Source organism: Ambystoma mexicanum, unplaced genomic scaffold (genome assembly GCF_040938575.1).
Source record: "Ambystoma mexicanum isolate Mex_15411 unplaced genomic scaffold, UKY_AmexF1_1 Mex_scaf111, whole genome shotgun sequence".
NCBI classification, from domain to species: Eukaryota; Metazoa; Chordata; class Amphibia; order Caudata; family Ambystomatidae; genus Ambystoma; species Ambystoma mexicanum.
In genome coordinates this window covers 309,166-452,017 of record NW_027182338.1, presented here as the reverse complement: position 1 = coordinate 452,017, position 142,852 = coordinate 309,166, and the positions used below count along the sequence as shown (strand labels likewise).

Sequence of the window (142,852 nt, the reverse complement as noted above, 5' to 3'; positions counted from 1 at the left end):
GGTGCCAGCGCTTGGGCTAGACCTGGCTCGAGAGAAGCAGAGCATGTACAGAGTGTGGGTAGCCTGCACTGGGGCTAGACCTGGCTCAAAAAAAGCAGAGCATGTACAGAGTGTGGGTGCCAGTTCTGGGGCTAGACCTGGCTGGAGAGAAGCAGAGCATGTACAGAGTGTAGGTGCCAGCGCTGGGGCTAGACCTGTCTCGAGAGAAGCAGAGAATGTACAGAGTGTGGGTAGCCAGCGCTGGGGTTAGACCTGGCTCAAGAGAAGCAGAGCATGTACAGAGTGTGGGTGCCAGCGCTGGGGCTAGACCTGGCTCTAGAGAAGCAGAGCATGTACAGAGTGTGGGTGCCAGCACTGGAGCTAAACCTGGCTGGAGAGAAGCAGAGCATGTACAGAGTGTGAATCCCAGTGCTGGAGCTAGACCTGACTCTAGAGAAGCAGAGCATGTACAGAGTGTGGGTGCAGGTGCTGGGGCTAGACCTGGCTCAAGAGAATCAGAGCATGTACAGAGTTTGGGTAGCCAGCGCTACGGCTAGACCTGGCTCGAGAGAAGCAGAGCATGTACAGAGTGTGGGTAGCCAGTGCTGGTGCTAAACCTGGCTCGCGAGAAGCAGAGCATGTACAGAGTGTGGGCAGTCAGCGCTGGGGCTAGACCTGGCTCGAGAGAAGCAGAGCATGTACAGAGTGTGGGTAGCCTGAATTGGGGCTAGACCTGGCTCAAAAGAAGCAGAGCACGTACAGAGTGTGGGCAGCCAGGGATGCGGCTAGACCTGGCTCGAGAGAAGCAGAGTATGTACAGAGTGTGGGTAGCCAGCGCTGGGGCTAGGCCTGTCTCGAGAGAAGCAGAGCATGTACAGAGGGTGGGTAGCCAGCGCTGGGGATACACCTGGCTCGGTAGAAGTAGAGCATGTACACAGTGTGGGTAGCCTGCGCTGGGGCTAGACCTGGCTCGAGAAAAGCAGAGCATGTACAGAGTGTGGGTGCCAGCGCTGGGGCTAGACCTGGCTCGAGAAAAGCAGAGCATCTACAGAGTGTGGGTGCCAGCGCTGGGGCTAGACCTTGCTCGAGAGAAGCAGAGCATGTACAGAGTATGGGTGCGAACTCTGGGGCTAGGCCTGGCTCGAGAGAAGCAGAGCATGTGCACAGTGTGGGTAGCCTGCGCTGTGGCTAGACCTGGCTCTAGAGAAGTAGAGCATGTACAGAGTGTGGGTGCCAACGCTGGGGCTAGACCTGGCTCGAGAGAAGCAGAGCATGTGCACAGTGTGGAAAGCCTGCACAGTGGCTAGATCTGGCTCTAGAGAAGCAGAGCATGTACAGAGTGTTTGTAGCTAGCACTGGGGCTAGACCTGTCTTGAGAGAAGCAGAGCATGTACAGAGTGTGGGTAGCCTGTGCTGTGGCTAGACCTGGCTCTAGAGAAGCAGAGCATGTGCACAGTGTGGGTAGCCTGCGCTGTGGCTAGACCTGGCTCTTGAGAAGCAGAGCATGTACAGAGTGGGGGTGCCAGCGCTGGGGCTAGACCTGGCTCAAGAGAAGCAGAGCATGTACAGAGTGTGGGTAGCCAGCACTGAGGCTAGACCTGTCTCGAGAGAAGCAGAGCATGTACAGAGTGGGGGTGCCAGCGCTGGGGCTAGACCTGGCTCGAGAAAAGCAGAGCATGTGCAGTGTGGGTAGCCTGCGCTGTGGCTAGACCCAGTGTGTGGGTAGCCAGCACTGGGGCTAGACCTGTCTCGAGAGAAGCAGAGCATGTACAGAGTGTGGGTGCCATCGCAGGGGCTAGACCTGGTTCAACAGAAACAGAGCATGTACAGTGTGTGGGTAGCCAGCACTGGGGCTAGACCTGTCTCGAGAAAAGCAGAGCATGTACACAGTGTGGGTGCCAGCGCTGGGGCTAGACCTGGCTCGAGAGAAGCAGAGCATGTACAGAGTGTGGGTAGCCAGCACTGCGGCTAGACCTGACTCTAGAGGAGCAGAGCACGTACAGACTGTGGGTGCTAGCACTGGGGCTAGACCTGGCACGAGAGAAGCAGAGCATGTACAGAGTGTGTGTGCCAGCGCTGGGGCTAGACCTGGCTCGGTAGAAGCAGAGCGTGTACACAGTGTGGGTGCCAGCGCCGGGGGTAGACCTGTCTCGAGAGAAGCAGAGCATGTGCAGAGTGTTGGTGCCAGCGCTGGGCTAGACCTGTCTCGAGAGAAGCAGAGCATGTACAGAGTGTGGGTAGCCAGCATTGGGCTACACCAGGCTCGAGAGAAGCAAAGCATGTATACAGTTTGGGCAGCCAGCACTGGGGCTAGACCTGGCTCGAGAGAAGCAGAGCATGTGCACAGTGTGGAAAGCCTGCATAGTGGCTAGATCTGGCTCTAGAGAAGCAGAGCATGTACAGAGTGTTTGTAGCCAGCACTGGGGCTAAACCTGTCTTGAGAGAAGCAGAGCATGTACAGAGTGTGGTTAGCCTGTGCTGTGGCTAGACCTGGCTCTAGAGAAGCAGAGCATGTGCACAGTGTGGGTAGCCTGCGCTGTGGCTAGACCTGGCTCTAGAGAAGCAGAGCATGTACAGAGTGTGGGTGCCAGTGCTGGGGCTAGACCTGGCTCGAGAGAAGCAGAGCATGTGCACAGTGTGGGTAGCCAGCACTGAGGCTAGACCTGTCTCGAGAGAATCAGAGCATGTACAGAGTGGGGGTGCCAGCGCTGGGGCTAGACCTGGCTCGAGAAAAGCAGAGCATGTGCACAGTGTGGGTAGCCTGCGCTGTGGCTAGACCTGGCTCTAGAAAAGCAGAGGATGTACAGTGTGTGGGTAGCCAGCACTGGGGCTAGACCTGTCTCGAGAGAAGCAGAGCATGTACAGAGTGTGGGTGCCAGCGCTGGGGCTAGACCTGGCTCAAGAGAAGCAGAGCATGTACAGAGTGTGGGTAGCCAGCACTGCGGCTAGACCTGATTCTAGAGAAGCAGAGCACGTACAGAGTGTGGAAGCCAGCACTGGGGCTAGACCTGGCACGAGAGAAGCAGAGCATGTACAGAGTGTGGGTGCCAGCGCTGGGGCTAGACCTGGCTCGGGAGAAGCAGAGCATGTACAGAGTGTTGGTGCCAGCGCTGAGGCTAGACCTTTCTCGAGAGAAGCAGAGCATGTACAGAGTGTGGGTAGCCAGCACTGGGCTACACCAGGCTCGAGAGAAGCAGAGCATTTACAGAGTGTGGGCAGCCAGCACTCGGGCTAGACCTGGCTCGGGAGAAGCGGAGCATGTACAGAGCAGAGTGTGGGCAGCCAGCGCTGGGGCTAGACCTGGCTCGAAAGAAGCAGAGCACGTACAGAGTGTGGGCAGCCAGGGATGCGGCTAGACCTGGCTCGAGAGAAGTAGAGCATGTACAGAGTGTGGGTAGCCAGCGCTGGGATTAGGCCTATCTCAGGAGAAGCAGAGCATGTACAGAGTGGGGTAGCCAGCGGTGGGGATACACCTGGCTCGAGAGAAGCAGAGCATGTACAGAGTGTGGGTAGCCTGCGCTGGGGCTACACCTGGCTCGAGAAAAGCAGAGCATGTACAGAGTGTGGGTGCCAGCGCTGGGGCTAGACCTGGCTCGATAAAAGCAGAGCATGTACAGAGTGTCGTGCCAGCGCTGGGGCTAGACCTGGCTCGAGAGAAGCAGAGCATGTACAGAGCAGAGTGTGGGCAGCCAGCGCTGGGGCTAGACCTGGCTCGAAAGAAGCAGAGCACGTACAGAGTGTGGGCAGCCAGGGATGCGGCTAGACCTGGCTCGAGAGAAGTAGAGCATGTACAGAGTGTGGGTAGCCAGCGCTGGGATTAGGCCTATCTCAGGAGAAGCAGAGCATGTACAGAGTGGGGTAGCCAGCGGTGGGGATACACCTGGCTCGAGAGAAGCAGAGCATGTACACAGTGTGGGTAGCCTGCGCTGGGGCTACACCTGGCTCGAGAAAAGCAGAGCATGTACAGAGTGTGGGTGCCAGCGCTGGGGCTAGACCTGGCTCGATAAAAGCAGAGCATGTACAGAGTGTCGTGCCAGCGCTGGGGCTAGACCTGGCTCGAGAGAAGCAGAGCATGTACAGAGTGTGGGTGCCAGCACTGGGGCTAGGCCTGGCTCGAGAGAAGCAGAGCATGTGCACAGTGTGGGTAGCCTGCGCTGTGGCTCTACCTGGCTCTAGAGAAGCAGAGCATGTACAGAGTGTGGGTGCCAGCGCTGGGGCTAGACCTGGGTCGAGAGAAGCAGAGCATGTGCACAGTGTGGAAAGCCTGCATAGTGGCTAGATCTGGCTCTAGAGAAGCAGAGCATGTACAGAGTGTTTGTAGCCAGCACTGGGGATAAACCTGTCTTGAGAGAAGCAGAGCATGTACAGAGTGTGGGTAGCCTGCGCTGTGGCTAGACCTGGCTCTAGAGAAGCAGAGCATGTGCACAGTGTGGGTAGCCTGCGCTGTGGCTAGACCTGGCTCTAGAGAAGCAGAGCATGTACAGAGTGTGGGTGCCAGCGCTCGGGCTAGACCTGGCTCGAGAGAATCAGAGCATGGACAGAGTGGGGGTGCCAGCGCTGGGGGTGGACCTGGCTCGAGAAAAGCAGAGCATGTGCACAGTGTGGGTAGCCTGCGCTGTGGCTAGACCTGGCTCTAGAGAAGCAGAGGATGTACAGTGTGTGGGTAGCCAGCACTGGGGCTAGACCTGTCTCGAGAGAAGCAGAGCATGTGCAGAGTGTGGGTGCCAGCGCTGGGGCTAGACCTGGCTCAAGAGAAGCAGAGCATGTACAGAGTGTGGGTAGCCAGCACTGCGGCTAGACCTGATTCTAGAGAAGCAGAGCACGTACAGAATGTGGGTGCCAGCACTGGGGCTAGACCTGGCACGAGAGAAGCAGAGCATGTACGGAGTGTGGGTGCCAGCGCTGGGGCTAAACCTGGCTCGGGAGAAGAAGAGCATGTACACAGTGTGGGTGCCAGCGCCGGGGGTAGACCTGTCTCGAGAGAAGCAGAGCATGTACAGAGTGTTGGTGCCAGCGCTGGGGCTAGACCTGGCTCGAGAGAAGCAGAGCATGTACAGAGTGTGGGTAGCCTGCACTGGGGCTAGACCTGGCTCAAAAAAAGCAGAGCATGTACAGAGTGTGGGTGCCAGTGCTGGGGCTAGACCTGGCTGGAGAGAAGCAGAGCATGTACAGAGTGTAGGTGCCAGCGCTGGGGCTAGACCTGTCTCGAGAGAAGCAGAGAATGTACAGAGTGTGGGTAGCCAGCGCTGGGGTTAGACCTGGCTCAAGAGAAGCAGAGCATGTACAGAGTGTGGGTGCCAGCGCTGGGGCTAGACCTGGCTCTAGAGAAGCAGAGCATGTACAGAGTGTGGGTGCCAGCACTGGAGCTAAACCTGGCTGGAGAGAAGCAGAGCATGTACAGAGTGTGAATCCCAGTGCTGGAGCTAGACCTGACTCTAGAGAAGCAGAGCATGTACAGAGTGTGGGTGCAGGCGCTGGGGCTAGACCTGGCTCGAGAGAAGCAGAGCATGTACAGAGTGTGGGTAGCCTGCACTGGGGCTAGACCTGGCTCAAAAAAAGCAGAGCATGTACAGAGTGTGGGTGCCAGTGCTGGGGCTAGACCTGGCTGGAGAGAAGCAGAGCATGTACAGAGTGTAGGTGCCAGCGCTGGGGCTAGACCTGTCTCGAGAGAAGCAGAGAATGTACAGAGTGTGGGTAGCCAGCGCTGGGGTTAGACCTGGCTCAAGAGAAGCAGAGCATGTACAGAGTGTGGGTGCCAGCGCTGGGGCTAGACCTGGCTCTAGAGAAGCAGAGCATGTACAGAGTGTGGGTGCCAGCACTGGAGCTAAACCTGGCTGGAGAGAAGCAGAGCATGTACAGAGTGTGAATCCCAGTGCTGGAGCTAGACCTGACTCTAGAGAAGCAGAGCATGTGCACAGTGTGGAAAGCCTGCACAGTGGCTAGATCTGGCTCTAGAGAAGCAGAGCATGTACAGAGTGTTTGTAGCTAGCACTGGGGCTAGACCTGTCTTGAGAGAAGCAGAGCATGTACAGAGTGTGGGTAGCCTGTGCTGTGGCTAGACCTGGCTCTAGAGAAGCAGAGCATGTGCACAGTGTGGGTAGCCTGCGCTGTGGCTAGACCTGGCTCTTGAGAAGCAGAGCATGTACAGAGTGTGGGTGCCAGCGCTGGGGCTAGACCTGGCTCAAGAGAAGCAGAGCATGTACAGAGTGTGGGTAGCCAGCACTGAGGCTAGACCTGTCTCGAGAGAAGCAGAGCATGTGCAGTGTGGGTAGCCTGCGCTGTGGCTAGACCCAGTGTGTGGGTAGCCAGCACTGGGGCTAGACCTGTCTTGAGAGAAGCAGAGCATGTACAGAGTGTGGGTGCCATCGCAGGGGCTAGACCTAGCTCAACAGAAACAAAGCATGTACAGAGTGTGGGTGCCAGCGCTGGGGCTAGACCTGTCTCGAGAAAAGCAGAGCATGTACACAGTGTGGGTGCCAGCGCTGGGGCTAGACCTGGCTCGAGAGAAGCAGAGCATGTACAGAGTGTGGGTAGCCAGCACTGCGGCTAGACCTGACTCTAGAGGAGCAGAGCACGTACAGACTGTGGGTGCTAGCACTGGGGCTAGACCTGGCACGAGAGAAGCAGAGCATGTACAGAGTGTGTGTGCGAGCGCTGGGGCTAGACCTGGCTCGGTAGAAGCAGAGCGTGTACACAGTGTGGGTGCCAGCGCCGGGGGTAGACCTGTCTCGAGAGAAGCAGAGCATGTGCAGAGTGTTGGTGCCAGCGCTGGGCTAGACCTGTCTCGAGAGAAGCAGAGCATGTACAGAGTGTGGGTAGCCAGCATTGGGCTACACCAGGCTCGAGAGAAGCAAAGCATGTACACAGTTTGGGCAGCCAGCACTGGGGCTAGACCTGGCTCGAGAGAAGCAGAGCATGTGCACAGTGTGGAAAGCCTGCATAGTGGCTAGATCTGGCTCTAGAGAAGCAGAGCATGTACAGAGTGTTTGTAGCCAGCACTGGGGCTAAACTTGTCTTGAGAGAAGCAGAGCATGTACAGAGTGTGGTTAGCCTGCGCTGTGGCTAGACCTGGCTCTAGAGAAGCAGAGCATGTGCACAGTGTGGGTAGCCTGCGCTGTGGCTAGACCTGGCTCTAGAGAAGCAGAGCATGTACAGAGTGTGGGTGCCAGTGCTGGGGCTAGACCTGGCTCGAGAGAAGCAGAGCATGTGCACAGTGTGGGTAGCCAGCACTGAGGCTAGACCTGTCTCGAGAGAATCAGAGCATGTACAGAGTGGGGGTGCCAGCGCTGGGGCTAGACCTGGCTCGAGAAAAGCAGAGCATGTGCACAGTGTGGGTAGCCTGCGCTGTGGCTAGACCTGGCTCTAGAAAAGCAGAGGATGTACAGTGTGTTTGTAGCCAGCACTGGGGCTAGACCTGTCTCGAGAGAAGCAGAGCATGTACAGAGTGTGGGTGCCAGCGCTGGGGCTAGACCTGGCTCAAGAGAAGCAGAGCATGTACAGAGTGTGGGTAGCCAGCACTGCGGCTAGACCTGATTCTAGAGAAGCAGAGCACGTACAGAGTGTGGAAGCCAGCACTGGGGCTATACCTGGCACGAGAGAAGCAGAGCATGTATGGAGTGTGGGTGCCAGCGCTGGCGGTAGACCTGGCTCGGGAGAAGCAGAGCATGTACAGAGTGTTGGTGCCAGCGCTGGGGCTAGACCTTTCTCGAGAGAAGCAGAGCATGTACAGAGTGTGGGTAGCCAGCACTGGGCTACACCAGGCTCGAGAGAAGCAGAGCATTTACAGAGTGTGGGCAGCCAGCACTCGGGCTAGACCTGGCTCGGGAGAAGCGGAGCATGTACAGAGTGTTGGTGCCAGCGCTGGGGCTAGACCTGTCTCGAGAGAAGCAGAGCATGTACAGAGTGTGGGTAGCCCCGCGCTGGGTTCCACCAGGCTGGAGACAGGCAGAGCATGTACAGAGTGTGGATGCCTTCGCTGTGGCTAGACCTGGACCGGGAGAAGCAGAGCATGTACAGAGTGGGTAGCCTGCACTGGGGCTAGACCTGGCTCGAGATAAGCAGAGCATATACAGAGTGTGGGTAACCAGTGCCAGGGCTAGACCTGGCTCGGGAGAAGCAGATCATGTACAGAGTGTGGGTGCCCGCGCTGGGGCTAGACCTGGCTGGAGAGAAGCAGAGCATGTAAAGAGTGTTGGTGCCAGCGCTGGGGCTAGACCTGTCTCGAGAGAAGCAGAGCATGTACAGAGTGTGGGCAGCCAGCACTGGGGCTAGACCTGGCTCGAGAGAAGCGGAGCATGTACAGAGTGTTGGTGCCAGCGCTGGGGTTAGACCTGGCTCAAGAGAAGCAGAGCATGTACAGAGTGTGGGTGCCAGCGCTGGGGCTAGACCTGGCTCTAGAGAAGCAGAGCATGTACAGAGTGTGGGTGCCAGCACTGGAGCTAAACCTGGCTGGAGAGAAGCAGAGCATGTACAGAGTGTGAATCCCAGTGCTGGAGCTAGACCTGACTCTAGAGAAGCAGAGCATGTACAGAGTGTGGGTGCAGGCGCTGGGGCTAGACCTGGCTCAAGAGAATCAGAGCATGTACAGAGTTTGGGTAGCCAGCGCTACGGCTAGACCTGGCTCGAGAGAAGCAGAACATGTACAGAGTGTGGGTAGCCAGTGCTGGTGCTAAACCTGGCTCGCGAGAAGCAGAGCATGTACAGAGTGTGGGCAGTCAGCGCTTGGGCTAGACCTGGCTCGAGAGAAGCAGAGCATGTACAGAGTGTGGGTAGCCTGAATTGGGGCTAGACCTGGCTCAAAAGAAGCAGAGCACGTACAGAGTGTGGGCAGCCAGGGATGCGGCTAGACCTGGCTCGAGAGAAGCAGAGTATGTACAGAGTGTGGGTAGCCAGCGCTGGGGCTAGGCCTGTCTCGAGAGAAGCAGAGCATGTACAGAGGGTGGGTAGCCAGCGCTGGGGATACACCTGGCTCGGTAGAAGTAGAGCATGTACACAGTGTGGGTAGCCTGCGCTGGGGCTAGACCTGGCTCGAGAAAAGCAGAGCATGTACAGAGTGTGGGTGCCAGCGCTGGGGCTAGACCTGGCTCGAGAAAAGCAGAGCATCTACAGAGTGTGGGTGCCAGCGCTGGGGCTAGACCTTGCTCGAGAGAAGCAGAGCATGTACAGAGTATGGGTGCGAACTCTGGGGCTAGGCCTGGCTCGAGAGAAGCAGAGCATGTCCACAGTGTGGGTAGCCTGCGCTGTGGCTAGACCTGGCTCTAGAGAAGTAGAGCATGTACAGAGTGTGGGTACCAACGCTGGGGCTAGACCTGGCTCGAGAGAAGCAGAGCATGTGCACAGTGTGGAAAGCCTGCACAGTGGCTAGATCTGGCTCTAGAGAAGCAGAGCATGTACAGAGTGTTTGTAGCTAGCACTGGGGCTAGACCTGTCTTGATAGAAGCAGAGCATGTACAGAGTGTGGGTAGCCTGTGCTGTGGCTAGACCTGGCTCTAGAGAAGCAGAGCATGTGCACAGTGTGGGTAGCCTGCGCTGTGGCTAGACCTGGCTCTTGAGAAGCAGAGCATGTACAGAGTGGGGGTGCCAGCGCTGGGGCTAGACCTGGCTCAAGAGAAGCAGAGCATGTACAGAGTGTGGGTAGCCAGCACTGAGGCTAGACCTGTCTCGAGAGAAGCAGAGCATGTGCAGTGTGAGTAGCCTGCGCTGTGGCTAGACCCAGTGTGTGGGTAGCCAGCACTGGGGCTAGACCTGTCTTGAGAGAAGCAGAGCATGTACAGAGTGTGGGTGCCATCGCAGGGGCTAGACCTAGCTCAACAGAAACAGAGCATGTACAGAGTGTGGGTGCCAGCGCTGGGGCTAGACCTGTCTCGAGAAAAGCAGAGCATGTACACAGTGTGGGTGCCAGCGCAGGGGCTAGACCTGGCTCGAGAGAAGCAGAGCATGTACAGAGTGTGGGTAGCCAGCACTGCGGCTAGACCTGACTCTAGAGGAGCAGAGCACGTACAGACTGTGGGTGCTAGCACTGGGGCTAGACCTGGCACGAGAGAAGCAGAGCATGTACAGAGTGTGTGTGCGAGCGCTGGGGCTAGACCTGGCTCGGTAGAAGCAGAGCGTGTACACAGTGTGGGTGCCAGCGCCGGGGGTAGACCTGTCTCGAGAGAAGCAGAGCATGTGCAGAGTGTTGGTGCCAGCGCTGGGCTAGACCTGTCTCGAGAGAAGCAGAGCATGTACAGAGTGTGGGTAGCCAGCATTGGGCTACACCAGGCTCGAGAGAAGCAAAGCATGTACACAGTTTGGGCAGCCAGCACTGGGGCTAGACCTGGCTCGAGAGAAGCAGAGCATGTGCACAGTGTGGAAAGCCTGCATAGTGGCTAGATCTGGCTCTAGAGAAGCAGAGCATGTACAGAGTGTTTGTAGCCAGCACTGGGGCTAAACCTGTCTTGAGAGAAGCAGAGCATGTACAGAGTGTGGTTAGCCTGCGCTGTGGCTAGACCTGGCTCTAGAGAAGCAGAGCATGTGCACAGTGTGGGTAGCCTGCGCTGTGGCTAGACCTGGCTCTAGAGAAGCAGAGCATGTACAGAGTGTGGGTGCCAGTGCTGGGGCTAGACCTGGCTCGAGAGAAGCAGAGCATGTGCACAGTGTGGGTAGCCAGCACTGAGGCTAGACCTGTCTCAAGAGAATCAGAGCATGTACAGAGTGGGGGTGCCAGCGCTGGGGCTAGACCTGGCTCGAGAAAAGCAGAGCATGTGCACAGTGTGGGTAGCCTGCGCTGTGGCTAGACCTGGCTCTAGAAAAGCAGAGGATGTACAGTGTGTTTGTAGCCAGCACTGGGGCTAGACCTGTCTCGAGAGAAGCAGAGCATGTACAGAGTGTGGGTGCCAGCGCTGGGGCTAGACCTGGCTCAAGAGAAGCAGAGCATGTACAGAGTGTGGGTAGCCAGCACTGCGGCTAGACCTGATTCTAGAGAAGCAGAGCACGTACAGAGTGTGGAAGCCAGCACTGGGGCTATACTTGGCACGAGAGAAGCAGAGCATGTATGGAGTGTGGGTGCCAGCGCTGGCGGTAGACCTGGCTCGGGAGAAGCAGAGCATGTACAGAGTGTGGATGCCTTCGCTGTGGCTAGACCTGGACCGGGAGAAGCAGAGCATGTACAGAGTGGGTAGCCTGCACTGGGGCTAGACCTGGCTCGAGATAAGCAGAGCATATACAGAGTGTGGGTAACCAGTGCCAGGGCTAGACCTGGCTCGGGAGAAGCAGATCATGTACAGAGTGTGGGTGCCCGCGCTGGGGCTAGACCTGGCTGGAGAGAAGCAGAGCATGTAAAGAGTGTTGGTGCCAGCGCTGGGGCTAGACCTGTCTCGAGAGAAGCAGAGCATGTACAGAGTGTGGGCAGCCAGCACTGGGGCTAGACCTGGCTCGAGAGAAGCGGAGCATGTACAGAGTGTTGGTGCCAGCGCTGGGGCTAGACCTGTCTCGAGAGAAGCAGAGCATGTACAGAGTGTGGGTAGCCCCGCGCTGGGTTCCACCAGGCTGGAGAGAGGCAGAGCATGTACAGAGTGTGGATGCCTTCGCTGTGGCTAGACCTGGACCGGGAGAAGCAGAGCATGTACAGAGTGGGTAGCCTGCACTGGGGCTAGACCTGGCTCGAGATAAGCAGAGCATATACAGAGTGTGGGTAACCAGTGCCAGGGCTAGACCTGGCTCGGGAGAAGCAGAGCATGTACAGAGTGTGGGTGCCCGCGCTGGGGCTAGACCTGGCTGGAGAGAAGCAGAGCATGTAAAGAGTGTTGGTGCCAGCGCTGGGGCTAGACCTGTCTCGAGAGAAGCAGAGCATGTACAGAGTGTGGGTAGCCAGCACTCGGGCTAGACCTGAGTCTAGAGAAGCAGAGCATGTTCAGAGTGTGGGTAGCCAATGATGCCGCTAGACCTGGCTCGAGAGAAGCAGAGCATGTACAGAGCAGAGTGTGGGCAGCCAGCGCTGGGGCTAGACCTGGCTCGAAAGAAGCAGAGCACGTACAGAGTGTGGGCAGCCAGGGATGCGGCTAGACCTGGCTCGAGAGAAGTAGAGCATGTACAGAGTGTGGGTAGCCAGCGCTGGGATTAGGCCTATCTCAAGAGAAGCAGAGCATGTACAGAGTGTGGGTAGCCAGCGCTGGGGATACACCTGGCTCGAGAGAAGCAGAGCATGTACACAGTGTGGGTAGCCTGCGCTGGGGCTACACCTGGCTCGAGAAAAGCAGAGCATGTACAGAGTGTGGGTGCCAGCACTGGGGCTAGACCTGGCTCGATAAAAGCAGAGCATGTACAGAGTGTCGGTGCCAGCGCTGGGGCTAGACCTGGCTCGAGAGAAGCAGAGCATGTACAGAGTGTGGGTGCCAGCACTGGGGCTAGGCCTGGCTCGAGAGAAGCAGAGCATGTGCACAGTGTGGGTAGCCTGCGCTGTGGCTCTACCTGGCTCTAGAGAAGCAGAGCATGTACAGAGTGTGGGTGCCAGTGCTGGGGCTAGACCTGGGTCGAGAGAAGCAGAGCATGTGCACAGTGTGGAAAGCCTGCATAGTGGCTAGATCTGGCTCTAGAGAAGCAGAGCATGTACAGAGTGTTTGTAGCCAGCACTGGGGATAAACCTGTCTTGAGAGAAGCAGAGCATGTACAGAGTGTGGGTAGCCTGCGCTGTGGCTAGACCTGGCTCTAGAGAAGCAGAGCATGTGCACAGTGTGGGTAGCCTGCGCTGTGGCTAGACCTGGCTCTAGAGAAGCAGAGCATGTACAGAGTGTGGGTGCCAGCGCTCGGGCTAGACCTGGCTCGAGAGAATCAGAGCATGGACAGAGTGGGGGTGCCAGCGCTGGGGGTGGACCTGGCTCGAGAAAAGCAGAGCATGTGCACAGTGTGGGTAGCCTGCGCTGTGGCTAGACCTGGCTCTAGAGAAGCAGAGGATGTACAGTGTGTGGGTAGCCAGCACTGGGGCTAGACCTGTCTCGAGAGAAGCAGAGCATGTGCAGAGTGTGGGTGCCAGCGCTGGGGCTAGACCTGGCTCAAGAGAAGCAGAGCATGTACAGAGTGTGGGTAGCCAGCACTGCGGCTAGACCTGATTCTAGAGAAGCAGAGCACGTACAGAATGTGGGTGCCAGCACTGGGGCTAGACCTGGCACGAGAGAAGCAGAGCATGTACGGAGTGTGGGTGCCAGCGCTGGGGCTAAACCTGGCTCGGGAGAAGCAGAGCATGTACACAGTGTGGGTGCCAGCGCCGGGGGTAGACCTGTCTCGAGAGAAGCAGAGCATGTACAGAGTGTTGGTGCCAGCGCTGGGGCTAGACCTGGCTCGAGAGAAGCAGAGCATGTACAGAGTGTGGGTAGCCTGCACTGGGGCTAGACCTGGCTCAAAAAAAGCAGAGCATGTACAGAGTGTGGGTGCCAGTGCTGGGGCTAGACCTGGCTGGAGAGAAGCAGAGCATGTACAGAGTGTAGGTGCCAGCGCTGGGGCTAGACCTGTCTCGAGAGAAGCAGAGAATGTACAGAGTGTGGGTAGCCAGCGCTGGGGTTAGACCTGGCTCAAGAGAAGCAGAGCATGTACAGAGTGTGGGTGCCAGCGCTGGGGCTAGACCTGGCTCTAGAGAAGCAGAGCATGTACAGAGTGTGGGTGCCAGCACTGGAGCTAAACCTGGCTGGAGAGAAGCAGAGCATGTACAGAGTGTGAATCCCAGTGCTGGAGCTAGACCTGACTCTAGAGAAGCAGAGCATGTACAGAGTGTGGGTGCAGGCGCTGGGGCTAGACCTGGCTCAAGAGAAGCAGAGTATGTACAGAGTTTGGGTAGCCAGCGCTACGGCTAGACCTGGCTCGAGAGAAGCAGAGCATGTACAGAGTGTGGGTAGCCAGTGCTGGTGCTAAACCTGGCTCGCGAGAAGCAGAGCATGTACAGAGTGTGGGCAGTCAGCGCTGGGGCTAGACCTGGCTCGAGAGAAGCAGAGCATGTACAGAGTGTGGGTAGCCTGAATTGGGGCTAGACCTGGCTCAAACGAAGCAGAGCACGTACAGAGTGTGGGCAGCCAGGGATGCGGCTAGATCTGGCTCGAGAGAAGCAGAGCATGTACAGAGTGTGGGTAGCCAGCGCTGGGGCTAGGCCTGTCTCGAGAGAAGCAGAGCATGTACAGAGGGTGGGTAGCCAGCGCTGGGGATACACCTGGCTCGAGAGAAGTAGAGCATGTACACAGTGTGGGTAGCCTGCGCTGGGGCTAGACCTGGCTCTAGAGAAGCAGAGCATGTACAGAGTGTGGGTGCCAACGCTGGGGCTAGACCTGGCTCGAGAGAAGCAGAGAATGTGCACAGTGTGGAAAGCCTGCACAGTGGCTAGATCTGGCTCTAGAGAAGCAGAGCATGTACAGAGTGTTTGTAGCTAGCACTGGGGCTAGACCTGTCTTGAGAGAAGCAGAGCATGTACAGAGTGTGGGTAGCCTATGCTGTGGCTAGACCTGGCTCTAGAGAAGCAGAGCATGTGCACAGTGTGGGTAGCCTGCGCTGTGGCTAGACCTGGCTCTTGAGAAGCAGAGCATGTACAGAGTGGGGGTGCCAGCGCTGGGGCTAGACCTGGCTCAAGAGAAGCAGAGCATGTACAGAGTGTGGGTAGCCAGCACTGAGGCTAGACCTGTCTCGAGAGAAGCAGAGCATGTACAGAGTGGGGGTGCCAGCGCTGGGGCTAGACCTGGCTTGAGAAAAGCAGAGCATGTGCAGTGTGGGTAGCCTGCGCTGTGGCTAGACCCAGTGTGTGGGTAGCCAGCACTGGGGCTAGACCTGTCTCGAGAGAAGCAGAGCATGTACAGAGTGTGGGTGCCATCGCAGGGGCTAGACCTGGCTCAACAGAAACAGAGCATGTACAGAGTGTGGGTGCCAGCGCTGGGGCTAGACCTGTCTCGAGAAAAGCAGAGCATGTACACAGTGTGGGTGCCAGCGCTGGGTCTAGACCTGGCTCGAGAGAAGCAGAGCATGTACAGAGTGTGGGTAGCCAGCACTGCGGCTAGACCTGACTCTAGAGGAGCAGAGCACGAACAGACTGTGGGTGCTAGCACTGGGGCTAGACCTGGCACGAGAGAAGCAGAGCATGTACAGAGTGTGTGTGCCAGCGCTGGGGCTAGACCTGGCTCGGGAGAAGCAGAGCGTGTACACAGTGTGGGTGCCAGCGCCGGGGGTAGACCTGTCTCGAGAGAAGCAGAGCATGTACATAGTGTTGGTGCCAGCGCTGGGGCTAGACCTGTCTCGAGAGAAGCAGAGCATGTACAGAGTGTGGGTAGCCAGCATTGGGCTACACCAGGCTCGAGAGAAGCAAAGCATGTACACAGTTTGGGCAGCCAGCACTGGGGCTAGACCTGGCTCGAGAGAAGCAGAGCATGTGCACAGTGTGGAAAGCCTGCATAGTGGCTAGATCTGGCTCTAGAGAAGCAGAGCATGTACAGAGTGTTTGTAGCCAGCACTAGGGCTAAACCTGTCTTGAGAGAAGCAGAGCATGTACAGAGTGTGGTTAGCCTGCGCTGTGGCTAGACCTGGCTCTAGAGAAGCAGAGCATGTGCACAGTGTGGGTAGCCTGCGCTGTGGCTAGACCTGGCTCTAGAGAAGCAGAGCATGTACAGAGTGTGGGTGCCAGCGCTGGGGCTAGACCTGGCTCGAGAGAATCAGAGCATGGACAGAGTGGTGGTGCCAGCGCTGGGGGTAGACCTGGCTAGAGAAAAGCAGAGCATGTGCACAGTGTGGATAGCCTGCGCTGTGGCTAGACCTGGCTCTAGAGAAGCAGAGGATGTACAGTGTGTGGGTAGCCAGCACTGGGGCTAGACCTGTCTCGAGAGAAGCAGAGCATGTACAGAGTGTGGGTGCCAGCGCTGGGGCTAGACCTGGCTCAAGAGAAGCAGAGCATGTACAGAGTGTGGGTAGCCAGCACTGCGGCTAGACCTGATTCTGGAGAAGCAGAGCACGTACAGAATGTGGGTGCCAGCACTGGGGCTAGACCTGGCACGAGAGAAGCAGAGCATGTACGGAGTGTGGGTGCCAGCGCTGGGGCTAAACCTGGCTCGGGAGAAGCAGAGCATGTACACAGTGTGGGTGCCAGCGCCGGGGGTAGACCTGCCTCGAGAGAAGCAGAGCATGTACAGAGTGTTGGTGCCAGCGCTGGGGCTAGACCTGGCTCGAGAGAAGCAGAGCATGTACAGAGTGTGGGTAGCCTGCACTGGGGCTAGACCTGGCTCAAAAAAAGCAGAGCATGTACAGAGTGTGGGTGCCAGCGCTGGGGCTAGACCTGGCTGGAGAGAAGCAGAGCATGTACAGAGTGTTGGTGCCAGCGCTGGGGCTAGACCTGTCTCGAGAGAAGCAGAGAATGTACAGAGTGTGGGTATCCAGCGCTGGGGTTAGACCTGGCTCAAGAGAAGCAGAGCATGTACAGAGTGTGGGTGCCAGCGCTGGGGCTAGACCTGGCTCTAGAGAAGCAGAGCATGTACAGAGTGTGGGTGCCAGCACTGGAGCTAAACCTGGCTGGAGAGAAGCAGAGCATGTACAGAGTGTGAATCCCAGTGCTGGAGCTAGACCTGACTCTAGAGAAGCAGAGCATGTACAGAGTGTGGGTGCAGGCGCTGGGGCTAGACCTGGCTCAAGAGAAGCATAGCATGTACAGAGTGTGGGTAGCCAGCGCTACGGCTAGACCTGGCTCGAGAGAAGCAGAGCATGTACAGAGTTTGGGTAGCCAGCGCTCAGGCTAGACCTGACCCTAGAGAAGCAGAGCATGTACAGAGTGTGGGTAGCCAGTGCTGGTGCTAAACCTGGCTCGCGAGAAGCAGAGCATGTACAGAGTGTGGGCAGTCAGCGCTGGGGCTAGACCTGGCTCGAGAGAAGCAGAGCATGTACAGAGTGTGGGTAGCCTGAATTGGGGCTAGACCTGGCTCAAAAGAAGCAGAGCACGTACAGAGTGTGGGCAGCCAGGGATGCGGCTAGACCTGGCTCGAGAGAAGCAGAGCATGTACAGAGTGTGGGTAGCCAGCGCTGGGGCTAGGCCTGTCCCGAGAGAAGCAGAGCATGTACAGAGGGTGGGTAGCCAGCGCTGGGGATACACCTGGCTCGAGAGAAGTAGAGCACGTACACAGTGTGGGTAGCCTGCGCTGGGGCTAGACCTGGCTCGAGAAAAGCAGAGCATGTACAGAGTGTGGGTGCCAGCGCTGGGGCTAGACCTGGCTCGAGAAAAGCAGAGCATGTACAGAGTGTGGGTGCCAGCGCTGGGGCTAGACCTTGCTCGAGAGAAGCAGAGCATGTACAGAGTATGGGTGCGAGCACTGGGGCTAGGCCTGGCTCGAGAGAAGCAGAGCATGTGCACAGTGTGGGTAGCCTGCGCTGTGGCTAGACCTGGCTCTAGAGAAGCAGAGCATGTACAGAGTGTGGGTGCCAGCGCTGGGGCTAGACCTGGCTCGAGAGAAGCAAAGCATGTGCACAGTGTGGAAAGCCTGCACAGTGGCTAGATCTGGCTCTAGAGAAGCAGAGCATGTACAGAGTGTTTGTAGCTAGCACTGGGGCTAGACCTGTCTTGAGAGAAGCAGAGCATGTACAGAGTGTGGGTAGCCTGTGCTGTGGCTAGACCTGGCTCTAGAGAAGCAGAGCATGTGCACAGTGTGGGTAGCCTGCGCTGTGGCTAGACCTGGTTCTTGAGAAGCAGAGCATGTACAGAGTGGGGGTGCCAGCGCTGGTGCTAGACCTGGCTCAAGAGAAGCAGAGCATGTACAGAGTGTGGGTAGCCAGCACTGAGGCTAGACCTGTCTCGAGAGAAGCAGAGCATGTACAGAGTGGGGGTGCCAGCGCTGGGGCTAGACCTGGCTCGAGAAAAGCAGAGCATGTGCAGTGTGGGTAGCCTGCGCTGTGGCTAGACCCAGTGTGTGGGTAGCCAGCACTGGGGCTAGACCTGTCTCGAGAGAAGCAGAGCATGTACAGAGTGTGGGTGCCATCGCAGGGGCTAGACCTGGCTCAACAGAAACAGAGCATGTACAGAGTGTGGGTGCCAGCGCTGGGGCTAGACCTGTCTCGAGAGAAGCAGAGCATGTACACAGTGTGGGTGCCAGCGCTGGGGCTAGACCTGGCTCGAGAGAAGCAGAGCATGTACAGAGTGTGGGTAGCCAGCTCAGCGGCTAGACCTGACTCTAGAGGAGCAGAGCACGTACAGACTGTGGGTGCTAGCACTGGGGCTAGACCTGGCACGAGAGAAGCAGAGCATGTACAGCGTGTTGGTGCCAGCGCTGGGGCTAGACCTGTCTCGAGAGAAGCAGAGCATGTACAGAGTGTGGGTAGCCAGCACTGGGCTACACCAGGCTCGAGAGAAGCAAAGCATGTACACAGTTTGGGCAGCCAGCACTGGGGCTAGACCTGGCTCGAGAGAAGCAGAGCATGTACAGAGTGTTGGTGCCAGCGCTGGGGCTAGACCTGTCTCGAGAGAAGCAGAGCATGTACAGAGTGTGGGTAGCCCCGCGCTGGGTTACACCAGGCTGGAGAGAAGCAGAGCATGTACAGAGTGTGGATGCCTTCGCTGGGGCTAGACCTGGACCGGGAGAAGCAGAGCATATACAGAGTGTGGGTAACCAGTGCCAGGGCTAGACCTGGCTCGGGAGAAGCAGAGCATGTACAGAGTGTGGGTAGCCTGCGCTGGGGTTAGACCTGGCTCGAAAGAAGCAGAGCATATACAGAGTGTGGGTAGCCTGCGCTGGGGCTAGACTGGCTCTAAAGAAGCAGAGCATGTACAGAGTGTGGGTGCAGGCGCTGGGGCTAGACCTGGATGAAGAGAAGCAGAACATGTACAGAATGTGGGTAGCCAGCACTGGGGCTAGACCTGGCTCGAGAGAAGCAGAGCATGTACAGAGTGTGGGTAGCCAGCGCTGGGGCCAGACCTGGTTCAAGAGAAGCAGAGCATGTACAGAGTGTGGATGCCAGCACTGGGGCTAGACCTGACTCGGGAGAAGCAGAGCATGTACAGAGTGTCGGTAGCCAGCACTGGGACTAGACCTTCCTTGAGAGAAGCAGAGCATGTACAGAGTGTGGGTATCCAGCGTTGGGGCTAGACCTGGCTCGAGAGAAGCAGAGCATGTACAGAGTGTGGGTGCCAGTGCTGGGGCTACACCTGGCTCGAGAGAATCAGAGCATGTATAGAGTCTGGGTAGCCAGCACTGGGGCTAGACCTGGATGAAGAGAAGCAGAGCATGTACATAGTGTGGGTAGCCAGCGCTGGGGTTAGACCTGGCTCGAGAGAAGCAGAGCATGTACAGAGTGTGGGTAGCCAGCACTGGGGCTAGGCCTGGCTTGAGAGAAGCAGAGCATGTACAGAGTGTGGGTAGCCTGTGCTGTGGCTAGACCTGGCTCTAGAGAAGCAGAGCATGTGCACAGTGTGGGTAGCCTGCGCTGTGGCTAGACCTGGCTCTTGAGAAGCAGAGCATGTACAGAGTGGGGGTGCCAGCACTGGGGCTAGACCTGGCTCAAGAGAAGCAGAGCATGTACAGAGTGTGGGTAGCCAGCACTGAGGCTAGACCTGTCTCGAGAGAAGCAGAGCATGTACAGAGTGGGGGTGCCAGCGCTGGGGCTAGACCTGGCTCGAGAAAAGCAGAGCATGTGCAGTGTGGGTAGCCTGCGCTGTGGCTAGACCCAGTGTGTGGGTAGCCAGCACTGGGGCTAGACCTGTCTCGACAGAAACAGAGCATGTACAGAGTGTGGGTGCCAGCGCTGGGGCTAGACCTGTCTTGAGAAAAGCAGAGCATGTACAGAGTGTGGGTGCTAGCACTGGGGCTAGACCTGGCACGAGAGAAGCAGAGCATGTACAGAGTGTGTGTGCCAGCGCTGGGGCTAGACCTGGCTCGGGAGAAGCAGAGCGTGTACACAGTGTGGGTGCCAGCGCCGGGGGTAGACCTGTCTCGAGAGAAGCAGAGCATGTACAGAGTGTTGGTGCCAGCGCTGGGGCTAGACCTGTCTCGAGAGAAGCAGAGCATGTACAGAGTGTGGGTAGCCAGCATTGGGCTACACCAGGCTCGAGAGAAGCAAAGCATGTACACAGTTTGGGCAGCCAGCACTGGGGCTAGACCTGGCTCGAGAGAAGCAGAGCATGTGCACAGTGTGGAAAGCCTGCATAGTGGCTAGATCTGGCTCTAGAGAAGCAGAGCATGTACAGAGTGTTTGTAGCCAGCACTGGGGCTAAACCTGTCTTGAGAGAAGCAGAGCATGTACAGAGTGTGGTTAGCCTGCGCTGTGGCTAGACCTGGCTCTAGAGAAGCAGAGCATGTGCACAGTGTGGGTAGCCTGCGCTGTGGCTAGACCTGGCTCTAGAGAAGCAGAGCATGTACAGAGTGTGGGTGCCAGCGCTGGGGCTAGACCTGGCTCGAGAGAATCAGAGCATGGACAGAGTGGGGGTGCCAGCGCTGGGGGTAGACCTGGCTAGAGAAAAGCAGAGCATGTGCACAGTGTGGATAGCCTGCGCTGTGGCTAGACCTGGCTCTAGAGAAGCAGAGGATGTACAGTGTGTGGGTAGCCAGCACTGGGGCTAGACCTGTCTCGAGAGAAGCAGAGCATGTACAGAGTGTGGGTGCCAGCGCTGGGGCTAGACCTGGCTCAAGAGAAGCAGAGCATGTACAGAGTGTGGGTAGCCAGCACTGCGGCTAGACCTGATTCTGGAGAAGCAGAGCATGTACAGAATGTGGGTGCCAGCACTGGGGCTAGACCTGGCACGAGAGAAGCAGAGCATGTACGGAGTGTGGGTGCCAGCGCTGGGGCTAAACCTGGCTCGGGAGAAGCAGAGCATGTACACAGTGTGGGTGCCAGCGCCGGGGGTAGACCTGCCTCGAGAGAAGCAGAGCATGTACAGAGTGTTGGTGCCAGCGCTGGGGCTAGACCTGGCTCGAGAGAAGCAGAGCATGTACAGAGTGTGGGTAGCCTGCACTGGGGCTAGACCTGGCTCAAAAAAAGCAGAGTATGTACAGAGTGTGGGTGCCAGCGCTGGGGCTAGACCTGGCTGGAGAGAAGCAGAGCATGTACAGAGTGTTGGTGCCAGCGCTGGGGCTAGACCTGTCTCGAGAGAAGCAGAGAATGTACAGAGTGTGGGTATCCAGCGCTGGGGTTAGACCTGGCTCAAGAGAAGCAGAGCATGTACAGAGTGTGGGTGCCAGCGCTGGGGCTAGACCTGGCTCTAGAGAAGCAGAGCATGTACAGAGTGTGGGTGCCAGCACTGGAGCTAAACCTGGCTGGAGAGAAGCAGAGCATGTACAGAGTGTGAATCCCAGTGCTGGAGCTAGACCTGACTCTAGAGAAGCAGAGCATGTACAGAGTGTGGGTGCAGGCGCTGGGGCTAGACCTGGCTCAAGAGAAGCATAGCATGTACAGAGTGTGGGTAGCCAGCGCTACGGCTAGACCTGGCTCGAGAGAAGCAGAGCATGTACAGAGTTTGGGTAGCCAGCGCTCAGGCTAGACCTGACCCTAGAGAAGCAGAGCATGTACAGAGTGTGGGTAGCCAGTGCTGGTGCTAAACCTGGCTCGCGAGAAGCAGAGCATGTACAGAGTGTGGGCAGTCAGCGCTGGGGCTAGACCTGGCTCGAGAGAAGCAGAGCATGTACAGAGTGTGAGTAGCCTGAATTGGGGCTAGACCTGGCTCAAAAGAAGCAGAGCACGTACAGAGTGTGGGCAGCCAGGGATGCGGCTAGACCTGGCTCGAGAGAAGCAGAGCATGTACAGAGTGTGGGTAGCCAGCGCTGGGGCTAGGCCTGTCCCGAGAGAAGCAGAGCATGTACAGAGGGTGGGTAGTCAGCGCTGGGGATACACCTGGCTCGAGAGAAGTAGAGCACGTACACAGTGTGGGTAGCCTGCGCTGGGGCTAGACCTGGCTCGAGAAAAGCAGAGCATGTACAGAGTGTGGGTGCCAGCGCTGGGGCTAGACCTGGCTCGAGAAAAGCAGAGCATGTACAGAGTGTGGGTGCGAGCACTGGGGCTAGGCCTGGCTCGAGAGAAGCAGAGCATGTGCACAGTGTGGGTAGCCTGCGCTGTGGCTAGACCTGGCTCTAGAGAAGCAGAGCATGTACAGAGTGTGGGTGCCAGCGCTGGGGCTAGACCTGGCTCGAGAGAAGCAAAGCATGTGCACAGTGTGGAAAGCCTGCACAGTGGCTAGATCTGGCTCTAGAGAAGCAGAGCATGTACAGAGTGTTTGTAGCTAGCACTGGGGCTAGACCTGTCTTGAGAGAAGCAGAGCATGTACAGAGTGTGGGTAGCCTGTGCTGTGGCTAGACCTGGCTCTAGAGAAGCAGAGCATGTGCACAGTGTGGGTAGCCTGCGCTGTGGCTAGACCTGGCTCTTGAGAAGCAGAGCATGTACAGAGTGGGGGTGCCAGCGCTGGTGCTAGACCTGGCTCAAGAGAAGCAGAGCATGTACAGAGTGTGGGTAGCCAGCACTGAGGCTAGACCTGTCTCGAGAGAAGCAGAGCATGTACAGAGTGGGGGTGCCAGCGCTGGGGCTAGACCTGGCTCGAGAAAAGCAGAGCATGTGCAGTGTGGGTAGCCTGCGCTGTGGCTAGACCCAGTGTGTGGGTAGCCAGCACTGGGGCTAGACCTGTCTCGAGAGAAGCAGAGCATGTACAGAGTGTGGGTGCCATCGCAGGGGCTAGACCTGGCTCAACAGAAACAGAGCATGTACAGAGTGTGGGTGCCAGCGCTGGGGCTAGACCTGTCTCAAGAGAAGCAGAGCATGTACACAGTGTGGGTGCCAGCGCTGGGGCTAGACCTGGCTCGAGAGAAGCAGAACATGTACAGAGTGTGGGTAGCCAGCTCTGCGGCTAGACCTGACTCTAGAGGAGCAGAGCACGTACAGACTGTGGGTGCTAGCACTGGGGCTAGACCTGGCACGAGAGAAGCAGAGCATGTACAGCGTGTTGGTGCCAGCGCTGGGGCTAGACCTGTCTCGAGAGAAGCAGAGCATGTACAGAGTGTGGGTAGCCAGCACTGGGCTACACCAGGCTCGAGAGAAGCAAAGCATGTACACAGTTTGGGCAGCCAGCACTGGGGCTAGACCTGGCTCGAGAGAAGCAGAGCATGTACAGAGTGTTGGTGCCAGCGCTCGGGCTAGACCTGTCTCGAGAGAAGCAGAGCATGTACAGAGTGTGGGTAGCCCCGCGCTGGGTTACACCAGGCTGGAGAGAAGCAGAGCATGTACAGAGTGTGGATGCCTTCGCTGGGGCTAGACCTGGACCGGGAGAAGCAGAGCATATACAGAGTGTGGGTAACCAGTGCCAGGGCTAGACCTGGCTCGGGAGAAGCAGAGCATGTACAGAGTGTGGGTAGCCTGCGCTGGGGTTAGACCTGGCTCGAAAGAAGCAGAGCATATACAGAGTGTGGGTAGCCTGCGCTGGGGCTAGACTGGCTCTAAAGAAGCAGAGCATGTACAGAGTGTGGGTGCAGGCGCTGGGGCTAGACCTGGATGAAGAGAAGCAGAACATGTACAGAATGTGGGTAGCCAGCACTGGGGCTAGACCTGGCTCGAGAGAAGCAGAGCATGTACAGAGTGTGGGTAGCCAGCGCTGGGGCCAGACCTGGTTCAAGAGAAGCAGAGCATGTACAGAGTGTGGATGCCAGCACTGGGGCTAGACCTGACTCGGGAGAAGCAGAGCATGTACAGAGTGTCGGTAGCCAGCACTGGGACTAGACCTTCCTTGAGAGAAGCAGAGCATGTACAGAGTGTGGGTATCCAGCGTTGGGGCTAGACCTGTCCCGAGAGAAGCAGAGCATGTACAGAGGGTGGGTAGTCAGCGCTGGGGATACACCTGGCTCGAGAGAAGTAGAGCACGTACACAGTGTGGGTAGCCTGCGCTGGGGCTAGACCTGGCTCGAGAAAAGCAGAGCATGTACAGAGTGTGGGTGCCAGCGCTGGGGCTAGACCTGGCTCGAGAAAAGCAGAGCATGTACAGAGTGTGGGTGCGAGCACTGGGGCTAGGCCTGGCTCGAGAGAAGCAGAGCATGTGCACAGTGTGGGTAGCCTGCGCTGTGGCTAGACCTGGCTCTAGAGAAGCAGAGCATGTACAGAGTGTGGGTGCCAGCGCTGGGGCTAGACCTGGCTCGAGAGAAGCAAAGCATGTGCACAGTGTGGAAAGCCTGCACAGTGGCTAGATCTGGCTCTAGAGAAGCAGAGCATGTACAGAGTGTTTGTAGCTAGCACTGGGGCTAGACCTGTCTTGAGAGAAGCAGAGCATGTACAGAGTGTGGGTAGCCTGTGCTGTGGCTAGACCTGGCTCTAGAGAAGCAGAGCATGTGCACAGTGTGGGTAGCCTGCGCTGTGGCTAGACCTGGCTCTTGAGAAGCAGAGCATGTACAGAGTGGGGGTGCCAGCGCTGGTGCTAGACCTGGCTCAAGAGAAGCAGAGCATGTACAGAGTGTGGGTAGCCAGCACTGAGGCTAGACCTGTCTCGAGAGAAGCAGAGCATGTACAGAGTGGGGGTGCCAGCGCTGGGGCTAGACCTGGCTCGAGAAAAGCAGAGCATGTGCAGTGTGGGTAGCCTGCGCTGTGGCTAGACCCAGTGTGTGGGTAGCCAGCACTGGGGCTAGACCTGTCTCGAGAGAAGCAGAGCATGTACAGAGTGTGGGTGCCATCGCAGGGGCTAGACCTGGCTCAACAGAAACAGAGCATGTACAGAGTGTGGGTGCCAGCGCTGGGGCTAGACCTGTCTCAAGAGAAGCAGAGCATGTACACAGTGTGGGTGCCAGCGCTGGGGCTAGACCTGGCTCGAGAGAAGCAGAACATGTGCAGAGTGTGGGTAGCCAGCTCTGCGGCTAGACCTGACTCTAGAGGAGCAGAGCACGTACAGATTGTGGGTGCTAGCACTGGGGCTAGACCTGGCACGAGAGAAGCAGAGCATGTACAGCGTGTTGGTGCCAGCTCTGGGGCTAGACCTGTCTCGAGAGAAGCAGAGCATGTACAGAGTGTGGGTAGCCAGCACTGGGCTACACCAGGCTCGAGAGAAGCAAAGCATGTACACAGTTTGGGCAGCCAGCACTGGGGCTAGACCTGGCTCGAGAGAAGCAGAGCATGTACAGAGTGTTGGTGCCAGCGCTGGGGCTAGACCTGTCTCGAGAGAAGCAGAGCATGTACAGAGTGTGGGTAGCCCCGCGCTGGGTTACACCAGGCTGGAGAGAAGCAGAGCATGTACAGAGTGTGGATGCCTTCGCTGGGGCTAGACCTGGACCGGGAGAAGCAGAGCATATACAGAGTGTGGGTAACCAGTGCCAGGGCTAGACCTGGCTCGGGAGAAGCAGAGCATGTACAGAGTGTGGGTAGCCTGCGCTGGGGTTAGACCTGGCTCGAAAGAAGCAGAGCATATACAGAGTGTGGGTAGCCTGCGCTGGGGCTAGACTGGCTCTAAAGAAGCAGAGCATGTACAGAGTGTGGGTGCAGGCGCTGGGGCTAGACCTGGATGAAGAGAAGCAGAACATGTACAGAATGTGGGTAGCCAGCACTGGGGCTAGACCTGGCTCGAGAGAAGCAGAGCATGTACAGAGTGTGGGTAGCCAGCGCTGGGGCCAGACCTGGTTCAAGAGAAGCAGAGCATGTACAGAGTGTGGATGCCAGCACTGGGGCTAGACCTGACTCGGGAGAAGCAGAGCATGTACAGAGTGTCGGTAGCCAGCACTGGGACTAGACCTTCCTTGAGAGAAGCAGAGCATGTACAGAGTGTGGGTATCCAGCGTTGGGGCTAGACCTGGCTCGAGAGAAGCAGAGCATGTACAGAGTGTGGGTGCCAGTGCTGGGGCTACACCTGGCTCGGGAGAATCAGAGCATGTATAGAGTCTGGGTAGCCAGCACTGCGGCTAGACCTGGATGAAGAGAAGCAGAGCATGTACATAGTGTGGGTAGCCAGCGCTGGGGATAGACCTGGCTCGAGAGAAGCAGAGCATGTACAGAGTGTGGGTAGCCAGCACTGGGGCTAGGCCTGGCTTGAGAGAAGCCGAGCATGTACAGAGTGTGGGTTACCCGCGCTGGGGCTCGACCTGTATTGCGAGAAGCAGAGCATGTACGGAGTGTGGGTAGCCAACGCTGGGTCTAGACCTGGCTCTAGAGAAGCAAAGCATGTACAGAGTGTGGGTGCCAGCGCTGGGGCTAGACATGGCACGAGAGAAGCAGAGCATGCACCGAGTGTGGGTGCCAGCGCTGGGGCTAGACCTGGCTCAAGAGAAGCAGTTCATGTACAGAGTTTGGGTTGCCAGCACTGCGGCTAGACCTGATTCTAGAGAAGCAGAGCATGTACAGAGTGTGGGTGCCAGCACTGGGGCTAGACCTGGTGCGAGAGAAGCAGAGCATGTACGGAGTGTGGGTGCCAGCGCTGGGGCTAGACCTGGCTCGGGAGAAGCAGAGCATGTACACAGTGTGGGTGCCAGTGCCGGGGGTAGACCTGTCTCGAGAGAAGCAGAGCATGTACAGAGTGTTTTTGCCAGCGCTGGGGCTAGACCTGTCTCGAGAGAAGCAGAGCATGTACAGAGTGTGGTTAGCCAGCACTGGGCTACACCAGGCGCGAGAGAAGCAGAGCATGTACAGAGTGTGGGCAGCCAGCACTGGGGCTAGACCTGGCTCGGGAGAAGCAGAGCATGTACAGAGTGTTGGTGCCAGCGCTGGGGCTAGACCTGTCTCGAGAGAAGCAGAGCATGTACAGAGTGTGGGTAGCCCCGCGCTGGGTTGCACCAGGCTGGAGAGAAGCAGAGCATGTACAGAGTGTGGATGCCTTCGCTGGGGCTAGACCTGGACCGGGAGAAGCAAAGCATGTACAGAGTGGGTAGCCTGCACTGGTGCTAGACCTGGCTCGAGATAAGCAGAGCATATACAGAGTGTGGGTAACCAGTGCCAGGGCTAGACCTGGCTCGGGAGAAGCAGAGCATGTACAGAGTGTGGGTAGCCTGCACTGGGGCTAGACCTGGCTCAAAAAAAGCAGAGCATGTAAAGAGTGTGGGTGCCCGCGCTGGGGCTAGACCTGGCTGGAGAGAAGCAGAGCATGTACGGAGTGTGGGTGCTAGCGCTGGGGTTAGACCTGGCTCAAGAGAAGCAGAGCATGTACAGAGTGTGGGTAGCCAGCGCTACGGCTAGACCTGGCTCGAGAGAAGCAGAGCATGTACAGAGTTTGGGTAGCCAGCGCTCAGGCTAGACCTGACTCTAGAGAAGCAGAGCATGTACAGAGTGTGGGTAGCCAGTGCTGGTGCTAGACCTGGCTCGCGAGAAGCAGAGCATGTAGAGAGTGTGGGCAGCCAGCGCTGGGGCTAGACCTGGCCTTAGAGAATCAGAGCATGTACAGAGTGTGGGTAGCCAGAACTGGGGCTAGACCTGGCTCGAAAGAAGCAGAGCACGTACAGAGTGTGGGCAGCCAGGGATGCGGCTAGACCTGGCTCGAGAGATGCAGAGCATGTTCAGAGTGTGGTTAGCCAGCGCTGGGGCTAGGCCTGTCTCGATAGAAGCAGAGCATGTACAGAGTGTGGGTAGCCAGCGCTGGGGATACACCTGGCTTGAGAGAAGCAGAGCATGTACACAGTGTGGGTAGCCTGCGCTGGGGCTAGACCTGGCTCGAGAAAAGCAGAGCATGTACAGAGTGTGGGTGCCAGCGCTGGGGCTAGACCTGGCTCGAGAAAAGCAGAGCATGTACAGAGTGTGGGTGCCAGCGCTGGTTCTAGACCTGGCTCGAGAGAAGCAGAGCATGTACAGAGTATGGGTGCGAGCACTGGGGCTAGGCTTGGCTCGAGAGAAGCAGAGCATGTACACAGTGTGGGTAGCCTGCGCTGTGGCTAGACCTGGCTCTAGAGAAGCAGAGCATGTACAGAGTGTGGGAGCCAGCGCTGGGGCTAGACCTGGCTCGAGAGAAGCAGAGCATGTGCACAGTGTGGAAAGCCTGCACAGTGGCTAGATCTGGCTCTAGAGAAGCAGAGCGTGTACAGAGTGTTTGTAGCTAGCACTGGGGCTAGACCTGTCTCGAGAGAAGCAGAGCATGTACAGAGTGTTTTTGCCAGCGCTGGGGCTAGACCTGTCTCGAGAGAAGCAGAGCGTGTACAGAGTGTGGTTAGCCAGCACTGGGCTACACCAGGCTCGAGAGAAGCAGAGCATGTACAGAGTGTGGGCAGCCAGCACTGGGGCTAGACCTGGCTCGGGAGAAGCAGAGCATGTACAGAGTGTTGGTGCCAGCGCTGGGGCTAGACCTGTCTCGAGAGAAGCAGAGCATGTACAGAGTGTGGGTAGCCCCGCGCTGGGTTGCACCAGGCTGGAGAGAAGCAGAGCATGTACAGAGTGTGGATGCCTTCGCTGGGGCTAGACCTGGACCGGGAGAAGCAGAGCATGTACAGAGTGGGTAGCCTGCACTGGTGCTAGACCTGGCTCGAGATAAGCAGAGCATATACAGAGTGTGGGTAACCAGTGCCAGGGCTAGACCTGGCTCGGGAGAAGAAGAGCATGTACAGAGTGTGGGTAGCCTGCACTGGGGCTAGACCTGGCTCAAAAAAAGCACAGCATGTACAGAGTGTGGGTGCCCGCGCTGGGGCTAGACCTGGCTGAAGAGAAGCAGAGCATGTACAGAGTGTGGGTGCCAGCGCTGGGGCTAGACCTGGCTCTATAGAAGTAGAGCATGTACAGAGTGTGGGTGCCAGCACTGGAGCTAGACCTGACTGGAGAGAAGCAGAGCATGTACAGAGTGTGAATCCCAGTGCTGGAGCTAGACCTGACTCTAGAGAAGCAGGACATGTACAGAGTGTGGGTGAAGGCGCTGGGGCTAGACCTGGCTGAAGAGAAGCAGAGCATGTACAGAGTGTGGGTAGCCAGCGCTACGGCTAGACCTGGCTCGAGAGAAGCAGAGCATGTACAGAGTTTGGGTAGCCAGCGCTCAGGCTAGACCTGACTCTAGAGAAGCAGAGCATGTACAGAGTGTGGGTAGCCAGTGCTGGTGCTAGACCTGGCTCGCGAGAAGCAGAGCATGTAGAGAGTGTGGGTAGCCAGAACAGGGGCTAGACCTGGCTCGAAAGAAGCAGAGCACGTACAGAGTGTGGGCAGCCAGGGATGCGGCTAGACCTGGCTCGAGAGATGCAGAGCATGTACAGAGTGTGGGTAGCCAGTGCTGGTGCTAGACCTGGCTCGCGAGAAGCAGAGCATGTAGAGAGTGTGGGCAGCCAGCGCTGGGGCTAGACCTGGCCTTAGAGAAGCAGAGCATGTACAGAGTGTGGGTAGCCAGAACTGGGGCTAGACCTGGCTCGAAAGAAGCAGAGCACGTACAGAGTGTGGGCAGCCAGGGATGCGGCTAGACCTGGCTCGAGAGATGCAGAGCATGTTCAGAGTGTGGGTAGCCAGCGCTGGGGCTAGGCCTGTCTCGATAGAAGCAGAGCATGTACAGAGTGTGGGTAGCCAGCGCTGGGGATACACCTGGCTCGAGAGAAGCAGAGCATGTACACAGTGTGGGTAGCCTGCGCTGGGGCTAGACCTGGCTCGAGAAAAGCAGAGCATGTACAGAGTGTGGGTGCCAGCGCTGGGGCTAGACCTGGCTCGAGAAAAGCAGAGCATGTACAGAGTGTGGGTGCCAGCGCTGGTTCTAGACCTGGCTCGAGAGAAGCAGAGCATGTACAGAGTATGGGTGCGAGCACTGGGGCTAGGCCTGGCTCGAGAGAAGCAGAGCATGTACACAGTGTGGGTAGCCTGCGCTGTGGCTAGACCTGGCTCTAGAGAAGCAGAGCATGTACAGAGTGTGGGAGCCAGCGCTGGGGCTAGACCTGGCTCGAGAGAAGCAGAGCATGTGCACAGTGTGGAAAGCCTGCACAGTGGCTAGATCTGGCTCTAGAGAAGCAGAGCGTGTACAGAGTGTTTGTAGCTAGCACTGGGGCTAGACCTGTCTCGAGAGAAGCAGAGCATGTACAGAGTGTTTTTGCCAGCGCTGGGGCTAGACCTGTCTCGAGAGAAGCAGAGCGTGTACAGAGTGTGGTTAGCCAGCACTGGGCTACACCAGGCTCGAGAGAAGCAGAGCATGTACAGAGTGTGGGCAGCCAGCACTGGGGCTAGACCTGGCTCGGGAGAAGCAGAGCATGTACAGAGTGTTGGTGCCAGCGCTGGGGCTAGACCTGTCTCGAGAGAAGCAGAGCATGTACAGAGTGTGGGTAGCCCCGCGCTGGGTTGCACCAGGCTGGAGAGAAGCAGAGCATGTACAGAGTGTGGATGCCTTCGCTGGGGCTAGACCTGGACCGGGAGAAGCAGAGCATGTACAGAGTGGGTAGCCTGCACTGGTGCTAGACCTGGCTCGAGATAAGCAGAGCATATACAGAGTGTGGGTAACCAGTGCCAGGGCTAGACCTGGCTCGGGAGAAGCAGAGCATGTACAGAGTGAGGGTAGCCTGCACTGGGGCTAGACCTGGCTCAAAAAAAGCACAGCATGTACAGAGTGTGGGTGCCCGCGCTGGGGCTAGACCTGGCTGAAGAGAAGCAGAGCATGTACAGAGTGTGGGTGCCAGCGCTGGGGCTAGACCTGGCTCTAGAGAAGTAGAGCATGTACAGAGTGTGGGTGCCAGCACTGGAGCTAGACCTGACTGGAGAGAAGCAGAGCATGTACAGAGTGTGAATCCCAGTGCTGGAGCTAGACCTGACTCTAGAGAAGCAGGACATGTACAGAGTGTGGGTGAAGGCGCTGGGGCTAGACCTGGCTGAAGAGAAGCAAAGCATGTACAGAGTTTGGGTAGCCAGCGCTCAGGCTAGACCTGACTCTAGAGAAGCAGAGCATGTACAGAGTGTGGGTAGCCAGTGCTGGTGCTAGACCTGGCTCGCGAGAAGCAGAGCATGTAGAGAGTGTGGGTAGCCAGAACAGGGGCTAGACCTGGCTCGAAAGAAGCAGAGCACGTACAGAGTGTGGGCAGCCAGGGATGCGGCTAGACCTGGCTCGAGAGATGCAGAGCATGTACAGAGTATGGGTAGCCAGCGCTGGTGCTAGGCCTGTCTCGAGAGAATCAGAGCATGTACAGAATGTGGGTAGCCAGCGCTGGGGATACACCTGGCTCGACCGAAGCAGAGCATGTACACAGTGTGGGTAGCCTGCGCTGGGGCTAGACCTGGCTCGAGAAAAGCAGACCATGTACAGAGTGTGGGTGCCAGCGCTGGGGCTAGACCTGGCTCGAGAAAAGCAGAGCATGTACAGAGTGTGGGTGCCAGCGCTGTTTCTAGACCTGGCTCGAGAGAAGCAGAGCATGTACAGAGTATGGGTGCGAGCACTGGGGCTAGGCCTGGCTCGAGAGAAGCAGAGCATGTACACAGTGTGGGTAGCCTGCGCTGTGGCTAGACCTGGCTCTAGAGAAGCAGAGCATGTACAGAGTGTGGGAGCCAGCGCTGGGGCTAGACCTGGCTCGAGAGAAGCAGAGCATGTGCACAGTGTGGAAAGCCTGCACAGTGGCTAGATCTGGCTCTAGAGAAGCAGAGCATGTACAGAGTGTTTGTAGCTAGCACTGGGGCTAGACCTGTCTTGAGAGAAGCAGAGCATGTACAGAGTGTGGGTAGCCTGCGCTGTGGCTAGACCTGGCTCTAGAGAAGCAGAGCATGTGCACAGTGTGGGTAGCCTGCGCTGTGGATAGACCTGGCTCTTGAGAAGCAGAGCATGTACAGAGTGGGGGTGCCAGCGCTGGGGCTAGACCTGGCTCGAGAAAAGCAGAGCATGTACAGAGTGTGGGTCGCCAGCACTGTGGCTAGACCTAGCTTTAGAGAAGCAGAGGATGTACAGTGTGTGGGCAGCCAGCACTGGGGCTAGACCTGTCTCGAGAGAAGCAGAGCATGTACAGAGTGTGGGTGCCAGCGCTGGGGCTAGACCTGTCTCGAGAGAAGCAGAGGGTGCCAGTGCTGGGGCTAGACCTGGCTCGAGAGAAGCAGAGCATGTACAGAGTGTGGGTAGCCAGCACTGCGGCTAGACCTGACTCTATAAAAGCAGAGCACGTACAGACTGTGGGTGCTAGCACTGGGGCTAGACCTGGCACGAGAGAAGCAGAGCATGTACAGAGTGTGGGTGCCAGCGCTGGGGCTAGACCTGGCTCGGGAGAAGTAGAGCATTTACACAGTGTGGGTGCCAGCGCCGGGGGTAGGCCTGTCTCGAGAGAAGCAGAGCATGTACAGAGTGTTGGTGCCAGCGCTGGGGCTAGACCTGTCTCGAGAGAAGCAGAGCATGTACAGAGTGTGGGTAGACAGCACTGGGCTACACCAGGCTCGAGAGAAGCAAAGCATGTACAGAGTGTGGGCAGCCAGCACTGGGGCTAGACCTGGCTCGAGAGAAGCAGAGCATGTACAGAGTGTTGGTGCCAGCGCTGGGGCTAGACCTGTCTCGAGAGAAGCAGAGCATGTACAGAGTGTGGGTAGCCCCGCGCTGGGTTACACCAGGCTGGAGAGAAGCAGAGCATGTACAGAGTGTGGATGCCTTCGCTGGGGCTAGACCTGGACTGGAACAAGCAGAGCATATAGAGAATGTGGGTAACCAGTGCCAGGGCTAGACCTGGCCGGGGAGAAGCAGAGCATGTACAGAGTGTGGGTAGCCTGCGCTGTGGCTAGACCCGGCTCTAGAGAAGCAGAGCATGTGCACAGTGTGGGTAGCCTGCACTGGGGCTAGACCTTGCTCAAAAAAAGCAGAGCATGTACAGAGTGTGGGTGCCAGCGCTGGGGCTAGACCTGGCTGGAGAGAAGCAGAGCATGTACAGAGTGTTGGTGCCAGCGCTGGGGCTAGACCTTTCTCGAGAGAAGCAGAGAATGTACAGAGTGTGGGTAGCCAGCGCTGGGGTTAGACCTGGCTCAAGAGAAGCAGAGCATGTACAGAGTGTGGGTGCCAGCGCTGGGGCTGGATCTGGCTCTAGAGAAGCAGAGCATGTACAGAGTGTGGGTGCCAGCACTGGAGCTAGACCTGGCTGGAGAGAAGCAGAGCATGTACAGAGTGTGGGTGCCAGCGCTGGGGCTGGATCTGGCTCTAGAGAAGCAGAGCATGTACAGAGTGTGGGTGCCAGCACTGGAGCTAGACCTGACTCTAGAGAAGCAGAGCATGTACAGAGTGTGGGTGCAGGCGCTGGGGCTAGACCTGGCTCAAGAGAAGCAGAGCATGTACAGAGTGTGGGTAGCCAGCGCTACGGCGAGACCTGGCTCAAGAGAAGCAGAGCATGTACAGAGTTTGGGTAGCCAGCGCTCAGGCTAGACCTGACTCTAGAGAAGCAGAGCATGTACAGAGTGTGGGTAGCCAGTGCTGGTGCTAAACCTGGCTCGCGAGAAGCAGAGCATGTACAGAGTGTGGGCAGTCAGCGCTGGGGCTAGACCTGGCTCGAGAGAAGCAGAGAATGTACAGAGTGTGGGTAGCCTGAATTGGGGCTAGACCTGGCTCAAAAGAAGCAGAGCACGTACAGAGTGTGGGCAGCCAGGGATGCGGCTAGACCTGGCTCGAGAGAAGCAGAGCATGTACAGAGTGTGGGTAGCCAGCACTGGGGCTAGGCCTGTCTCGAGAGAAGCAGAGCATGTACAGAGTGTTTGTAGCTAGCACTGGGGCTAGACCTGTCTTGAGAGAAGCAGAGCATGTACAGAGTGTGGGTAGCCTGTGCTGTGGCTAGACCTGGCTCTGGAGAAGCAGAGCATGTGCACAGTGTGGGTAGCCTGCGCTGTGGCTAGACCTGGCTCTTGAGAAGCAGAGCATGTACAGAGTGGGGGTGCCAGCACTGGGGCTAGACCTGGATCAAGAGAAGCAGAGCATGTACAGAGTGTGGGTAGCGAGCACTGAGGCTAGACCTGTCTCGAGAGAAGCAGAGCATGTACAGAGTGGGGGTGCCAGCGCTGGGGCTAGACCTGGCTCGAGAAAAGCAGAGCATGTGCAGTGTGGGTAGCATGCGCTGTGGCTAGACCCAGTGTGTGGGTAGCCAGCACTGGGGCTAGACCTGTCTCGAGAGAAGCAGAGCATGTACAGAGTGTGGGTGCCATCGCAGGGGCTAGACCTGGCTCAACAGAAACAGAGCATGTACAGAGTGTGGGTGCCAGTGCTGGGGCTAGACCTGTCTCGAGAGAAGCAGAGCATGTACACAGTGTGGGTGCCAGCGCTGGGGCTAGACCTGGCTCTAGAGAAGCAGAGCATGTACAGAGTGTGGGTAGCCAGCACTGCGGCTAGACCTGACTCTAGAGGAGCAGCGCACGTACAGACTGTGGGTGCTAGCACTGGGGCTAGACCTGGCACGAGAGAAGCAGAGCATGTACCGAGTGTGGGTGCCAGTTCTGGGGCTAGACCTGGCTCGGGAGAAGCAGAACATGTACACAGTGTGGGTGCCAGCGCCGGGGGTAGACCTGTCTTAAGAGAAGCAGAGCATGTACAGAGTGTTGGTGCCAGCGCTGGGGCTAGACCTGTCTCGAGAGAAGCAGAGCATGTACAGAGTGTGGGTAGCCAGCACTGGGCTACACCAGGCTCGAGAGAAGCAAAGCATGTACACAGTTTGGGCAGCCAGCACTGGGGCTAGACCTGGCTCGAGAGAAGCAGAGCATGTACAGAGTGTTGGTGCCAGCGCTGGGGCTAGACCTGGCTCTAGAGAAGCAGAGCATGTACAGAGTGTGGGTAGCCAGCACTGCGGCTAGACCTGACTCTAGAGGAGCAGCGCACGTACAGACTGTGGGTGCTAGCACTGGGGCTAGACCTGGCACGAGAGAAGCAGAGCATGTATAGAGTGTGGGTGCCAGCGCTGGGGCTAGACCTGGCTCGGGAGAAGCAGAGCATGTACACAGTGTGGGTGCCAGCGCCGGGGGTAGACCTGTCTTAAGAGAAGCAGAGCATGTACAGAGTGTTGGTGCCAGCGCTGGGGCTAGACCTGTCTCGAGAGAAGCAGAGCATGTACAGAGTGTGGGTAGCCAGCACTGGGCTACACCCGGCTCGAGAGAAGCAAAGCATGTACACAGTTTGGGCAGCCAGCACTGGGGCTAGAACTAGCTCGAGAGAAGCAGAGCATGTACAGAGTGTTGGTGCCAGTGCTGGGGCTAGACCTGTCTCGAGAGAAGCAGAGCATGTACAGAGTGTGGGTAGCCCTGCGCTGGGTTACACCAGGCTGGAGAGAAGCAGAGCATGTACAGAGTGTGGATGCCTTCGCTGGGGCTAGACCTGGACCGGGAGAAGCAGAGCATATACAGAGTGTGGGTAACCAGTGCCAGGGCTAGACCTGGCTCAGGAGAAGCAGAGCATGTACAGAGTGTGGGTAGCCTGCGCTGGGGTAGAAGCAGAGCATATACAGAGTGTGGGTAGCCTGCGCTGGGGCTAGACTGGCTCTAAAGAAGCAGAGCATGTACAGAGTGTGGGTGCAGGCGCTGGGGCTAGACCTGGATGAAGAGAAGCAGAGCATGTACAGAATGTGGGTAGCCAGCACTGGGGCTAGACCTGGCTCGAGAGAAGCAGAGCATGTACAGAGTGTGGGTGCCAGCGCTGGGGCTAGACCTGGCTCGAGAACAGCAGAGCATGTACAGAGTGTGGGTGCCAGCGCTGGTTCTAGACCTGGCTCGAGAGAAGCAGAGCATGTACAGAGTATGGGTGCGAGCACTGGGGCTAGGCCTGGCTCGAGAGAAGCAGAGCATGTACACAGTGTGGGTAGCCTGCGCTGTGTCTAGAGAAGCAGAGCATGTACAGAGTGTGGGTGCCAGCGCTGGGGCTAGACCTGGCTCGAGAGTAGCAGAGCATGTGCACAGTGTGGAAAGCCTGCACAGTGGCTAGATCTGGCTCTAGAGAAGCAGAGCATGTACAGAGTGTTTGTTGCTAGCACTGGGGCTAGACCTGTCTTGAAAGAAGCAGAGCATGTACAGAGTGTGGGTAGCCTGCGCTGTGGCTAGACCTGGCTCTTGAGAAGCAGAGCATGTACAGAGTGTGGGTGCCAGCGCTGGGGCTAGACCTGGCTCGAGAAAAGCAGAGCATGTACAGAGTGTGGGTGCCAGCGCTGGTTCTAGACCTGGCTCGAGAGAAGCAGAGCATGTACAGAGTATGGGTGCGAGCACTGGGGCTAGGCCTGGCTCGAGAGAAGCAGAGCATGTACACAGTGTGGGTAGCCTGCGCTGTGTCTAGAGAAGCAGAGCATGTACAGAGTGTGGGTGCCAGCGCTGGGGCTAGACCTGGCTCGAGAGAAGCAGAGCATGTGCACAGTGTGGAAAGCCTGCACAGTGGCTAGATCTGGCTCTAGAGAAGCAGAGCATGTACAGAGTGTTTGTTGCTAGCACTGGGGCTAGACCTGTCTTGAAAGAAGCAGATCATGTACAGAGTGTGGGTAGCCTGCGCTGTGGCTAGACCTGGCTCTTGAGAAGCAGAGCATGTACAGAGAGGGGTTGCCAGCGCTGGGGCTAGACCTGGCTCGAGAAAAGCAGAGCATGTGCACAGTGTGGGTAGCCTGCGCTGTGGCTAGACCTAGCTTTAGAGAAGCAGAGCATGTACAGAGTGTTGGTGCCAGCACTGGGTCTAGACCTGTCTCGAGAGAAGCAGAGCATGTACAGAGTGTGGGTGCCAGCGCTGGGGCTAGACCTGTCTCGAGAGAAGCAGAGCATGTACACAGTGTGGGTGCCAGTGCTGGGGCTAGACCTGGCTCGAGAGAAGCAGAGCATGTACAGAGTGTGGGTAGCCAGCACTGCGGCTAGACCTGACTCTATAAAAGCAGAGCACGTACAGACTGTGGGTGCTAGCACTGGGCCTAGACCTGGCACGAGAGAAGCAGAGCATGTACAGAGTGTGGGTGCCAGCGCTGGGGCTAGACCTGGCTGGAGAGAAGCAGAGCATGTACAGAGTGTTGGTGCCAGCGCTGGGGCTAGACCTTTCTCGAGAGAAGCAGAGAATGTACAGAGTATGGGTAGCCAGCGCTGGGGTTAGACCTGGCTCAAGAGAAGCAGAGCATGTACAGAGTGTGGGTGCCAGCGCTGGGGCTGGACCTGGCTCTAGAGAAGCAGAGCATGTACAGAGTGTGAATCCCAGTGCTGGAGCTAGACCTGACTCTAGAGAAGCAGAGCATGTACAGAGTGTGGGTGCAGGCGCTGGGGCTAGACCTGGCTCAAGAGAAGCAGAGCATGTACAGAGTGTGGGTAGCCAGCGCTACGGCGAGACCTGGCTCAAGAGAAGCAGAGCATGTACAGAGTTTGGGTAGCCAGCGCTCAGGCTAGACCTGACTCTAGAGAAGCAGAGCATGTACAGAGTGTGGGTAGCCAGTGCTGGTGCTAAACCTGGCTCGCGAGAAGCAGAGCATGTACAGAGTGTGGGCAGTCAGCGCTGGGGCTAGACCTGGCTCGAGAGAAGCAGAGAATGTACAGAGTGTGGGTAGCCTGAATTGGGGCTAGACCTGGCTCAAAAGAAGCAGAGCACGTACAGAGTGTGGGCAGCCAGGGATGCGGCTAGACCTGGCTCGAGAGAAGCAGAGCATGTACAGAGTGTGGGTAGCCAGCACTGGGGCTAGGCCTGTCTCGAGAGAATCAGAGCATGTACAGAGTGTTTGTAGCTAGCACTGGGGCTAGACCTGTCTTGAGAGAAGCAGAGCATGTACAGAGTGTGGGTAGCCTGTGCTGTGGCTAGACCTGGCTCTAGAGAAGCAGAGCATGTGCACAGTGTGGGTAGCCTGCGCTGTGGCTAGACCTGGCTCTTGAGAAGCAGAGCATGTACAGAGTGGGGGTGCCAGCGCTGGGGCTAGACCTGGATCAAGAGAAGCAGAGCATGTACAGAGTGTGGGTAGCGAGCACTGAGGCTAGACCTGTCTCGAGAGAAGCAGAGCATGTACAGAGTGGGGGTGCCAGCGCTGGGGCTAGACCTGGCTCGAGAAAAGCAGAGCATGTGCAGTGTGGGTAGCCTGCGCTGTGGCTAGACCCAGTGTGTGGGTAGCCAGCACTGGGGCTAGACCTGTCTCGAGAGAAGCAGAGCATGTACAGAGTGTGGGTGCCATCGCAGGGGCTAGACCTGGCTCAACAGAAACAGAGCATGTACAGAGTGTGGGTGCCAGTGCTGGGGCTAGACCTGTCTCGAGAGAAGCAGAGCATGTACACAGTGTGGGTGCCAGCGCTGGGGCTAGACCTGGCTCTAGAGAAGCAGAGCATGTACAGAGTGTGGGTAGCCAGCACTGCGGCTAGACCTGACTCTAGAGGAGCAGCGCACGTACAGACTGTGGGTGCTAGCACTGGGGCTAGACCTGGCACGAGAGAAGCAGAGCATGTACCGAGTGTGGGTGCCAGTTCTGGGGCTAGACCTGGCTCGGGAGAAGCAGAACATGTACACAGTGTGGGTGCCAACGCCGGGGGTAGACCTGTCTTAAGAGAAGCAGAGCATGTACAGAGTGTTGGTGCCAGCGCTGGGGCTAGACCTGTCTCGAGAGAAGCAGAGCATGTACAGAGTGTGGGTAGCCAGCACTGGGCTACACCAGGCTCGAGAGAAGCAAAGCATGTACACAGTTTGGGCAGCCAGCACTGGGGCTAGACCTGGCTCGAGAGAAGCAGAGCATGTACAGAGTGTTGGTGCCAGCGCTGGGGCTAGACCTGGCTCTAGAGAAGCAGAGCATGTACAGAGTGTGGGTAGCCAGCACTGCGGCTAGACCTGACTCTAGAGGAGCAGCGCACGTACAGACTGTGGGTGCTAGCACTGGGGCTAGACCTGGCACGAGAGAAGCAGAGCATGTATAGAGTGTGGGTGCCAGCGCTGGGGCTAGACCTGGCTCGGGAGAAGCAGAGCATGTACACAGTGTGGGTGCCAGCGCCGGGGGTAGACCTGTCTTAAGAGAAGCAGAGCATGTACAGAGTGTTGGTGCCAGCGCTGGGGCTAGACCTGTCTCGAGAGAAGCAGAGCATGTACAGAGTGTGGGTAGCCAGCACTGGGCTACACCCGGCTCAAGAGAAGCAAAGCATGTACACAGTTTGGGCAGCCAGCACTGGGGCTAGAACTAGCTCGAGAGAAGCAGAGCATGTACAGAGTGTTGGTGCCAGTGCTGGGGCTAGACCTGTCTCGAGAGAAGCAGAGCATGTACAGAGTGTGGGTAGCCCCGCGCTGGGTTACACCAGGCTGGAGAGAAGCAGAGCATGTACAGAGTGTGGATGCCTTCGCTGGGGCTAGACCTGGACCGGGAGAAGCAGAGCATATACAGAGTGTGGGTAACCAGTGCCAGGGCTAGACCTGGCTCAGGAGAAGCAGAGCATGTACAGAGTGTGGGTAGCCTGCGCTGGGGTAGAAGCAGAGCATATACAGAGTGTGGGTAGCCTGCGCTGGGGCTAGACTGGCTCTAAAGAAGCAGAGCATGTACAGAGTGTGGGTGCAGGCGCTGGGGCTAGACCTGGATGAAGAGAAGCAGAGCATGTACAGAATGTGGGTAGCCAGCACTGGGGCTAGACCTGGCTCGAGAGAAGCAGAGCATGTACAGAGTGTGGGTGCCAGCGCTGGGGCTAGACCTGGCTCGAGAAAAGCAGAGCATGTACAGAGTGTGGGTGCCAGCGCTGGTTCTAGACCTGGCTCGAGAGAAGCAGAGCATGTACAGAGTATGGGTGCGAGCACTGGGGCTAGGCCTGGCTCGAGAGAAGCAGAGCATGTACACAGTGTGGGTAGCCTGCGCTGTGTCTAGAGAAGCAGAGCATGTACAGAGTGTGGGTGCCAGCGCTGGGGCTAGACCTGGCTCGAGAGTAGCAGAGCATGTGCACAGTGTGGAAAGCCTGCACAGTGGCTAGATCTGGCTCTAGAGAAGCAGAGCATGTACAGAGTGTTTGTTGCTAGCACTGGGGCTAGACCTGTCTTGAAAGAAGCAGAGCATGTACAGAGTGTGGGTAGCCTGCGCTGTGGCTAGACCTGGCTCTTGAGAAGCAGAGCATGTACAGAGTGTGGGTGCCAGCGCTGGGGCTAGACCTGGCTCGAGAAAAGCAGAGCATGTACAGAGTGTGGGTGTCAGCGCTGGTTCTAGACCTGGCTCGAGAGAAGCAGAGCATGCACAGAGTATGGGTGCGAGCACTGGGGCTAGGCCTGGCTCGAGAGAAGCAGAGCATGTACACAGTGTGGGTAGCCTGCGCTGTGTCTAGAGAAGCAGAGCATGTACAGAGTGTGGGTGCCAGCGCTGGGGCTAGACCTGGCTCGAGAGAAGCAGAGCATGTGCACAGTGTGGAAAGCCTGCACAGTGGCTAGATCTGGCTCTAGAGAAGCAGAGCATGTACAGAGTGTTTGTTGCTAGCACTGGGGCTAGACCTGTCTTGAAAGAAGCAGATCATGTACAGAGTGTGGGTAGCCTGCGCTGTGGCTAGACCTGGCTCTTGAGAAGCAGAGCATGTACAGAGAGGGGTTGCCAGCGCTGGGGCTAGACCTGGCTCGAGAAAAGCAGAGCATGTGCACAGTGTGGGTAGCCTGCGCTGTGGCTAGACCTAGCTTTAGAGAAGCAGAGCATGTACAGAGTGTTGGTGCCAGCACTGGGTCTAGACCTGTCTCGAGAGAAGCAGAGCATGTACAGAGTGTGGGTGCCAGCGCTGGGGCTAGACCTGTCTCGAGAGAAGCAGAGCATGTACACAGTGTGGGTGCCAGTGCTGGGGCTAGACTTGGCTCGAGAGAAGCAGAGCATGTACAGAGTGTGGGTAGCCAGCACTGCGGCTAGACCTGACTCTATAAAAGCAGAGCACGTACAGACTGTGGGTGCTAGCACTGGGCCTAGACCTGGCACGAGAGAAGCAGAGCATGTACAGAGTGTGGGTGCCAGCGCTGGGGCTAGACCTGGCTGGAGAGAAGCAGAGCATGTACAGAGTGTTGGTGCCAGCGCTGGGGCTAGACCTTTCTCGAGAGAAGCAGAGAATGTACAGAGTGTGGGTAGCCAGCGCTGGGGTTAGACCTGGCTCAAGAGAAGCAGAGCATGTACAGAGTGTGGGTGCCAGCGCTGGGGCTGGACCTGGCTCTAGAGAAGCAGAGCATGTACAGAGTGTGGGTGCCAGCACTGGAGCTAGACCTGGCTGGAGAGAAGCAGAGCATGTACAGAGTGTGAATCCCAGTGCTGGAGCTAGACCTGACTCTAGAGAAGCAGAGCATGTACAGAGTGTGGGTGCAGGCGCTGGGGCTAGACCTGGCTCAAGAGAAGCAGAGCATGTACAGAGTGTGGGTAGCCAGCGCTACGGCGAGACCTGGCTCAAGAGAAGCAGAGCATGTACAGAGTTTGGGTAGCCAGCGCTCAGGCTAGACCTGACTCTAGAGAAGCAGAGCATGTACAGAGTGTGGGTAGCCAGTGCTGGTGCTAAACCTGGCTCGCGAGAAGCAGAGCATGTACAGAGTGTGGGCAGTCAGCGCTGGGGCTAGACCTGGCTCGAGAGAAGCAGAGAATGTACAGAGTGTGGGTAGCCTGAATTGGGGCTAGACCTGGCTCAAAAGAAGCAGAGAATGTACAGAGTGTGGGTAGCCAGCGCTGGGGATACACCTGGCTCGAGAGAAGTAGAGCATGTACACAGTGTGGGTAGCCTGCGCTGGGGCTAGACCTGGCTCGAGAAAAGCAGAGCATGTACAGAGTGTGGGTGCCAGCGCTGGGGCTAGACCTGGCTCGAGAAAAGCAGAGCATGTACAGAGTGTGGGTGCCAGCGCTGGGGCTAGACCTTGCTCGAGAGAAGCAGAGCATGTACAGAGTATGGGTGCGAGCACTGGGGCTAGGCCTGGCTCGAGAGAAGCAGAGCATGTGCACAGTGTGGGTAGCCTGCGCTGTGGCTAGACCTGGCTCTAGAGAAGTAGAGCATGTACAGGTGCCAGCGCTGGGGCTAGACCTGGCTCGAGAGAAGCACAGCATGTGCACAGTGTGGAAAGCCTGCACAGTGGCTAGATCTGGCTCTAGAGAAGCAGAGCATGTACAGAGTGTTTGTAGCTAGCACTGGGGCTAGACCTGTCTTGAGAGAAGCAGAGCATGTACAGAGTGTGGGTAGCCTGTGCTGTGGCTAGACCTGGCTCTAGAGAAGCAGAGCATGTGCACAGTGTGGGTAGCCTGCGCTGTGGCTAGACCTGGCTCTTGAGAAGCAGAGCATGTACAGAGTGGGGGTGCCAGCGCTGGGGCTAGACCTGGCTCAAGAGAAGCAGAGCATGTACAGAGTGTGGGTAGCCAGCACTGAGGCTAGACCTGTCTCGAGAGAAGCAGAGCATGTACAGAGTGGGGGTGCCAGCGCTGGGGCTAGACCTGGCTCGAGAAAAGCAGAGCATGTGCAGTGTGGGTAGCCTGCGCTGTGGCTAGACCCAGTGTGTGGGTAGCCAGCACTGGGGCTAGACCTGTCTCGAGAGAAGCAGAGCATGTACAGAGTGTGGGTGCCATCGCAGGGGCTAGACCTGGCTCAACAGAAACAGAGCATGTACAGAGTGTGGGTGCCAGTGCTGGGGCTAGACCTGTCTCGAGAGAAGCAGAGCATGTACACAGTGTGGGTGCCAGCGCTGGGGCTAGACCTGGCTCTAGAGAAGCAGAGCATGTACAGAGTGTGGGTAGCCAGCACTGCGGCTAGACCTGACTCTAGAGGAGCAGCGCACGTACATACTGTGGGTGCTAGCACTGGGGCTAGACCTGGCACGAGAGAAGCAGAGCATGTACAGAGTGTGGGTGCCAGCGCTGGGGCTAGACCTGGCTCGGGAGAAGCAGAGCATGTACACAGTGTGGGTGCCAGCGCCGGGGGTAGACCTGTCTTAAGAGAAGCAGAGCATGTACAGAGTGTTGTTGCCAGTGCTGGGGCTAGACCTGTCTCGAGAGAAGCAGAGCATGTACAGAGTGTGGGTAGCCAGCACTGGGCTACACCAGGCTCGAGAGAAGCAAAGCATGTACACAGTTTGGGCAGCCAGCACTGGGGCTAGACCTGGCTCGAGAGAAGCAGAGCATGTACAGAGTGTTGGTGCCAGCGCTGGGGCTAGACCTGTCTCGAGAGAAGCAGAGCATGTACACAGTGTGGGTGCCAGCGCTGGGGCTAGACCTGGCTCTAGAGAAGCAGAGCATGTACAGAGTGTGGGTAGCCAGCACTGCGGCTAGACCTGACTCTAGAGGAGCAGCGCACGTACAGACTGTGGGTGCTAGCACTGGGGCTAGACCTGGCACGAGAGAAGCAGAGCATGTACAGAGTGTGGGTGCCAGCGCTGGGGCTAGACCTGGCTCGGGAGAAGCAGAGCATGTACACAGTGTGGGTGCCAGTGCCGGGGGTAGACTTGTCTTAAGAGAAGCAGAGCATGTACAGAGTGTTGGTGCCAGCGCTGGGGCTAGACCTGTCTCGAGAGAAGCAGAGCATGTACAGAGTGTGGGTAGCCAGCACTGGGCTACACCAGGCTCGAGAGAAGCAAAGCATGTACACAGTTTGGGCAGCCAGCACTGGGGCTAGAACTGGCTCGAGAGAAGCAGAGCATGTACAGAGTGTTGGTGCCAGCGCTGGGGCTAGACCTGTCTCGAGAGAAGCAGAGCATGTACAGAGTGTGGGTAGCCCCGCGCTGGGTTACACCAGGCTGGAGAGAAGCAGAGCATGTACAGAGTGTGGATGCCTTCGCTGGGGCTAGACCTGGACCGGGAGAAGCAGAGCATATACAGAGTGTGGGTAACCAGTGCCAGGGCTAGACCTGGCTCAGGAGAAGCAGAGCATGTACAGAGTGTGGGTAGCCTGCGCTGGGGTAGAAGCAGAGCATATACAGAGTGTGGGTAGCCTGCGCTGGGGCTAGACTGGCTCTAAAGAAGCAGAGCATGTACAGAGTGTGGGTGCAGGCGCTGGGGCTAGACCTGGATGAAGAGAAGCAGAGCATATACAGAATGTGGGTAGCCAGCACTGGGGCTAGACCTGGCTCGAGAGAAGCAGAGCATGTACAGAGTGTGGGTGCCAGCGCTGGGGCTAGACCTGGCTCGAGAAAAGCAGAGCATGTACAGAGTGTGGGTGCCAGCGCTGGTTCTAGACCTGGCTCGAGAGAAGCAGAGCATGTACAGAGTATGGGTGCGAGCACTGGGGCTAGGCCTGGCTCGAGAGAAGCAGAGCATGCACACAGTGTGGGTAGCCTGCGCTGTGTCTAGAGAAGCAGAGCATGTACAGAGTGTGGGTGCCAGCGCTGGGGCTAGACCTGGCTCGAGAGAAGCAGAGCATGTGCACAGTGTGGAAAGCCTGCACAGTGGCTAGATCTGGCTCTAGAGAAGCAGAGCATGTACAGAGTGTTTGTTGCTAGCACTGGGGCTAGACCTGTCTTGAAAGAAGCAGAGCATGTACAGAGTGTGGGTAGCCTGCGCTGTGGCTAGACCTGGCTCTTGAGAAGCAGAGCATGTACAGAGTGTGGGTGCCAGCGCTGGGGCTAGACCTGGCTCGAGAAAAGCAGAGCATGTACAGAGTGTGGGTGCCAGCGCTGGTTCTAGACCTGGCTCGAGAGAAGCAGAGCATGGACAGAGTATGGGTGCGAGCACTGGGGCTAGGCCTGGCTCGAGAGAAGCAGAGCATGTACACAGTGTGGGTAGCCTGCGCTGTGTCTATAGAAGCAGAGCATGTACAGAGTGTGGGTGCCAGCGCTGGGGCTAGACCTGGCTCGAGAGAAGCAGAGCATGTGCACAGTGTGGAAAGCCTGCACAGTGGCTAGATCTGGCTCTAGAGAAGCAGAGCATGTACAGAGTGTTTGTTGCTAGCACTGGGGCTAGACCTGTCTTGAAAGAAGCAGATCATGTACAGAGTGTGGGTAGCCTGCGCTGTGGCTAGACCTGGCTCTTGAGAAGCAGAGCATGTACAGAGTGGGGTTGCCAGCGCTGGGGCTAGACCTGGCTCGAGAAAAGCAGAGCATGTGCACAGTGTGGGTAGCCTGCGCTGTGGCTAGACCTAGCTTTAGAGAAGCAGAGCATGTACAGAGTGTTGGTGCCAGCACTGGGTCTAGACCTGTCTCGAGAGAAGCAGAGCATGTACAGAGTGTGGGTGCCAGCGCTGGGGCTAGACCTGTCTCGAGAGAAGCAGAGCATGTACACAGTGTGGGTGCCAGTGCTGGGGCTAGACCTGGCTCGAGAGAAGCAGAGCATGTACAGAGTGTGGGTAGCCAGCACTGCGGCTAGACCTGACTCTATAAAAGCAGAGCACGTACAGACTGTGGGTGCTAGCACTGGGCCTAGACCTGGCACGAGAGAAGCAGAGCATGTACAGAGTGTGGGTGCCAGCGCTGGGGCTAGACCTGGCTCGGGAGAAGCAGAGCATGTACACAGTGTGGGTGCCAGCGCCGGGGGTAGGCCTGTCTCGAGAGAAGCAGAGCATGTACAGAGTGTTGGTGCCAGCGCTGGGGCTAGACCTGTCTCGAGAGAAGCAGAGCATGTACAGAGTGTGGGTAGACAGCACTGGGCTACACCAGGCTCGAGAGAAGCAAAGCATGTACAGAGTGTGGGCAGCCAGCACTGGGGCTAGACCTGTCTCGAGAGAAGCAGAGCATGTACAGAGTGTGGGTAGCCCCGCGCTGGGTTACACCAGGCTGGAGAGAAGCAGAGCATGTACAGAGTGTGGGTGCCAGCGCTGGGGCTAGACCTGGCTCGGGAGAAGCAGAGCATGTACACAGTGTGGGTGCCAGTGCCGGGGGTAGACCTGTCTTAAGAGAAGCAGAGCATGTACAGAGTGTTGGTGCCAGCGCTGGGGCTAGACCTGTCTCGAGAGAAGCAGAGCATGTACAGAGTGTGGGTAGCCAGCACTGGGCTACACCAGGCTCGAGAGAAGCAAAGCATGTACACAGTTTGGGCAGCCAGCACTGGGGCTAGAACTGGCTCGAGAGAAGCAGAGCATGTACAGAGTGTTGGTGCCAGCGCTGGGGCTAGACCTGTCTCGAGAGAAGCAGAGCATGTACAGAGTGTGGGTAGCCCCGCGCTGGGTTACACCAGGCTGGAGAGAATCAGAGCATGTACAGAGTGTGGATGCCTTCGCTGGGGCTAGACCTGGACCGGGAGAAGCAGAGCATATACAGAGTGTGGGTAACCAGTGCCAGGGCTAGACCTGGCTCAGGAGAAGCAGAGCATGTACAGAGTGTGGGTAGCCTGCGCTGGGGTAGAAGCAGAGCATATACAGAGTGTGGGTAGCCTGCGCTGGGGCTAGACTGGCTCTAAAGAAGCAGAGCATGTACAGAGTGTGGGTGCAGGCGCTGGGGCTAGACCTGGATGAAGAGAAGCAGAGCATGTACAGAATGTGGGTAGCCAGCACTGGGGCTAGACCTGGCTCGAGAGAAGCAGAGCATGTACAGAGTGTGGGTGCCAGCGCTGGGGCTAGACCTGGCTCGTCAAAAGCAGAGCATGTACAGAGTGTGGGTGCCAGCACTGGTTCTAGACCTGGCTCGAGAGAAGCAGAGCATGTACAGAGTATGGGTGCGAGCACTGGGGCTAGGCCTGGCTCGAGAGAAGCAGAGCATGTACACAGTGTGGGTAGCCTGCGCTGTGTCTAGAGAAGCAGAGCATGTACAGAGTGTGGGTGCCAGCGCTGGGGCTAGACCTGGCTCGAGACAAGCAGAGCATGTGCACAGTGTGGAAAGCCTGCACAGTGGCTAGATCTGGCTCTAGAGAAGCAGAGCATGTACAGAATGTTTGTTGCTAGCACTGGGGCTAGACCTGTCTTGAAAGAAGCAGATCATGTACAGAGTGTGGGTAGCCTGTGCTGTGGCTAGACCTGGCTCTTGAGAAGCAGAGCATGTACAGAGTGGGGTTGCCAGCGCTGGGGCTAGACCTGGCTCGAGAAAAGCAGAGCATGTGCACAGTGTGGGTAGCCTGCGCTGTGGCTAGACCTAGCTTTAGAGAAGCAGAGCATGTACAGAGTGTTGGTGCCAGCACTGGGTCTAGACCTGTCTCGAGAGAAGCAGAGCATGTACAGAGTGTGGATGCCAGCGCTGGGGCTAGACCTGTCTCGAGAGAAGCAGAGCATGTACAAAGTGTGGGTGCCAGTGCTGGGGCTAGACCTGGCTCGAGAGAAGCAGAGCATGTACAGAGTGTGGGTAGCCAGCACTGCGGCTAGACCTGACTCTATAAAAGCAGAGCACGTACAGACTGTGGGTGCTAGCACTGGGCCTAGACCTGGCACGAGAGAAGCAGAGCATGTACAGAGTGTGGGTGCCAGCGCTGGGGCTAGACCTGGCTCGGGAGAAGCAGAGCATGTACACAGTGTGGGTGCCAGCGCCGGGGGTAGGCCTGTCTCGAGAGAAGCAGAGCATGTACAGAGTGTTGGTGCCAGCGCTGGGGCTAGACCTGTCTCGAGAGAAGCAGAGCATGTACAGAGTGTGGGTAGACAGCACTGGGCTACACCAGGCTCGAGAGAAGCAAAGCATGTACAGAGTGTGGGCAGCCAGCACTGGGGCTAGACCTGTCTCGAGAGAAGCAGAGCATGTACAGAGTGTGGGTAGCCCCGCGCTGGGTTACACCAGGCTGGAGAGAAGCAGAGCATGTACAGAGTGTGGATGCCTTCGCTGGGGCTAGACCTGGACTGGGAGAAGCAGAGCATATAGAGAGTGTGGGTAACCAGTGCCAGGGCTAGACCTGGCTCGGGCGAAGCAGAGCATGTACAGAGTGTGGGTAGCCTGCGCTGTGGCTAGACCTGGCTCTAGAGAAGCAGAGCATGTGCACAGTGTGGGTAGTCTGCATTGGGGCTAGACCTGGCTCAAAAAAAGCAGAGCATGTACAGAGTGTGGGTGCCAGCGCTGGGGCTAGACCTGGCTGGCGAGAAGCAGAGCATGTACAGAGTGTTGGTGCCAGCGCTGGGGCTAGACCTGTCTCGAGAGAAGCAGAGAATGTACAGAGTGTGGGTAGCCAGCGCTGGGGTTAGACCTGGCTCAAGAGAAGCAGAGCATGTACAGAGTGTGGGTGCCAGCGCTGGGGCTAGACCTGGCTCTAGAGAAGCAGAGCATGTACAGAGTGTGGGTGCCAGCACTGGAGCTAGACCTGGCTGGAGAGAAGCAGAGCATGTACAGAGTGTGAATCCCAGTGCTGGAGCTAGACCTGACTCTAGAGAAGCAGAGCATGTACAGAGTGTGGGTGCAGGCGCTGGGGCTAGACCTGGCTCAAGAGAAGCAGAGCATGTACAGTGTGTGGGTAGCCAGCGCTACGGCTAGACCTGGCTCGAGAGAAGCAGAGCATGTACAGAGTTTGGGTAGCCAGCGCTCAGGCTAGACCTGACTCTAGCGAAGCAGAGCATGTACAGAGTGTGGGTAGCCAGTGCTGGTGCTAAACCTGTCTCGCGAGAAGCAGAGCATGTACAGAGTGTGGGCAGTCAGCGCTGGGGCTAGACCTGGCTCGAGAGAAGCAGAGCATGTACAGAGTGTGGGTAGCCTGAATTGGGGCTAGACCTGGCTCAAAAGAAGCAGAGCACGTACAGAGTGTGGGCAGCCAGGGATGCGGCTAGACCTGGCTCGAGAGAAGCAGAGCATGTACAGAGTGTGGGTAGCCAGCGCTGGGGCTAGGCCTGTCTCGAGAGAAGCAGAGCATGTACAGAGGGTGGGTAGCCAGCGCTGGGGATACACCTGGCTCGAGAGAAGTAGAGCATGTACACAGTGTGGGTAGCCTGCGCTGGGGCTAGACCTGGCTCGAGAAAAGCAGAGCATGTACAGAGTGTGGGTAGCCTGCGCTGGGGCTAGACTGGCTCTAAAGAAGCAGAGCATGTACAGAGTGTGGGTGCAGGCGCTGGGGCTAGACCTGGATGAAGAGAAGCAGAGCATGTACAGAATGTGGTTAGCCAGCACTGGGGCTAGACCTGGCTCGAGAGAAGCAGAGCATGTACAGAGTGTGGGTGCCAGCGCTGGGGCTAGACCTGGCTCGTGAAAAGCAGAGCATGTACAGAGTGTGGGTGCCAGCACTGGTTCTAGACCTGGCTCGAGAGAAGCAGAGCATGTACAGAGTATGGGTGCGAGCACTGGGGCTAGGCCTGGCTCGAGAGAAGCAGAGCATGTACACAGTGTGGGTAGCCTGCGCTGTGTCTAGAGAAGCAGAGCATGTACAGAGTGTGGGTGCCAGCGCTGGGGCTAGACCTGGCTCGAGAGAAGCAGAGCATGTGCACAGTGTGGAAAGCCTGCACAGTGGCTAGATCTGGCTCTAGAGAAGCAGAGCATGTACAGAGTGTTTGTTGCTAGCACTGGGGCTAGACCTGTCTTGAAAGAAGCAGATCATGTACAGAGTGTGGGTAGCCTGTGCTGTGGCTAGACCTGGCTCTTGAGAAGCAGAGCATGTACAGAGTGGGGTTGCCAGCGCTGGGGCTAGACCTGGCTCGAGAAAAGCAGAGCATGTGCACAGTGTGGGTAGCCTGCGCTGTGGCTAGACCTAGCTTTAGAGAAGCAGAGCATGTACAGAGTGTTGGTGCCAGCACTGGGTCTAGACCTGTCTCGAGAGAAGCAGAGCATGTACAGAGTGTGGATGCCAGCGCTGGGGCTAGACCTGTCTCGAGAGAAGCAGAGCATGTACACAGTGTGGGTGCCAGTGCTGGGGCTAGACCTGGCTCGAGAGAAGCAGAGCATGTACAGAGTGTGGGTAGCCAGCACTGCGGCTAGACCTGACTCTATAAAAGCAGAGCACGTACAGACTGTGGGTGCTAGCACTGGGCCTAGACCTGGCACGAGAGAAGCAGAGCATGTACAGAGTGTGGGTGCCAGCGCTGGGGCTAGACCTGGCTCGGGAGAAGCAGAGCATGTACACAGTGTGGGTGCCAGCGCCGGGGGTAGGCCTGTCTCGAGAGAAGCAGAGCATGTACAGAGTGTTGGTGCCAGCGCTGGGGCTAGACCTGTCTCGAGAGAAGCAGAGCATGTACAGAGTGTGGGTAGACAGCACTGGGCTACACCAGGCTCGAGAGAAGCAAAGCATGTACAGAGTGTGGGCAGCCAGCACTGGGGCTAGACCTGTCTCGAGAGAAGCAGAGCATGTACAGAGTGTGGGTAGCCCCGCGCTGGGTTACACCAGGCTGGAGAGAAGCAGAGCATGTACAGAGTGTGGATGCCTTCGCTGGGGCTAGACCTGGACTGGGAGAAGCAGAGCATATAGAGAGTGTGGGTAACCAGTGCCAGGGCTAGACCTGGCTCGGGCGAAGCAGAGCATGTACAGAGTGTGGGTAGCCTGCGCTGTGGCTAGACCTGGCTCTAGAGAAGCAGAGCATGTGCACAGTGTGGGTAGTCTGCATTGGGGCTAGACCTGGCTCAAAAAAAGCAGAGCATGTACAGAGTGTGGGTGCCAGCGCTGGGGCTAGACCTGGCTGGAGAGAAGCAGAGCATGTACAGAGTGTTGGTGCCAGCGCTGGGGCTAGACCTGTCTCGAGAGAAGCAGAGAATGTACAGAGTGTGGGTAGCCAGCGCTGGGGTTAGACCTGGCTCAAGAGAAGCAGAGCATGTACAGAGTGTGGGTGCCAGCGCTGGGGCTAGACCTGGCTCTAGAGAAGCAGAGCATGTACAGAGTGTGGGTGCCAGCACTGGAGCTAGACCTGGCTGGAGAGAAGCAGAGCATGTACAGAGTGTGAATCCCAGTGCTGGAGCTAGACCTGACTCTAGAGAAGCAGAGCATGTACAGAGTGTGGGTGCAGGCGCTGGGGCTAGACCTGGCTCAAGAGAAGCAGAGCATGTACAGTGTGTGGGTAGCCAGCGCTACGGCTAGACCTGGCTCGAGAGAAGCAGAGCATGTACAGAGTTTGGGTAGCCAGCCCTCAGGCTAGACCTGACTCTAGCGAAGCAGAGCATGTAGAGTGTGGGTAGCCAGTGCTGGTGCTAAACCTGTCTCGCGAGAAGCAGAGCATGTACAGAGTGTGGGCAGTCAGCGCTGGGGCTAGACCTGGCTCGAGAGAAGCAGAGCATGTACAGAGTGTGGGTAGCCTGAATTGGGGCTAGACCTGGCTCAAAAGAAGCAGAGCACGTACAGAGTGTGGGCAGCCAGGGATGCGGCTAGACCTGGCTCGAGAGAAGCAGAGCATGTACAGAGTGTGGGTAGCCAGCGCTGGGGCTAGGCCTGTCTCGAGAGAAGCAGAGCATGTACAGAGTGTGGGTAGCCAGCGCTGGGGATACACCTGGCTCGAGAGAAGTAGAGCATGTACACAGTGTGGGTAGCCTGCGCTGGGGCTAGACCTGGCTCGAGAAAAGCAGAGCATGTACAGAGTGTGGGTGCCAGCGCTGGGGCTAGACCTTGCTCGAGAGAAGCAGAGCATGTACAGAGTGTGGGTGCCAGCGCTGGGGCTAGACCTTGCTGGAGAGAAGCAGAGCATGTACAGAGTATGGGTGCGAGCGCTGGGGCTAGGCCTGGCTCGAGAGAAGCAGAGCATGTGCACAGTGTGGGTAGCCTGCGCTGTGGCTAGACCTGGCTCTAGAGAAGCAGAGCATGTACAGAGTGTGGGTGCCAGTGCTGGGGCTAGACCTGGCTCGAGAGAAGCAGAGCATGTGCACAGTGTGGAAAGCCTGCACAGTGGCTAGATCTGGCTCTAGAGAAGCAGAGCATGTACAGAGTGTTTGTAGCTAGCACTGGGGCTAGACCTGTCTTGAGAGAAGCAGAGCATGTACAGGGTGTGGGTAGCCTGTGCTGTGGCTAGACCTGGCTCTAGAGAAGCAGAGCATGTGCACAGTGTGGGTAGCCTGCGCTGTGGCTAGACCTGGCTCTTAAGAAGCAGAGCATGTACAGAGTGGGGGTGCCAGCGCTGGGGCTAGACCTGGCTCAAGAGAAGCAGAGCATGTACAGAGTGTGGGTAGCCAGCACTGAGGCTAGACCTGTCTCGAGAGAAGCAGAGCATGTACAGAGTGGGGGTGCCAGCGCTGGGGCTAGACCTGGCTCGAGAAAAGCAGAGCATGTGCAGTGTGGGTAGCCTGCGCTGTGGCTAGACCCAGTGTGTGGGTAGCCAGCACTGGGGCTAGTCCTGTCTCGAGAGAAGCAGAGCATGTACAGAGTGTGGGTGCCATCGCAGGGGCTAGACCTGGCTCAACAGAAACAGAGCATGTACAGAGTGTGGGTGCCAGCGCTGGGGCTAGACCTGTCTCGAGAGAAGCAGAGCATGTACACAGTGTGGGTGCCAGTGCTGGGGCTAGACCTGGCTCGAGAGAAGCAGAGCATGTACAGAGTGTGGGTAGCCAGCACTGCGGCTAGACCTGACTTTAGAGGAGCAGAGCATGTACAGACTGTGGGTGCTAGCACTGGGGCTAGACCTGGCACGAGAGAAGCAGAGCATGTACAGAGTGTGGCTGCCAGCGCTGGGGCTAGACCTGGCTCGGGAGAAGCAGAGCATGTACACAGTGTGGGTGCCAGCGCGGGGTAGACCTGTCTCGAGAGAAGCAGAGCATGTACAGAGTGTTGGTGCCAGCGCTGGGGCTAGACCTGTCTCGAGAGAAGCAGAGCATGTACAGAGTGTGGGTAGCCAGCACTGGGCTACAACCAGGCTCGAGAGAAGCAAAGCATGTACACAGTTTGGGCAGCCAGCACTGGGGCTAGACCTGGCTCGGGAGAAGCAGAGCATGTACAGAGTGTTGGTGCCAGCGCTGGGGCTAGACCTGTCTCGAGAGAAGCAGAGCATGTACAGAGTGTGGGTAGCCCCGCGCTGGGTTACACCAGGCTGGAGAGAAGCAGAGCATGTACAGAGTGTGGATGCCTTCGCTGGGGCTAGACCTGGACCGGGAGAAGCAGAGCATATACAGAGTGTGGGTAACCAGTGCCAGGGCTAGACCTGGCTCGGGAGAAGCATAGCATGTACAGAGTGTGTGTAGCCTGCGCTGGGGTTAGACCTGGCACGAAAGAAGCAGAGCATATACAGAGTGTGGGTAGCCTGCGCTGGGGCTAGACTGGCTCTAAAGAAGCAGAGCATGTACAGAGTGTGGGTAGCCAGCGCTGGGGCCAGACCTGGTTCAAGAGAAGCAGAGCATGCACAGAGTGTGTATAGCCAGCGCTGGGGCCAGACCTGGTTCAAGAGAAGCAGAGCATGTACAGAGTGTGGATTCCAGCACTGGGGCTAGACCTGACTCGGGAGAAGCAGAGCATGTACAGAGTGTAGGTAGCCAGCACTGGGACTAGACCTGGCTTGAGAGAAGCAGAGCATGTACAGAGTGTGCGTAGCCAGCGTTGGGGCTAGACCTGGCTTGAGAGAAGCAGAGCATGTACAGAGTGTGGGTGCCAGCGCTGGGGCTACACCTGGCTCGAGAGAATCAGAGCATGTACAGAGTCTGGGTAGCCAGCACTGGGGCTAGACCTGGATGAAGAGAAGCAGAGCATGTACAGAGTGTGAGTAGCCAGCGCTGGGGTTAGACCTGGCTCGAGAGAAGCAGAGCATGTACAGAGTGTGGGTAGCCAGCACTGGGGCTAGGCCTGGCTTGAGAGAAGCCGAGCATGTACAGAGTGTGGGTTACCCGCGCTGGGGCTCGACCTGTATTGCGAGAAGCAGAGCATGTACGGAGTGTGGGTAGCCAACGCTGGGTCTAGACCTGGCTCTAGAGAAGCAAAGCATGTACAGAGTGTGGGTGCCAGCGCTGGGGCTAGACATGGCACGAGAGAAGCAGAGCATGCACCGAGTGTGGGTGCCAGCGCTGGGGCTAGACCTGGCTCGAGAAAAGCAGAGCATGTGCACAGTGTGGGTAGCCTGCGCTGGGGCTAGACCTGGCTCGAGAAAAGCAGAGCATGTGCACAGTGTGGGTGCCAGCGATGGGGCTAGACCTGGCTCAAGAGAAGCAGAGCATGTACAGAGTGTGGGTAGCCAGCACTGCGGCTAGACCTGATTCTAGAGAAGCAGAGCACGTACAGAGTGTGGGTGCCAGCACTGCGGCTAGACCTGGCACGAGAGAAGCAGAGCATGTACGGAGTGTGGGTGCCAGCGCTGGGGCTAGACCTGGCTCAAGAGAAGCAGAGCATGTACAGAGTGTGGGTAGCCAGCACTGCGGCTAGACCTGATTCTGGAGAAGCAGAGCACGTACAGAGTGTGGGTGCCAGCACTGGGGCTAGACCTGGCACGAGAGAAGCAGAGCATGTACGGAGTGTGGGTGCCAGCGCTGGGGCTAGACCTGGCTCGGGAGAAGCAGAGCATGTACACAGTGTGGGTGCCAGCGCCGGGGGTAGACCTGTCTCGAGAGTAGCACAGCATGTACAGAGTGTTTTTGCCAGCGCTGGGGCTAGACCTGTCTCGAGAGAAGCAGAGCATGTACAGAGTGTGGTTAGCCAGCACTGGGCTACACCAGGCTCGAGAGAAGCAGAGCATGTACAGAGTGTGGGCAGCCAGCACTGGGGCTAGACCTGGCTCGGGAGAAGCAGAGCATGTACAGAGTGTTGGTGCCAGCGCTGGGGCTAGACCTGTCTCGAGAGAAGCAGAGCATGTACAGAGTGTGGGTAGCCCCGCGCTGGGTTGCACCAGGCTGGAGAGAAGCAGAGCATGTACAGAGTGTGGATGCCTTCGCTGGGGCTAGACCTGGACCGGGAGAAGCAGAGCATGTACAGAGTGGGTAGCCTGCACTGGTGCTAGACCTGGCTCGAGATAAGCAGAGCATATACAGAGTGTGGGTAACCAGTGCCAGGGCTAGACCTGGCTCGGGAGAAGCAGAGCATGTACAGAGTGTGGGTAGCCTGCACTGGGGCTAGACCTGGCTCAAAAAAAGCAGAGCATGTACAGAGTGTGGGTGCCCGCGCTGGGGCTAGACCTGGCTGGAGAGAAGCAGAGCATGTACGGAGTGTGGGTGCTAGCGCTGGGGTTAGACCTGGCTCAAGAGAAGCAGAGCATGTACAGAGTGTGGGTGCCAGCGCTGGGGCTAGACCTGGCTCTAGAGAAGTAGAGCATGTACAGAGTGTGGGTGCCAGCACTGGAGCTAGACCTGACTGGAGAGAAGCAGAGCATGTACAGAGTGTGAATCCCAGTGCTGGAGCTAGACCTGACTATAGAGAAGCAGAGCATGTACAGAGTGTGGGTGCAGGCGCTGGGGCTAGACCTGGCTGAAGAGAAGCAGAGCATGTATAGAGTGTGGGTAGCCAGCGCTACGGCTAGACCTGGCTCGAGAGAAGCAGAGCAAGTACAGAGTTTGGGTAGCCAGCGCTCAGGCTAGACCTGACTCTAGAGAAGCAGAGCATGTACAGAGTGAGGGTAGCCAGTGCTGGTGGTAGACCTGGCTCGCGAGAAGCAGAGCATGTAGAGAGTGTGGGCAGCCAGCGCTGGGGCTAGACCTGGGCCGAGAGAAGCAGAGCATGTACAGAGTGTGGGTAGCCAGATCTGGGGCTAGACCTGGCTCGAAAGAAGCAGAGCACGTACAGAGTGTGGGCAGCCAGGGATGCGGCTAGACCTGGCTTGAGAGATGCAGAGCATGTACAGAGTGTGGGTAGCCAGCGCTGGGGCTAGGCCTGTCTCGAGAGAAGCAGAGCATGTACAGAGTGTGGGTAGCCAGCGCTGGGGATACACCTGGCTCGAGAGAAGCAGAGCATGTACACAGTGTGGGTAGCCTGCGCTGGGGCTAGACCTGGCTCGAGAAAAGCAGAGCATGTACAGAGTGTGGGTGCCAGCGTTGTGGCTAGACCTGGCTCGAGAAAAGCAGAGCATGTACAGAGTGTGGGTGCCAGCGCTGGTTCTAGACCTGGCTCGAGAGAAACAGAGCATGTCCAGAGTATGGGTGCGAGCACTGGGGCTAGGCCTGGCTCGAGAGAAGCAGAGCATGTACACAGTGTGGGTAGCCTGCGCTGTGGCTAGACCTGGCTCTAGTGAAGCAGAGCATGTACAGAGTGTGGGTGCCAGTGCTGGGGCTAGACCTGGCTCGAGAGAAGCAAAGCATGTGCACAGTGTGGAAAGCCTGCACAGTGGCTAGATCTGGCTCTAGAGAAGCAGAGCATGTACAGAGTGTTTGTAGCTAGCACTGGGGCTAGACCTGTCTTGAGAGAAGAAGAGCATGTACAGAGTGTGGGTAGCCTGCGCTCTGGCTAGACCTGGCTCTAGAGAAGCAGAGCATGTGCACAGTGTGGGTAGCCTGCGCTGTGGCTAGACCTGGCTCTTAAGAAGCAGAGCATGGATAGAGTGGGGGTGCCAGTGCTGGGGCTAGACCTGGCACGAGAAAAGCAGAGCATGTGCACAGTGTGGGTAGCCTGCGCTGTGGCTAGACCTAGCTTTAGAGAAGCAGACGATGTACAGAGTGTGGGTGCCAGCGCTGGGGCTAGACCTGTCTCGAGAGAAGCAGAGCATGTACACAGTGTGGGTGCCAGTGCTGGGGCTAGACCTGGCTCGGGAGAAGCAGAGCATGTACAGAGTGTGGGTAGCCAGCACTGCGGCTAGACCTGACTCTATAAAAGCAGAGCACGTACAGACTGTGGGTGCTAGCACTGGGGCTAGACCTGGCTCGGGAGAAGCAGAGCATGTACACAGTGTGGGTGCCAGCGCCGGGGGTAGGCCTGTCTCGAGAGAAGCAGAGCATGTACAGAGTGTTGGTGCCAGCGCTGGGGCTAGACCTGTCTCGAGAGAAGCAGAGCATGTACAGAGTGTGGGTAGCCCCGCGCTGGGTTACACCAGGCTGGAGAGAAGCAGAGCATGTACAGAGTGTGGATGCCTTCGCTGGGGCTAGACCTGGACTGGGAGAAGCAGAGCATATAGAGAGTGTGGGTAACCAGTGCCAGGCTCGGGAGAAGCAGAGCATGTACAGAGTGTGGGTAGCCTGCGCTGGGGTTAGACCTGGCTCGAAAGAAGCAGAGCATATACAGAGTGTGGGTAGCCAGCGCTGGGGCCAGACCTGGTTCAAGAGAAGCAGAGCATGTACAGAGTGTGAATGCCAGCACTGGGGCTAGACCTGACTCGGGAGAAGCAGAGCATGTACAGAGTGTAGGTAGCCAGCACTGGGACTAGACCTGGCTCGAGAGAAGCAGAGCATGTACAGAGTGTGGGTAGCCAGCGCTGGGGCTAAACCTGGCTCGAGAGAAGCAGAGCATGTACAGAGTGTGGGTAGCCAGCGCTGGGGCTAGACCTGGCTCAAGAGAAGCAGAGCATGTACAGAGTGTGGGTGCCAGCGCTGGGGCTACACTTGGATGAAGAGAAGCAGAGCATGTACAGAGTGTGGGTAGCCAGCGCTGGGGTTAGACCTGGCTCGAGAGAAGCAGAGCATGTACAGAGTGTGGGTAGCCAGTACTGGGGCTAGGCCTGGCTTGAGATAAGCCGAGCATGTACAGAGTGTGGGTAGCCAGCGTTGGGGCTAGACCTGGCTCGAGATAAGCAGATCATGTACAGAGTGTGGGTGCCAGCACTAGGGCTACACCTGGCTCTAGAGAATCAGAGCATGTACAGAGTGTGGGTAGCCAGCACTGGGGCTAGACCTGGATGAAGAGAAGCAGAGCATGTACAGAGTGTGGGTAGCCAGCGCTGGGGTTAGACCTGGCTCGAGAGAAGCAGAGCATGTACAGAGTGTGGGTAGCCAGCACTGGGGCTAGGCCTGGCTTGAGAGAAGCCGAGCATGTACAGAGTGTGGGTTACCCGCGCTGGGGCTCGACCTGTATTGAGTGAAGCAGAGCATGTACAGAGTGTGGGTGCCAGCGCTGGGGCTAGACCTGGCACGAGAGAAGCAGAGCATGCACCGAGTGTGGGTGCCAGCGCTGGGGCTAGACCTGGCTCGAGAGAAGCCGAGCATGTACAGGGTGTGGGTGCCAGCGCTGGGGCTAGACCTGGCCCGAGAGAAGCAGAGCATGTACAGAGTGTGGGTAACCCACGCTGGGGCTCGACCTGTATTGAGAGAAGCAGAGCATGTGCAGAGTGTGGGTGGTCTGCGCTGGGATGAGACCTGGCACGAGAGAAGCAGAGCATGTACAGAGTGTGGGTAGCTGCGCTGGGACGAGACCTGGCACGAGAGAAGCAGAGCATGTACAGAGTGTGGGTAGCCAGTGCTGGGGCTAGAACTGGCTCCAGCGAAGCAGATCATGTACAGAGTGTGTGTAGCCAGCACTGGGGCTAGACCTGGCTTGAGAGAAGCAGAGTATGCACAAAGTGTGGGTAGCCAGCGCTGGGGCTAGACCTGGCTCGAGAGAAGCAGAGCATGTACAGAGTGTGGGTAGCCAGCGCTGGGACTAGACCTGACTCTAGAGAAGCAGAGCATGTACAGAGTGTGGGTAGCCAGCGCTGGGGCTGGACCTTGCTCGGGAGAAGCAGAGCATGTACAGAGTGTGGATGCCAGCGCTGGGGTTAGACCTGGCTCGAGTGAAGCAGAGCATGTACAGAGTGTGGGTGTCAGCGCTGGGGTTAGACCAGGCTCGAGTGAAGCAGAGCATGTACAGAGGGTGGGTAGCCAGCATTGGGGCTAGACCTGGCTTGAGAGAAGCAGAGCATGTATAGAGTGTGGGTGCCAACGGTGGGGCTAGACCTGTCTCGAGAGAAGCAGAGCATGTACAGAGTGTGGGTGCCAGCGCTGGGGTAAGACCTGGCTCGAGTGAAGCAGAGCATGTACAGAGGGTGGGTAGCCAGCGCTGGGGCTAGATCTGGCTTGAGAGAAGCAGAGCATGTACAGAGTGCGGGTGCCAGCGCTCGGGCTAGACCCGACTCTAGAGAAGCAGAGCATGTACAGAGTGTGGGTAGCCAGCGCTGGGGCTAGACCGGTCTCGAGAGAAGCAGAGCATGTACAGAGTGTTGGTGCCAGCGCTGGATCTAGGCCTGGCTCGAGAGAAGCAGAGCATGTACAGAGTGAGTGTAGCCAGTGCTGGGGCTAGACCTGGCTCGAGAGAAGCAGAGCATGTACAGAGTGAGTGTAGCCAGCTTTTAGGCTGGCATATTTTAACAGAAGCACAGTTCTGTGAGGCGAGTTCTCTGCATCAGTATATGCACCCTTTGGGATTAGCCCTTGATGAGGTGTTGTCGAAAAAGGCACATTTTGAAGGTAGCCACCTCACTACTCAAAACAAACAACTTGCCTCTGTTCCGGGAAGCAGTTTACTCCGACACTATGTAATGCAGTTTGTCACAGTTCAACTGGTTACTCTCACTGAGTTCTTCTTCTGATCATTCTATGAATTTTCATAGTATGTTGTAGCTACAGCCTTGTCGTTTACGTGCAGTGTATACTTACTTACCTCGCCATTGAATGTTAACATTCTGTCTCCCTCTGTGAGGGCTCTGGCATTAGATATGTAATGTCTGCTGATATCTCTCTTGAGAATTCAATACAACTTTTTGAACTCAAAATAGATCCAGAAAAAAGAAATAGATTTAACATACAAATGGTGGTAATTTCTTTTTAATGTTAACACAGTGACATTTTGGCTGACGTTCAATATTTTTTTAATCAGCATTTCATTCAGTTCTCGAACACAGTGCGAACATTTTAAATTCAACAGGTCAGTTTATCCAGGATCAGTTTAATTTGGCACGCATTTGTGTCCACTATTTCTTCTTGGTGTTCAGAGAGAACAGCTACGATATCATTACACCCATAATAATTTCATTATAAACAGAAAGGCACCATCCAAGTTGTATTGCCTCACAACTCAGTGAATACTTCTATTCCATGTGCCCTTGCTACTCTAGCCACAAAATATAACTTTTTAAAAATACATTTCTATATCATTTAATGGGCACTTGACATATTTTCCATGCCCTTCACACCAAAGCAATTTCTTACAAAATAGTGCTTTAACAGCAGACATGTAATTGCAACTCCATATGCCGACCATAGACCAGTGAACCATCTACTAATCGTAAATGCACCATTGCATACAGGCAATAGTGTAATATACACCGGGGCTCGTGAGGACAAAAGGAGACCGTAGGGCTGTAGAATTTGCTACAAAAGTGGAAACGCGACAGCTTTCAGCAAGTAGGTTGTTCCAGACGTAGCATTAATTTCTTGGAAACTGACTCGAGTAATATTGGAAATTCCAATTCTATGGATTCCATTCTCCAGGTTTTTGCCTCGATGGCCATTGCCTTTTCATATGTGCTGGGGCAATCTTAGTATAATTAGCTATGTGAAAATACAACTTTCTCCCTGTGTGTTAAGGAGGGTGCCAGATAATGTAAATGTGTAATGTTTTAATCCCTAATCTTTGCAGTTGAAAGTAAAATTACTTGATGGGGTGTCATCAGGAGGGTGGCTACTGAGTGGGTGAAAGGAGGGTGGCTAGCCCCTATGTGTCCATTGCTTCCAGTGGCACTGCATGGCTGGCATCACTGGGCTGTGCCTATGCATACAGCTGAGTGGGTGAAAGCAGGACAGCTGGCCCCTATGTGTCCATTGCTTCCAGTGGCACTGCATGGCTGGCATCACTGGGCTGTGCCTATGCATACAGCTGAGTGGGTGAAAGCAGGACAGCTGGCCCCTATGTGTCCATTGCTTCCAGTGGCACTGCATGGCTGGCATCACTGGGCTGTGCCTATGCATACAGCTGAGTGGGTGAAAGCAGGAAGGCTTGCCCCTATGTGTCCATTGCTTTCAGTGGCACTGCATGGCTGGCATCACTGGGCTGAGCCTATGCATACAGCTGAGTGGGTGAAAGCAGGACAGCTGGCCTCTATGTGTCCATTGCTTATACTTTTATAATTGGGAGTTTTGGTACTTTTTTGATGGAGCATTTCTCAATTCTCGGGGAATAAATGTGGCTTGCCTTCTTTAAACAGAACAAAAAATCATTCCGTATGGCACTTATTCACCCAAAGGTTTATAGGTTCCAACAGGCCTGGCTGGGCTTTAAAACATAAGAGATAGGAGAATTCAGCCAAATTAAGGAAAGTCAAACCAGAATAGATGGGTCTTCAGCAAACGTGTGCAGGTCACATGGTCTGTGGCAGTGGGCAATCTTAGACAGAGCACATTCTAAACAGAGACCTAAAACCAAAAAGGCTACACCACCGCGCTACAGGAAATTCTCATCGAAGGCCTAGATCTAAAAGGTAAAGTTACAGGGAGGGCAAGGGTGGAAGATGGACTGCAGAAAGGGGAGAATGAGTGCCATAATGGTTATGCCGCCTGGCTCCCTTCTGACACAGGGCTTCCTCATCTGGAGGGCTAGAACTAAAGGTACAGGGAGGGCAAGGGTGGAAGATGGACTGCAGAAAGGGGGACATGTGCATTAAAAGGCACAATCAGCTAACCACAGCACCTTAATCCCATTCTGAGAGATCACAGGAAGCCAGTGCAGATTGAACACCTTACAAGAAGCATGTTGGCATGTTCAGTGTCACCTGATGCTAGTCACATACGCCACAGAGCACAGAAAAAACAGCATCCCCATAGCCAAGTCTGGAAAAACATTAGGATTATAGCAACTGACATCAGAGTATGCAGGTTAAGAAAAAGGAGGGTGTTCTGTACAATTTACAATGTGCAAATAAACTGCTGCCAACCACAGCGTCTGAGAGACAAGTGAGCGCTCACAGTCCATTCTCACATCCAGGTAGATGCCATGCGCATCTACCTGGCAAGTTCAGAGGAAGACCGGGGAAGCATGCCAAGTGCCCGGTGCAACCCCAACTACCAATGTACAGTTTTGTCAGAGTTTTAGTGAGTGGGAAACCATTCACTCATTCACGGTTATCAGACTGCTCTGAAAGTATAGTTATGTCTTTGCTGAGCTCCGAAAAAAGCATAAAAGGATCGGAATGTTGTGATCGTAGAATCGGAAGCTGTAGGGGTAGATTAGTCTGGCCAGGAGTAGAACATAACATGTTAAGGAGAGGGGATAAGGCAGAACCCTGGGGCAAACCACACCCTGTTAAACACGGACTCCGATATCAAATAAGGCCTCACAGCTGCTTATTTTTAGGTAACCTGGAAGGATTGTAAAAAGGAGTAGGCAGAGTCCCTGATGCAGGCTTCTCCTAGACAAAGGATTTCATGGTCAATGGTGTCTAAGGAAACCAGGAATTCCAAGAATACTAAAGGGTTCCCACATTTACTTCAAAAATGCGATTTCTCATCTGTATGCGTTCTCTGGCACCATCTACGCACATGAGTTTTCATTATGCGATAGGTGGCCTCTTGCAAATAATTCATGGGATGGTTTCTCCCATATCCAATGAGGGTCTATAGTAATTCATTCAACCACAGAGTCTTTAAGCGTTTTCAAAATATTCATGCCACATAATTTAGGCAAAGTGATCAATAGGATGAGTACCTTAACACAGAAGAATATGAGTATTCCAGAAGGGGTGCAGTTCTAACAACAGCGATTTAATCATCCATAATCAGCCACTATTTCTATGCCAAAAGAAACTGGAAACAGCTGTGGAGGCCGGTTCTTCACAGTTTTAGTTAATATCCAAACTCTGTCCCATTGAGGAATCACCACCTCCTCCTCTCTAAGGATTCCTCTCTAAGGATTCAATTGGAGAGGAGATTTCACCACCTACATGTCCTCTCTCCTGGCAGATAAGAACATCCTGGAAGTATGTCCCTTCCAACATTCACTACACTCATGAGGTTTTCTAGCCTGTATGTGTTCTCCGACTAAACCCTTTCCCACATGCAATGCACGCATGCAGTTTCTCACGTGTGTGTTCTCTGATGGTTAGCAAGACGTCCCTTCTGTGCAAAGCCTTTCCCACATTTAGTGCACTCATGGGGTTTCTCACCTCTATGTGTTCTCTGGTGACGAGTAAGTGCTCCCTTCTTAGCAAATCCTTTCCCACATTCAGTGCACACATGAGGTTTCTCACCTGTATGTGTTCTCTGGTGGATAGTAAGATCTCCCTTATAAGCAAACACTTTCCTACATTCAGTGCATTCATGAGGCTTCTCACCTGTATGTGTTCTCTGGTGGCGAGTAAGATGTCCCTCATCGGGAAACCCTTTCCCACATTCAGTGCACACATGGGGTTTCCCACCTGTATGTGTTCTCTGGTGGATAGTTAGAGATCCCTTTTCAACAAACCCTTTCCCACATTCAGTGCACTTATGAGGTCTCTCACCTGTATGTGTTCTCTGATGGATAGTAAGCTTTCCCTTTGCAGCAAACCCTTTCCTACATTCAGTGCACTTATGAGGTCTCTCACCTGTATGTGTTCTCTGGTGGATAGTAAGATCACCCTCATGAGCAAACCCTTTGCTACATTCAGTGCATTTATGAGGTTTCTCACCTGTATGCATTCTCTGATGGCTAATAAGTTGCCCCTTCCGAGCAAACCCTTTCCCACATTCAGTGCACACATGGGGTTTCTCGCCTGTGTGTGTTCTCTGGTGGATAGCAAGATCACCTTTCCATCTAAACCATTTCCCACATTCAATGCACTTATAAGGTTTCTCACCTGTATGTATTCTCTGATGGTTAATAAGACGTCCCTTCTGAGCAAACCCTTTCCCACATTCAGTGCACTCATGAGGTTTCTCACCTGTATGTGTTCTATGGTGGATAGTAAGCTCTCCCTTTGTAGCAAATCCTTTTCCACATTCAGTGCACTTATGTAGATTCTCACCTGTATGTGTTCTCTGGTGGATAGTAAGCTCTCCCTTTGTACAAAACCCTTTCCTACATTCAGTGCACTTATGAGGTCTCTCACCTGTATGTGTTCTCTGGTGACGGGTAAGCTCTCCCTTTTGAGCAAACCCTTTCCCACATTCAGTACACTCGTAAGGTTTCACACCTGTATGTGTTCTCTGGTGACGAATAAGATGTCTCTCGTCAGGAAACCCTTTCCCACATTCACTGCACTTATGAGGTTTTTCACCTGTATGTGTTCTCTGGTGGATAGTAAGATTACTCTTCTGAGCAAACCCTTTCCCACATTCAGTGCACTGGTGAGGTTTCTCACCGGTATGTGTTCTTTGGTGGATAGTTAGCTTTCCCTTTGTAGCAAACCCTTTCCTGCATTCAGTGCACTTATGAGGTCTCTCACCTGTATGAGTTCTCTGATGGCGAATAAGCTCTCTCTTCTGAGCAAACCCTTTCCCACATTCAGTGCACTCATAAGGCTTCACACCTGTATGTGTTCTCTGGTGCCGAGTAAGCTCTCCCTTCTGAGCAAACCCTTTCCTACATTCAGTGCACACATGAGGTCTCTCACCTGTATGTGTTCTCTGGTGGATAATAAGATTTCCCTCATGAGAAAACCCTTTCCCACATTCAGTGCACTCATGAGGTTTCTCACCTGTATGTGCTCTCTGGTGGATAATAAGTTGTCCCTTCTGAGCAAAACCTTTCCCACATTCGATGCACTCATGAGGTTTTTCACCTGTATGTGTTCTCTGGTGGATAGTAAGATTACCCATCTGAGCAAACGCTTTCCCACATTCAGTGCAAACATGAGGTTTCTCACCTGTATGTGTTCTCTGGTGGCGAGTAAGATGTCCCTCGTCAGGAAACCCTTTTCCACATTCAGTGCACCTGTGAGGTTTCTCACCTGTATGTGCTCTCTGGTGGATAATAAGAGCTCCCTTCTGAGCAAACCCTTTCCCACATTCAGTGCACACATGAGGTTTCTCGCCTGTATGTGTTCTATTGTGAATTATTAGAGATTCCGTCTGAGCAAACCCTTTCCCACATTTAGTGCACCTGTGAGGTTTCTCACCTGTATGTGTTCTCTGGTGGATAATAAGAGTTCCCCTCTGAGCAAACCCTTTCCTACATTCAGTGCACTTATGCGGTTTCTCACCTGTATGCGTTCTCTGGTGGATAGTAAGCTTTCCCTTTGTAGCAAACTCTTTCCCACATTCAATGCACACATGAGGATTCTCACCTGCCTGTGTTTTCTGGTGGATAGTAAGATCTCCATTCTGAGCAAAACCTTTCTTACTTTGCATGCACACACGAGGTTGCTGGCCTGTATTTCCTTGCTGTTGGCAGATAAGTGTATTATGCAAATGGATATTCTCAAATCTAGTGCACTGATAAGGATTTTTACCTATGCCCCCATGTGGGCAATAAGTATGTTCTTGAGATGGCAATATTCTCCCCATTCTTTGCACGTGTGAAGTTTCTTGCCAGTTTATTTTGTCAGGTGCTTACTAAGAGGACCCTTTACACTCTCGGGAGGATAGCTAGGGGCAACGTGCTCGCCTTGGAAGCAAGACGACACAGAGCAACAGAGGCTCGATCACCAGGTCCGCGCTTAGAAACTTCTGGGTATTAAGTGCGTTATAAATAACCTATCATATCATAAACACTGAACCTTTTATCAAATTCAGAGCACAGATGGGTTTTCTCATGTGTAGGTCATTTCTGGTGACAAAAGCTTTTCCCCCTGAGTGAAGCTTTTAAAATATTCAGTGCATGGATACTGTGAGTAATTTGAATTTACTAGGGATTCAAATATTTAAAGAATCTAGCCTTACATTCAGAATGTATATAAACTAGCACTCATGTGTGTTCTCTCAGGAATAATAGGTAAAACAAAGAGGCTTGTCTTACTGCACATCAAGCACTGTTGTCATCATTAGCAAGCACTGCTTCTATTCATTATAACACACTGTTGCTATTCATTATCACACACTGTTGCCGTCATTATCATGCACTGTTGCCGTCATTATCATGCACTGTTGTTGTCATCAGTCAGTAATGCTGGTTTGAAGCTTTGCAGTTCATTAGTCCAGAAAATTTAACAATCACTGAGGTTGCATTTTTTGGGCATCCATCACCTATTGAAATGAAAGGAGTTGCACGTTATTAGTATCAAATTGTTCAGAATTGCAGCCATCGCATGTTACAGACAGACGTGCCCACAGTAATATCACTGTTTTATTAAATTACTCACGTAGTAGCTCACAAGACTTTGAATACTGGGGTGCCATCTAACGGGTACATAATAGGTGGAATCGACTTTAAAACCAGATTAACTCCCCAAAACATCCCCCTTCCCTTCGGATTGACAGAAAGCACAAGCTTGTGTCAGAGACCGATAGAATTATATTTTTGGCAATGAGCTTAAGTGTATGAGAGACTCCATCCAACTTCCCACTATCGCCCCATTTTACTTTCTAATTGTTTATATAAATGACCTATTGCCATGTAATGAATGCAATGGCCAAAGGGGTACCCCTTTTATTTCCCTGTACAAAATACCACTGGGTAGGTTTCAGGAGGGAAATCACTGTTATATTGTTAAGGAGTGTGTGCAAATGGTTCCGCTACTTGCCAGTTTCCCGTAGCCCAATCCAGACCCCTTTGTTTTGTGGATTCAGATAATTGCAACCAAGGTTCAATCTCAGCGAGTCCCTGTAGCCTCTGTGCTGTGACCAATAACTCACAACATTTTACCCTGGGAACTCCTGTCATCACATCTCTAGAATCTAGTGCGGATGAAGCACACATCATTGCTAATATCCAACAACTTTGAAGACAAGAAAACAGAGAGCAATATGGTTTTGGAACCCGGTCCCGCACTTAGAGGTTGCACTCCAGCATGAAGCGTGATATACAAACCCAATCTTTCTCACATACTGATTTCCATCACGATAAAATCCATTACTTCCAACTGCAAAGCCGTACATTTCATATTTTTTAATTCTTGGTGGGCTTAGAGGCCCTACGCCAGGAGAGGAGGAAAGTCAATATATAATCCCAGGTGCTTTTTTTAGCAGCAAATTGAAAATGTCCCTCTTAAACACAGACATGCAACAGACCTCCCCCCTCCTTTCTCACCCGGTGCCTAAAGAGAAGCTATATTCAAACCATGATGTTGTTTCTGGAGTCTTCTCTGCAAGCACCGTACAGCTCTGTGAGCAGAGACCAATGAAAGACAGGCTGCTAGTCCAATGTGGCCGATGATTGCCTGAGAGTGAACTTATGCTTGAGGCCTGAGCAGTGTTGCCATGTTCACCTACTGAGACTCGCTGGCTAGTCCAATGCAGTTGGTGTGGCCCTGAGAGCAACCTTAGGCTTGAGGCTTGAGCAGTGTTGCCATGTACACCTACTGAGACTCATTGGCTAGTCCAATGCAGTTGGGGTGGCCCTGAGAGCCATCTTAGGTGCGAGGCTTGAGCAGTGTTGCCATGTACACCTAACTGAGACAGACTGGCTAGTCCAATGCAGATGGTGTGGACCGAAGAGCACTCTTAGGCTCAAGGATTGAGCAGTGTTGCCATGTTCACAAACTGAGACTCGCTGGCTAGTCCAGTGCAGTTGGGGTGGCCCTGAGAGCCATCTTAGGCTCGAGGCTTGAGCAGTGTTGCCATGTTCACCTACTGAGACCTGCTGGCTAGTCCAATGCAGTTGGGGTGGCCCTGAGAGCCATCTTAGGCTTGAGTCTTGAGCAGTGCTGCCATGTTCACCTATGGCGACTCACTGGCTAGTCCAATGCAGTTGGGGTGGCCCTGAGAGCAACCTTAGGCTCGAGGCTTGAGCAGTGTTGCCATGTTCACCTGAGACTTGTGGGCTAGTCCAATGCAGATGGTTTGGCCATGAGATCCATCTTAGACTCGAGGCTTGAGCAGTGTTGCCATGTTCACCTACCGAGACTTGCTGGATAGTCCAATGCAGATGGTGTGGGCCTAAGAGCCATCTTAGGCTCGAGGCTTGAGCAGTGTTGCCATGTTCACCTACTGAGACCTGCTGGCAAGTCCAATGCAGATGGTGGGGACCTGAGAGCAATCAAGCTTGAGCAGTGTTGCCATGTTCACCTACTGAGACTCGCTGGCTAGTCCAATGCAGTTGGGGTGGCCCTGAGAGCAATCTTAGGCTTGAGGTTTGAACAGCGTTGCCATGTTCACCTACTGAGACTCGCTGGCAAGTTCAAAGCAGTTGGGGTGGCCCTGAGAGCAATCTCAGACTTGAGGCTTGAGCAGTGTTGCCATGTTCACCTACTGAGACTCGCTGGCTAGTCCAATGCAGTTGGGGTGGCCTGAGAGCAATCTTAGGCTTGAGCAATGTTTCCATGTTCACCTACTGAGACTCGATGGCTAGTCCATTGCAGTTGGTGTGGACCTGAGAGCAACCTTAGGCTCCAGGCTTGAGCAGTGTTGCCATGTTCACCTACTGAGACTCGCTGGCTAGTCCAATGCAGATGGTGTGGACCTGAGAGCAATCTTAGGCTCGAGGCTTGAGCAGTGTTGCCATGTTCACCTACTGAGACTTGCAGGCTAGTCCAATGCAGTTGGTGTGGACCTGAGAGCAATTTTAGGCTTGATGCTTGAGCAGTGTTGCCATGTTTACCTACTGAGACTTGCTGGCTAGTCCAATGCAGTTGGGGTGGCCTTGAGAGCGATCTTAGGCTTGGGCAGTGTTGCCATGTTCACCTACTGAGACTTGCTGGCTAGTCCAATGCAGTTGGTGTGGACCTGAGAGCAATCTTAGGTTCGAGGCTTGAGCAGTGTTGCCATGTTCACCTACTGAAACTTGCTGGCTAGTCCAATGCAGTTGGTGTGGACCTGAGAGCAATCTTAGGCTCGAGGCTTGAGCAGTGTTGCCATGTTCACCTACTGAGACTTGCAGGCTAGTCCAATGCAGTTGGTGTGGACTTGAGAGCAATCTTAGGCTTGATGCTTGAGCAGTGTTGCCATGTTCACCTACTGAGACTTGTTGGCTAGTTCAATGCAGTTGGGGTGGACCTGAGAGCGATTTTAGGCTTGAGCAGTGTTGCCATGTTCACCTACTGAGACTAGCTGGCTAGTCCAATGCAGTTGGGGTGGCCCTGAGAGCCATCTTAGGCTCGAGGCTTGAGCAGTGTTGCCATGTTCACCTACTGAGACTCGCTGGCTAGTCCAATGCAGTTGGGGTGGCCCCGAGAGCCATCTTAGGCTCGAGCAGTGTTGCCATGTTCACCTACTGAGACTTGCTGGCTAGTCCAATGCAGTTGCGGTGGCCCGGAGAGCAATCTTAGGCTTGAGGCTTGAGCAGTGTTGCCATGTTCACCTACTGAGACTTGCTGGCTAGTCCAATGCAGTTGGGGTGGCTCTGGGAACAATCTTAGGCTCCGGGCTTGAGCAGTGTTGCCATGTTCACCTACTGAGACTTACTGGCTAGTTCAATGCAGTTGGGGTGGCCCTGAGAGCAATCTTAGGCTCGGGGCTTGAGCAGTGTTGCCATGTTCACCTACCGAGACTTGCTGGCTAGTCCAATGCAGTTGGTGGGGCCCTGAGAGCAACCTCAGGCTTGAGGCTTGAGCAGTGTTTCCATGTTCATCTACTGAGACATGCTGGCTAGTCCAATGCAGTTGGGGTGGACCTGATAGCAATCTTAGGCTCGAGGCTTGAGCAGTGTTGCCATGTTCACCTACTGAGACTCACTGGCTAGTCCAATGCAGTTGGGGTGGCCCTGAGAGCAATTTTAGGCTTGAGCAGCATTGCCATGTTCACCTACTGAGACTCGCTGGCAAGTCCAATGCAGTTGGGGTGGCCCTGAGAGCAATCTTTGGCTTGAGCAGTGTTGCCGTGTTCACCTACTGAGACTCGCTGGCTAGTCCATTGCAGTTGGTGTGGACCTGAGAGCAACCTTAGGCTCCAGGCTTGAGCAGTGTTGCCATGTTCACCTACTGAGACTTGCTGGCTAGTCCAATGAAGTTGGTGTGGACCTGAGAGCAATATTAGGCTCGATGTTTGAGCAGTGTTGCCGTGTTCACCTACTAAGACTTGCTGGCTAGTCCAATGCAGTTGGGGTGGCCCTGAGAGCAATCTTAGGCTTGAGGCTTGAGCAGTGTTGCCATGTTCACCTACTGAGATTCGCTGGCTAGTCCAATGCAGTTGGGGTGGCTTGAGAGCAATCTTAGGCTTGAGCAATGTTTCCATGTTCACCTACTGAGACTCGCTGGGTAGTCCATTGCAGTTGGGGTGGCCCTGAGAGCCATCTTAGGCTCGAGGCTTGAGTACTGTTGCCATGTTCACCTACTGAGACTTGCTGGCTAGTCCAATGCAGTTGCGGAGGCCCGGAGAGCAATCTTAGGCTTCAGGCTTGAGCAGTGTTGCCATGTTCACCTACTGAGACTTGCTGGCTAGTCCAATGCAGTTGGGGTGGCCCTGGGAACATTCTTAGGCTCGGGGCTTGAGCAGTGTTGCCATGTTCACCTACTGAGACTTGCTGGCTAGCCAAATGCAGTTGGTGTGGACCTGAGAGCAATCTTAGGCTCGAGGCTTGAGCAGTGTTGCCATGTTCACCTACTGAGACTTGCAGGCTAGTCCAATGCAGTTGGTGTGGACCTGAGAGCAATCTTAGGCTTGATGCTTGAGCAGTGTTGCCATGTTCACCTACTGAGACTTGTTGGCTAGTTCAATGCAGTTGGGGTGGACCTGAGAGCGATTTTAGGCTTGAGCAGTGTTGCCATGTTCACCTACTGAGACTAGCTGGCTAGTCCAATGCAGTTGGGGTGGCCCTGAGAGCCATCTTAGGCTCGAGGCTTGAGCAGTGTTGCCATGTTCACCTACTGAGACTCGCTGGCTAGTCCAATGCAGTTGGGGTGGCCCTGAGAGCCATCTTAGGCTCGAGGCTTGAGCAGTGTTGCCATGTTCACCTACTGAGACTTGCTGGCTAGTCCAATGCAGTTGCGGTGGCCCGGAGAGCAATCTTAGGCTTGAGGCTTGAGCAGTGTTGCCATGTTCACCTACTGAGACTTGCTGGCTAGTCCAATGCAGTTGGGGTGGCTCTGGGAACAATCTTAGGCTCCGGGCTTGAGCAGTGTTGCCATGTTCACCTACTGAGACTTACTGGCTAGTCCAATGCAGTTGGGGTGGCCCTGAGAGCAATCTTAGGCTCGGGGCTTGAGCAGTGTTGCCATGTTCACCTACCGAGACTTGCTGGCTAGTCCAATGCAGTTGGCGGGGCCCTGAGAGCAACCTCAGGCTCGAGGCTTGAGCAGTGTTTCCATGTTCATCTACTGAGACTTGCTGGCTAGTCCAATGCAGTTGGGGTGGACCTGATAGAAATCTTAGGCTCGAGGCTTGAGCAGTGTTGCCATGTTCACCTACTGAGACTCACTGGCTAGTCCAATGCAGTTGGGGTGGCGCTGAGAGCAATTTTAGGCTTGAGCAGCATTGCCATGTTCACCTACTGAGACTCGCTGGCAAGTCCAATGCAGTTGGGGTGGCCCTGAGAGCAATGTTTGGCTTGAGCAGTGTTGCCGTGTTCACCTACTGAGACTCGCTGGCTAGTCCATTGCAGTTGGTGTGGACCTGAGAGCAACCTTAGGCTCCAGGCTTGAGCAGTGTTGCCATGTTCACCTACTGAGACTTGCTGGCTAGTCCAATGAAGTTGGTGTGGACCTGAGAGCAATATTAGGCTCGATGTTTGAGCAGTGTTGCCGTGTTCACCTACTAAGACTTGCTGGCTAGTCCAATGCAGTTGGGGTGGCCCTGAGAGCAATCTTAGGCTTGAGGCTTGAGCAGTGTTGCCATGTTCACCTACTGAGATTCGCTGGCTAGTCCAATGCAGTTGGGGTGGCTTGAGAGGAATCTTAGGCTCGAGGCTTGAGCAGTGTTGCCATGTTCACCTACTGAGACTTGCTGGCTAGTCCAATGCAGTTGCGGTGGCCCGGAGAGCAATCTTAGGCTTGAGGCTTGTGCAGTGTTGCCATGTTCACCTACTGAGACTTGCTGGCTAGTCCAATGCAGTTGGGGTGGCTCTGGGAACAATCTTAGGCTCCGGGCTTGAGCAGTGTTGCCATGTTCACCTACTGAGACTTACTGGCTAGTCCAATGCAGTTGGGGTGGCCCTGAGAGCAATCTTAGGCTCGGGGCTTGAGCAGTGTTGCCATGTTCACCTACCGAGACTTGCTGGCTAGTCCAATGCAGTTGGTGGGGCCCTGAGAGCAACCTCAGGCTCGAGGCTTGAGCAGTGTTTCCATGTTCATCTACTGAGACTTGCTGGCTAGTCCAATGCAGTTGGGGTGGACCTGATAGCAATTTTAGGCTCGAGGCTTGAGCAGTGTTGCCATGTTCACCTACTGAGACTCACTGGCTAGTCCAATGCAGTTGGGGTGGCGCTGAGAGCAATTTTAGGCTTGAGCAATGTTTCCATGTTCACCTACTGAGACTCGATGGCTAGTCCATTGCAGTTGGTGTGGACCTGAGAGCAACCTTAGGCTCCAGGCTTGAGCAGTGTTGCCATGTTCACCTACTGAGACTCGCTGGCTAGTCCAATGCAGATGGTGTGGACCTGAGAGCAATCTTAGGCTCGAGGCTTGAGCAGTGTTGCCATGTTCACCTACTGAGACTTGCAGGCTAGTCCAATGCAGTTGGTGTGGACCTGAGAGCAATTTTAGGCTTGATGCTTGAGCAGTGTTGCCATGTTTACCTACTGAGACTTGCTGGCTAGTCCAATGCAGTTGGGGTGGCCTTGAGAGCGATCTTAGGCTTGGGCAGTGTTGCCATGTTCACCTACTGAGACTTGCTGGCTAGTCCAATGCAGTTGGTGTGGACCTGAGAGCAATCTTAGGTTCGAGGCTTGAGCAGTGTTGCTGTGTTCACCTATTGAGACTCGCTGGCTAGTCCATTGCAGTTGGTGTGGACCTGAGAGCAACCTTAGGCTCCAGGCTTGAGCAGTGTTGCCATGTTCACCTACTGAGACTTGCTGGCTAGTCCAATGCAGTTGGTGTGGACCTGAGAGCAATCTTAGGCTCGAGGCTTGAGCAGTGTTGCCATGTTCACCTACTGAGACTTGCAGGCTGGTCCAATGCAGTTGCTGTGGACCTGAGAGCAATCTTAGGCTCGAGGCTTGAGCAGTGTTGCCATGTTCACCTACTGAGACTTGCTGGCTAGTCCAATGCAGTTGGTGTGGACCTGAGAGCAATCTTAGGCTTGAGGCTTGAGCAGTGTTGCCATGTTCACCTACTGAGACTCGCTGGCTAGTCCAATGCAGTTGGGGTGGCTTGAGAGCAATCTTAGGCTTGAGCAATGTTTCCATGTTCACCTACTGAGACTCGCTGGCTAGTCCATTGCAGTTGGTGTGGACCTGAGAGCAACCTTAGGCTCCAGGCTTGAGCAGTGTTGCCATGTTCACTACTGAGACTCGCTGGCTAGTCCAATGCAGATGGTGTGGACCTGAGAGCAATCTTAGGCTCGAGGCTTGAGCAGTGTTGCCATGTTCACCTACTGAGACTTGCAGGCTAGTCCAATGCAGTTGGTGTGGACCTGAGAGCAATCTTAGGCTTGATGCTTGAGCAGTGTTGCCATGTTCACCTACTGAGACTTGCTGGCTAGTCCAATGCAGTTGGTGTGGACCTGAGAGCAATCTTAGGCTCGAGGCTTGAGCAGTGTTGCCATGTTCACCTACTGAGACTTGCAGGCTGGTCCAATGCAGTTGCTGTGGACCTGAGAGCAATCTTAGGCTCGAGGCTTGAGCAGTGTTGCCATGTTCACCTACTGAGACTTGCTGGCTAGTCCAATGCAGTTGGGGTGGCCCTGAGAGCGATCTTAGGCTTGAGCAGTGTTGCCATGTTCACCTACTGAGACTTGCTGGCTGGTCCAATGCAGTTGGTGTGGACCTGAGAGCAATCTTAGGCTCGAGCCTTGAGCAGTGTTGCCATGTTCACCTACTGAGACTTGCTGGCTAGTACAATGTAGTTGGTGTGGACCTGAGAGCAATCTTAGGCTCGAGGCTTGAGCAGTGTTGCCATGTTCACCTACTGAGACTTGCAGGCTAGTCCAATGCAGTTGGTGTGGACCTGAGAGCAATCTTAGGCTTGATGCTTGAGCAGTGTTGCCATGTTCACCTACTGAGACTTGCTGGCTAGTCCAATGCAGTTGGGGTGGACCTGAGAGTGATCTTAGGCTTGAGCAGTGTTGCCATGTTGACCTACTGAGACTAGCTGGCTATTCCAATGCAGTTGGGGTGGCCCTGAGAGCCATTTTAGGCTCGAGGCTTGAGCAGTGTTGCCATGTTTACCTACTGAGACTCGCTGGCTAGTCCAATGCAGTTGGGGTGGCCCTGAGACCCATCTTAGGCTCGAGGCTTGAGCAGTGTTGCCATGTTCACCTACTGAGACTTGCTGGCTCGTCCAATACAGTTGCGGTGGCCCGGAGAGCAATCTTAGGCTTGATGCTTGAGCAGTGTTGCCATGTTCACCTACTGAGACTTGCTGGCTAGTCCAATGCAGTTGGGGTGGCCCTGGGAAAAATCCTAGGCTCGGGGCTTGAGCAGTGTTGCCATGTTCACCTACTGAGACTTACTGGCTAGTCCAATGCAGTTGGGGTGGCCCTGAGAGCAATCTTAGGCTCGGGGCTTGAGCAGTGTTGCCATGTTCATCTACCGAGACTTGCTGGCTAGTCCAATGCAGTTGGTGGGGCCCTAAGAGCAACCTCAGACTTGAGGCTTGAGCAGTGTTTCCATGTTCATCTACTGAGACTTGCTGGCTAGTCCAATGCAGTTGGGGTGGACTTGATAGCAATCTTTGGCTCGAGGCTTGAGCAGTGTTGCCATGTTCACCTACTGAGACTTGCTGGCTAGTCCAATGCAGATGGTGTGGACCTGAGAGCAATCTTAGGCTCGAGGCTTGAGCAGTGTTGCCATGTTCACCTACTGAGACTTGCTGGCTAGTCCAATGCAGTTGGGGTGGACTTGATAGCAATCTTAGGCTCGAGGCTTGAGCAGTGTTGCCATGTTCACCTACTGAGACTCACTGGCTAGTCCAATGCAGTTGGGGTGGCCCTGAGAGCAATCTTAGGCTTGAGCAGCATTGCCATGTTCACCTACTGAGACTCGCTGGCAAGTCCAATGCAGTTGGGGTGGCCCTGAGAGCAATCTTTGGCTTGAGCAGTGTTTCCATGTTCACCTACTGAGACTCGCTGGCTAGTCCAATGCAGTTGAGGTGGCCTGAGAGCAATCATAGGCTTGAGCAGTGTTGCCGTGTTCACCTACTGAGACTCTCTGGCTAGTCCATTGCAGTTGGTGTGGACCTGAGAGCAACCTTAGGCTCCAGGCTTGAGCAGTGTTGCCATGTTCACCTACTGTGACTCGCTGGCTAGTCCAATGCAGATGGTGTGGACCTGAGAGCAATATTAGGCTCGAGGCTTGAGGAGTGTTGCCATGTTCACCTACTGAGACTTGCTGGCTAGTCCAATGCAGTTGGTGTGGACCTGAGAGCAATAGTAGGCTCGATGTTTGAGCAGTGTTGCCATGTTCACCTACTAAGACTTGCTGGCTAGTCCAATGCAGTTGGGGTGGCCTTGAGAGCGATCTTAGGCGTGAGCAGTGTTGACATGTTCACCTACTGAGACTTGCTGGCTAGTCCAATGCAGTTGGTGTGGAGCTGAGAGCAATCTTAGGCTCGAGGCTTGAGCGGTGTTGCCATGTTCACCTACTGAGACTAGCTGGCTAGTCCAATGCAGTTGGGGTGGCCCTGAGAGCAACCTTAGGCTCGAGGCTTGAGCAGTGTTGGCATGTACACCTACTGAGACTCGCTAGCTAATCCAATGCAGTTGCGGTGGCCCTGAGAGCAATCTTAGGCTTGAGCAGTGTTGCCATGTTCACCTACTGAGACTTGCTGGCTAGTCCAATGCAGATGGTGTGGACCTGGGAGCAATCACAGGCTTGAGCAGTGTTGCCATGTTCACCTACTGAGACTTGCTGGCTAGTCCAATGCAGTTGGGGTGGCCCTGAGAGCAATCTTAGGCTTGAGCAGTGTTGCCATGTTCACCTACTGGGACTCGCTAGCTAGTCCAATGCAGTTGGTGGGGCCCTGAGAGCAACCTTAGGCTCGAGGCTTGAGCAGTGTTGCAATGTTCACCTACTAAGACTCGCTGACTAGTCCGATTCAGATGGACTTTATTGCAAAGGCCGAAAGCCCAAAAGAGCTGCTGAGAGGATCTGAACGATTTTGTGCAGTCCAGGTAGTACTTTAAAGCTCTCTTAACTTCCAGAGAATGTAGAGCCTTTTCAGCCGGAGTAGAAGCATTAGGAAAAAAGGTTGGTAGGGTGAGTGTAGTGTTTTTATGAAAATACGACGGAATCTTCGGAATGAAATGTGGATTTGTAGAGAGAAGAACCTTGTCTCTTATGAAGCGCAGATACGGTGGGTCAATGACCAGATCCTGCAGTTCTGATACTCGTCTGGAGGACGTAACAGCCACTAGGATTAACTTCCAAGTGAGGAATTTGATGTCAGCTGTTGACATAGGCTCGAAAGATGATTTAATGAGGGCTGTTAAAACTAGGTTGAGGCTCCGAACTGGGGAAATCCCTGTCCTTGGGGAAAAGTTCTGAAAAGGCCCTTAAGGAAATGCTTTATTAATCCGTTGCTGTAAAGCGGGAGTAGAAGCTCTATTTCGTGTGAATCTTGATATCGCCGACAGGTGAACTTTGATAGAAGATACTGCGAGACTGTCTTTTGCTAACAACAAAAGGTAAGAAAGCTGTTGTTTTGGTGTCACAAGCAATGGCTGCAGGCTAGGTTGCTGCGCACAACAAACGTAAAACCTTTTCCATTCATGGGTATATGATGTGTTGGTAGATGAAGCTCTTGCCACAGCCAAAATGCGGCGACAGTCCTGAGGTATGTTTAGGTTTTCCGAACTCGGATTGGTCAGGAGCCATGCAGCCAACTTGAGGGAGCCTGGGTTGTGATGCCATACCATTGCCTTTATCTGAGATAGGAGATCCGGCTGAGATCCCATGTGAAGTGGATCGTCCAACGTCAAGAGAAGCAGGTCGGCGAACTGGGTCTGCCTGGGCCAGAACGGGGCCACTAGGATGATTTTGCAGGGAACTTTGCAAATCATTTGAGCCATTTACCTTATTAGATGAAAAAGGAGGAAACACGTAGGCGAAAATCCCGGGCCAAAGAAAAGAGAATGCGCCCCCCCCGGGAGTTCGGATGAGGGCTCCTGCTGGCAAATTGTTGGCACCGTTTGTTTTCGGTACTGCCGAAAAGGTCTAGATGGGGAAGGCCCCACTTTGCGAAGATCTTTGCCACCTGGCAGCTGTTCAGTTGCCATTCCTGCGTCTGGAAGGAGTCCCTGATGAGGGTATCCGCCCGTTTGTTTTAAACCCCTGGCAGGTGGAACGCCAGGATGTGAATCTTGTGCTGAATGGCCCAGTGCCAGATAGTCTGAGATTCCTGGGATATGATCTGTGAGTGTGTCCCTCCCTGCTTGCGCAGGTAGAAATTGGTAGTTGTGTTGTCGGTTAGAACCCTCATTAGCGAACCCTTGATGAGGGGGAGAAAGGATTTGAGAGCCCAGTGTACCACCCTCAATTCTAGGATTTTGATATTAAGAGAGAACTTTGTGGGTAACCACAGGCCTTTGGCTTGGAACTGGTCCAGATGAACACCCCATCCTATCTGTGAGGCGTCGGTCACAATAGTGTAAAGGAAATCCGGCTCTACCATGGGCTTGCCCAGTTTAATGTTGAAGAGGTGAGTCCACCACTGTAGGGCGTCTGCTAGGGGTCGGGAGATGACTTTTTTGTCCGACCAGGAGTCCTGGATCTGGGACCATCTGCAAGACGACATGGTGCCGAGGAGAGACATATAAGAGTGGACCGTGACAGACTTTTCCGGTGTAAAAGAGCCCGCTAGGGTCAGGAGTATCTCTATCCTCTCTTCTGAGGGTTTCACCTGATTGTTGGTTGTCCGGAATTGTGCTCCCAGGAAGACCAAATTATTTGAGGGAATCAGACGGGATGTTGTAGAAGGAGCATTGTGCTGTTGATAGACTCCAATGTCTGTTGGTAAGTTGTTCCCCGGACAAACCAGTCATCCAAGAACCGGTAAGGAACAAGTTACTTACCTGTAACTGTTGTTCTCCAGCATGGGTCTGGCATGGATTCACATGCTCATGAATATTCCCAGTCTTCAGGCTGGGAATCCTCGGTAAATAAAAAAATCAGTTTCAGTTTCGTTTCTGAACTGTCTTTCTACTAATAACCAATCACTGGTCTCTGGGTCATACTGCCCCCAGCCAATGACTGCCCTGTACCTAAGCCCCTCCTCTGGCAGCCATCTTCAGATTTGGTAGCACGTAAAGTGGCAGTATGACCAAGAGAAGAGCCACAGAGGGGTAGGAGGGAGGGTTCGCATGTGAATCCATGCCAGACCCATGCTGGAGAACAACAGTTACAGGTAAGTAACTTGTTCCTTCTCCAGCATGGGGTCTGGCATGGATTCACATGCTCATGAATATAAGAATACATAGCAGTACACACATGCACAACCACGGGAGGTGGCAACAGGCTCAACATTAAGCATTTTAACAACTCAACATTAAGCATCTCTTACCTCCTCACCAGGCTCACTTTCAAGCGAACAGGTTGTGCAGCACTGCTTGGCCGACTCTGGACTCCTCCCTGGAATCCCGGTCGACGCAGTAGAATTTCGTGAAGGTGTGCGTTGACCTCCACGTAGCAGCCCTGCAGATGTCCAGCAGGGGCACACCAGACAGGAACGCTGTAGAAACAGTGGTCGCTCTGATCGAATGGGCTCTCGGACGGCTGGGCAACGGTCCGTTTGCCAACCGGTGACAGTGCATGATGCAGCCGGAGAGCCATCTGGAAATGGAAGCCTTGGAGAGGGCCTTCCGTTGGTTCACAGGGCCAAAGTTCACAAACAGCTGTGATGTCTTCCGAAAACTCTTCGTGCAGTCCTCGTAGAACTTCAGCGCTTAGCCACATCCAGCGAGTGCAAAGGTGACAGGAAGAAAAGAGGCAACACCAAGGGCTCGTTCAGATGGAGGTTCGATGGCACCTTGGGCATGAAGGAGGGGTGCGTCCTGAGCACTACCCTTGTCTTGTCGAATGTCAGGTACGGGGGCTTACAGGAGAGGGCCTGGATCTTTCCCACTCGTCGTGCGGAGGTGATGGCCACAAGAAACGCAATATTCCACAATAGAAATTTCAGCTGCGCCGAATGCAAAGGCTCGATGGCGGACCACGAGCCTGGTCAGCATCACGTTGAGCTCCCACGCTGGGGCTGCAGCCTTCACTGGCGGGAACGAGCAGAACAGTCCTTTCATGAACTCCTTCACCAGGCGGTGGGACCACAGCGACGACCGCCCCGGAGTTCTCGTATAGCGGGAGATAGCCGCCAGATGAATTTTGATGCGGGCATGTGCCAGCCCCGCCCTGGCTAGCAACAGCAAGTACGGCAGCACTTGAGGGGCCGTAATCCGTAGAGGGTTCATCTTCTGTGCACGGCACCAGACAGAGAACCTCTTCCCTTTATGTCCATAGCACTGAGTCGAGGAGGCCCTGGCCTTGGCAAGCACCTCCTTGCAGTCCGCCGGGATATCGTAGTCTCCGAACACTGCAAGAGCCAGGCCTACAGGTTCAGCAATCCTGGGTCATGATGCAGGATCGCGCCTCCTTCCCTGGTGAGAAGATCTGCGTCCGTCGGCAGCTTGACTGGAGGGGACGCTGACATGTCCAGAAGGTCCGGGAACCATATCTGCCTCGGCCACGCAGGTGCGACGAGGATCATCCTGCACCGGGACCGCCTGAGTTGACAAATGAGTCGCAGGAGCAACGGCAACAGTGGGAACGCATAGAGGAACAGGCCATCCCAGGGGAAGGAGAATGCATCCCCCATGCTCCCCGGCTGAGGAAACCTGCTGGCGAACCTCCGGCACTTGGTGTTCGTCACCGTCGCCGTCGCAAACACATCAATCTGGGGATTGCACCATCATAGAATAGGAGATCTACTTTATCTTGCCGAAGCTCCCCTTTGTGGCAGGAGTGCAGCTCCCTGCTGAGTGAGTCAGCGACAATGTTTTTTACTCCTGCCAGGTGAAAGGGTACCAGGAACATCCCCTGGGCGACGGCCCAGTGCCACAGATCCTGTGCTTCCTTGGAGAGAGCTGGGGACCTGGTGCCCCTCTGCTTCCAGATGTAGGACATCATGGTGGTGTTGTCGGTGAAGACCCTTACCACTTTGCCCTTGAGGGACGGAAGGAAGGAACAGAACACGGCCCGAAGCTCTAGGACATTGATGTGCAGAGACCTCTCCTCCGGGAGCCAAAGGCCTCTTGCATGGAGATCTCCGGTGTGCACGCCCAATCCCTCCAGGGAGGCGTCCGTCGTCACTGTCTCCTGATGCCCTGGAAGTCCATGCCCGCCGCAAGGAGCGCGCGGGTGCCCCACCACTGGATCACTTGACAGAAAGTCCAGTTGAGGGAGATCTGGTCTTTGAAGCTGCCCGCCACTTGTACCCACCGGGCATCGAGGAACTCCTACAGCGGCCTCATCCGCAACCTGCACAGTCGCACGAGGTAGATGCATGACGACATCATGCCAAGCAGGGACTTGATGGACCTCACCCTGGCAACCTCCAAGGTCAACAGTCGTTGTACCTTGCCCAGGATGGCCTTTATCCTCTCCTCCGACAGTGAAGCCAGCCGCGCCACCATCTGGCCCCTAGGAATAGGGCGTCCTGCGATGGCACTAAGCAGGACTTTGCAAAGACCACAAAGACACTGAAGAACAATCGAAAGCCATCCGTGGTTGAGTCCCGATCGTCGACACCAATGCTGATGACCCGACGCCCTTGCTGGGCCTACGTTCTTCATCAATCTGCTTTGCGGCAACAAACTCTGGTCATCGAGGTGCACCGCATGCCTCATCTTCATAGGACGTCCACGACCGATCCTCGTCGAGCACCACAAAGGTCGAAGATGCTCCCCCGACAACAGTGCTCACATTACTTTGTAGGAATCTCGATGACCCGTGGCTCCTGCTTTAAAAGGGAGTTCACACACAAAGGACCCGTCGATGCACTATGGAAAGAACTCTGCTAAATGCAGGTGCATTGCGGTAATAGAACATTTTAGCAGGAAACAAGACTATTTTAAACATATATGGACTGGGCTTGTTGATACACTTTATTTACAGGTTGCCCAGGTGGGGGGATCCTCATACAGAACTGTGTCTGTGGTAGGGACACAGTATTCTGCAATTGTTTAATCCAACTTGTCTTCCTCCCCATGTATATTGTTGATTCACTTTACTATTTGATGTGTATGCCATTGAAACCGTCAGCAGTTGGTGCATTTTAAAGGAGTCAAGAGTTAACTGTGGCACCACTTATACATTGTACATATTTATCATATTAGTATTGTCAAAGCACAAAGTGTGTTATTGATTGTGTAGATATTCTGAACCTTATTTATATAAAGAGCTTTGTTGTCACATAACAGTGTGTGGACATTCCTTTGTGGGGTCTGGGGACTACACTGTACTGAAGAACCAGCCCGCATCACATCCCCAGAGCTTAAGCCTTGATTGCTCATCCATAGTACCCTATAGAGAATCTTGGCTGGGTTGCTCTGTGCTTCTACTCTGCCATATAGAGGGCAGGAGTACAGATACCCACCTCCAGTCTTTACACTGGTACCTGACATAAACAGAACTACAGAGTTGCGAACACTATACTTAGGATTACATGACACTACATATGGCAATATGGTACCTGACATAAACAGAACTACAGAGTTGCTAACACTATACTTGGGGTTACATGACACTACATAGGAAAACATGGTACCCAACCTACCCAGAACTACAGAGTTACTACCGCTATAATTGAGCAATAATCCCGCATTCTGCTGACTACACTGGCTTGTAACGGCCTGAGGTCCAAGTTACAGGCCCAAGCGAAACGAGGACTGCAACACCAGGTGCTGGTGCCGTTAGCAACCGAGGCAAACCCTTGCTGCTTCATTTGCAGTGATGGCCGGGAAGTGTCAGGGTTGCCATGGAAATTCATTTCCATGGCTTCAAGTAGGAAGCAGAGTTGCCTGTGCGGCCCAGGATGGAGGAGCCCTTTTCAGGTAAGGAGAATGGTGATGGGGGGTGGTCAGGGGAAAGATTTAGGGGACAGGAGGCAGGGTAGGAGATAGCTGCAGTGGGTGGAGGGTGGGTGCACAGAGCTCTCGGGTTGCTCCGAACAAAGGCTTGAAACAGTAGATACAACCCGGGTGTGAAGCAATCTGAGTGTCTTTCGCAGCCCGCGGAGGGTGCCAATTAGGGTTACATGGCAGTACATAGGGAAATATGGTACCCAAGCTACCCAGAACTACAGAGCTGCTACCACTATACTTTGGGTTACATGGCCCTACATGGGGACAAATGTACTTGACCTAACCAGAACTACAGAGTTGCAACCGCTGTACTTAGGGTTATGCAGTCAGGGGTCCGCTAATTAGTGCGTAATAAAAACCATGTACTAAAAAATGGAGCACTAACCGGGCATGAAGCGACGCCGTTTATTACAGCTGGGTGAGCACAAATCAAACAGAACAGTGGATTAGTGCTAATTGAGAGGCTGACACTTGAATGGACCACATACAGTGGTTTTATAACATGAAATACAATAGCCGGAATTCGGGAGAAACTCTTGCAAGTTGGAGAATTTGTTTGTTCTGTGCCTCCCAGGGATTTGATTGGTTTACAATCTCCTCTACCTCGATAGTTACATTAATTAGTGAAAACGTCATTAGTGGAAACAGTTCAATAGTTTCCTATCACTTCACCTCCCCATATGGTATCACATTTTATTCACAACCCATCCCGGAACATCTTGTTATTAATAAAACAACATTTGTGCTGACCGCCAGAACTTTAATATACTGGCATTGGTCAGCACCATTGAGCAAGGGACACAAGACACCCTGCAGCTGGTGGGGAAGGGTCATTCACACAATACCGTCTGATTGGTCCTCCCAGGAACACCCCCTCCGTCTAGTAGTCCCTACCCATTGCCACCTTGGGCATTGGCGGTCATGTGACCGGCACACAAACATGCCCCCCTTCCCGCTGCTGTTTGGCGCAGCTTGTTTGGCTGACAGCCCTGCACTAACCTCACACAATACTGGTTGCGTGAATCCCCTTATGAGTAAATGGAACCGCCTCCTCCCTTTGCACCTTCCTGTCATTGTGGTCATGTGTTTTAGATTGAAGTTCCCAGGACCAGCCCGCCCAAAGGATTTCCCACTATGCGTATTTGTGATTGTGCTATTCTTGTCCTTTCCCTCCTTCAGCTAATCAAAGAGCAGTGCTTTGGACCAAGTTTACATCCAATGCATCATTACGCTCCCTACCATTCCCGGTGAAGTCCTTTATACAGTGTGTCTGTGGCTCAGAGTATCTGTGTTATTCCTCATGTGGCAACCCACACTGTGCATCTTCTTTACTCCCTCAGTAGGTAGGTGCGTCCCCCTATCTGGCACTGAATTAGCACCTTTAACACATTCCTCCTTTGATCGATCTTTTGATCAATACTTCTGCCCCTTTCATCTCTTTTTCCTTTCGCACCCACATGCTTGTAACCCTGGTCATGACCCTCTCTTCCTCGTACCCGTCTGGGTATTCCTCAAAAATCAATATTTTTGTCCCATCAGGTGAACACTCTTCATAATGCATGGTAATTCTCCAAGTCTGATGGTGGTGCTGAAAATATTTCTTGTTCTCCTTCTCTCTCATTCACACTTGGGTGTTCCTCACCTAATTCCTCCTTGACCTGCTTTTTTTGGATTGCAATTGCATACCCTTTGTTGTGCTGGTGGCATTTACACCACTGGATGATCAAACGACTGAGGCAGGTGACAATGAGTATAGCCACAAACCAGTTGGGTGCCGGCGAACAAAGATTCCAACCAGGTTGCTGATGAGATGTCTTGTGTCTTTCATCGTTCTCTTGTGTATTGTTCTTATTTCCTCTACCGAGTCTATGATTGTTCCATTTGTAGCGAAAGTGCTGGTGGAAGTAGACAATGTTATAGGGTACATTGCCACGGCTGCTGATAGAACACTTTTTCAGCACCACTGAAAGGTTTTTTATTTTTGCCGGCACCCATTTTCCTGCACATTGCCACGGCTTCCTGCAGAACCACTTTCTCAGCACCAGTGAAAGGATTTTTATTTTTGCCAGGAACCAATTCTCCTGCACATTGCCACGGCTGCTGGTGGAACCATTTGTCAGCATCAGTGAAAGGTTTTTTATTTTTGCTGGCACCCATTTTCCTGCACATTGCTACGGCTACTGATAGAACTCTTTCTCAGCACCAGTGAAAGGTTTTTTATTTTTGCTGGCACCCATTTTCCTGCACATTGCCATGGCTGCTGGTAGAACCCTTTCTCAGCACCAGTGAAAGGTTTTTTATTTTTGCTGGCACCCATTTTCCTGCACATTGCCACAGCTGCCGGCAGAACCACTTTCTCAGCACCAGTGAAAGGTTTTTTTTTTGCCAAGGAGGTAGACAATGTTATAGGGCACTTTCAATGTATTGGCCAGAGTAGAATCAATATTTCTGCTGAATGATTGTAAGTTACGAGCAAAGAAGTCTCTGCTTTTGCCCACAAGACCCCCCATTTTTTTGCCATTTGGCATCTTTATTTGCTAAAGTTGCTCCACACACCACACATTGAGACCTAGTATCACCTCCGACCACAAAGGAAGTAAATCCAATGTTTAAATATGTGCCATCACTTCCTAGACTTTTTAAGAATGTCTTCTGTGTCCAATCCTGTGCCTGCCTTCCTTCAGACACTAACATTGTTGGGCAAAAGAAGCACTCCATCTCAAAATGGGTTCCTCACTTAAGACATAATATAGCCTCCCAGGCTCATGCCTATCACGCGCTTGGGTGATTACCTGCATTTCATGCACCGTATGAGGTACAGTAGGATTTGAAAACGATCACTGCAAAATAAACATTAAAAAAAGATAGAAATGTAGCTGTGTCAAAAGTACAAGTGCACAAAAATAGTTGCAAAGCAAAATAGGCCCTTGAATAGGTCCTTGACAAGATCCAGGAAGCAGGTAACAAGTATTAGTCATCTTTATTCAAGTTTAGGTGTGAGCCCACCGCCTCTTCAGCATAGTTGTTACAACTTCCCCAACAGCTTTTCCTAATGCATCTTTCTTCTCGTATTCCATACTCCACACTGTACATTCCACGCTCGCCTCATCAGGGAATGCAGAGTGTAAAGCATGGAATACTGCACATCTCCCTTTCCTGCACTAGAACAATACAAAGTTTAATATGGACTGAAAACAATATTGAGATTTTATTTACTCTGTAGTGTGTAATTTTTAACTCCATTGATAGCAGTCACAGGAATTAGGTTTAAAAACAAATATGTAATTAGAACAAACCAAGGAAAGATCAAATTATGGATTTACAGATGTAAATAAAATGGCAATGTAAACAACCTGATGGGGGGATCTCTGTGAGTAATCTGGATGTATGCATTTAAGTGCATACATGTCCCCATCTTTAATCTTAATCTACATAGTCTTTCAAGTATGAAGGTCTACCACAAAACCGTTTAACACAAGTTACACAGTTCTTCCTTTCACCTTTCCCTTCATTTTCATCACTGAGACCTTTTCCCCCTTATCAATGTTTTGTCCTATGGAACTTGCACTATTGCATTTACCATTCACACACCTGAATAGCCTATTAACATTCAACACTCTACCGTCTGAAACTAACTGCTCCATAAAATGTTTCTCCAACTTCCAAAGGGTCAGACCGATCAACTATCTTCTCTGCTCTCACATTGGGAAACTATATGCGTACCCAGTCACCTTCCTTCACCAAGCATTTCTTAGCTGCCTTCCTAATGTCAAAGCAAATCTTGTTGTTGACTTGTTTCCTGGTGATATTCTCCTTAATAACATTTAAAATCAAAGCCTTTCTGCTCTGCGCAACCAGGGTGGGCAAACTCTAGGGTTGGGTTTTCTTCCTCTCAAAACTTCAAAGGGAGAAACTACTATGGTGGCATGAGGTGTAAACCTATGTGCCACTACAGTGTCCTCCGCTGCTTTCCTCCAATCTCCATTTTCTAAAATGGAACACCTAATGCTATTCGTGATGACTCTATTGAATCTCTCAATGATTCATTTTGTCTCTGGGTGATAGATCGAGCTGGTTTTACGCTCCAAGCCATTCCTCTTTCGAAACGCCTCAATTTCTTCAGACACAAGTTTAAACCCCCATTATCTGTCACAATGGTTGTGGGATAACCCTCTCTCCTGAACATTTCTTCAAAACAAAATTATATATCCTTAGAACAGACCTTTTGTACCCATGCACTCTCCACCCATCAAGATAACATGCCTATTAGAACTATGCAAAAACGTCCTTACAGATCCCACAATGACGTTCCCTGGGTACAGACGGAATAGACATAACTGTCATTGGTTCTACTTTTGCAGCACAACCTTTAGCAGAATCTTCACAAATGTGACAATCTCTAATTAATCTTTCTACCTGCAAATCCTTTCCAGGCCAACAACATTCTTATCTTATGGGTTGTTTAGTTTGTGTCATTCATTTGTGTCCCTCATGTGCAATTTCTAGGATATTCCCTCTCACATTGGTGGGTGGAAACACCTTGTCCCCTCTCAAAATAATGCCTTTGTATATTAGTAACTCATCAAAAACCTTTGTAATTGCATCTGGCATGGTTCCTTTCCTAATCGCACTACTTTTAATGCCACGTTCAATACAGTCTTTGACATTCCTAAGTACTTCATCAGCTAACTACGCTTCCTCCCATTCCTTCTCTGACACAAATTCTTGATTCACACTTAAAACGTAATCTTCCTCACTAGTATAATTTTCAACAGAATTGGTCAAACGTGACAGACAATCAGCTGCCTTGTTCCTCACTCATGGTACATATTCTATCTCCCAACTGTAATCTTGCATGCCTGCAACCCACTTGCGTATTCTTGAGGACACTTTATCCAACCCCTTTTTCATCAAAATTTTGCTCAAAGGTTAGTGTTCTGATCCGACCACGAATCTCATGCCACCAAGAAAGGAACAGAATTTATCAATCGCCCACTTAATGGCTAGTAGTTCTTGGTGGAATAATTATGCTCCGCCTCCCTTAAAACTCTGGATGCAAAAGCAATGGGATACTCTTTCCCTTCATTCCTTTGGGACAACACTGCCCCAGACCATGATTACTCGATCTGTTGTAAACATGCTTTTCTTACTGGGATCAAAATTCTTCAAAGTGGGGCCATTACTCAACGCTACTTTTATTTCTTCAAATTCCAGCTCACATTCATCATTCCACTGAAATCTCACTCCTTTCTTTACGAGTGTTCTCATGTTAAATGTTTTATCCACCAACCCAGGAATACATTTTGCATAGTACTCAGGCATTCCTCAAAAAGATATTACCTTCTCCTCATTATTGGGGCTGGGAAAATTTAAAATGGTATTCACTCAATCTTTCATAGGCCCAATACCTTGTTCATATATTTCGTGTTCTAAATATTATATGGTGGACTTATGAATTTGCATTTATCTTTACTAATTGTTAAACCAGCTTCTTTGAAAGTGTCTAATAGTAAGTCTACTGTTGTGCTCTTTCTGTGTTCTTCCATACACTAACACATCATCCTGGAAACACAATGCCCCCTCCATATGGTGGAACAAATGGTGCATTATGCATTTAAATACGGCCGCTGCTAATACAAGGCCGAAGGGCATGCGCTTACATTGAAACAGCCCTTCAGGGGTAATAAAAGCTGTTAAATTTCTAGAACAAGGATGTCAAATAATTTGGTGGTATGCAGACTTTGAGTCCAAAGTGCTCATCACTCTTGCACACTTAATCGTGCCTAACACCTCTGTTATATTAGGTAATGCCTATCCGGTATTAAACAGTGATGTACACACCTCAAATCTATGCACAATCTAAGTTTTGAAACCCACTCAGAGGACACAACCCTTCCTATCACTCCTTGTTTCTCCAATTTGTCAAGTTCTTCTTTCACAACGGACCTGATGGATAAAGGTATTGGTCTTACTTTTTGTACCACAGGAATAGCATTGGTTTTCATGAGAATTTCATGCATAAAGTTCTTCAAATTTACCAATTCTTCTCGGAAAACTGAGTGTTAGCTAATTAGTTCCAGTGACCAATGGAAATCTTATCGTAATCTACGTCGTAGACCGTTTCCTCAGCATTCAGATCAAGTTTTATTTTGAGTCTCTTTTGGTGTCACCAACTGAGTAGTGGACATGAACCTTTGCTGGAAATGTAGACTTTTCCTTTTGCTGACTCGTCTTTAAATCGCATGATAGACCAAAACCAACCTTCTAAGTCGATGTGTTTGCCTCCATAAACTATTGGCTTAATGTCTACTTCATTAAGTCTGATATTTGTTCCAATGTATTCTACAAAAATGGCTCTGAGTAGTAAGGTATACTTGGCTCCAGAGTCAATTACCATGTCCATATTTATGCCACCAATTTCTATATTTGAAATGGGTTTCTCTACGTCGTCTTCATCATCATCTACATTGTTTATTTCACTGTCAATGACAAATGTACACTCCTCTAATTCTTCACACAATTCATCAACACAGTCAATGTTTTCAGTCTTTTTCATACAGCAACTAGTGAAGTGTCCTTTTTTGTTGCATCTTTTGCACATTGTTTTATTACCAAGACATTTGTCGCTACTGGTTAAATTATCCAAACTATTGCAATGAAAACATCTTCTTTCATTCTCATCTTTTCTTTCTTTGAACCTTCCTACTTTTTTCTTTGGGACGTTCTCCCTTCTAATCCCTCGTTTCTTTCTAGTCGCGTTTCTGTCTTGTACGGATAAGACTTCCAATGCTGTTGAGGTTTCTTCTTTCTTCATTTCTGTCTCAGCCCGTTTTTCTAACTCTTTCACACACCTGTTGGTATGTTCAACTTCCTTGCCACTTTGATTACTTCATCAATAGGCGGATTGCTTTTAGACTATAATACTTCTGTCATTTTTTCTTCGCTGCATTCTAACATAAACTGATCTCGTAGCCTCTCATTTGGGGTAGTGCCAAATTCGCACAAGACAGTGCTGTAGCATTCTACATGTACTGTGGGTTCCTGCATGAAGAGATGGGTGGTTTCCAGCATCCAAAAGATAGGCAAGGGTTATTGCTGACGGATTGTGCTGGCAGCATCCCAGTCAAGTGTTCAGTGGTGCCCGTCTAGATTTGGCTCAAGTAAGCCTTCAGCCACTTCCCAAACTGCTTTGCCCATCACTCACAAAGAAATCCCTCTTCATAAGGCAACTTTTCTAAAAGGTTAGAGCTTTCATCTCCAAAACCCATCTATTTCATACCACAATAATTCTGCAACCAAAATCCTGCAGGAATACCCAGCTATGGCCACAAAGAAGTGTAAATGATCGCTGGTTACTTAGAAACAAACCACACAATGCACCAGCTTTGGATTGGTCACTGAAAAACCTCTCACCTGACTTCACTTGGACAAGACCTGCAGAGGTTGTCACGTACTCCGAACTCCGAGAAATTGGGCGGCACCGCCTTCTCTTGGCCAGGGATGTATTGACCGCTGTCCCTGGAAAGGAATAAGAACAAGTCAGATTGTTTATTACATATAACTCTCAGCTTTGGTTCTTATGAGCCCTTGGCATTGCCACTTCCTCCCTTTGTCAGTCACTCAGAAGAAAATACCGACAAGAACATGCCCTCAGTAGTGAACTCTGTCATGAGCACCCACCCCACAGCTGCCATGCCTGCCCCCCACAGCTGCAGTACCCACCCAACAGCTACAGCACCCATCCATCAGCTGTTGTTTGCCAATCACTAAAGAACCCCACACAAGCACCCACATCTAACTCCTGCGCACCGCAAGCGTTAACAACATAAAATAACCCTTACTTGGCTGTGTACTCATGAGCTACGACTCTGGGGGACTATCTGCACACGTCACCATTGCTATAAAGCAACCTTGTCCTGCTCCTAAGTGACCCCCACACCGCACCACTTGCAGATCCTGGAATTCCAAGAAACAGTGAAAATGGTAGACTGTGTGATATGCAAGACCTAGCATAACATGGCATAGCAAGGAGTTCCACTCATTGTCCTGTGGGGTAGTGCTCTGGATATAACATGGCGTAGCAAGGAATTCCACTCATTGTCCTGTGGGGTAGATCTCTGGATATAACATGGCGTAGCAAGGAGTTCCACTCATTGGGGGTCAATCCGAGTCCGGCGTTAAGGGAAAAACGAGGCCGGTAAAGGAATAACGACTTCCTTTAACGTTACGGGCCATTCTGACCCGCCACACCGTTATTTACGCCACCGTAAACTACGATTGCGTAAATAGCGGACCAGTGTCGCGCGCCCGACACACCATCGCGGAAATAACGGGAAGGCGTAAACCATCTCCGATTCCAAGCAAAGCGAACACGGAAATAACGACCTCCACAAGGGCGCAAAGTACCTTACCGCCATGGCGTTAATACCGGCATCGCGGGGAAGGTGTTAACAACCCTGATCAGTGTTTGGAAGAGGAACAGGAGCACCCAATCAGCACAGGTGGAGGCAATAGAGTCTGGCACAGCACAAAAGGAGCACACCCACACACCACACCCCCACCCACACCAAGATGATACCAATTGTAGCAGCATTCCTGGAGCTGGAGGCCCTGCTTGCAAGGCAGCAACTACGACAACAGCAACAACAGCAACCACAGCAACCACCACAGAGGATACACAGGAGGAGAAGGAGGGTGAGACAGGGCCAGCATGCTCTACCGGTGTAGCCACCATTACCACGCCGGCAGCCCCCAATACCCCGCATCAGAGCCACCCCCTTCAACCTCACACCAGAGCAGATCCACACCCTGTACCAGCTTGACTGGGACACCATAACCACCATAGTGGCCCTGATACATAACGACATAGTGAGCCTCATAGAAATCAGCACTGCCATCCCCCCTCTACTAAAGGTAGTGTCTGTGCTCCACTTCCTTGCCACAGGCACCTACCAGCATACAGTGGGGCACATGCATGACATTTCACAGCCAATATTTTCCCGGATACTCAACCAAGTGCTGGATGCCCTCCTCAAGCATAGAAGGGACTACATATGCCTCCCCCGGACTCCACAGGAGATATATGATACCAAAGCTGCCTTCCATGCACTTGCAGGCATGCCAAATTGCATAGGTGCCCTCGACTGCACCCACGTAGAATTGGCGGTTCCTCATGCCATGGAGGTGCCGTATCGCAACCGCAAGCAATACCACTCCATCAACGTCCAGATGGTGTGCAATGCCAGTAAAGCCATCACACAATGCAATGCTCGGTACCCCCGATCAACTCATGACTCCTTGGTCCTGCGGAACTCAACACTACCACGCTACATGGGCCGACATGCCGGACAACGTACCTGGCTGCTTGGTGAGTAACCATAATGGGCCATGGCAGTGCATTGGGGCTCTGAGTAGGTTGTCAGCATACCCCACTGCGAAAGGGGGTGGGGGAGATGCATACTCCACCTGGGAGGAAAAAAAGGGGGGGTGCATACTCCACCCGGGAGGGAATGACAACGCTATTGTACATTGTGCACCTCACAGAACACTGTGCCCCATGACAAGTGGCACGCCACATTACCACCTAACCACACAGTAGTGAATACGAGCCAACACCTAATTGTACCTGACAAACAGTTACCCTGGCCAAAGACCACGACACATGCACCACACATCGGTGGACCTTACACACCGTAAGGCCATCGTGCACCATGCAGTGCAATAGCACCATGTCGCTGACTCCTGCATCTTAACACAAAGGACAGTCATCCATGGGAGTGCATAGAGGTTAGTCTGACAGGGATCCTACTGCGTGTGACTGGTTCGGCACCTCCATAGGATAGCTGCCAATCACCATGATAGGGATCAGTGCTGAATGAAGGGTATGCTACCAACTACTACCAACACACCATTACAGCAGGTCTCATGCAAGTCATCAATTAATGCAGTCCAACACTGCTGCATGCATAAACGATGCACATGCAACAAGACATGAGTGCGCACCATGACCCATCAGGGAGAAGCTACCCCCTCCATCATTCCATTGGCCAGCACACATGGCCGGACCAGTAATGGGTTGACTGTATCCAGGGACATGTGTGCATGGCCAGCCATCACCCGCTGCAATGTAAGACTAGCACAGTTCTCCACCATGAATGTACTAACACTTACCTTCATTCCACTCTCATGCAGGTGATGCTGGCTACCCTTTGAAACCGTGGCTCATGACCCCGGTCCGCAACCCCCAAAACAGGCACGAGGAGGACTATAATAGATCTTATACCCATACACGGGTGGTCATAGAGCAGGCCTTCGGCCTTCTGAAGGCACGATTCCGTTGCCTCAGCCGGTCAGGTGGGGCCCTCATCTACAGCCACGAGAAGGTGTCCAAGATCACCATGGCATGTGTAATGCTGCACAACATGTGCATCCGTCGGAACGTGCCACTGCCCCCTGACGTGGGACTGCTACCATCAGATGAGGAGGAGCAGGAGGAGGTGGAGGAAGGAATGGCAGAACAGCAACATGGTGCCGATGCACGGGAGGGACGTTCCGTGCGACAAGCATTGATCGAGCAATATTTCTGAATCACAAGTCAGCTGAGGGGGTGAGGATGACAGGGCATTGGGCACTGGGTGTGGGGATACATGTACTACATGCACTGTGAGACATTAAAAGGCACATGCACAATAATGAATGTCCACTCTGTATTGTAGGATAGACCAAACTGTGTATTGTATGATGATGTCCAAACGTGTACAACAGATCCTTCACCCTCAACCCCCTCACCCTCCCCCCCAACTCCCACACACACCCTCACCCCCCTCTCCCTCCCCCCCAACTCCCACACACACCCTCAACCCCCTCACCCTCCCCCCACAACAACCCCACAATGTTCCCATCAGTGCAGCATTGGCCACATGTGTGTGGCTGCACGGTCAATGGGCACTGCCAGAGCCTGGGGCGTCCCTTCCATTCCGGCGCATCGTGCGCAGTGACCTACGGACCAGGCTGGTCTGTGTGGAGGAGCTCTGGGAGGGTGGCTCCTCCTGCTGGGGTTGTGGTCTGGGGGGTGCTGCCTCCAGGGCATCAGCAATCCTGCCAAGCATCTCACAGATGCGGTTTGTGCTGGTACTGATGATCTCGCCCAAGGCCTGAAGGTCATTATGTAGCACCGACCCTGATTCCCGGTTGTCCCGGAGAAACTCCTCTATCATGCCCGTGAGGTGCTGGCAGCGCACTGTTTCTGCAGCCAATGTGGGCGATGTGGTTGGCAGGCTTCGTGTTGTTGTGCCTGCAGGACATTCAGGACTTCCTGCAGGGGAAGTGGGCTCATGACAGACAGGTGTATCCCCTTCGCCTGTGAGCCCTGGGCCGTCACTCGACCCAGGGTCGCTATGGGCAACCTGGCTGTACGAGGGAGTGTCTGGGCTCTGTACATAGTCATTGGGCTCCTCCACGTTGTCGATGGTGTTTGGTGATGTGCTGCCTGGCACATCGAGGATGCACATGGCAGCATTCTCCCCTGACGCACTCGATTCCTCATGGTGCAGCGTGGGGCATGTGTCCCGCAGGACTGCAGGCATGTCCAGGGCCGCGGATGGGGGTTGTGTACCCTCCTTGGGTGTTGCTGGGGCAGGTAGTGTAGCATGTGCCTTCTTCCTGCTTGCAGGTGTGTGCTGTCCCCTGCCTGTGCCCCGGGAGGTACTTGTCCGGGGGCCTTCCTGGTCCTCACTTTCATGACCGGTACCTGTGGGGGGCAAGAGAGAGACAGCAAGAGCAATGATCTGGGGGTCAGAATTACTTCCAGACAATGGTATTACGATGGGAAAGCAGCGTTTTGGTGACATTTGGGTGCTGAGTGGGACTGTGATCTTTGCTTGGATGGAAAAAGCATACTGTCGGCAGGGTCACTCATGTTGGCGGAGTACTGTGGTGACTGACATTGACCAGCTTTTTGTGTGGCATGCCCAATATGGGTGTCAGCCTTGCACCTGACATCATCCTGGGTCCCAGTTGTTACGGCATCATTGGAGGGGGGGGGTTTACCCAAACATGATGTGACTGCTTGACCAGCCCTTGGCGATGACTTGCATTAGGGATGCATGTACTGTTTACACTCATGGCACTCACCTGCGTCAGCTGATGAAGGATCACCGCAATCCATATCGCCAACGCCTTCGATGGCTTCTGTGCCCATCATCTCTGCACATGTTTCCTCCCAGGGCATCATTTTTATGGGTGAGGCTGGGCCTCCTCCTGTCTCTAGGGCCAGATTGTGGTTTGCTGAGAGGATGGCCCGCACCCTCAGACGGAGGTCATCCCAGTGTTTGCGGCAATGCGTCGTGTTGCGGGGGGTGTTTCCGACAGCGCTCACCCTCTGCGAGACCAGCTCCCATATCTCCTTCTTCCTGAGGATGGTGGGCTTGCGCATGTCGCTGCTGAAAACAATCTCAGCATGTTCATGCAGAGTATCAACGAGTACCTGGAGCTCATCCTGGGAGAATTTCTCCTTCCTGATGCGCGCAGCACCCTTTTTTAATGCTTTCGGCATGATGCTGGTCTCTGGAGTCTATTTTGCCTATCACAATATGCCCACGAATCCTGTATGGGGAGGATTGCAATGGATTGTGATTTTAAAGATGGCCGCCATGATGCTTCCCGTTCCTGTTCGATGACGTAATTTCCGTTTGCGGTTTTTACCGGTGCCCGTAATTTACGGTCATCGTTAATTACGGGCACCGCTATTTACACACTAAGTGGAGGGCGATGGTGTTAGTTACGTCTCGGTTGTTGTCGGTAAGGGGTTTGACATACCCTTTACCGGTATGGCGTTAGGGGGTTTACCGGCATGGCGGAAAGCTCGTGCCTGCGAGGTCGGAATATGGTGCTAATTACGCCCTGCTACCAACGCGGATACGGTATTTCCGCCATGCCGGTAAAGTCAGTAATTTAACGCGAACCTCGGAATGAGGTCCATTGTCCTGTGGGATAGTACTCTGGATGGCCGACACAGCTTTGGTAACTGACAGGAAATTACTAATGGTTCTGCTTAGGTCTGTCCTCTATACAAGATGAAATTACATTAGCGGCCTAGGAAAACACACTCTGGTTATACAGTGAAGCTGGGTTTTTTACCCATGCTACAGCTTAAGCTCTTGAGCACATACATTTCAAGCTCCACTTTGCACAAATATTTACATTCTGTATTTCACAGCCTACAATAAGACTGTCTTGCAGTGGAGAGGTCTCAGGATTCCGGTGGCTATGCATGAGAAGGCTATCCAGTCCAGCATTTGTTTGGAATATTGTGACTTATAGTTTTCCTATATATCAAATTGGAGAGAAAAAACTACAAGTCCCAGAATCCAAAGGGAAAACAACAGGACTGCATGCCCATAGGAAATGTCAGAGCTCTGATAGTTTACGTGCAAAATACACATATCTCATATTAGGAGTGAGCTGAGTGTTCATTTCCTTTTGCAGTGATACTTTGCAACTTTGTTACAGAGCTACATTTGACCCGGGGTCTCTCAACCGTGTCTATTGGAAGGAGGTGGCTTGTTAAAGGAGGCAGCTGCTGCATTTACTGAACACACAACCGTGCGGGCTGAGGGAGCTGAGTGTTCCGTGTTCCCGTGGCTCTGTAGGTATCTCATTTCGACACCAGATTGTTTTCCTACATGGAGAAAACTATCCACAGTAAGTCACGGGTTGCTGACCCACCAATTGATTTGCTTGTTGCTACCAATGAACCTATGGTTAGCACTATTAATAATGGGATATCGCCCAAGGAGAAAGTGTGGTGTTCTCCTCCTTCTGACAAATTGGATGATAATTATGGTAGGACCAGCGATGTTAATACTGTAGAAGGGATTACTTATGCAAAGGTCCTAGCTATGGAAGACATCATCCCGAAAAGTTGTATGGCAGTAATTAACTCTATACCTTCACTAGAATCTAATTCGACAAAAACAAGCTTCAATTTCACTGGGCAGAAAGTTTGCTTTGAGCAGAGCAGTCGACCAACTAGGGACCAGTCTCTCATTTTGGATGAATCATTTCTGAGGTTGTGCCATGACATCGAGGTCGCCAATATAGCCAACGAGGAACTGCCTTCTCTGAATGGCATATTAGTTCTTATGACGGTTTCCTCCGAGCGAAGGTGTAACTTGGAGGAAAATTATTTTCAGAACTCTGTTGATCCCATATTGATCCCAATTTTCTTACGCTTAACAACATTCATATGAGAAGACAGTCAAACATCTTACCCAGTGCGGATTCTCTGGGTCCTGCATTAATCTCTGCCTTGCATTTGGTTTTGCAGTCGATGTTAAGGCTCTACAACAATATCAAAGAAATGGTCTCAATGAATGCTCTTAAGTTAAAGTAATTGGATAGGAACATACTTACCATGAATGACTCGGTAAGGAATGGAAAGATTGTTCAACCAGTCTTTGTGGATACAGAGGATAACTTGTCTGCTAGGTTTCATGTTTTTTGGGTCAACAGAATTTAGCCACACCCTCTTCTATTCTCATTAGTGAAACTCCAAACAGTCCATCTGCTTTGGTTGATTTTGTTTCAAGACTAAGCGGCTCATTACAAGTTGGGCGGTAAGGGATTCCGGACACCGGTAAAGAGACCGGTGCTGGTAATCCCTTACCGCCCAATTCCGAGGTCCCTTAGCGGGAGCCTCAAAGAACGTGTGGTCTGACCACACGTCCTTTATGGGTCCCGCTAAGGGACCAGGACGCAAATAACGGTACCGCAAATTGCGGTACCACTATTAGCTACTTCCCCATTCCCATTGAGCCCTATGGGGGCTCAAATGAGAATGGGGAATGGTATTTGTAATGGGGACTTACCGGGTCCGCCTAGGGCGGAATGTCCCGGTAAATCCCCACTCCACCAGATCGGACCCGGACACAGTTTTGGAGGCAGCTATGGCGCTAATAGCACCATGGCTGCCTCCAAAGTCGTAATGAGACCCTAAGTGTCTCACCTGCTCTTTTTGATTCACCAGAACCTGTTAGCATTGCTCCATCTGTGACAGAGGGTTACTCGGCCCCTATAGTTCCAGGTTTTATACTTCAACCAATTAACAACAAAAGAGCAGTCAAGAAAAATAATAGGAAAAATAAAATCTAATATGCCGGTGACACAAAATAAATCATTGAAATTCCTCAACTAAAATATTTAAGCCAACTGCATCTGACTGACAGCATTTTTTACCTTGGAGCACAAGAAAGCTCAGCTAGGGATGTGTGTTCTGGATTGGTTTGTTCCAGTCGCACAGAAGAGGAAAGCAGGACGCATCTATCCGTGCAATTATCTACACTTCTGGATTATGTTACCTTTCCTTGCACTGTGGAGATTGGCACGGATCCGTGTTTTGTGCCTCCTATGGGTGACCGAAGGAACTTGATTACTATTTCTTTTGTAAACGTACATTTTTATTGAAGGCACCAGATGCATATGTCACAACAAAGCATAGTCGGGTCTTCACATTCAACACCCTCTTCCCAGCCCACTTCCCACCCTCCCCAACAATGATAACATGTGGTTTCGTGCATCAGTCTCATAAAGGCCAAATGTCTCTACTTCTTAATCAGGATCCGCAGTGTAGCTAGGCTTGAGTCCATTTGCCCGTCGGGTGGTGAATTGTCTGAGCTACCCAGTCTTCTCATGAGCTGAGGGCCTATTGCTCTCGACTTCTGTCCCCGTGTAGAATTCTCTGGTTTCACCAGGCTGTCTCCCCCATCTCTCCCATCATATCAACCAAGTGTTATGGTGAACTCCACCACACCCTCTAGTGCACATCCCATCCCCAATTGCGTATCACTGGGTCCCATTCCACCCTAAATGAACACATCTGATCATTTACCATTGTTGTGAACTTTTATAATAAATAAATATCTCCGTTTCTGTAACCAATCGTGCTTATCACTCAGAACAGTGCCACACTCTTCTGTTTCTGTACCAATGCCACCCTACCCGCCCTAAACCTCACTTCCCTCATTCTGGTATATCTATAGGTGTCGGAGACCCTTGGGGGGAGCCCCAGTAGCATCTGGACTGGGTCCAGTGGGAGGACCTCATTTATAACCTCCAAATTCCATTCCAGTAGGTCACTCTAGTACAATTGGACTAGTGGGCAATGCCACCACATATGTGCTTGAGAACCCACTAGACCACACCCCCTCGGGCACTGTAGAGAAGGCCCAGCAAACATTGAGGAGATCTTCAGGGGGTCTCCATGGCACCCTGGCAACACTTTGAAGTTGTGTTTCATAGCTGCTGTAAACAGGTTCCTGTGAAACATAATTTTATATATCTTCCCTAAACCTCCTCTGACATTTCCTCTTCCTCTAACTCATTCCAGTATTTTTTAAATGCCTGCCTTTCCTTGTCAGTTATAATCAGAACCTTATGGAGTCTGGAAACAAATCCCTTCCTCATCTCCAAGGCGTCTAGTACCTTTTCAAATGGTGTGAGTGGGCGTTTCAGTTTGTCACCCCATTTGTAGTTGGTAAGGATTCCCTTCAGTCGTAAGTATTCAAATATAGAGATCTTATCCCTACCCAGCACCTCTGCAACTGCCTCATATTCCAAGAATATCTCAACCATAAACAATTGTCCCGCCATCTCCAACACCTTCTCGGACCATGCTTGCGTGTTGCGAAATCCCTTGTTAACCCAAACCAATAACTGGGCCCCACACCGAGGACATCGGAAAAGGCCAAGATGATAGGCTCTCTGTGCGTTTTCCTTCCCTCCACAGAGACCATAGCACTCTCAGGCAAGGATGCTCCCTCAGCCTATTCGGTGTATCCCTATAAGGAGTCCAGAGTAAGTCCCTCACTTTGGCCGCGTACGTGTCCATGGGCCTCATTACGGCTTTGGCGATTGGCGGCATGGCTGTCACCAAAACCGGGTCCGGGTTCCCTGAATGGGGAATTACCGGGCCATTCTGTGTTTGGAGGGCCCGGTATTTCCCCCTACAGGGAACCCGGGCCCGGACCTTCCCATTCCCATTTGAGCCCCCATAGGGCTCAATGGGAATGGGTGCAGGGAGCTAACAACCGGCCGATTACGACCGGCCCGTTGTTAGCTCCCTGGACCCCTCGCGGGACCCGGTAACAACGCCTGGTTTTACCAGGCGTCCTTACCGGGTCCCGCTAGGGGACCTTGTAATCAGGTGGAATGGGTTTAACGGGTCCGCATCCATTTGCGGCACCCTTTAACCCATTACGCCAGGGTGAATTGTGCTTTTACCTGGAGACCCTGGATTCTATCTAATTGGAGCTCTGCCTAACTGACCGGCACTGCGAGTCGCTCCTCGACTCTTGCCGCCGGCAGCCGTGCCATACGCTTCCTGGAGGGGGCGGAGCTACGCACAGCACGTGATCCTTCACGTGACTTCGGGAGCAGCCAAATAACTCAGGCTGCCTCCCGCCCTGTGAATTGTGCTTTTACCTGGAGACCCTGGATTCTATCTAATTGGAGCTCTGCCGAACTGACCGGCACTGGGAGTCGCTCCTCGACTCTTGCCGCCGTCAGCCGTGCCATACGCTTCCTGGAGGGGGCGGAGCTACGCACGACACGTGATCCTTCACGTGACTTCGGGAGCAGCCAAAAGACTCAGGCTGCCTCCCGCCCTGTGAATTGTGCTTTTACCTGGAGACCCTGGATTCTATCTAATTGGAGCTCTGCCTAACTGACCGGCACTGCGAGTCGCTCCTCGACTCTTGCCGCCGTCAGCCGTGCCATACGCTACCTGGAGGGGGCGGAGCTACGCACGGCACGTGATCCTTCACGTGACTTCGGGAGCAGCCAAAAGACTCAGGCTACCACCCTTGCGGCGTTAAGCCCGACAGGGGTGAAGGACGCTGACTGTTTTGCGACTGTTTGGTGCTGTGGCGCCAACTTATAGCTTGGAACTTGCGAAGGTGAGCTATTTATACTATAAATACATAAAGTAGTGCCTCAGTGTACTCCTGCGCACATATATGGTGGAATCTGACACAACTGAAGCGTGACAATACTTACACGATTGTACCTACTTACCTACTACCTCTTACTAGGAGAAGGGTGACTAAAACCATCAAAACCCATGGCCAAAACCAGGCAGAACAAAACTTGCTATAACCTGCGTAAGGGCCAAAAAGGACCTAGGGACCTTCCTCTACAGAAAGCTAATAAGAATATCAATACCACTGAGGAGGAGGGTAGATCGATTAAAGGAACTATCCCAGCTATGTTTGGGAAAATCCACACCAAGGCTACCATCACTGGGGATAAATTAGGAACAGAAGCCAGTAATCCTCAACCACCAGTCCCACATAACAACAGTATCTCTTTGGATAATACTAACTTCAATGACATTGATAACAATTCTCTTTTAGATCTATGCCTATCAATTCAAAAATCAATGGCCCCACTAAACATTCCTCCTACAGTTTTCAATGATTATCCACTTGTGATTGAGGCACAGGTTCTAAATACAGCTCAGGGGGGGCAGCAAAAGCCTGGAGGACCCATTAGCCCTAGACAACCTGGTAATTCAACATCAAATTTATCGGGCTCTTTCCCCATGCGCCCCTCCCCTACCTCCCCAGTAGTTCTGTCAGAGGAACGGCTATCAACTTCCCCAAATCTATATATAAGCTCTGATGACCCAGAACATATGGACAAAAGAGATAATGGAAACTCTGAAGTCTGCAACAATTTAGCCATTATAGATCTGCAAGCCTCAGTAGCTTCCCTCCAATTTGCTATGAAAATTCTGCTAAAACTATGCGGGAGGATCCATGCAAACTCAATAACACAGCTTGGGCTTCCCAATCCCCTCATTCCTATGGGGCAAGAACTACCCAACCAACATCCCCCTAAGGGAGATGAGGGACAGGACTTACAGAAGATACCGGACAATTTGGAAAAAACTACAGTGAAAGCCTTGGTAATACCTCTGACAAAAAAACAGCGACGTCAACAAAGACGCCTAGCTTCAAAAAATTTGGTGGCGGAAATAGCCTCCCCTTTACCTGCCACTAACGTTCCAACAATACGTACAAAAAAATCGAAACGTAAGAAGCGGAAAACCAAGAATAATGTTAAGAAAGGGATGGGGACCCTAACAAGTTGGATTATCCCGGATATAACGCAGGAAATCACCAGCACGATTATAGAAGACTCCAATCCTGACCTTTCAATTAACTCCGCTGAAGTGGACTCTATATACTCACACCAAGACGAACAGCATAAAGTGGACAACAAGGGACCTCCTACACCACTGGAAACAATTGAAATCGATATCCCTAATACAAGTAAAATATGTATCATCAAGAACTTAAATCAAAAGAAGAGGGATAAGTGGTTGACAAGAACGGAGGTTTTAAACAAACTGCATCTGATCCCACAATTACGGGTAATCCGCTCGGAGGATTTCTCTTTTGTAGAACCGCTCTCTGTTCGCAACCCCAATGTGTCAGCCCTCCATTGCTGTGTCTTGGCATCTGCCCAATTGATTCGATCACATAAACAATGTCTACTACAGGTGGGGGTGGAAGTAGACGCTTGTAAAGAGAAGGAAGATCCTCTACTTCCAAGTGATGAACCAACGGCAGCCACAAATAAGAATGGTATACCCCCACAAAAAACGGGAAAGAACGTGCAGATGACACACATCCAAAATACTCTGAAATGGCTGGCAGAGTCGCTGCCCCTAGTCCTACAACAATCATGAGATCAAACCCTCCTAAACTGGAACACACATGGTCATCAGCATTTTCTTACTAACAAGGGCTCTCTATCAATGATAAGTAAATTCCCCATCTTTCTATTACAAGAAACATGGCTACTACAGCAGACAGCCATGGATGGGTATACTATTTATCATACCCTTGCGAAGAAAGGCAAACGTGGACGTCCATATGGAGGTCTAGCGATAGGGATCTCAAATAAGCTGAAAAGTAGAATGATCCCAGTGGATAGTGACTATCTATGTGCAGCTGCTCTGACCCTTAGGATTAAAGCAAGATGGGAAGAAATATTACTAATTAATATATATAATCCCCCGGGTGCAAAACACAGAGAAAGTATACAGGATACCCTGCATAATCTCCTAAGTGATTGGAATGTAACCAACGGTAGAGATTTTATTATTTTGGCTGGGGACTTGAACTGTAGAATCAATAGCGGTGGTGGCACAAGTAATAATCAGCTTCTAACAAGTCACAGCATATGGAATCAGGCTTTTACGGACATAGAAGGGATGTGCTGGAGGGGTTTCTTTGACTGCTGGGACCTTGAAATAATTAATGGTCGCACTAGAAACGATAGCCCGGGTAAATTTACATGGAAGAATGGGAGCAGTATGAGCACTTTAGACTATATCTATACTAGTGTAGAGATCGCATTAATTGTCAAAGATATGAAGGTGAGCAAATACAAATGGAGTGATCACGACCCTCTGATATCATCACTGGGACTCAGCCACCCGGATGCCGCATTGGTAAATTTGGGAGATCTTGTAATTAACCATTCCCTTAATCGCATTTCTCGGTCAACGAATAATATTCTAAAGGCCACAAGGGCGTCTGAAGAGTGGGGTAGTAAACAATTAAATATGTTTATGCAAAAGTCACCGGAACAAATAGAAAGGTGGATAAGTAAGTTCTCTGCGCTACACGGTTCTCGTAAAATGGGCCTGATGGTGGACAAGGCCTCTAACGAATTTGACCGTGCGATCAGAGATAGGAAACGTAAGCTCAGAAGAGATAAGAGGTATATAAGAAATGGCCCTGATACCAAGAAGGTGATTGCTCTTAAAATAAGAAAGCTGAAGGCCACCTACCGAATATGGTTAAAAATACATAAAAACACAAGGAAGTTAGAAAGGTGGCAACATACAATCAGGACACTATGTAGTAAGAACACTCACAAAATTTGGTCCATACTGGGGAAGGCGAAGGGGAAAACTTTACCTAGTATGGTTAATCCTATAGGAGAAGATAAATGGATCTCCTTTCTGGAAACGAGAAATACAGGGAGCAGCCATGTGACCTACATCCCCAGGGCTAGCAAACCCCCTACTCCCCCATTCTCTATTTCTGTGGAGGATTTGCAGATAAGAATTAAGGCTTTAAACACCTCACGTGCTCCAGGACCTAACGGCCTCTCTAATATGGTGCTGAGGAGTAACCCCCCCTTTTGGGCAAACCTCTTGAAAATATTGTTTGATAAAATACTACATGAAGGTAATATACCGACATCATGGCAGGCAGCCATCATTATACCTGTCTTCAAGAAAGGTAGCAGGGCCGATCCTACGAACTACCGGCTCTTATCTATGCTGGGCTGCTCTGGGAAACTGTTTGCAGCACTTATTCTGAAAGAATTACTATTATGGGTAGAGAAAGCTGGGATCTTTGATCAATTCCAAAGTGGCTTTAGAGCAGGCTTTTTCACTTCCAATAACATATTTATTATGGATACTTTGAGAAACAAGGCGCTATCTCGTTCTAATCCCCCTCTATATGCACTATATATAGATTTTAAGGCGGCCTTCGACTCGGTCAATCGCTCCCTTCTATGGAATAAACTGAGGAATCTAGGCTGCCCTGAACCTCTATTGTACTATCTGGAGCTATTACACTCAAATAACACAGTTCAAGTTAGGCTGGATAATCTGGGTTCGGTGACCAAACCCATTCCTCAGAGGCGAGGAGTAAAGCAAGGCTGTGTTACCGCTCCAACATTGTATAATTTGTTTATTTCAGATATACCCAAATGCCTCCTAGAGACTAATAATTGTCCCCCTAAAATAAGTTCCTATCACTGTCCACTTCTAGCTTATGCAGACGACTTGGTGATCATGGATCACACTTTTAGTGGTATCCTGAGATCAGCCAAACAGCTATGACATTATGCAGAAAGCAATGAACTAGTTATTAACAACAGTAAGACCAAGTTGTTGCTATACACGGCTGGTAGAGTGGCTAGACCAAGAATGATGATGGAAGCGAACGAAATTGAATACACGCACATGTATAGATATCTGGGGGTGGAATTCGATAACAAAGGAAACTATTTTACCTGCATCCAGGAGCGCAAAACAAAAGCTGCTCAACTTACAGCCTTAGTTTATAAATTCACACGTGAGCAATGTGGATTCTCAATATGGGCAGCACGTCAGCTATATATTCAATGTCTAGCTCCTATGGTGACGTATGGCTTAGACCCACTGATAAATATGAATTTAGGATGGTTACAACTGATAGAGGGTAAGTTCTGGAGGAAAATCCTCGGCCTTCCGCAATGTATTCCCATGGCTATTATTAGGCTTGAGATGGGAATCTTTTCCCTCAGTGCCATGGTAATAAGAAAGAGGATGGAATTCCATATTAAGCTCAATAACAAACCAACAAACAAACTATTTCAGACGATCAGGGAAGACTGTGTGGCTGGTAGACAGGCTAAATTTGAGAATCAGATTCGGTCCCTAACTGAAGAAATCAGTTGGTCACCTGAATGGGGCCGGGAAAACGAAGACCTGATTGCCAGCATGCGCAATCGCCTTAATCTGTGGGACTGGCAGAACAATTTTAAACACCTTAATAGTCTGAAAAGCTATCGCTTTATTTTATTTAGACTTTACACCTATGGAAAAGCGCAACTTTATCTAAATCAGTGCCCATCAGAGCATCTAAGGCGGTTTATCTTATTAATGCGCCTTAATTACTTGCCGATCCTATCTACCCAGGGCCCTGCACGGGGGTTAAACCTAGCAGAAAGATACTGCAGGATCTGTGATCTTCCTACTGAACCTGAGACGGCTCAACACGTGCTGATGAGCTGTGGTAGGATGAGAATAGAATACAATAAGTACCTGGGCGAATTCGTCCACAATACAGACTATATGGGCCAAGCAGACTTTTGGAAGCAATGTGTTAACACAAATAACCCTAAATTGCATTTAGCACTTTATCAAGTCTGGCGAATAGCAGTCGCTCTCATGAAATTAAACCCAAGGGGGTCTTTCCCCGATAATTAAATGACATTATGTTTTGTAGTGCAAATATGAAATATTGTATCTTAAGTATGATTCAGATTAAGATGTTCTCTCATTTCTTTTAGGTCTCGACTCAAATCCTTATAAATTATCTATCCAGAAATTGTACCAAGGATTTTTATTAAGATTCGGAATCGTATTGTATTTTACTGTATTGTATTTTGTATTTTAGATATTTGATGTTAATTTATGTGTAAAGTTTTTTACATTTGTTTAAAACTGTATCACATTAATAAAAAAAAATAAAAAAAAAAGTAATGAGGCCCCATGTCTTCTAAATATGTCCCCAGATCATCCCTCAGATGTTCCAGGATCACTTGCAATTGGGCAGCCTTGTAATATAGAGTAAAGTCCGGAAAGCTGAAGCCCCCCCCCTCCTCCCTTGAGAGGGAGAGGGTAGATCTTTTGATCCTCTGGTTCTTGTTTTGCCAGACAAAAAACTATAATGGAGGTCCCTGAATAGGCTCTCCGGGATCCTTGTGGGTAAGGCCGTGCACATGTATAGAAGGCATGGGAGAATGTTCATTTTCACCGCTGTCATTCGCCCATACCATGATAGCATCAGAGTGCTCCACCGGTTCAAATCAGCTTTTATGGCCACCAGAAGAGGTTCTAAGTTGACTGCCGTGAGTGTCAATAGGTTTCTGGTGAGCTGGACCCCCAAGTACGTAATCACTGATTGCTCTACTCTCACCCCTAGCATACGGTTTCTTTGGTCCAGGCATGGGTCTGTAACACGGATTAGCATTATTACTTACTTAGATTTGTACATTCGCAACCCAGTAGCAGCCCCAAATGCATCGATGAGAGAAAATAATACGGAGAGCAAGGATGGTGCATCTACAAGGTACCTCAATATGTCATCCGTGAAAAGGGAAAGGTTAAACTCAACTTCTCTTCGGATACCCTGTACTCACTGGTGTTTTCTTATTGCTATCGCCAGGGGCTCCTTCGTGAGCGCGTACAATAAGTGGGATAAAGGGCTCACATGTCTTGTGCTTCTGTTAACTGAAACAATGCTGATAGTTCCCCAATGACCTGAACCTGGGCGCACAGAGCCCTGTATAGTGCTCTAAGACATTTCTGATTGTTTCTGCACCTACTCCCATTTTTTACAAGATGATAGCCATATACTTCCATTCCACCCTATCAAAAGCCTTCTCCAAGTCCAATGAGAGGAGGCACGCATCAAGGTCGGCTTCCCAAGCCCTGGCCCTGGCGCCCTCGGATAAAGCTGAACTGGTCACCATGGACCAGGGACGGTATTACCCCCTCCAATCTCTTTCCCAGCACGTGCTAGAATGTTCACGTCCGTGTTTAGTAGGGAGATTTGCCGGTATGACAAACACTGTGTTGGGTCCTTGCCCTCTTTTGGGATCACCACTATGATGGCCCCCATCATTGACTCTGGCAAAATCCCCCCTTCCACAACTGCGATGAAGACTGTCATCAAATATGGGCCACGCATGGATCAATATATCTTAAATAATGCAACCAAGAACCCACCTTCCCGCAGTGTCGTGCCGCCTTTCATTGCCTTGATCACCTGGACCACCTCTTTCTCTGTTGTTGGTGCATTCAACTCGGAGGCAGTTTCCCTATGTGGTCCCGGTATGGGTAGCTGTGCCAAGAAATCAACTATGTGCGACTTGTCGCCATTAGATTCTGACTTGTGTAGCAGTTCATAGTATTGTTTAAAGGCCACACCTATGCTATTAGTGTTGTAGTGTGTTGTCCCTCCATTGGTTTCCACGGCCCTTACCATCTTACTTTTTTGGGTTTCCTCAATTTCCAGGCCAGTATCTTATCCACCTTGTTGCCCTTATTGTAATATTCATTTTTGAGAAACAGCAGTTTCTTCTTGGTCTTGCTCAGCAGCAAGTCTTTTAGTTGCACTTTATAACACTCAAGTGTCCTCATCTGGTCTAGGGAGTTAGAACCTCCTGGGACCCGTCTAGGTTGGAGCTCTGTGATTTTCCCCCTAAGGAGATCTTCCTGTTTCTTCCCCTCCGTTTTCCTTTGGGTTCCTATCCGTATTAGGACCACACGTGTTGTGGCCTTCAATGCATCCTACAGGGTGTGTGGACCCACCACCATGTTGTCATTTAATTTGAAGTATTCGGTTATGTCAGCGAGCAGTGTGCAGGCAATCTCCTTATCTTTCCCAAGGCAATCATTACATTTCCACCTCCCTGTATGTGGTAGCCCCCAACCTTCTCCCATTGTTATGCGCACCAGGTTATGATCCGATCACAGTACTGTGTCCACACGGGTGTCCCCAACATGGTCATATATGGATCTATCTACCAAGATGTAGTCAATCCTTGGAAAGGATTCATGGGCTCGTGAGTAGAATGTGAAGGGGGTCTCCCGAAGTCAGGGGGGGGGGAGGTCAGTGAATCCACCGAACCCAGGTCCAAGTTAATATTATGAAAGTTCTGTGATGTGGCCTCATCTTGCTGGGGTGCTCTCCGTGTGCCCATCCTTTTCAGGTCTTTGGAGGGGTCCAGGACCTTACTAAAGTCTCCCCCTACCATAAAGGAGCCCCCCATGAAGAGCTGTAGCTTGTCCCTAACATTCTCCCAAGAGGATATCTGACCTTCGTTCGGGCAGTATACCGCTCCAAGCGTCAACCGGTTCCCCTGTATACCTACTCTGACAAACAAATAGTGGCCTTCTGGATCCTTATGGGTAGAGTCCACCTCAAAACCCAGACTGAGACATCATTGCCACCCCTCTCTTTTTGGATATGAACGAGACCCAGTAGCCCTTCCCTATTCTTCCCCTGCGAAGGTCTGGCTCTTTCCCCCTCACCCAATGTGTTTCCTGAAGAAAGAGCAGGTCAAGCTTCGCACGGGAGAATTCTCTGGCCAAGAGAGATCGCTTTGTCGGAGAGTTAACTCCTTTAGCGTTCAGAGAGCCTACCACCAGGGCTGGCAGCGTACTAGCCATTGAGACTTAGGAAACAATATATTCTCGTATACACATTGAAACTCCTGCCCTCGTCCCAAGATCTGTCCAGTACTGCCTGAGGGCCTAAGTATGAACATTGTCAAGAGCATGAAACCACCAAAACAATGAATCCTAACCCCCATAACTGAGCCCTGCATCACATTCCCTGAAACCCCTACTCCCCTCCCCTCACCCCTGTGTCCAACTAAACCCAGAGCTCTCCCACACCCTCTCTCCCACTATCCCCAACTCCCCTCTTAGCCTTCCCCCTCCCCAGGCAATGAGTCTGGTGTCGCAACCATTTCTGGTACTTGACTGAACCACCAACCCGCTCAGTCACCCCAGGCCATTCCTCTCAAGTTCTCCATGGGTTGAAGCTACGCCCCCGAAATCATCTTGGAAGTCAATTAACCTCTTCTCCCCCTCCACGCCAGTCATCTCCACCACTGCCCAAAAAATTATTCCCATCAGTCTACCCCCTCCACTAGCGGACCCCCCTCGGCTCGCCACAATAAAGGATACCCCTCCACCTTGCCCATTACACCCAGTAAGATTTATAATGAAAGGAAAAATCCAAAAGGTTCCATCCTCCCTTTATTGGATTCAAGGGTCACTGTGGAGAGGTGGAGTGTTCAATTTCTTGAATTTCCTCGAGCCAAGGACCCGACTCCTGTCCCTTGATGACCCCCTCCGTGCTACCCTTTCAGTAGCTTCTCCAGAATTCCGTCTCTGTCCACTCGGCATATCCACATGTTCCTGGATCGCACCTTTGATGTCTTCCTCTGGGACCAACTCAGACTGCTGGCCCATGTATTCAAATGTCAGTGAGAAGAGGAAACCCCAACAGTACCACATCCCCTTCTCTCTTAGCCATTGCGTCAGTGAGGCACACATCCGCCTTCTGGCCAGGGTGAACGAGGCAAGATCCTGAAAGATCGTAATCATTGCATTATTATAGGTGATAGAGGATGACTTCCTGGCTTGTTGCAAGATCTTTACTTTTTCTGCATAGCACTGTAAGCGGACAAGGACGGAGCACAGCCCACCGGCTCTACCTCCAGCCCTGTGCGCTCTGTTTATAGTGGGCGCATTTGTCGCCCCATCATCAAATAGAAAGCAGACCATGGGGGTCATTACGAGTGAGGCGGTAAGGGGTTAATGGTGCCGGTAAAGGGGCCGGAGCCGTCAACCCCTTACCGCCTCATTACGAGTCTGCTTGCGGGAACCCGCAACGGGTCCCGCAAGCATACCAGGGTGCTAACAACGGGCCTGTTATTAACTGGCCCATTGTTAGCACCCTCCCCATTCCCATTGAGCCCTATGGGGTCTCGAATGGGAATGGGGATGGGGATGGGTTCCTTGAATGAGGAATTACCGGGTCCTTCAAGGTCGGAATGGCCTGGTAATTCCTCATTCAAGGAACAAGGTAAGCGGTAAGCCATGCCGCTAATAGCAGCATGGTTACCTCCTACCTTGTAATACCCCCCATATCTTTGACAGCACGACAAATGTCTCGCTCCGCCCCCCCTACCTCCGGAAGACCAAAAAACCTAAGGCTGTTCCGCCACTCCCTGTTCTCAAAATCATACATTTTGAGGGCTTTCTCCCTATCCCTCCTCTCAAGGGCAGACAGTCTGGTGTCAATCTGTGCTTCCAATACGTCCAGTGAGGATTGGTTGGATTCCAAACACTGTATTCTGTCTTCCATCTTGTCCATTCTTTGGTCCATCTTGTCCAGTCGGTGGCCGGCATTTCTCTGATTTCTTGCATCAGCTCTGCAATATCCTTTTTTGTTTAGCGTCATCTGCATGATCTCCCACCTCGTGAGAGGTTGTGTCTCCCGGTCTTTCCGGGCTTTCTGGAAACAAAATTCCTGTAGGGACTCCCTGTTACGAACCTGAGCTCTTCAGGCAGCTGAGGTAAGGCAGTACTAAATACTTTATTTAGTTACATCCCATAGGTACATAAATTTACAGGACAAGACAGGAGCAGGGAGGAGGCCCACTGGCTCCCACCACCCAGACTACAGGGTTTCCAACTGCCTTTAGGTGGAACACTCACACTAGATAACATTCCACCTAACCCAACATTCCACCAATGACATCCCTCAGTCACTGACTTAATTCGCTCAGCACACACTCAGTCCAGTCATCACATACTCAAGTCCAATCATAACACTTACTTCATTTCACAACCAAAACACAGCAACATGAAAGCCTAACCTCCACACCACCAACAACACATCAATACACACAACACATTCTCCAACTAAGCCAACGTCGCAAATAGGCAAAACACAGAGCAGACACCGACCAACAGGCAGTAACTAACAATCCGGTATATCACCTGGTCCAACCAAAACAACGTTCACCAACCACCAAAGCAAATTACCAATCACCTTCCGTTCATGGCTGCCACACATGAATCTTGAGGCTGCCACCCTAAGCACAAACCTGCCCACCAAGGGCAACCAAACCACCCACACCATGCCTCCTTAAATACACTGCCACCGAACGGTCTTAGGGCTGTCACCCCTAAGCACAACTGCCCAACGCAGGCACTGAAACACAGGTGAGCCACTCAACTAAGGCGCAACTAACACTCCACTGGACTCCAATACTAGGCATGACTATCACCCTTTAACTAAAATCCCAGAACATCAAACAGAACACAATAAAAAAAAACACAGACACATCAGACGGAGACCACAACACAAGCCACAACACAGGCTGGCAAAACCGCACCACATCATCGCTACCAGTGGGCCCTAAGGGAGTAAATCTATACCACAATCAAGAATGCAGGTTTGTTGGCCAGACAAACATGCAACCAGCAAGAACCAAAACAACGTTCCAGATGGTGGTAACTGTTAAGTGCCAGAACTCAACACTTGAATGTACCAAGGACCAACAGCAATAGCATCGGGATGCCACACGGTGCTGCCAGCCAAAATGTGAATAAATTATTGTCAAAGGCAAACTTATTCAAAATGGCAGCTATGATCCAATCCTACATCATGTAACTACTTACTACAAGCTCCTCACAAGAACTGTAAGCACACACTTTGCCATGGCATAATGTTATGTTACTTTGCATTTATATAGCGCCTTATGTACCATTGGTATGATCTCAAGGCGCTGGTAGGTTGAACGCCCTTGGGAACCATAGTTCAAGTCAAGAGAGAGAAAGAGAGAGAAAGAGAGAGAAAGAGAGAGAAAGAGAGAGAAAGAGAGAGAGAGAGAGAGAGAGAGAGAGAGAGAGAGAGAGAGAACCGGATGTGTGCAGCAGGTGTGGCATTCACATGATAGCTGCTTTTTAGCGGTAGGTGTGGTGCTTGGGAGATCAGGAGTATGTGTTTGTTCTGGCAGGGTGATACCAGACTGATTCTGACTGCGTTAGGCCTGCACATAACGCTTAGGCTGGCAGGTGTGCAGCCCGCTGTGTTTAGTTAGGATGATGGGGAGTATGTGGCAGGTGTTGGTATGAGAACAGCTATACCGAATGTGTCATAGTATCGCTGTGTTATAGTTGAGTGGTGGTGTATAGAAGAGAGTAAGTGTGGTGATGTGATGGTTTTCAGTAGGTGCTTGAGATCGAGCGCCTTCATGCTCCATGCATTCCAACCGCTCCATGCACCCCAACCGCTCCATGCACCCCAATCGCTCTTGCACAATGTCCACTCTATGCCCCCCAACCATTCCAAGCATTCCATCCGTCACATGCACTCCCCCAGATCCACGCACTCCATCCGCCCCGCGCACGTTGTGGAGCGGATGAAGAGCGTGGAGTGGATGAAGAGCGTGGAATGGACGGAAGGCATGGATCAGAAAGAATGCATGGAACCGATTGAACAGATCGAGTGCACAGAACCGAGGGAGCACACGCGACGGATGGAATACACCGAACAGATAGAGGGCATGGAATGGACACTGCGCAAGAACGGTTGGAGTGCATGGAACGGCTGGAGTGCATGGAACGGCTGTCGTTCAAATAAATTCAGTAACTGGGGCAAAGATAAGAATATGGACCCTTTTCAATGTGGCACTCCTATGGTGCTTTCATTTCTGCTACATTTGGCCAATCTGAGACTCCAGGTTGGAACAATAAAGGGATACCCGACAGCGCTTTCCACCTTTAAGGGCTCCTCAGAAGAGGTTTCCTATTTCAAGATTCCATTGATTGTCCAATTTTTGAAAGGGCTCAGCAACCTGTACCATTTCATGTCCCTGCTTGGGATTTGAATCTTGTGTTGAAATTCCTAACTTGTATAACTTTTGAGCCTTTACATTCCTGTCCTTTAATGCTTTTAACACTTAAAACTGCCCTTCATGTGGCTTTAACATCAGCCTGCAGGGTTAGTGAGTTACAGGCTCTCTCATGCAAACCTCTGTATACTACCTTTCACAAGGACAAGGAGGTACTTGGAGTTAAACCTTCTTTCTTGCAAAAAGTAGTTGGACTGTCACTTGTCACAAAACATAACACTCCCAACCTTCTATCCTCCTCATCTGGGCAAAGTAGGAGAGATTACACAGACTATACCCAAAAAGGGCTCTGAGTTTTTACATCTCAAGAATGTCAACATTGAGCCAGGATGATCACTTCTCGTGGCTTATACTGGTCATAAATTGGGATTAGCGGTGACAAAACAAACTATATCCCGCTGGATTACTTTGGTTATTGTGGAGTGTTACAGGTTAGCCGGGGAAGAACCACCGGAAGAGCTTCATGTACATTCCATTAGGGGTATGGCAACTTCTGCAGCTCTTCAGAGGGGAGTTCCTGTAGTTGATATCTGTTCAGCGGCAACATGGGCATCAATCCATACTTTTGTTAAGCATTACTGCTTGGATGCCTCTTCTTCCCATGAGGGATTGTTTGCAAAAGCTGTACTTCATTCTATCCATGATCAAACTAAATAGTACTCCCACCTTCTAAATTGCCACTGCTATGGGAGTCTATCATAGATGAGTAATACGTGGGAGGACACAATCCATTCGAAGAATGAGTTAACCGCAAACAGCAACCAGAAGGCATGGGACTGCCTTCCACTGGGGCCAAAAAACGTTATCCCTTTGATCACAAGAACAACCTTGCCTACCAAGGACAATTACTAATGCTGCCCGAGAGGCACAATATCTGAGACATACTCTGGCATGACTGCGCATTCACACACAGCTGCAGCCATGCCGCACTCACCAAGGTAAACACTCATCAGTGATGTACCGGTGATGTACCGGTGTTCAGAACTCACCAGCATTGCCATACTCCACCACACTCAGGCGTACATCTCCACCGCACAGTGATCACTCCCATGAGGCAGAACACTAAGCACACTAACCTCGCTGTGCCTATACACAAACCTGCATGTCTCATCACACTCACTAAATATACACCCCAGTTAATACACATTGGGCCTCATTACGACTTGAGTCATTTTTTTCCGATGCCCGGGAATGGGCAATTACCGGGGTATTACAACCCTGGCGGACCCGGTAATTGCCCATTCCTGGGCGCTGGAAATAATTAATCCCCATTCCCATTGGGCTCAATGGGAATGTGGAGGCCGGATGCACCGGCACCATTCGTAAATGGTGCTGGTGCTTCCGGCATGGGCTGCTCGGGGGTGCCGGTCCTCCCGCCAGATCGGACCTGGCTGGCGAAAAGGCACCCGCGAACAGAACTCTTAGTTTGCCAGTATGGTAACAACAGTACCGGCAAGCTTACTGGTACCGTTGTTACTGTACCGGCAAACTTGTAATGAGGACCATATCTCGGGTGTTCTGCGCTACTTATACAATGGTTTACTTCAATAAAACTAAAGCACGTTGGCCGCGCTTCCCTTTAAACTGTTTCAACTTTTCCCAAATTTTGGAATCACCTTCAAGTCCTTAAAACGACCTGCAAATCCTCAAACGGTTGAGCTAGACACATGTCATGCACACCACACATCACAGTAAAGCAAAATAATGAATTTCTTGTAAGTCCAGTCAAAAGCCTAAGCTTCTAAAATGTTCATGCTGCAGCATGAATAAATAAAATCCGGTCCTGCAAATCCTCAAAATAGTATTAAATGTTATTGCTACACTCCAACATGCTCAGCAGTAAACCTCCAACACCCACACTAGATTCACTTGTGCCCATTCATCCACCGGCCACTCCCAGTCCATACCGCAGACACTCACAAATGAGATGTGCAAAACTCCTCATCAAAGATGTAATACATTTGCTTCCGTTTGTAACAGAACAAATCCTCAATCACTGGACATTGCAACAGTGCAATTCCTCATTCCTTGCGAGACGTACGATGTATAAACCTCCACTTTGCTTACGCTAAACAATGGCAAACATGGATGAAAATGCAGGTGAATAAAACGTAGATCAAAATCAGCATAGCGTCCACCGGTATTGATAGTAGCATTTCTTTGGTCAACAGCAGCCCAGCATGCCAGGAACACACAAAGGCAAATACTGCCAACACTTGTGACACACACAGGTGAAGTACCGGCCCTGCTTGTCCGGGTAGTCACTATGGATGACACCAAACTGCTCAATAAATTGCCTACAGTTACGGCTTTGAAGACATTTCTTTTCCGTTGCAGTGATATAATTCCTCTGTCCTTGCATGATGATGGAGATCCCTTGAAACACTCACACAAGACAGCCCGCGTCGCTGCTCTCATCCCTGCGCCGCTGTCCTCAGCCCTGCGCCACTGCCATGAACTTGATGGGAGCACGACCAGCCAGCCAGGAGGCCCATCTTCCCGCGCTCACAACGCAGTGCCTTCCTCAAGTCCCAAAGCTTCTCCATTTGATTTTGTACCTTGCCAGCACCCTCAAGGTACAAGGACCGGTTCTTCCTCAAACCCCAAACTGCAAACTCCACAGGGAACCGGCTTGGAGACTCACACACGATCTACAGGGAATTACATTTTCCAAATGCTGAGGCATAGAGATGCTCTCCTGACATCTTGGGACCGTCTGCTCCACCCAGCTAGTCCTGGGTGGTGGGACAACTTCACTGGGGGCAATGGGACATCTCTTTCTTCTGTTCAAAAAATGCATGCTCCTGCGTGCACCCCCACAGCACCTTACTTATCTTTTTGTTTCGGTGCCCAATCTCTTCATCAGTACTTTCATCTCCTTGACTTCTAGGGCCCGGATCAGGACCACCTTCGTCACCAGATGTTAAGAACCTGAGCTCTTCAGGCAGCTGAGGTAAGACAGTACTCAATACTTTATTTAGTTACATCCCATAGGTACATAAGTTTACAGGACAAGACAGGAGCAGGGAGGAAGCCCACTGGCTCGCACCACCCAGACTACATGGTTTCCAACTGACTTTAGGGAGAACACTCACCCAACATTCCACCCATGGCATCACTCAATCACTGACATCATTCACTCTGTACACACTCAGGTCCAGCCATCACATACTCAAGTCCAGTCATAACACTCCCTCCAGCTCATCCAAGGTGGCCAAAGGGGTCTCGGGCGCTACCTTTCGGGGAGGCCGGAGTATGTTCACACCTGGGCACGGGCCTGCGGAAGTTCTATGGAGGCCTGATGTGGCGGGGTTGCTGCAGCCGTCAGTGTATCTAGTCTCCCGGCTAATGCACCCGTGAGCGTAGGCTTCTTCCCCCACCAGCATACATCTTCCCCCACCAGCATATACCCTGAGGTGTGCTCCAGCGGACACCAGCGGGCCTCAGGCTCAGATGTGTGGGAGGCGAGTGGTGGTCCACCCTGTGCCCCTCCTCGGTTGTGCTATGTGAGTCAACCTTTTCCTGTGCCACTCTCCCTCCGGATCCACTCCTGTCTGTGTTCCATGTTGATGTTCCCCAAGTTTCCCCAGAGTGGGACCAAGTGCCTCAGGTGTTAAGCAGCAAGGTGCAGTCACCAGATCATCTGAGTGGGGGCATCTGGGGGGGGGGCTCAGGACCCTTAAACTCCCGACAGTGACGGGGCAGCACAGAGAAGCTACCACATCTCTTCGCCCCCTGGTGACCAGTCCTTGATTACTATTTATACTCTGGCTGTCTTGGACTCCACTACCATTCTAAGACAGTCAGGGGTCAACAAGCAAAAATTACTTTGTACTTGCAAATCCCCAGTAATCTTACTACTGTTCAGATTCCAAATTGACAACCCCCAGTCACTGAGGCCTCTGGCTCAACCTGTTGCTACTAATACTTTGACATCTACCTCTGAAGCGAGGGGGTGTTGTTCGTCCACAACAACCGCATATTTTTCAAAATAAAACAGAGCACAGAGAAAATTACTCTCAGAGGGATTCTGCAATTGCCCAAACTGAATGTTCTGCATCCAAAGTTATGTGACGGGAGAGAAGGGGGAGGGTAGTAATTCCTCACTTAATGGTTTAACAGACATGAATAGATCTAAGGTTCTGGACATTGTTCATCAGATGCCACCCTTGAGATTATTGCACACGGATGACATTGGCCCTCATTACACGGATGGCGCTATTAGCGCCATGGTTCATGCCGGTAAAATACCGGCACCGCCTTGGCGGAAAGGGGAATTACCGCCCCATTCCAAGGTTGGCGGGGCGGTAATTCCCCCTTCCCCATTCCCATTTTTGGCCCATAGGGCTCAATGGGAATGGGGAAGGCGCTAATTACGGTACCGCAAATTGCGGTACCGTAATTAGCTCCCTGGGTCCCTTTGCAGGTTGGTTTTTAACGCCTGCAAAAAGCAGGCTTTAAATCCCCCAACCCGCAAAGGGACCTTGTAGTAAGGCAGTAAGGATTTACCGGTACCGGTATTTTACCGGTACCGGTAAATCCTTACCACCATCCGTGTAATGGGGCCCATTGACTTAATATCTCTCCCTCTGATAAATACTAACCATATGGTATGTAATTTCCACTCTGCTATTGTGTCACAAATGTTTTGGGACCAATGCATTAATCTACTCTTTCCGGGCTATGGTATATAAAGGAAGCAAAGTCCTTTTTATCCATTCCACCCCCGGAGGGGTGGGGTGAGGGGAGGTCGACACACAAGGACGGTTGATGCATGTAATAATAATCCAGAACATCATTCCTTTGATGCTAATGCAGTGCATCAAGACTGGTCCTGGGTGGAGGTGGCACTAAAATCTCTGGCAGGTTTGTGACCGGGGCCCGATGCAATCCTAACCGATGCCTGTAAGGATATTTCGTGGAATGTCTGCGCGTTGGGGAATCTGAATAAAATGTTCTATTCTTCAGAGTTAAGGAGGGACCTCAATATAGTTATGTTTCAAGAGACTATGACGGCCACCCATACTGATCTATGGGGTTCAGGAGACTATTACGGCCATCCATACTGATCTACGGGGTTTAGGAGACACGCAAAACAATGCGCTCCGGGCAGCACTGTCCATTCCAAAAAGAGAACACATCTCGCAAGCAAGGAAAGATGCCCACTGGCTACCCGTGAAGGAACGCATACTTTTCAAAGCCATGACCATCACACATAGATGCCTATCCCTGGATGCCCCACCCTATCTCGCAGAAAGAATCACACCGAAAGCCTCCATCAGACCCACCAGAGCTCACCGCACCAACATGATTGATGTCCCCACGTTTCAAAGATCCAGGGCGGGAGGAACCAGCTTCCAACACCTCGCACCTAAAAACTGGAACTCCTTACCTACCTCACTAAGGAACGAAAAATCATACCATACCTTCCGTAAAAACCTCAAAACCCTCCTATTCCGCTAAAGTCTTCCACATGCACTCTCATGCTTGCATTGTAACCACAGCATAGCATAACCTCTAAGCTCAATGTTTATTACCAATGTGAAATGTACTCGGTAACTCGGTTTACATCTGTAAACACATTCCTATGCTTGTGTTCATGACTAAGTCTGCTGTAACAGCGCCACGATGCCCCAGGGCAGTTCTGTGCGCTTTATAAATGCAAATAAATAAAAATAAATAAATGACGGGGTTCAGGAGACTATGACGGCCCTCCATACTGATCTACGGGGTTCAGGAGACTATGAAGGCCATCCATACTGATTTACGGGGTTTAGGAGACTATGACGGGGTTCAGGAGACTATGAAGGCCATCCATACTGATCTACGGGGTTTAGGAGACTATGACGGGGTTCAGGAGACTATGACGGCCACCCATACTGATCTACAGGGTTTAGGAGACTATGACGGGTTCAGGAGACTATGACGGCCACCCATACTGATCTATGGGGTTCAGGAGACTATGACGGCCACCCATGTGGATCTACGGTGTTCAGGAGACTATGACGGCCACCCATACTGATCTACGGGGTTCAGGAGACTATGACGGCCACCCATGTGGATCTACGGGGTTCAGGAGACTATGACGGGGTTCAAGAGACTATGACGGCCACCCATACTGATCTACGGGGTTCAGTAGACTATGACGGGGTTCAGGAGACTATGACGGCCACCCATATAGATCTATGGGGTTCAGGAGACTGACGGGGTTCAGGAGACTATGACGGCCACCCATACTGATCTACGGGGTTCAGGAGACTATGACGGCCACCCATACTGATCTACGGGGTTCAGGAGACTATGACGGCCACCCATACTGATCTACGGGGTTCAGGAGACTATGACGGCCATCCATGTGGATCTACGGGGTTCAGGAGACTATGACGGGGTTCAGGAGACTATGACGGCCACCCATACTGATCTACAGGGTTTAGGAGACTATGACGGGGTTCAGGAGACTCTGACGACCACCCATACTGATCTACGGGGTTCAGGAGACTATGACGGCCACCCATATGGATCTATGGGGTTCAGGAGACTGACGGGGTTCAGGAGACTATGACGGCCCCCCATACTGATCTACGGGGTTCAAGAGACTATGACGGCCACCCATACTGATCTACGGGGTTTAGGAGACTATGACAGGGTTCAGGAGACTATGACGGCCACCCATACTGATCTACGGGGTTCAGGAGACTATGACGGCCATCCATGTGGATCTACGGGGTTCAGGAGACTATGACGGGGTTCAGGAGACTATGACGGCCACCCATACTGATCTACAGGGTTTAGGAGACTATGACGGGGTTCAGGAGACTCTGACGACCACCCATACTGATCTACGGGGTTCAGGAGACTATGACGGCCACCCATATGGATCTATGGGGTTCAGGAGACTGACGGGGTTCAGGAGACTATGACGGCCCCCCATACTGATCTACGGGGTTCAAGAGACTATGACGGCCACCCATACTGATCTACAGGGTTTAGGAGACTATGACAGGGTTCAGGAGACTATGACGGCCACCCATATGGATCTATGGGGTTCAGGAGACTGACGAGGTTCAGGAGACTATGACGGCCAACCATACTGATCTACGGGGTTCAGGAGACTATGACGGCCACCCATATGGATCTTCGGGGTTCAGTAGACTATGACGGGGTTCAGGAGACTATGACGGCCAACCATACTGATCTACGGGGTTCAGGAGACTATGACGGCCATCCATATGTATCTTCGGGGTTCAGTAGACTATGACAGGGTTCAGGAGACTATGACAGGGTTCAGGAGACTATGACGACCACCCATACTGATCTACGGGGTTATCGTACGTATAGCAGTTCAGCCACTCGAGCCGACACGAGTCAACTGAGTGGGGGCCTGGCTATTGCTATAGACAAATCTCTTCATTTAACAACAGGCCTAATCTATACATCAGGTTTTCTTATGGCGAGGATATTTACACGTTATTCAAATTCCAAGGTACTGCTGATAAACTTATATTGAAATCCGTTCATTTGGCATTGATAGGTTTGTTTGAGGGATGGCTAGTGAAAGGCACCCTCACCCTATGGTCTTGAGACCATAGGGTGAGGCCCAACAAGAGCTGAAACCTATTCCTCTGATATGAGTATACATGTAGGGGCGCATTGATACTGGTTTCTGTCAGAATAGGAGTTGTTTCAGCTACAGTTTGCACCAATGGCCGATTCTCCTATTTATACATGGCACAGAGGCCTGTATCTGTCACAGATTGCCTACATCTATATGTCAACCTCGCTAAACCTAAATTGTGGCCGTTGTCATCTTTTTGATCTATAAATGGGAGATCATCTTGTACTAACTTTTGCTTTTGCCTTTTTCCCTGCGGTACATGAACAGTTTCCTCTCTCGTCATGTCTATCCCTTGAAGGGGGTGGACACAGACTCAGGTGAATGATAAAATCTGTCATATGTTTATATGTTCTACTATTGAGACGATCGAAAAACTCAGGACTGAATGGGAATGAAGGTCCATTACTGGCGGGACGGTTGCTAAACGTAATTAAATGGTTACTACTTGCTTAAAGCGCATTACCTTGGCTTAAACAACTCTTCTAAAAAAACGAATTTCCACAGCAGAATGATGTGAATATAACCAATTCCAAAAGGCTAAAACGTAAAAGTATAAAACAGTTGTGTGTAAAGGGGATACGCCCAATTGAACATCACAAAGCAAAAAAAGATATTTGCCAATGTCTCCGAAATCTTGTTAAATCACTTCAAATCGATGCATTTATTAAGGAATCAAAATATGTTGTATCATTTACTGCAGGCAAATACCAGACAATTCTGGGCTAGCATTACCAAAACTGTAGGAGCTACTTCCTCCTCCATGATCTGCCCTGTCCGGTATGCAGAGAGACGTTCCTGCTGCCGCAGGTTTATTCCAGGATACAGGCCCCGGCTATAGGTACTATTACTCATGGTTCTTGTCCATGGGCTTCCCCGTCCCATATGCAGAGGGACGTTCCTGCTGCCGCAGGTTTATTCCAGGATACAGGCCCCGGCTATAGGTACTATTACTCATGGTTCTTGTCCATGGACTGCCCCGTCCCGTATGCAGAGAGATGTTCCTGCTGCCGCAGGTTTATTCCAGGATACAGGACCCGGCTATGGGTACAATTACTCTTGGTTCTTGTCCATGGACTGCCCTGACCCGTATGCAGAGAGACGTTCCTGCTGCCGCAGGTTTATTCCAGGATACAGGCCCCGGCTATAGGTACTATTACTCATGGTTCTTGTCCATGGGCTGCCCCGTCCCATATGCAGAGGGACGTTCCTGCTGCCGCAGGTTTATTCCAGGATACAGGCCCCGGCTATAGGTACTATTACTCATGGTTCTTGTCCATGGACTGCCCCGTCCCGTATGCAGAGAGATGTTCCTGCTGCCGCAGGTTTATTCCAGGATACAGGCCCCGGCTATGGGTACAATTACTCTTGGTTCTTGTCCATGGACTGCCCTGTCCCGTATGCAGAGGGACGTTCCTGCTGCCGCAGGTTTATTCCAGGATACAGGACCCGGCTATGGGTACAATTACTCTTGGTTCTTGTCCATGGACTGCCCTGTCCCGTATGCAGAGGGACGTTCCTGCTGCCGCAGGTTTATTCCAGGATACAGGCCCCGGCTATAGGTACTATTACTCATGGTTCTTGTCCATGGGCTTCCCCGTCCCGTATGCAGAGGGACGTTCCTGCTGCCGCAGGTTTATTCCAGGATACAGGCCCCGGCTATAGGTACTATTACTCATGGTTCTTGTCCATGGACTGCCCCGTCCCGTATGCAGAGAGATGTTCCTGCTGCCGCAGGTTTATTCCAGGATACAGGACCCGGCTATGGGTACAATTACTCTTGGTTCTTGTCCATGGACTGCCCTGTCCCGTATGCAGAGAGACGTTCCTGCTGCCGCAGGTTTATTCCAGGATACAGGCCCCGGCTATAGGTACTATTACTCATGGTTCTTGTCCATGGGCTGCCCCGTCCCATATGCAGAGGGACGTTCCTGCTGCCGCAGGTTTATTCCAGGATACAGGCCCCGGCTATAGGCACTATTACTCATGGTTCTTGTCCATGGACTGCCCTGTCCCGTATGCAGAGAGATGTTCCTGCTGCCGCAGGTTTATTCCAGGATACAGGACCCGGCTATGGGTACAATTACTCTTGGTTCTTGTCCATGGACTGCCCTGTCCCGTATGCAGAGAGACGTTCCTGCTGCCGCAGGTTTATTCCAGGATACAGGCCCCGGCTATAGGTACTATTACTCATGGTTCTTGTCCATGGGCTGCCCCGTCCCATATGCAGAGGGACGTTCCTGCTGCCGCAGGTTTATTCCAGGATACAGGCCCCGGCTATAGGTACTATTACTCATGGTTCTTGTCCATGGACTGCCCCGTCCCGTATGCAGAGAGATGTTCCTGCTGCCGCAGGTTTATTCCAGGATACAGGACCCGGCTATGGGTACGATTACTCTTGGTTCTTGTCCATGGACTGCCCCGTCCCGTATGCAGAGGGACGTTCCTGTTGCCGCAGGTTTATTCCAGGATACAGGACCCGGCTATGGGTACGATTACTCTTGGTTCTTGTCCATGGACTGCCCTGTCCCGTATGCAGAGAGACGTTCCTGCTGCCGCAGGTTTATTCCAGGATACAGGCCCCGGCTATAGGTACTATTACTCATGGTTCTTGTCCATGGGCTGCCCCGTCCCATATGCAGAGGGACGTTCCTGCTGCCGCAGGTTTATTCCAGGATACAGGCCCCGGCTATAGGTACTATTACTCATGGTTCTTGTCCATGGACTGCCCCGTCCCGTATGCAGAGAGATGTTCCTGCTGCCACAGGTTTATTCCAGGATACAGGACCCGGCTATGGGTACGATTACTCTTGGTTCTTGTCCATGGACTGCCCCGTCCCGTATGCAGAGGGACGTTCCTGTTGCCGCAGGTTTATTCCAGGATACAGGACCCGGCTATGGGTACGACTACTCTTGGTTCTTGTCCATGGACTGCCCCGTCCCTTATGCAGAGAGAAGTCCCTGCTGCCGCAGGTTTATTCCAGGATACAGGACTCGGCTATGGGTACGATTACTCATGCTTCTTGTCCATGGACTGAGGAGGAGATTGAATGGGGTCTTTCTAGACTGAAATCATTTAGAGGCCCCGGCCCAGATGGCATCCCACCTTTTGTCTTGAAGAATGCTCCATTTCTTTGGATCCCCTATTTTAAGGCCCATTGAACTATATTTTTGAGACCCATAATATTCCTTCTTCTTGGTCACAATCAGTTGTCATTCTGGTCTACAAAAAGGGAGATCCAAGTTTACCAAAAAACTACAGACCAATTGCTGTAACCGATTCCATCAGTAAGGTTTTCTCAATTCTTTTAGCGAGAGAGCTAAATTTGGTCATTTGTCAAACTTCTGTCTTGTCAGGATTTCAAGTGAGGTTTAGGCAGAATATGGGCACAGTCCTGAATGCCACTGTTTTGGCTCATTCCCTTTATAGCGTGAGACACTGTGGTATTGGATCAGTCTGTATGGCAGCTTTGGATATGTCCTCTGCCTTTGACTGTGTGACACGAGCAAATCTCTGGTCTAAATTGTTATGATTTGGAGTTTCTCTGAAATTGGTGCAGCTCATTGGCCTTCTTCAGAGAAAAACCTTGATTAACATTTGCCTCACTTGGGAAGGTGCACTTTCTAGGTCAATTCCTACACAAGTAGGTCTTAAGCAGGGCTGTATTGTAACCCCACCCTCTTCAAATATTTGACTGACATTGAAGAGTTGTGGCAGATGGATAGCATCTATCCTGCTCGGTTGGGCCATTTAAGGCTGCACTGGCTCACATTTGTAGATGATTTGATTTTTTTCGACCGCACACTCATTGGCCTGCAGCACAAATGTTTTTCTTCACTATGCGGCAAAGAATAACCTGCAGGCCTATCGTTCCAAATAAAAACTATTATCTTTACAAGGCGCACTAAACCTAAGCTTATGTGGTGGATTCTGGGATAGGAAAGGATAGAGCAGGTTCCCTCTGGCAGATGTCTGGGATACAACCTGCCAAATTCTTCTTCTATTGCTATGTGGCAAGACTCTCTCAGGGCCAAGCTCACTCTTTCGTCTCACACACGAAACGGTTACTGTCTAGAGTATGTAAATTCTCCATTCTTCCTGCTCTTTGCTATTCCCTTATGAAAATTGACCTAGTTTTACGTTATGGGCTTGATTTGTGCCTCTTGGATTTGGGTAGCTATTTCAACATTCTGCAGTGGATTTATGGAAAGAGGTTCGGACCCTTGCACTGTCCATTCTTAATGCAGTTATTTGGCATGAGTTGGTTCTTACATCCTTACAAGCACGTTAAACGTGGAGACAATTGCTTAATTATTCTAAGTTTCTCAGGCTATGGGTGAATTTGCTTTCTTTTGACTTCATGTCAGGTTTATGGATTACCTGCGGTTTGGTGGACCGCTTACCAGATGGGCTAGGATGATGTGTGTGCCTCAAACGGGATTCCTGCAGGAAAAGGGCAGTTCTCTTGGGATGCCACGCCATCCGGCAAAGATGCAACAGACGGGATTGCGCTCGGAGCGAATCTCCAAGAAAAAGGGGGAAAAACCCATTCAGTGGCAGCGATAAGCCTTGCAAGGTCTTGCGGGTAGGAAGACCAGATGATGTGGCAATGAAGAAGGAGATGGACAAGACAAGGTGAAGAGTCAGGTCCAGGAGAGAGCCAGAGCAGGGATCAGGACGCAGCCAAGGAACAGAGACTCCAGGAGAGCAGAACCAAATGGAAGAAAGAACAAGGAGATCAACGAAACTGGAGCAATTCAGAGCAAGAGAGAACAAGGGAGAGCACTGAGCTAGGTTAACCAAGTATAGCGTTGCGACGTGAAGCTCGGAGTCCCTCCTCTTCTTTTATGAGGCTTTGAAGATGAAAAGCTGGTTCAGAATGATGACAGGCCGTTCTTGGGTGCCATAGACACAAAGGACTAGGTGATCTCAGAGTGTCAGTAGCCATGTTGGTAGTATGGGAGAATGCCGGAACCACAGAAACAGAGCACCAAAGCGGGGCGGCGCTTCAACCTACTCCAGACAGACAACCGAGGGAGGCGATGCAGCATGACACTTAAGCAAGATGGCAGAGGAACGTTTTTTAATCGACCTGGAGGAGTTAAATCAAAACTTTTTTACGCAGGACCGGCTGTTGACATTGGACGCCATTTAAACACACTCTTCCTACACAGAGTATACCAAATTTTTGAGGAAAAAAAGACCATCTTTCCTTGTGCTAAAATTCGATCTCTCTATAGGCATAGAAATATTGGGGCCTGTCTGAAACATTAGGCTCTAACTAGAATTGTTCCTTTTGTAATGTTCCTGATTTGCTGAAACTTTGCGAGATTGGGTCCTGGAATGTCCTAGGGGGTCATTCTGAGTTGGGTGGTAAGGGTTAACGGCACCGGTAAGGATGACTGTAAAACCTTACCGCCCAATTCCGAGGTCCCTAAGCGGGAACCACAAAGGACGTGTGGGCAGACCACACGTCCTTAGCGGATCCCGTTAAGGGACCTTGGAGCTAATAACGGTACCGCAATTTGCGGTACCGTTATTAGCGTCTTCCCCATTCCCATTGAGCCCTATGGGGGGCTCAAATGGGAATGGAGAATGGTTTACTGAATGGGTACTTACTGGGTCTTCCAGGGTCGGAATGACCCGGTAAGTCCCCATTCAGCCAGACCGGACCTGGTATTGTATAGCAGCCATGGTGCTAAAAGCACCATCATTGCCTCCAATCTCGGAATGACACCCCTAGTCTTTGTCAGAGGACAACTCTTTATTATCGATACATGTTTCTAGGGAACTACTGTGGGCCAGACTCATGTGGGGGGGAATATGTGTCTTTGGCGATTTCCTTAAGGCATTTTTTAAATGTGTTAGGTTGTCTAGATTGAATGCGTGTTTAAATTTGTAATTGGGCCTCATTACACGGATGGCGGTAAGGATTTACTGGTACCGGTAAAATACCGGTAAATTCTTACCACCTTACTACGAGGTCTCTTTGCGGGTTGGGGGATGTAACGCCTGCTTTTTGCAGGTGTTAAAAACCAACCCGCAAAGGGACCCAGGGAGCTAATTAGGGTACCGCAATTTGCAGTACCGTAATTAGCACCTTCCCCATTCCCATTATGCCCTATGGGCCAAAAATGGGAATGGGGAAGGGCAATGGTGGAAGGGGGAATTACCGCTCCGCCAACCTTGGAATGGGGCAGTAATTCCCCTTTCCGCCAAGGCGGTGCCGGTATTTTACTGGCATGAACCATGGCGCTAAAAGCGCCATGGTTCTCCGCCATCCGTGTAATGAGGCCCATTGTATTTTTTTGCTAAATTTGTGTGATGATGCATTTCATATATTTTTAAAATGTGTAAATCCAATCACAATAAAACAAATCTCATATTAAAGCAACCTTACAATATGTAAATCCTTGTAGAAAGATATTGAGCCAAAATAATGTTGTATCTTTGTTTTCCACATCCTGAATGGAAAACTAAAAAAGTCATAGGATGCAAAACATTGAAAGCTTGAAAAAAATCTCACTGTTCTAATGTCAGATTGCTATATCACCAAATGTACTTCACCTAAAGGTGAAATCTTCTAATTATTTTTGTTAAAAAAAATATATAGTATTATGCGGTGGAGACCCCGCCCCCCACCTTATCACATCACCTTACCCCACCCCATCTATGTTTTAAAATGTACCTACTTCCCCAAACAAATCTGAAGATTTTTTGAAGATTTCACATTAAGTGAAAACGGATTTGGTGAAATGCACTCTTTTTTTTCATCACGACTGTAAATGTTCACAATGTTCCAAAGGGCGTGCTAATGATGAAAGGAGGAGCCGCATGTCCTGAGGGGCCTCACAGTTTGCGTTTGACTGGGATTGGGAGGAGGGACGTGCTCCTCGCCTTTAAGTGACTGGACTGGCAGTGGCAGTCACTAAGCACAACGAGTCCTGGGGCACCTTCCTAGCTGCAGTGCCGCCACTGCAAGGAACAGCCAGTGCTGCGGCGCCCCTGCGCCCCAAAGGGATCCAGCTGCAAAGCAAGGCTCCCCCTCCCCCTCATGCACCAGCGGGCAGCACTCTGCACCCCCATGCACCCCCACAGGCGCCTGCCACTCTGGGGCTCCAGCGGCCGTGGCAGGTGCAATTGCCGTGGGCTTGAGGCTGAAACATGCGCACAGAGTTAAGAATAAACGATAGAAAGGGAACCGTGTAGCTCTGACCTTCGATCCCCAGCTCCCCGGGAAAGGGAAGATCCGGCCCTTTCCCCGTCTTAAGCAGAGAGGTAAGGGGTGAGCGCTCTCTCTCCTCCGCGCATGCGCAGTAGATCAGTGCGCACTCCTGCGCATGCTCAGGAGCGCCCCGGGCTTTCAGAGCAGAAACCCGGGAGATAGGGTCTCTAATGCGCATGCTCACTACACGGAAACCTCGTTTGCGCATGCTCAGGAGCTCCCCGGGCTTTCAGAGCAGAAACTCGGTAGAACGGAGCCGAAAACAGCACTCGGGAGATAGGGTCTCTAATGCGCATGCTCACTACACGGAACCTCGATTGCGCATGCTCAGGAGTGCTTAAGGTTTCAAGGCAGAAGCTCGGTAGACTGGAGCCGAATTCCGCAAATCGGGGAAGTAACGTTGCCAGTGCGCATGCTCAGTAGGTGGAAATGTCATACCACTCACGCGCTCTTATGTCTAATGTCAAGGCATTTAATCTGCAACCGGTAACCGAAACCCGCGCCCTGGCGAGACTGTCTCTAGTGCGCGTGCGCAGTGCCTTAGAGCGCATTATGCGCGCGCTGCGCTTAGGGAACACATTCAATGGCCTGCAGCCTCACACCGGAAGCTGGTGAGAAATGTCTTTACCCTGCGCATGCGCGTGCATTTCTGAGGGCGCACGTCCGGAGCTTGTCCAATAGCAAAGACCAATCACGTCACAAGTTTTCATATTTAATGGAATCCCTTAACCCACCCCATAGAATCGCACCAAGTGAGCAGAAATGTGCGGGATGCCCTTCAATTTATAAACCAAAATGAGAATCTCCAGAAATGGACAATGTGTCCGCAATAGCATTTATTTATTGGACATTTATATGGCGTTTGTATGTGGTGCCCCTCAATGAACACAGGACACTTGATAGAGATATGGGTGTTTATTAAGGTGTAAAATATTATACTGTGCACTCTCACTACGCACCTCACGCAGGCACAATGATACGCGGGACACACAGGATCTCTGCACACGTCTTTATTTTCTACAATCTTCAACTGCCTCTCTAGCCAGACTCTTCCCTAACCCCAAGGTCACTTCCCTCTTGCCTAGGACCACAACGGTGATCCTCCCACATAACGATGTGGGGAGACTGCTTTTGAGGATGTTAAGGTGCATCCTGACATCTCCCCCCTTTTTAGAGTACTTGTTTGCTCTCGTCCATTACCCCATGTCTTCTATGAGCTTTTGGGGTTTTATGCGACTTCTTTGTGGTCTCCTCTGGTTTCGAGGGGTTATCATTGTCCCTTTGCCACCCAGCCTCCGGCGGAGTGTTAGGGAGAATTCTCTTATAAGGCTAATTTCCCAAACCTAGTGAGTCCCCAGCAGCTTTGCTGGATTTTTGGGGTTTGTTATTTTCTCCTGCTAAGAGTGAGACTCTTTTCTTCCCACTCTTAGGCATGATTTGAGGTATGTCCTTTGACTTGGTGTGTGTTCATGGACTATGGAGTAGCCTTTTTACTCCATAGGGCTTCATGTGTTTTTGTTATGTGTTTTACACAGCACCCTAAGTGCAGTAACACAGGGGTGTCATAGTGACCCCCAAACATAGACTCCATACCCTGGGACTGACTATTGTCTACCAGGGCATGTAAAGTCACCATTGGCTTTACTAGTCTCAAATTGTGAAGAGAAACAGCACAAACCATCATATTGTGGAAGTACTGGAAGGGGTTAATTAGATTGCCCCTGGGTCTGTTTTCAAGGGGGCACTGTCCAGTCCCCCCTTGTTGAGTTTCTGGCTGGTGGCAGTGGTTACCACGGAAAATATTCCACCAGAATATTTCCTATGGGATTTCCCATTGATTTTAAACGCACCACTTTTTTGGTGGAATGTTAAAGATACCGCCAGTTTATGTATTTAATATAAATGCCCCGGTTGGGACTTTTTGCCAAAACTCTTTTCTAAAATGGTGTTTGTGTCCGTCTCTGTAACTCTAACCAAGGTCAAGTTCTTTGTTCCACTTTTTGGCGGGCTTCTCCACAGAAGCCCTCCAACTGGTGCCACTCTGTCTGGGTTCCACAGGATGTGTGAGGAGGGGAATTGGCACCCTGGACTGCATTGCCATAGCAACCCAAGACGCACTCTATTCTGATTGGCCCAGTGGTGAGCCGCCCGGCTCACCACTTAGCATGTGTGAGTGACTGCTAGGCTGTTGAATCAGGGTTTTTCTGCATAAAAGCAAGGCATTTGGAACTGGAACTTCAGAAGTTGCCACAGGACCTAAGAATCTGAAGAGGGGAGAAACTGAAGCCATCTGCAACTGACGACACCACCGGTGGAGCCCTGCTGCAAAGACCTCACCACTTTCCCGACGACAAGAGAAGATCTTCTACTGAAAATAGGCGTCTTCCTCTGAGCTGGTGGGATCAACCAGTTCGCCATTTCGTCGTCAAGGACGTCTCTTGGTCAAATCGCCTGTGCCAAGCACCCCGGCGGCTGGATAGCCAAGCTTCACCACTTTGACCGTGAATAAAAGGAACACAACTTTTAACCGACAAGCTCCGCGGCTGGTTTCATCCCTGTGCAGTGCATTGACTCCAAGTTTCCTCCTCGACGAGATCTTCTCTTCCCCTGGTCGAAACCACAAACTGCAACCACTGCCAGGAACAACTGCCACCGCTGGAGCTTCCTCTCTTTCCACAGTTTGCTAAAGGTTACCCTTAAATCCTTGGCTTTCCAACTGGGTTGGCCCCAGACCATCTAACTTTACTTTTTGAATCACCTCGACCTCTTTTGAACATTCTGTAAAGACATTTAGTGCATTTTAAACTGTGTGATCTTGGGCACATTTTGCTTTGCTCCATTGAAAGTGGGCCTGGCCTATGAACTTTGACTCTACAGTGTATACTGCCTTCATTTAATTGCTTTGAACCTATAAAAGTGTTGGGAACTGTTTTATTTTTATGCCCTGCCTTTTTCTCTCTCTTTAACTTAACTATTGGAGTGCCATTTAGGTTACGCGCTCACATCTGTTTTAACAAATAGTGGTGTTTTAACTCTGACTTGTCTAATAGTTATCAAGGGAGGTGTGTATACTTTACCTGACTGTGTTTTAACTTACTTTTGATTTAGAGTGCTAGTGTATTTCCTAAAGTGTGTTTTAAATAAATAATTATATACATTTGATACAAAGCTCTGGTCAGTGTTTGTTTGCCCTACTGTGTTTTTAGCCCTATTGTGTATACTCTATATACTGCCCTACTCTTCTTGAGAGAAGTCTGACTGCTCAGCCACAGCTACCAGGTAAATCTGGGTGGTACAGACTGCTACCAATTGGGTTTACTACTTACTCCTGTAGTCTTACTCTTCTTGCAGTGATCCCCAAGGGAACTGCACATGATTCTGCCTAACACGGAGCCATCGCCCCTCTAAAGTACGATACATTGCGTGTTGTTGATGCGTGTCCTCTCTCGGCCGTAATCATGTTGCCCTTCCTTTGCGTTATCGTTAGTTGGTCGGGGGCGAAGGTGGCATCTTCCTTTCTTGCTTTCGGTTGCCGTATCAGTTCTTGATCTCCTGGCTCAAGGGTCGGCTCCTGAGCCCTCCTTCGAGCTTCTGCGGCGTCATTCTTTTTCTGTTTCTCCTCTGTGTCGTTTTTCCTTGCTTGTTGTTCGAGTAGGGTTAAAGGCTTCGGACTCGGGTCTTCTGGTAGTCTGGTTTTGACAGGTCTCCTGAACTTTAGGTCAGCGGGGCAGATTCTGTGGTGCTGTGTGGGGTGTGTCGATACTCCCTCAATAGCTGGTAGAGGGCTTATTCAAATGGTTTGTTTATTATGTTGGCGATCTGTAGTGTTCGTTTGACGTTGGCCATGAACCCTTCCACGATGCCATTTGCTTGAGGCCACCTGGTGGTTATTCTCCTATGTTGGAAGCCCATGTGTTGTAAAATAAAGCGCAGTGGACAGAGGATTTGCTGATGGCACTTCTTTATTCTCTTAACATCATCAGCTCTCTTTAAGCATTAATAACACCGCATGTAACTGTGGGCAACAGGTCCTGCAAAACTGCCCTCTGCAGTATGACTCTTTAGGTCCAATGATGGATGGTGGTCAGTCAATAGAGGAGCAAACAGGAGCTTATGGTGCTCCGTGCCCTCTGCTCCGGCTTGTCGGCTTTGCGTGCAGGAGCTGCTGCTTCTGCCTCCGCTCGCGACATCTCGCGAGACTGGAAGTCCTGCTATATCTCTACACACCTCCCTTTGATAATTCAGAACAAATTACTGCATGACATAGTCATTGGGCCTCATTACACGGATGGCGGTAAGGGTTTACCGGTACCAGTATTTTACTGGTACCGTTAAATCCTTACCGCCTTACTACGAGGTCCCTTTGCGGGTTGGGGAATTTAACGCCTGCTTTTTGCAGGCGTAAAAAACAACCCGCAAAGGGACCCATGGAGCTAATTACGGTACCGCAATTTGCGGTACCGTAATTAGCGCCTTCCCCGTTCCCATTATGCCCTATGGGGCAAAAATGGGAATGGGGAAGGGCAATGGGGGAAGGGGGAATTACCGCCCCGCAAATCTTGGAATGGGGCGGTAATTCCCCTTTCTGCCAAGGCGGTGCCGGAATTTTACCGGCATGAACCATGGCGCTAATAGCGCCATGGTTCTCCGCCATCCGTGTAATGAGGCCCATTGTATCTCACCGGTCTTCTGTGTTCCCTTCTCGGCCAGTCATCCCTCTCGCTGCTGGTGTCCAGCTTTTGATCAGTTTCCTGAACGACCATGGGTGCGTCTTCCTCAACTTCTTCCTCCTCTACCTCTCTTCTGCCTGTCTCCGGCTCTTGTTCTCTCACAGTCTCTCTGTCCTGACCCTCATGGGTTTTGGGTCCTTCGTGGGTCTTTTCTCCCTCGGGACTCTTTTCGAAAATGGCTACTCTCTCCATGTTCCATGTGCGGCCATCCTCGGTGCGGACATGGTTGGTCCCTCTGTGAATCACTTTTATGGGTCTGCTGAACCTTGAACCTGTCGTTTGGTATTTGGTCGGTAAACGTACTTCGATCCAACCTCCTTTTACCTCCCAACCTTGTTTTGTCCTTCTTCTGTCACTCCCCCTTTTCATGCGTGCTTTGCTCTTCTTTATTCTCCATACTACTTCCAACATGTCTACTTCGTCGTCTTCTCTTACTCTAGCCAACCATGGTGGCACTAGTGTGGATGCCGCTCTCCTCCCTCTCAACATGCGAAATGGGGATATTTGGGTAATGCTGTTGGACGTTAGTCTGTGAGCTGCGAGGGCCTCTTTGGCTGTCTTGAGGGGATCCATCCCTGAGGCGGTCGTCAATTGGATGGCTCCTTTAATAAATCAGTTTGCTCTCTCCACAAGTCCATTTGCTTGTGGATGATACAACGCTGCTTTCCTCTGACAAATGTTGTGTTTCCGCAGGAACAACTCCATGTCTCTAGAAATTAACTGCACCCCATTGTCTGTCACTAACTCACTGGGGAGCCCTTCCCTCTGAAAGATAGCGGTGAGGACTTCTATCACGGTGGCAGTTGTGATGTTGGGGACAAACTCAGTTTCAACCCACTTCAATAGGTAGTCCACCATCACTATGCCATAGCAATGTTCGGGCATCATCGCCTCCAGTGGTCCAATAAAGTCCAATCCTACTTTTGACCACACTGTTTCGGGGATCTCGGTGGGAATCATGGGAGCTTGTCTGAGCTTTCATCGTTTATCACTGTTGAGACACTCATGGCATCTCTCAATCATAGTGCAAATCTCCTGATCCATGGATGGTCACCAATATACTTCCCTCAATCTTCGTCACGTCATGGTGTTCCCTAGATGCCCTATGTGGGCTCTGCACAGAATGATTTTTCTCATTCCTGTGGGTGGAATTACTTGGTCAGTTTTCATGATTATGCCATCCATCTCTGAGATTTCTTCTGCCACTTGCCAGTATGGTCTCATTCCTTCTGGCACTGCCCTTTCATCTTGCCATCCATTCCTGATCCATTCTCTGATTCTCACCATGGTGGGGTCTTTCCCATCTTCTTCCAGCCAATGTCTTTCGCTCAGCTCCAGGCAGTCTGGTGCCCTGAAGTCTATGATGGAAGCTACTATACATTCTTCTTGCAGGAAAATGGTGGCTTTGTCTTTTCTTTCTGGCAATCTTGACATGCAGCCTGCCTGCAAATTCTTCCACCCTGAGATGTGCTCAAAGGTGTATTCTTGCAGCTTGGCTGCTATGCATGCAAACCTGGGTGTCGACACTTTGGTGCCTCCTGGACTGAGCATATGGATGAGGGGCTTGTGGTCGGTGACCAACTTGAATTTCATGCCCCATACGTACGTCCTGAAGTGTTCCACGGCCCATGAACAGGCCAGCATCTCTTTCTCGACTGTGGAATAATTTTGTTCAGCTGGGGATAGGGCTTTGGAGGCAAATGCCACTACTTGTTCTGTGTCTCCTTTTTTCTGGGTGAGAACGGCTCCTAATCCATACACGCTGGCATCCGTGGTGAAGACTGTCAACCAGTCAGCATTGAATGGTTGTAGGCACGGCGCTTCCACGATATGTTGTTTGATGCTTTCCACCACTTTCTTCTGAGCTTCTTGGCATGTGAATTCTGAGCCTTTTTTGAGTAGCTCGCGAAGCGGCGCTGAGGTTTCCGAGAATTTGGGTATGAATTTGGCATAATATTCCGCCAGTCCTAGAAATGACCTCACTTCATCCTTATTGGTAGGTTTGGGAGCTTTGATTATTGCTCACAGCAGGTTGTGCTTTTGGCTTATGCCTTGCGCTGATATTTTGTACCCCAGATATTCGACTTCTTGTGCTTTCAGTACATATTTCTCATACCTTCACTCCAGCTTCATGCAGCTTGGTGAGGACCTTCCTCAATGTGGCATCGTAAGTTTGCTCATCTGCAGCGTACACTAAGATACCATCCTGGAAATAGGACACGTTCTTTACGTTTCGTAGTAGTGCGTCCATCATGCGTTGAAACACTGAGGCTGCAGATGACAGGCCGAACGGCAACTTCGTGAACTGATAAGTGCCAAACAGGGTGATAAATGCGGTCAATGGCTTGGAGTCTTTGTGTAACTGTATTTGATGGTACGCTTCCCTCATATCTAACTTGGAGAACACTCTGGCCTCCTTCATCATGAGGATTAACTTGTTGATGCTTGGCAGGGGGTAGCTGTCTGCAATTACTTCCAGGTTTAAGCTGCAGAGATCTATGCATACCATTAAATCTTGTGAATTTTGTTTTTTTATAAGCACGACCGGGCTCAGCCACTCTAATGCTTCGATTTCTTCGATGGTGTCTTCTTTCACCATTTTGTCAAGTTGGTTTTTGAGCGTGTCTCTAGCGGTCGCATATACTGGCCTTACTCTGTGTTTGACGGGGACCGCGTTGGCTTTGAGTAGTATTTTGTGGACAAAGCCTTTGATGTGTCCAGGCCCTTCCGAAAACAGTTTTGGATAACCTTCTCTGGCTACCGGTGCTCCTCTTGAACTGACTGACAACACCTGGTCCTCTGTGCTGGGATCAAGCTTGATTTGCAGTTTAGCCTGATCATCCCAACCAAGCACTGCTGGGCCTTCTTGACTGAAGTATATTCTTGTGGTGGTCTCTCTCCCTTTAAACTCCACTTTTCCTTTCATATAGCCAAGTAGGTCAATGGATGCTACTTCAAACACCGTGGGCTTGTGCCGGGTGCTGAATACTTTGACTGTCTCTGTGCCCATCACCTCTTTGTATGTGCGCAGGGGTAATATAGTTAAGTCAGAGCCTGACTCTGCCATAACTCTCGTTACCAATCCGTTTATTTTAATGGCGCAGTGAGGCTTTTCTCTCCTGGCCCATGGGCTGTTCACCATTATGACAGTAGGCCTCCCCTCCTCGTCAGAGGATGACTCCCTCTGTCATGATGCCTGCCCCCGGGCATCCAGACCATCAACCCAGGAAGCAGGCATCATGTCATCTGGAGCAAGCCCAGCAACCCCTGTTAGGGGCCATCTGGGTACAGTCCTGGCGCCTGTGGCGCCAGGCTCATATGGGACATCAGGCTCATATGTTTAAACTTACCTGATGCAGACCATGCTGCAAGGAATCCAAGCCCTTGTGAGGCTTGGAAGGGGCTACTTTACCTAGGGAACTATTTTAAGAAGAAAGGTTAGAACAAGAACATTACTGGATTTCTTACCTGATTTCAGATTCAACTCATCTTTGAACCAGAAAAAGATTTCATTTTAAACGCGTCGCTTCGCCAGCAGCAGCGCCGCTCCATACTTACCGTTCCTCGCAGCACCATCACGGTCTGGCGCTGTCTCCATCACTTGGTTACCGCATTCCAGCACCTAAGGGGGAACAAGAACAACGACAAGGTGAGCCAAGGGAACAAACAAGGACAATCTCTTCCCATCATACATTTACCTGATTTTACCGCCGGAGGTATTAATCACCAGAACGCCAAATCCTATTTTGCCGCACCTGCATGAAAAGAGAAAGCAGCAAGTTTAACCTTGGCAACTTTTACTGGACAATGTTGGATAACACAGACTCTTACCTGATCACTTTCAGCTGCCACAAGACGACCTTCTTTTGGATCTAAGCTGCAACAGAAAACAAAGGAATTGGACAGAGTGATTACTCAGACATTGTGAACTCTTTAGAACTCTTCCAATATCTTCAAGCCAGTGAAGTAACTGGCCATCAACGCGCCCCTCCATTCCTCGCAGGATGGAGAGCTCATCATTCAAAACTATAAGGTGAGCTTTGTGAAAGGGCATATCGGAGGTGATAAGTGGGAACGCAGTGAGGTGCTAATACTCGAATCCACGGGTGGCTAATTCCCTTTCCCCATCTTTAGGAGACTAATTCCACGGGTCAAGCAGACGAAGCTAGGTGGGCCAGTCCAGTCAGTCATCTCTGCACTACGCATCACACTGGTGGAGACCGTGGGAGTCCAGTTCCGTCCGACACCCCTGTGGAAGCCAGGTGAGCGTAACACCCTCTCTGTGTTGTGTTCGGCATTGACGCTGGTGACTTTTTTATTCCGCCAACAGCACACTATTGAAAAATGTCCAATCTTTTTGCACACCGCGCATTCTTTGTCCCTCGCTGGGCATTCTTTATCTAAGGCCAAGTGTTTTGTGCTGGTGCATCTGTGACGTTTTAACGGTTCCTATCTTGCCCCCTTCCCTTCCTTCCCTTGTTGTCCTTCCTTTGCGTTATCGTTAGTAGGTCGGGTGCGAAGGTGGCATCTTCCTTTCTTGCTTTTGGTTGCCGTATCAGTACTTGATCTCCTGGCTCAAGGGTCGACTCCTGAGCCCTCCTTCAAGCGTCTCTGGCGTCCTTCATTTTCTGTTTCTCCTCTGTGTGCTTTTTCCTCGCTTGTTGTTTGAGGAGGGTTGAAGGCTTCGGACTCGGGTCTTCTGGTAGTCTGTTCTGGACAGGTCTCCTGAACATTAGGTCAGCGTGGCAGATTCCTGTGGTGCTGTGAGGGGTGTGTCGATACTCTCTCAATAGCTGGTAGAGAGCTTGTTCAAATGGTTTGTTTATTATGTTGGCAATCTGTAGTGTTCGTTTGACGTTGGCCATGAAATTTTCCATAATGCCATTTGTTTGAGGCCACCTGGGGGTTATTCTCCTATATTGGAAACCCATGTGTTGTAAAATAAAGCTCAGTGGACAGAGGATTTGCTGATGGCACGCCATTATTCTCTTAACATCATCAGTTCTCTTTAAGCATTAACAACACCTGTGGTTAACTGAGGGCAACAGGCCCTGCAAAACTGCCCTTTGCAGTATGAGTTTAGGCCCAATGATGGATGGTGGTCAGTCAATAGAGGAGCACACGGGAGCTGATGCTGCTCCGTGCCCTCTGCTCCGGCTTGTCGGCTTTTCGTATGGGATCTGCAGCTTCCACCTCCGCTCGCGAGATCTCACGAGACTGAAAGTCCCGTGATATCTCTACACCTTGTATCTCGCAAAGTTTTGGAAGTCTAGGCTGGTGAAAGGTGGCCGTTGTCAGATTTGATCACCCTCGGGACCCCATATGCAGACAGCATGTGATGGAGTGCCGGGATGATGCAGGTGGCTGCAGTGCTCTCAACAAGTTGTGCTTCCGGGAATCGCGAGTGTTCATCGATGAGCACTAGAACGTATGTGCCATTCCAGAGGGGCCCCGAACACGTCTACCGCTAGCTCGTCCCACACTTGTGCTGGGAGCAGAGACATTTGCAGCGGGTTTGGGTGTGGCGGCGGGGCTACCTGTGCGCATGTTGTGCATCCTCCTACTATGTTTTCCACTAATGCATCATCTAATCTTGGGAACCACAGCTTTTGCCTCAGCAGCCGCTTTGTGGCCACTACCCCTCGGTGTCCTTCATGCACTAGTTGTACAGTCTTCTCGCAGAGTGACTCTGGTATCACTACCTTGCAGCCCTTTAGGATGACATGATCCTCAACTATGGAGAGTTCATCTCTGACCTGGTCTATCCATCGGATGTCGTCACGCACTGTTTCAGATCATGTTTGGCCTGCTGTCTCATGTGTGCTCGTCTGTCTGCCTGTATGCAATGTCTGACAACTCTCAGCATTGGGTCCAGTTCCGACTGGACGATGATTTCTGACCACTGTACTGGGAGTGGTTGCAGGTGATGTACAACGTAGTTGATGTAGGCGTCTGCTATGGAGGGCTGCATACATGCCGGATCCGTGGGGTGGTGGGACAGGTACTCGACCGGGTTGTCTTCCTTGCCTGGACGGTGCTTGATGGTAAACTTATAGGCCCTCATTCCGAGGTTAGTGATAGTCATGGCGCTATTTGCACCATGACTGCCACCAATAATGGTACTGTGTCCGGTTTGGTGCAATGGGGACTTACCGGTCTAGTCAGACCTTGGTGGGACCGGTAAGTCCCCATTCACCAAACCAGTCCCAATTCCCATTTGAGCCCCCACAGGGCTCAATGGGAATGGGAGGGTGCAAATAATGGGCCGGCATATGCCAAGCCCGTTATTTGCGCCCAGGTCCCTTAACGGGTCCTGTCCTTAACACCTGGTCAGACCAGGCGTTAAGGAAGGGACCCGCTAAGGGACCTGTTATCGACGGTACCGGTGCAACCATGCTCCCCACCCCCATTCTGCCCTATGGGTCAAAATGGGGATCGGGAGCCCGGCATTACCGCCACCGCGAATGGGCAATTACTAGCCCACTCATCTAGTAATGGGCCGGTTATTACCCAATCGCGGGAGGCAGTGCCGGTAGCGAGCATGGCGGTAGCCGTGGCTGCCATACAGGCATGGCTACCGCCATGCTCATATTGAGGCCCGCTGTCAATGCTGTGCAGTAGTGAGTTCATCATTCTTTGGAATGCCGATGGGGCAGATAATAACCCAAACAGCATTTGTGTGTATCGAAACGTGCCAAATGGCGTGATGAATGCTGTGAGGGGGCGTGAAGCCTTCCCAGCAGCTTTGCTGGATTTTTGGGGTTTATTTTGTTTCTCCTGCTTAGAGTGAGACTCTTTTTCTCCCACTCTTAGACATGCTTTGAGATATCCTTTGACTTTGTAATGTGTTTTATGGGCTATGGGGTCTTTTACTCCATAGGGTTTCATGTGGTTTTTGGTAAGTGTGTTAGATAGCACCCTCAGTGCAGTAACACAGGGGTGTCATAGTGACCCCCAAACATAGACTCCATACCCTGGGACTGACTACTGTCTCCCAGGTCATGTAAAGTCACCATTGACTTTATTAGTCTTAAATTGGGAACAGAACCAGTACAAACCATCATATTGTGGAAGTACTGGTAGGGGTAATTAGATTACCCCTGGATCTGTTTTTCAAGGGGGCACTGTGCAGACCCCCCTCGTCGAGTTTCTGGCTGGTGGCAGTGGTTACCACGCAAAATATTCCACCGGAATATTTTCTATGGGATTTTCCCTTTCATTTTAAACGCACCACTTTTTGGTGCAATGTTAAAGATACCGCCGGGTTATTTATTTAATATTTATTCCCCGGTTGGGTCTTTTTGTCAGAAATCGGTTTTAAAATGGCGTTTGTGTTCGCCTCTGTAACTCCAACCCAAGTCGAGCCCTTTGTTCCACTTTTTGGCAGGCTTCTACACAGAAGCCTCCAAAAGTGGTGCCACTCTGTCTGGGTCTACAGGATGTGTGGGAGGGGGGGTTTAGGCACCCTGGACTGAGTTGCCTCGGCAACTCAAGTCGCACTCTTGTGTGATTGGCCCAGTGGTGAGCCGCCCCGGCTCACCACTTAGCATGTTTGAGTGACAGCTAGGACTGATGAGTGGGGGTTTGCTGCATAAAAGCAGGGCTTTGGGGACTGGAACTTCAGAAGTCGCCACAGGACCTAAGAATCCAAGGAGGGAGAAGCTGGCCCGACCTGCAACGACAACACCACTTGTGGAGCCCTGCTGAACCATCTCACCACTTTTCCCGATGACAGAGAAGATCTTCATCCGGGGAGTCTTCTTCCTTTGACTGATGGTGATAACCAGTTTGCCCATCTTTTTGCCTTCCCGGATCATCTCGTGGCCACCTTGCCTGTGCCAAGCACCCCGGCAACTGGGATACCACGATTTACCACTACCGCAAATAAAAGGGTACTACCTTTTAACCGGAGAACTCCGCGGCTGGTTTCTTCCCTGGCAGTGCAACGACCTTTAGCTTTCCTCCACGTCGAGATCTTCTCTTCCTCTGAACGACGCCGCGACTTCCCCCCGCTGCCAGGAACAACTGCCCCCACTGGTGTATCCTCTCCATCTTAAAGGTACTGTGTCCACCTAGCCTCCCTTGCAACGGTCTGTACGGGGTGACTACTAAATCCTCGACTTACCACCTGGGCTGACCCTAGGCTGCCTAACTGAACTTTTCTGAGCTGAACTAATTCCTTTTTGAACTCTCTGCAAGACTTTTGCAAAGCCTCTTAAACTGTGATCTTGGGTGCATTGCTGTTCTGTTCTCTCCAAGAGGGAGCCAGGCCTCTGAACTTTTTGCTCACTAGTAGACTTTGACTTTCCTGCCTTGCTGGGTGCTTCTAAAGTATTAGTGTTGTGTGCTTTTCTAATTTCTGCCTTTTCCCTCTCTTTTTTGATAACTTATTGGAGTGCCTTCTTTAGTTAAGCGCTCACCTCTGTCTGAAAATAAGTGGTGTTAACTAAGACTTGTCTAATAAGGAATAAGGGATGTATATATATTAATAGTGACTGTGTTTTGAACTTGAAACTCTTTAGGGTGTTACATTGGCTTATTCCCAAGCGCCCACAAATAACTGAAAAGGATGACAAATGACTCCCTTTATAGTGTTCAGAAACTCCACATCTTGTGGTTTATTATGAGATATTCTGGTGCCCTTTGTGATTACACGTGTTTCGATGACTAAATCATCTTTTTCAAATCAGGGCTAGTTGCACTGTTTCCCACTAGTATTCTTAATGTCTTGTGAATAAGTTCATGGGTTAAATCCCAGATCCATCTTCTGTACCCTGTGCTCCTGACTTTCTGTTTCTGCTGAACACGAGGACACACCAATAAAGTAGTCAGGTCTGCAGGAATTTGTGCCATGGTGGCTGCTTCACGGTTTGTGCTGCATTTTCACCATTTGAGATGGGAATGCACAAGAGACGGAGGAGGAGGTTCCAGAAACAATAATAGTGCTGGAGTGTTTCTATAAGTGTGTCTTTAAATAAATAATTATATACTTTGATACCAAAGCTCTGGTCAGTGTTTGCTTGTGCTACTGTATTTTGGTACCTATCTTGTATACTCTATATACTGTCTAACTCTTCTTGAGAGAAGTCTGGCTGCTCAGCCACAGCTACCAGGTTAATCTGGGTGGTACAGACTGCTACCCATTGGGTTTACTGCCAACACCTGTAGTCCTAAGCCTTTTGCAGTGGTCCATAAGGGAACTGCACAGGTTTCTGCCTAACACATGCATATCGAGTTTTGAGAAGAATTTTGCTTCTTTAATCATAAGTATGATTTTGTTGATGCTGGTAAGGGAAAACTGTCTGTGACTACCTCCAAGTTGAGGCTACATAGATCTATGCACACTCTCAAGTCGTTGGAGGATTATTTATTTATAAGGACCACCGGGCTTAGCCATTCAGATGACTCGATGCTCTCAATGGTACCTTCCTTGACCATTTTGCGAAGCTGGGATTCCAGTGCCAACCTCACTGTTGCTGGAACTGGCCTGACCTTGTGCTTGACTGGCACGTCATTGGGTTTAAGGTGATTTTATGCACATAGTTCCTTAATGTACCCTGTTTTTCTGAGAACAGCATGGGGAATTCACTACTCAATTCTGACGAGACCAGCAACACTTGTTTGGCAGTGCTGGGGTCTAACCAGATGCTCAGTTTGTGCTGGTCGTCCCATCCCAGCACGGCTGGACCTTTAGTCGAGAAATAGGGCCTCATTACACGATAGGCAGTAAAGGTTTACCGGTACCGGTATTTTACCGGTACCGGTAAACCCTTACCGCCTTACTACGAGGTCCCTTTGCAGGTTGGGGAATTTAACGTCTGCTTTTTGCAGGCGTTAAAAACCAACCTGCAAAGGAACCAGGGAGCTAATTACGGTACCGCAATTTGCGGTGCCGTAATTAGCACCTTCCCCATTCCCATTATGCCATATGGGGCAAAAATGGGAATGGGGAAGGGCAATGGGGAAGGGGGAATTACTGCCCCACCAACCTTGGAATAGGGCGGTAATTCCCCTTTCCACCAAGGTGGTGCCGGTATTCGCCATCCGTGTAATGAGGCCCATAGACTTTCATTGTGGTGAATCTGTGCTTATATTCGAGTTTAGCTTTGATGTAGCCTAATAGATCTACAGTGGCACCCCCGAAGACTGCAAGCCTTTGCTTGGTGCTTCTAATCTCAACCAAGTCACGTCCCATCAAGTTTTTCTATGGGGGTCATTACGAGTTTGGAGGAATTGGGCGGTAAGGGATTACTGGCACTGGTCTCCTTACTGGTGCCTGGTATGCCTTACCGCCCTACTCAGAATGAGGGACATAGTCTTGGAGTTGTAGTCACCACCTTGCTATTCTCGGCGGCATCCTTGCCTTCGGGTCCCCATATATTGTGAGCAGTGCCTGGTGATCTGTTATGATTATGAATTCTTTGCCGTATAAGAATAGGTGGAAGTATTCGCAGGCCCACACCATGGACAGTTTTTCTTTTTCCACCTGGGAGTGTGCTTGTTCCATGAGTGCGAGGCTTCTGCTGGCGTAAGCCACTATGAAGATGTTCGAGGGCTCGGCCGAGACCTTTTGTGTAAGAATGGCTCCTAGCCCTACAGGACTGACATCAACAATTACCTCACTATCACGCTATGCATCAAAGTATGACTCGGATCTCGTCACCCTAAAACGCAAGTGCAGGGTGGCAGAGAGGAAATGGCGTGCTTCATGTTCATCCTCTGACAAACTGGCCTGCCGCCTGCTCCAAAGGCAATACCGGCTCTCCGTTCTCACTAAGAAGAGAGCCCTTATCCAAGCCCGCATCTCTGAGGCATCTAACAACTCGGCCGAACTCTTTAAAATCTGCAAGGAGCTGGCCAACCCTGCTGCAGTCTCTACCTCTCCTGTCCCCTCCCAGGCCCTCTGCACTGCACTGGCCTCGCACTTCATCTCTAAAACTCAGGACATCCTGTCCTCACTCTCCTCCTCTCTCCTCCCTCCCTCTCTTCCCGGCCCTTCCTCTTGCTCTCTTGCAGCCGCCCCTCCGCCCTCCTTCTCTGCATTTCCACCTTTTTCTGCTGATGAGGTTTCCAGACAAGTCCGATCTATGAAAGCCTCGTCTAAACAGGTTCACCCCTGTTCCTCCAAAACCATCAAGGACCACATCGTCTCCCTGGCTCCTGCCCTGGCTGACTTCTGCAACCACTCATTCGCCTCTGGAGTCTTCCCATCCCCCCTCAAGCACTCCCTTGTGCACCCCCTCCTCAAGAAACCCTCTTCCGACCCCTCCTGCCCGGCCAACTATCGCCCAATCTCCATTACTCCCTTCCTGGGCAAGCTCCTGGAGAAACTGGCCATCTCCCAGCTTAACCTCCATGCTGAATCTGTTGGTAATCTTCATGACCATCAATCCGGCTTCAGAGCGGCCAGAAGCACGGAAACTGCTCTCCTGAACATCCGTGAGGACCTTCTCCTGAACCTCGATTCCAACACTCCCTGTGTTCTCATTCTGCTCGATCTCTCCTCTGCCTTTGACACTGTCAACCATGCCATCCTGGTCAACCGTCTCCGTGATAACCTGGG

The 142,852-nt window shown here is 52.0% G+C and overlaps 1 protein-coding gene across 1 annotated transcript; it reads right to left on the bottom strand.

Annotated features, from left to right (window-relative positions):
• Positions 1-59,013: 59,013 nt before the first annotated feature.
• Positions 59,014-126,636, bottom strand: LOC138553546 (zinc finger protein 850-like). Its single transcript, XM_069642567.1, has 3 exons — positions 126,551-126,636; positions 88,844-88,948; positions 59,014-65,359 (listed from the first exon to the last, which is right to left on the bottom strand). Exon 3 carries the CDS (start codon positions 64,679-64,681, stop codon positions 62,276-62,278), a length of 2,406 nt encoding a protein of 801 aa, XP_069498668.1. The 5' UTR covers positions 64,682-65,359; positions 88,844-88,948; positions 126,551-126,636; the 3' UTR covers positions 59,014-62,275.
• Positions 126,637-142,852: the final 16,216 nt, after the last annotated feature.

Excerpts from the sequence above, each read along its gene's own strand:
- LOC138553546 (XM_069642567.1), bottom strand. The coding sequence starts at position 64,681 with ATGGGGAGAATATTGCCATCTCAAGAACATACTTATTGCCCACATGGG.